At 38.7% G+C, this 122,815-nt stretch overlaps 1 protein-coding gene across 1 annotated transcript; it reads right to left on the bottom strand.

The window, feature by feature from the left end:
• Nucleotides 1-43,015: 43,015 nt before the first annotated feature.
• On the bottom strand, nucleotides 43,016-121,117 carry LOC129478558 (uncharacterized). The gene is made up of 6 exons (XM_055270087.1): nucleotides 121,093-121,117; nucleotides 120,738-120,985; nucleotides 102,031-102,074; nucleotides 54,355-54,445; nucleotides 53,798-54,084; nucleotides 43,016-43,366 (listed from the first exon to the last, which is right to left on the bottom strand). Exons 1-5 carry the CDS (start codon nucleotides 121,115-121,117, stop codon nucleotides 54,052-54,054), a joined length of 441 nt encoding a protein of 146 aa, XP_055126062.1. The 3' UTR covers nucleotides 43,016-43,366; nucleotides 53,798-54,051.
• Between the last annotated feature and the right edge of the window lie 1,698 nt (nucleotides 121,118-122,815).

Genomic DNA, 122,815 nt, shown 5'->3' on the forward strand with positions numbered 1-122,815 from the left:
CTTGAATTAACTTTTGTATAAGGTGTAAGGAAGGGATCCAGTTTCAGCTTTCTACATATGGCTAGCCAGTTTTCCCAGCACCATTTATTAAATGGGGAATCTGTTCCCCATTGCTTGTTTTTGTCAGATTGGTCAAAGATCAGATGGTTGTAGATATGCAGTATTATTTCTGAGGGCTCTGTTCTGTTCCATTGGTCTATATCTCTGTTTTGGTACCAGTACCATGCTGTTTTGGTTACTGTAGCCTTGTAGTATAGTTTGAAGTCAGGTAGTGTGATGCCTCCAGCTTTGTTCTTTTGACTTAGGATTGTCTTGGCAATGCAGGCTCTTTTTTGGTTCCATATGAACTTTACAGTAGTTTTTTCCAATTCTGTGAAGAAAGTCATTGGTAGCTTGATGGGGATGGCATTGAATCTATAAATTACCTTGGGCAGTATGGCCATTTTCATGATATTGATTCTTCCTATCCATGAGCATGGAATGTTCTTCCATTTGTGTCCTCTTTTATTTTGTTGAGCAGTGGTTTGTAGTTCTCCTTGAAGAGGTCCTCCACATCCCTTGTAAGTTGGATTCCTAGGTATTTATTCTCTTTGAAGGAATTGTGAATGGGAGTTCACTCATGATTTGGCTCTCTGTCTGTTGTATAGGAATGCTTGTGATTTTTGCACATTGATTTTATATCCTGACACTTTGCTGAAGTTACTGATCAGCTTAAGGAGATTTTAGGCTGAGATGATGGGGTTTTCTAAATATACAATCATGTCATCTGCAAACAGGGACAGTTTGACTTCCTCTTTTCCTAATTGAATACCCTTTATTTCTTTCTCCTGTCTGATTGCCCTGGCCAGAACTTCCAACACTATGTAGAATAGGAGTAGTGAGAGGGGGCATCCCTGTCTTGTGCCAGTTTTCAAAGGGAATGCTTCCAGTTTTTGCCCATGCAGTATGATATTGGCTGTGGATTTGTCATAAATAGCTCTTATTTTGAGATACATCCCATCAATACCTAGTTTATTGAGAGTTTTTAGCATGAAGGGCTGTTGAATTTTGACGAAGGCCTTTTCTGTATCTGTTGAGATAAGTATGTGGTTTTTGTCTTTGGTTCTGTTTATATGATGGATTATGTTTATTGATTTGCACGTGTTGAACCAGCCTTGCATCCCAAGGATGAAGCCCACTTGATCATGGTGGATAAGCTTTTTGATGTGCTGCTGGATTCGGTTTGCCAGTATTTTATTGAAGATTTTTGCATTGATGTTCATCAGGGATATTGGTCTAAAATTCTTTTTTTGTTGTGTCTCTGCTTTGGTATCAGGATGATGCTGGCCTCATAAAATGAGTTAGGGAGAATTGCCTTTTTTTCTATTGATTGAAATAGTTTCAGAAGGAATGGAACCAGCTCCTCTTTGTACCTCTGGTAGAATTTGGCTGTGAATCTGTCTGGTCCTGGACTTTTTTTGGCTGATAGGCTATTAATTATTGCCTCAATTTCAGAGCCTGTTATTGGTCCATTCAGGGATTCAACTTCTTCCTAGTTTAGTCTTGGGAGGGTGTATGTGTCCAGGAATTCACCCATTTCTTCTAGATTTTCTAGTTTATTTGCATAGAGGTGTTTATAGTATTCTGATGGTAGTTTGTATTTCTGTGGGATCAGTGGTGATATCCCCTTTATCATTTTTTAATTGCATCTATTTGATTCTCTCTTATTAGTCTTGCTAGCAGTCTATCAATTTTGTTGATCTTTTCAAAAAACCAGCTCTTGGATTCATTGATTTTTTGAAGGGTTTTTTGTGTCTCTGTCTCCTTCAATTCTGCTCTGATCTTAGTTGTTTCTTGCCTTCTGCTAGCTTTTGAATGTGTTTGCTCTTGCTTCTCTAGTTCTTTTAATTGTGATGTTAGGGTGTCAATTTTAGATCTTTCCTGCTTTCTCTTGTGGGCATTTAGTGCTATAAATTTCCCTCTACACACTGCTTTAAATGTGGCCCAGAGATTCTGGTATGTTGTGTCTTTGTTCCCATTGGTTTCAAAGAACATCTTTATTTCTGCCTTCATTTCTTTATTTACCCAGTAGTCATTCAGGAGCAGGTTGTTCAGTTTCCATGTAGTTGAGTGGTTTTGAGTGAGTTTCTTAATCCTGAGTCCTAGTTTGATTGCACTGTGGTCTGAGAGACAGTTTGTTATAATTTCTGTTCTTTTACATTTGCTGAGGAGTGCTTTACTTCCAGCTATGTGGTCAATTTTGGAATAAGTGTGATGTGGTGCTTAGAAGAATGTATATTCTGTTGATTTGGGATGGAGAGTTCTGTAGACGTCTGTTAGGTCTCCTTGGTACAGAGCTGAGTTCGAGTCCTGGATATCCTTGTTAACTTTGTCTTATTGGTCTGTCTAATGTTGACAGTGGGGTGTTAAAGTCTCCCATTATTATTGTGTGGGAGTCTAAGTCTCTTTGTAGATCTCTAAGGACTTACCTTATGAATCTGGTTGTTCCTGTATTGGGTGCATATATATTTAGGATAGTTAGCTCTTCTTGTTGAATTGATCCCTTTACCATTATGTGATGGCCTTCTTTGTCTCTTTTGACGTTTGTTGGTTTAAAGTCTGTTTTATCAGAGACTAGGATTGCAACCCCTGCTTTTTTTTTGTTTTCCATTTGTTTGGTAGATCTTCCTCCATCCCTTTATTTTGAGCCTATGTGTGTCTCTGCATGTGAGATGCGTCTCCTGAATATAGCACACTGATGGGTCTTGACTCTTTATCCAATTTGCCAGTCTGTGTCTTTTAATTGGAGCATTTAGCCCATTTACATATAAGGTTAATATTGCTATGTGTTAATTTGATCCCGTCATTATGATGTTAGCTGGTTATTTTGCTCATTAGTTGATGCAGTTTCTTCCTAGCATCAGTGGTCTTTACAATGTGACACGTTTTTGCAGTGGCTGGTACCGGTTGTTCCTTTCCATGTTTACTGCTTCCTTCAGGAGTTCTTGTAAGGCAGGCCTGGTGGTGACAAAAATCTCTCAGCATTTGCTCATCTGTAAAGGATTTTATTTCTCTTTCACTTATGAAGCTTAGTTTGGCTGGATATGAAATTCTGGGTTGAAAATTATTTTAAGAATGTTGAATATTGGCCCATAAGGGAGAGGGTCTTAATAAAATATATCTAACTGAAAATCAGCCTATACACTGAAATTCCGAAGTGTTTGAGAAACTGTAATACTAAGACAGACTAAGCAAATATTTGCTCTGGATGAAAATAATTTATCAAAAATAGTCTGATGAAGATTTTCAAATAAGTTTAGAGTGTTCAAATAAAAAACAAAGAAATGATGTCCATTTTTTTAAAAGAACAAATGATGCAACAAACACATGCAAACAAAATTAGTACTGAGCACAGTTTAAGAGAGAATCAAAATGGGATTCCCCTTCACACCCACTAGGGTGACTTGGAAAAAGAAATCATATAGTAACAAGTGTTGGCAAGGATGTGGAGAAACTGGAGCCATCATACACTGCTGGTGGTAAGGTAAAATGGTGCAGCACTTTGAAAAACAGTCTTGTTCTTCCTCAAAGAATTAAACATAGAGTTATTATTTCATCAAGCAATTTCACTCCTAGATATATACTTGACAGAAATGAAAACATATATTGACATAAACTTTTACATGAATGTTTTATCATAGTCAAAAGATGGAAGCAATCTAAACATCCATCAGCTGACAAATGAACAAAAGGTGGTATGTCTATACAATGGAAGATTTAGTCATAAAAAGAAATGAAATACTGAGACATGCTACAGGGTGGATAAATCTTGAAGACATTGTGCTAAGTGAAATAAGCTAGTCACAAAAGACCACATGCTATATGGTTCCATTCATATGAAAGGCCAGAACAGAGAAATCTAAAGAGGCAGAACATAAATTAGTGATGGTTTAATACTAAGGGAGAGGAGCCAGGCATGGTACCACACACCTGTAGTCCCAGCTACTTGGGAGGCTGAGGCAGGAAGATTCCTTAAACCCAGGAATTAGAGACTGTAGTGAGCTATGATCACACCACTGCACTTCAGCCTGGGAGACAGAAAACAAAAAAAGACTGGGGAAGCTGGGTGATGGAGAGTAAAGGAATAGGGGGGTGATAGATAACAGAAACAGGGTTTCTTTTTGAAGTGATTAAAATGTTTTAAAATCAACTGGTGGTGGTTGCACAACTCTGTGAATATACTATTAGGTTGGTGCAAAAGTAATTACCATTGAAATTGTAATGGTAAAATTGCAATTACTTTTGCACCAATCTAATAAAACCATTGAACTGTACACTTATTTTATGTATTTTTTTTTTTTTTTTTTTTTTTGAGACAGAGTCTCTCTCTTTCACCAGGCTAGAGTGCAGTGGCACGATCTTGGCTCACTGCAACCTCCACCTCCCAGGTTCAAGCAATTACCCTGCCTCAGCCTCCCGAGTAGCTGGGATTATAGGCGCATGCCACCACGCACAGCTAATTTGTGTACTTTTAGTAGAGACAGGGTTTCACCATGTTGGCCAGGATGGTACCAATCTCTTGACCTCGTGATCCGCCCACTTCAGCCTCCCAAAGTGCTGGGATTACAGGCATGAGCCACCAGGCCCGGCCTGAACTGTACACTTTGAATAGGTGAATTGTAGGGTATGTGAACTATATCCTAATAAAGCTGTTTACAAAGTTTCTCAAAATGTCAACCCCTGTGAAGTTACCTTAGAATGTTTTAATTTGGAATTTTTACTTCAACAAAAGTTGAAAAAGTAGTATAGACATTTGTTGGGATTATCTTGATGACCACCAACAGATAACATTAGTGCCCATGCTTTATTCATGTTTACAATCTCCTTCTCACCACAGGAAAAGCCAAAAGTCCTTGGGGCAAGCTGCAGACATGAGGTTGAAAGTCATTTCCGTAGAAAAAAGTGATGGGAAAACCCGGCCACCACAGAGTTCATGCCAATAAAGGGAAACTAGACTCAAATTACCCACGACAGCAGTCAGACCACCACATACTGGGACCTGGGAGTGAATGTATTGTAGGTCCTGGTTTGTACGGACCAAATTGTCCCAGCTCATTAACAGTATGGGTGATAGTATATCTGTTGTGAAGTTTGTTATAAAGCAACTTTTAAGTGCTTTTTATTATCGTTTTTGGGGTGCATTATTCAAATGACTGCTCCATCAAAACAAAGGGCCAACGTTAAAAACAAGATAATTGCTTAAGAGAAAAATTAATGATACTGATCATGTGATTATTCAAACAAAGGCTCATAGTGCTCAAAATCAAAGAATCAAGTCAACATAAGCCTTTTTTTCTTACATTGAGCCCATAGCTCAAACAAAACTATCCATCACATCAATCATATATGGTTCATTTGGATGACATTGTTTTGTCATTTTATTTGTATTAATTACTAAATTTGCCCTTGTTTTGTTATTTTAATAGGAGCTGTAAGTATCATGAGTCTGAATCCAGTTTTATCACCGTACATACTGTAGAAGCATGGTATTTAAAATAATTGACCTCAGCATTAAAAGTCCACGTCAATTTTTTCTTCTAAAAAGGTTCTGTACATTTTTTTGTTGTGAGGATTCCGTGAGATAGGTTTGTAGAATGTTTAGGCAAAAAATGCAGATTTTAGGCTTGGGCAAATAACTAACAACAAAATGTTAATGGTCTGAAACCACAAAGAAGTTAGACTGAAGTGAAAAGAGGGCATAATAAATCTCAATTAACTAGAATGTTTGAGACTTATGTGTTTTTGAATAACCAGAAATTTCTTTTTAAGCTTCAATGCTCCTTGAAAATATTTTCTAAGTGTGTTGGTCTACTTTTCTCATTAAAGAAGATAATTTAATTGTTATGACCTAGAAACTCTCAGTGCTTCAAGTTCATCTTTAATAAGTTCTTATTGTAGCTCCACAAAACTCCACAAAAAAATAAGATAGTACTCTTAAAACTATAAGGTATAAGCATTTTTGTGCAATCTCTCCCTTTTCAACAATGGAGTGCATAATATTATCTAATTAATTTAGATTTCTGAGTAACTGGAATCCAGTTAATTGAGGTTTTATTGTGTATATATTGCTACTTGGATATAGGATGGAAACGCCTAACTGTGGGGAAAGGAGAAGAGGTGAATCATTTGTCCCTAAGTGCTTAAGAACCGGGAAAATTTATATTCAATTTTATATACTTTCATTGAATGACTGCTATGGAAAGAAACTGGGGGGAGGGATGAGGAGAGACATAAAAGGACAAATGAGATATTATCACCAACCTCTCAGAAGTCTACAGTCAACAGGGAAATCAAAACTTCGTGATCCTATTGCATCAGAGGACCTCAACACACAGCTGCAGTGATCAACACACTAAGGCTGAGAGAGCATTTGAACACTTGAGGTTCCAACAACATCCACAGTGGGGATGACAGCTCTGCCTACCAGGAAGTAATTCTGTAAATCCATCTAATTAACTGGTTAATGTCAATACAAGGGCCAGTTTCAGAGGGAGTGCCACAGGCTCTGGACAGAGCCCTGTCTTGCTAATCCTGTTTTGAAAGATGAGAATAAAAAGATATTTTTTGCATATATATCAGATTTCCAGTTTAAAAAAAAAACAGAAAGGACAGCAAACACAGGATGAGAGGATCAGGATCCAAAAAGCTGAAACATTTGGCTGAATTTAACGAAATGATTACAATGAAGAAAATGTAAGTTTCTGCACTCTAGCCCATATTAAAAAAAACTACGTACAAGTACAGGATGGGAGAGGCATGGAACAATATGTGTGTGTGCCTGTGTGTGGGGTTGTACGTGTGTGTGTGTGTGTGTGTGTGTGTGTATTTTAAAGACTCAGGTTTGAACTAGCTTGAACTGACAACCATACAAAGAAGAAATAAATAATAAAACTATATGCATTATTAGTCAAAGAAATTAAAACAGTAATCCCTCAACCTACCAAATTGATAAGCTACAAAGAATTGTAATTCTCAATGCTGAAAAGGGTGTGAAGAAATAGACTTTCTCATATACATCATGTGAAAGTGTGAATTGGTAAGCCCTTCAGGAACAATTTGGCCACGTGTATTGGAAATCAAAAAAACATGCAGAGCTTTCATCCTAGCAATTACACTTATAGGAATTTTCTTCATTAAATAATTAAGGATGTACATAATATTTAGCTACCAGAGGGTTAATCATAACATTGTTAATAATGGAAAAACATACACACTCATGAATATGCATACAAAACATCCCCAATAGGAAAGGATTATATAAACAAAATCTATAGTCTAGTTAATGGTGGTATACTAATGCCAATTTTCTGGTTTTGATAATGTACTATACTTATGTAAAATGTTGCCATTGCAGGGGAGGCTAACTGAAGGGTGCACAGGACTTCTTTGGAATAATTTTTCAAATTTTTGTAAGTCTACCATAATTTTGAAATAAAAAGAATAAATTTATTAAAATAGAAAGCTTTTTATGGAAAAAGAGCTCATACCAAATCAGAAGGTATAATTCTTTTTTTTTGGTAAAATATCCATGTAATTTATATAATTATGACAAGACTACCGCCTACTGAAATCTTGTTTTGTGGTTCACAAATAGTATCTCATTTAGATCTCACATCAGCTAAAAGGATATATCTAACTATTCCTATTTTACCAGTGAGGAATGGGATTAGGAGAGATTATACAATTTTTCATGTGTTACACAACTAGCCAGTATTTGAGTACAGTTCTCTTAGGCTCCAAAGTCCATGCTGTTGGCTTTCCAAAACACTCACTACCGAATATCTTTTTTTTACAGTCTGGAAAAATATATTCTAAATTTTTAACTATAATTATCTCTGTGTAGTGATTATTGGTGGCATTTTCTTTTTGCTTATTGAATGCATAGCATTTGTGTAATTAAAATAATATTTATTGGCTGGGCGCAACGGCTCACACCTGTAATCCCAGCACTTTGGGAGGCCAAGGTGGGTGGATCACTTGAGGCCAGGAGTTCGAGACCAGCATGGCCAGCACGGTGAAACCCCATCTCTACAAAAATACAAAAACTAGCCAGGCATGGTGGTGTGCACCTGTAATCCCAGCTACTCCAGAGGCTAAGGCAGGAGAATCACTTGAACCTGGGAGGCGGAGGTTGCAGTGAGCTGAGATCATGCCACTGCACTCCAGTCTGGGCAACAGGGTGCGACTCCATCTCTCTCTCTCTCTCTCTCTCTTTATCTCTCTCTCTCTCTATATATATATATATATATATGTACATATATGTGTGTATATATGTGTGTACATATGTGTACATATATATGTGTATATATATATTTATTTTAGAGATATGTGTATTTATTTTATATATCTATATATATGTGTGTGTGTGTATTTATTTTAGAGATATGGTCTCACCACATTGCCCAGGCAGGTCTCAAATTCCTGGATTCAAGCAATCCTCCCTCCTCAGCCTCCTGAGTAGCTGGGACTACAGGCGTGTCACCACACCCAGCTAAAAAAGTAATACTTCTCTTAAAATACTTCAGTGTTTTTGTTGAAAGCAGTGTTAGTGTGGGTCTACAGGACTCATGATAGTCAAAATAGCTATGTTTGGCTACATAGACAGAAGAATAGCTATTTAAAATCAAAAGGCCATACTAGTTCAACTATGCAAATCTAGAATATGGAACTCCTTCTATTTTGGGAGCCACACTTTGGTAGGGACGTGAATATAGAAACTGAAGGGCATTTGGAGAGGATCCAAAAGCATGTCATCATAGCATTGATGGTGGAGAGAACTGGGTACATATCTACCTTGGATAGAAACAAACTCAGAGGGGAATATAACTGTCTTAAAATGTATAAAGAGTCATCCTCCAGAATAATAGTCATCACTATGTGCTAAGTACATGCATTATCTCAATTAATCCTCACCACAACACTATAGAAAATTACTGATATTATCCTCCCTTTATGGATGAGGAAACAAACTCAGAGTCAGACAACTTGTACAAAAATCACACAGGCATTAATGACAGAGCTAGGATTCAAACCCAGAACCCGTCTGTTGTTACCCATCCTTCAGGGCTGTCTCACAACCCTACAGAGGAAAAGAAACTGGGCTTGTTTGTGTAGAATTGGGGCGACAGAAGAGAGATTCGGAGACACAGTTATCAGCTCAATATCAGACTTATCTCTGAAAACTCAAAGCTATCCAAATATGGAATGGGTTGCCTTAGAAGATAATAAACATTCCCCATACAGTCAATAACGTCAGTGGTGCTCCACAGTGATGTCAGAAGGGAAAGTCAATCAACAGATGGATCTCAAACTTTAGTACACACCGGAATCACCTGGGAGAGTTTCTATGACACAGATTCCTGTGTTCCACCTGAGCGATTCTGATTCAGGTGTCCTGGGATGGTGAGATCCATGAATTTGCAGTTCCATCGGGCTCCCAGGTGGTGCCAATGCTGCTGGTCCAGGATCACACACTGGGATTCCCTCAAGCCCTAAAATTCTACTTCTTTTAAAAAAATAAAAGTCAAACTGTATGGATTGGACCAATTTTGTGTCCCTCCCAACCTGTCTCATGGAATGGCAGCCATAATGCCCCTGAGCCATACAATAAGTTGGTTTGTGTGCTTGCTTGTTTCTGTCCAAATTACTATTCAGGAGAGTGTCCTACATACTTTCAACATAGTCTTTTCTAGCTAGTTGTTTAAAAATTTCAGGGTTTCCTAATACATTAGAGACAGATTTTTTTAGAAATCTACCTATATTTCTGATGAAGAAAAAATGGGTAAAAGCAAACCACATTAAATTATATAATAAGAGACTGATAAATCTTAGCATGTTCAGATTATCAGAGAGGAAATGTACTCTTCTAATTATGATTTACTCTTTAACTGTCTAGCTCAATTTGGAATAAGAAGTAGAAATGCTATTGTTTTCCAAGAAGAAAGGATTGATGGCCATATGTTATGAACGGTGCTTTGTTATTCTTAACAGTGGCAAACTGAGCATGAGTGGTGTTTTTTTTTTTTTTTTCTCCACAATTTCCAAATTTTATTTGAGTTTAGCTTAAAGGGAGCTTTGTTTGATTTTTTCCCCCACTTTTGGAGGCAAAGATTGCCAAGTACCTTTAAAGTGGGCAAAAATACTCCAAAATCAAATATTAAGGAAAAAATAGCTCTCTGTGGACTGCACTGTTGGCCCTCTCTTCTTGGAAGGCAGCTGATACAATGCCACAGCTGCTTCTTGACACACAGGATTGTTGCTCACTACCCTGAACAGCCAACATCCCCATATAAGAACCACATGTGGCTTTTAAGGTGATAAGAGTTTAGCTGCCATATTTTATGACATAATTCAGCCGATGTCTCTTTACAGAGTGGCCGACTTCAAACAGCCATAAACATTTGATTATATAGTAATTTAATTTAATGATTTATTTAATCTTCAAATCACAAGAGGCTATTTCCAAAACACTTTGTTGCCATGTTGATCCTCTTTTAACCTAAAGGATTAATAATTGATGTTGAACTACAGTTGGAAAAAGTTGACAATGAACTTCTTTCTAAAGGAAAAGACACCTGGATAGAATATCAGATTTATATATTGACTGTCCCAGATAACAGAACTTTCAAGTGACCAAACTTGAAATCACAAGCATTTTGGATTGAACTCTTTCCAAAATGTCATATATGCCTTCTTGCCATTTTATTTATTTTCTTTTTTTGAAACAGTCTCTCGCTCTGTTGGCCAGATTGGAGTCAGTGGCACAATCTCAGCTCACTGCAGCTTCGCCTCCTGAGTTCAAGCGATTCTCCCACCTCAGCCTCCCAAGTAGCTACAGCTGGGACTACAGGTGCATGCCACGATGTCCAGCTAATTTTTTTGTATTTTTAGTAGAGAGAGGGTTTCACCATGTTGGCCAGGCTGGTCTCGAACTCCTGACCTTGTGATCCGCCCGCCTCACCTCCCAAAGTGCTGGGATTACAGGCATGAGCCACCGTGCCTGGCCTGCCTTTTTTTTTTTTTCTCACTCTTTTGCCTAGGCTGGAGTGTAGTGACACGATCACAGCTCACTACAGCCTTGACTTCCTGAGCTCAATCCTCCCACCTCAGCCTCCCTAGTAGCTGGAACTACAGGCACAAACCACCACATCTGGCAACTTTTTTTATTTTTTGTAGAGATGGGATCTTGCTATGTTGACCAGGCTGGTCTCGAATCCCTGGCCTCAAGCGATCCATCCACCTCAGCCTTCCAAAGTGAGGAACCACATCTGGTCCTTTCTTGCCATCTTAAACTGAGTAATGGTACATGCTTTAATATCTTTTGGTGAGTCAAATATAAGCCTTTTAAATAAGTATGATTCTATGGTATAACTGAATGGTATCCTCAGGGAGAATAGTTGAGATTTGGCGGACTTTTTGCCTCTAAGATGCCTTCAGAACCTTACACCTTAGTCCTTTGAATTTTTATAGTTTACACTTTCTCTTTTCACTTAAATGTACCTACCACTGTTAATTTTTTCTTCCCTTTTAATTTGCCATTAAATTTATCATGTACAAAAAATCTAGCTCACTTAATTTACTGGAAGTGTGTGTGCAAATAAGGTTTTATAAATAATGAGTTTTTCTGAGAATTGTGTGGCCTTCAGTGTAAAGTTTGTGCCGTAACTTCTCAAGAAGTTTGTTTTTAATCTCCTGTTTCTTACCTGTCTATTGTCCAGTTAACCAGGTTGCCAGATATATGACCTCTAATTAAGAAAAGCCTAACTATGGTCACGTAATAATCATTGATCTTCACTTATTACTAGGCCGCTCTAACAATGCTAACTCTTTGCATTCAAATCTATATTTAAAGTTATAGCAGTCACAATCGTGAATGAAATCTAGATGACTTTTCTTTTCAAAGCCTAGGCATTCTCCCATGCCTTTATCCTTTAGACCTCACAAATGAAACCAGATTAAGAGAAGAAGACATGACTTCAGATAGGAGTTTTACAACTCATCCCTTAATACCTCAAAAATGGAAGAAAACTCCAAAATTGGAGGGTTTTGTCTCCACTAATCTCAGAGATTAAAGAAGGAACAGCAGTAGGAAAACCAGGAAAAATATGCCATTTTATCCTCCTGAAAATCATGATTCTTCAAAATTCTTTTTGAGTTGTAGGCACATAGCACCATTTGGTGCTATGAGAAAAGGCTTTCATCAAGTAAAAGTTCTAAATCTGGCCCTCAAAAGCCACTAAGACATGGCTCAACCCACATTTCTCATCTCATCTTCCATTGCTTTCTTTCTGCCAAACCAAATCCTCCCTGATCCCCACATCTCTTTCATCTCTCTGCCTTTGGAGTATTTATTAGGTGCTAATAAATACTCCTCAGAAGGGGAGGGGAAGCAGGTTGGGGATTCTGTGGTCAAATAAATTTGGAAAATGCTGGATTAACCAGCATAAAATAGATTTCCTTACTATAGTAAGTCTCAGAACCTTTTACAATTCTAATGTTCATTTAAATCTTCCAAGGTAAAATATGGTATAGAAGTGGTAGAGATAACCACTCATCTCAGTCGGCCTAGAACAGTCCCAATGTACACCTGTCATCCCAGCATAATTACCAGTATCCCTTTTAGCTTTTAAAAATGTCTCACATTGTACAATATGGTTTTCCTAGATACAGCACTTTCTAAATTAATTTGACCACTGTTCCCATTTTTCATATAATACCTAAGTATGTGGCAGAATACAGTTTGGGTAGCATGAACTTTCCCCCACTTTGCCAGGTGTCAATGCCTATCCAGATCTCAAATCCCATCCAGAATAGTTTACACTGCAGCGAAGGCTTTCCTCGTTATTTGTCCTCCTCTACAGCTGAAAGTACCTCGTCCCTCTGCTGAGGATCTAACACTTGCTTTTTACCTTTCCTTTGTGACAGTTAGCATTTTCTACCCTATTTTTGGTTCGAGGTTCAAGCCTTTCCACTGTGCCATTTATGGTAAAATCCAAGTCGTGTTTCATTTTATCTTCCTGCCCACTGCCAAACTCAGTAAATACCTTTGATTGATTACACTGGGTTGCACCTGAAGCTGTCCTTGCCTCTCATTATAAAGAGGTAGATTCTCAAAGCAGGCCAAGGCAACTCCTTTTCCTGCCTTCTTGGAGACCTCGCTCTGCTGACTGTCCCCTCCCTTTCATATCTCCCACAACACTTAAGCATGCCCAGGATTCCCCCATCTTAAATATGTCTGGTTTCTGTCTCCACTGCTCCACTCAAACTGTTCACATCAGGGTCAACAGTCACTTTTTTTTTTTTTTTTAACTAAATCCTATTAATACTCCTCATTTGGGTTTCAGCTCAGACTCTGAAATGAGTCTGCCTCTTTGATTTATACTCTCTTTACAAGTCTCCAAAGTTTCTCAAAAAGTTAAACATAGAATCATCAAAAGGCCTGGCAATTCCACTGCTAGATATATACCCAAAGGAAAGGACAGACTCAGATACGTGTGCACCAATGTTCATAGCAGCATTATACATGATAGTCAAAAGGTGAAAATGACCCAAAACTCCAGTAATGGATAAGAAATATGGGTATATTACATACAATGGAATATTATTCAGCCTTAAAAGGAAATGAAATTCTGATACAAGCTACAATATGAACTTTGAAGACATGCTGAGCAAAAGAAGCCAGACACAAAAGGGCAAATATTCTGTGATTCCACTTACATGGGATACCTAGAATAGGCAAATTCACAGACACAGAAAGTAAAATAGAGGTCACCAAGAGCTAGGGAAAGGAGAAATGGGCAATTATTGTTTAAGGGGTACAGAGTTTCTATTTGGCATGATGAAAAATTCTGGAAATGGCTAGTGCTGATGGTTGTTCAACACTGTGAATATATTTAATTGCCACTGAGTTGCAACACTTGAAGATGGCTAAGGTGGTTAATTTTGCATTATGTATATATTACCACAATAAAACGAAACAAAAGTGTGTAAAATATTAAAATTCCTGAAATATAAAAACGTTCATAGTCAACAGAGAAAAATCAGCCTCATAACTCCCTTTTGTTCAATAAGAATCTCATTCTGGGAGAACACCCAAAGTGGGGAATTCCCAACCAAGGTAGGCGTCCTCATCAAGCATAGTGGAAAGAGCTTTCCACTCAAACTTATCTCTAGTCCTTCGGGTTACACAGCCACACCTCATTTTACCAGTACCAATATTTCTGTAAAGTTGTAAGCTAAATCATATCTTCCCAGGTCATAACCGAGGTTATATAGGCAGAGGGGTTTTATCTAAATGAAAATTGCTCTTCAGGTGGTGGCATTGCTCCAAGTTTTCCCTTTGGGTTTATCTCATCCTTTTCTTCCCCTACCTAACACTCCTCTACAAAGAGGATAGTGATTTCTAAACAAATAGGTAAGCAAGGAGAGAGCCAGCTATTTGTAAAGTCAGAAGGGGCGTCAAAGGGAAGAGGCAACATAGTCCACTCCAGTAAGCACAGATTAACTCTTTTATTGAGCATTAAGTTTCTCAGTGCTCCAATTCCCTGCCTGTGGTGTATTTTATACTTGTATAATATACCGTCAGTCATGAATGACCTGCTCCCTATGCCCAGATCTTCTGTAACAGCAGGGAGCCAAATCAGTGAGGGTGATTTCTCTGACTTTTCAAATGCAACACATTATTTGTTAGTACTCACTGGCGATGTCCCTATTGCCTGACAAGAAAGTCCTTATCCCAAAGCCTCACAATTTCCAAATCCCAAGTAAAGCATCTTGCTCCCTCAAAGAGTTTTCTATAAATCTATCATAGGAGAAAGCCTCTAGTGTTTCAAATTATGGATTTTTCATGGGGGTTGGTAGTGCTTGGGAGCGCCTTGTAAAATTCTCACTCACAAGATAAGTAAGATATTCAAAATTCTGCCTAGGATAATTATTACTGTTTTGCATTTGGTGGATTTGAGGGAGGATACATCAAAGCAATGAGGCTTTGCAGTATACCAAGTCATTAAGGCCTGAATGTGGGCTGTGGTAGCAGGAAAGGAATGATTCCAAAAGTATTAAAAACATGAGACCAGAGGACACTTGGTATCTAAAGCATTCATTACTCTGAGCATCTTTTCCTTAGCTTTTCTGAGTTACCTGATGGCATGGGAGCAAGTTTCCCATTAGAAAGCCTCTTTTGCTTTCTGTCCCTTTCTTTTTTTTTTTTTTTTTTTTTGGCCACAGAGCTCTCCACTCCCATGGAATTTCATGGAGATCCCACGAAACTGTGCATGAATTGTGCCTTCTCCAGAGACACTCCCTCATGCACACGACACTGGCCCCGATTTTGTAACTGCGTTTATGACTGATTTACAGAACTTTTACTTGGCAGGCACTGCTGTTACTGTTAGCTGGTTACTATGGCTCTTTCAACATGCCACTCTGGCATGTTGCATTAAAAATAACCTCCCAAGACTGTACAGAATACATAGAACAACGACAGTACAGTCATAGCTGCAGACGCCAGGGTCTGCTCTGGTGCCTATGTGTTCACATGTGCTCCTAGGTGAAGTAACTACAGGAAAATCATTCAAACACCTTCTAAAACATCCACTTGCATCACAATTTTTCTAAGCAGAGATTCTCAGAGATCAACAACATCCCAAACTGTGAACCCAAAGAATAACAAAACACAAATGATAAGTGTTTTTTAAGGGCACAGATCCAAAGTCACCGCGTCTGGGTTTGAATCCGGGCTTTCACCCGTAACTAGCCCCGGGATCTTGGCAAGTTATACCACAGCCACAGCTATCTCCTCTGCAAAACTGAGTGATAACATCAATCTCAAAGTGTTGTTCTGAGAATTAAGGGAGCTATCCAGGGAAAAGTTCTTGATTCAGTATTAACGCATAGAAGGTGCTCAAAAAGTAGATTATTGTCCTTTGAACTTCTTTGAACAAGTATTTGCTTAATAAATATTTGTTGGCTGAAAGATTAACACCCAGCTATTCATGTACATGTCTGATCCCCTTTTCTAGATTATCTAGTTCTTTAGATAAGTTATATTTCATTCATCTTTGTATTTTCACGGCTCTATGATAGTTGCTGAATAAATATTTATTAAATTAAATGGAAAGATAAAGTCTGTTGTAAGGGACAACAGTTAGTATGTAAACTGGTATCAAAAAAAAAAAAAAAATCACAGGCTTTAAGTGCAAATAGAATCCAGTGCCAAGAAAACACTGACGTTCCCTGAAACTAAATGAATACAAGCTACACATGAATACAATGTTTGTAATGCTAGATCTGGTTCAGTGACTCTGGTTCTAGCTGGGTACTGCAGAGAAGAGAAAAGCATTTATCTCTATCCCACCCCTGGCCTCAGCCCATGAGCCAGGCTTGCCCACAACTCAAGAGAAGAATTGCTCTCCCAGAGCCAGACACCACAGTCACCACAAGCCAAGTAGTTTCCTTATGCCACTGAAAGCATCATTGGATTTGGTGACAACAACACAAGCAGAAGACTTCTGCTGAGGACACAGGGCCAGGATAGTATAGACTGTGCCCTGGGTTCCACTATTAGTGCTCAAATCAGCATGAACAGAGCTGTGTCCGTGCAGAGGGAGACAAGGCCATCTCCTCCTTTAGGAAAGCCAGGGGCCACTCTGGATCCTAACTGGAGAAAACACTAATAGGGTTCTGTGACTGTGACTCCTGTCTAACCCCCAGAGCCAAACTGAAAATAATAAATCTGTTAAGAGACAAGAGTGTGTGTATGCATTTGTGTAGGACACTGTTTCCTTCTTTTCTGATAGGATATCAACACCTCCAGCCAAAGACTACCAAAAACACAACTGTAGTTGATTAAGTTAGGTTTATTACACATTGCCGCATGGGATAACGTTCATTATGGGGAAACCATGAGGCACCCAGTAAGATGGTGTTAGAAATAACCTATTATAAAATTTGGGCTTGAGTTCTTCAGGGAGGCTCTAGGGACGTGTAAGTTCATTTTAGATTGGATTCTGTCATAAAGTGGGGACAATTCTATGATTAGGTATCTCAATAAATCTTATCTATAGGAAGAGCAGAGTAAAGCAAAGAAAGCTGTAATTGCCAAAAAAGTAACAGTCCATTACATTAGGCAGGAGAGGGAAAGGTTTCATAACTTGTGACTTTGTATTAGTCTGTTCTCACGCTGCTAATAAAGACATACATGAGACTGGGTAATTCATAAAGGAAAGAAGTTTAATTGACTCACAGTTCCACATGGCTGGGGAGGCCTCACAATCATGATGGAAGGTGAAAGTCACATCTCACATGGCAGCAGACAGGAGAGAGAATGAGTCAAGAGAAAGGGGTTTCCCTGTATGAAACCATCAGATCTCGTGAGACTTAGTCACTACCACAAGAACAGTCTGAGGGAAACCACCCCCATGATTCAATTGTCTCCCACCGGGTCCCTCCCACAACACGTGGGAATTATGGGAGCTACAATTCAAGATGAGATTTGGGTGGGGACACAGACAAACCATATCAGACTTGGACAACATTAATGTTTTGTCTGTGTTCAAACATGATTATAGAGTCATTGTCTTGATCCATCATGGTCACAGAGTGGGTCTTATTTGATGGGGCATGTTCTGTGAAATTGTTTACATCCAACAAGAGAAAACCAAGACCTAGTTGTGAACACCAGGCCACCTGGGAACACCAAGGCCTCACTGACTGTGCCTGGAATAAAGCAGGATGCCAAGAGTTGCCTTCTCTTTCTTGTCGGTAAGGCAATAGAAAAGTGGTAGAACAAGTGGAAATGTATTTCAACAAATCTCCTGATAAAGTCTCTGGAGCTAGGTACAGCTACATATTTTAACTGACTGATGATGGTACCCAATGAGTACTGATTGAATATCAGGCTGAGGTCAACCTGCACTACCTACTGATATGCCATAGTGTCATCCTTGGTTCTGTCTTGTCAATTGGCTTATCATTGAAGGCCTGTGTTCAAAATCTAAGAAGATAGTAACTATCTTTTTTTTTTTTTTTATACTTTAGGTTTTAGGGTACATGTGCACAATGTGCAGGTTTGTTACATATGTATCCATGGGCCATGTTGGTTTGCTGCACCCATTAACTTGTCATTTAGCATTAGGTATATCTCCTAATGCTGTCCCTCCCCCCTCCCCCCACCCCACAACAGTCCCCGGAGTGTGATGTTCCCCTTCCTGTGGATAGTAACTATCTTAGTTGGCAGATTCTGAATCAAAAAATAATCTCCAAAGACATTAATGATGGCCTGAATCAAATAAAATGAACTTTAATAACAATTCATGTGAAGCACTAAATTGGGGTTCAAAACAAATTAATACAAGGACAAAATGGAAGACATATGGCTGGGAAGCAACAGAAGGGAAAAAATTAATGGCTTAGCAGCTGGCTATGTTTTATTGCAGTCAACAGTGGCCACTAAGAAAAATAGTGTAATTTTAGATTGCATTAATGGAAGTATGGAATCTTTAATAATGGAACTGACAATCCTATCTATTCTACACGGGTCTCACAATACCTAAAATTCTGTGTTCAGTTCTGGGCATTACATTTTTGAAGAATATAATGTCTCGATCAGAGAAAGTGACTGATTCTCCTTCACTTGGAAACTCAACATGGGTCACGCCAAAACAAAAACACGAAATCATAGGAGGAGTGATTGATGAAGTGGTAGATATTTAGCCTGGAGCACAGGAGTCCCGGAGAAAATATGAAAACTGTCTTCAAGTATTTTAAGTACTATCATATGGGAGAGCAATTAGACCATTTTTGTTTGGTTTAAGGACCTAGGATCAGTTAAAGTTAAAGGGTGGCAAATTTTACTTTTGAGACATATACACACTCACACAATGACCCCAGAAATCATTTTTCAATTGAGAAAGCAAATTCCCCATGATTAGCATTCTGCAAGCAAAGGCGAAAGGACCAGAAGTGAAGATATTGTGGAATAGATTCAGGCCTAGGATAATGGATTTCTAACCTCCTTGATTAGAGCTTTTAGATAGTAAATACTTATAGTATGATATTCTCTTAATATCTTCCCAGATTCTGAATCAGGTTGACATGTTTCCAGTAGAAGTTATTTTTTTCTAGGTGCATCCCATTCAGAACCTCATAGAATAATATGAACGTTTATCAAACATATATAGCTCAGTAAAACTTAAGTTTATCCTCAAACAATTCAACTGTTTTGAAGTTGGCTGATTTGATTCTATTCCACCTGCCTACCTGTATCTATTTATATCTTAAGTTATTTGCTTTGTTTCTGAATATTAAATACTCTGCATTACAAATTCTATTTGTTGTTTTGATAGCCACACTGTTCTGTGCTACCTTCTACCCTCGTGTGACTAGATTTACCTTCGCAACAATGTAGTTTAGTTTCAGAGAACTTGAAAGTTGTAAACTTTTATTACGATCTCAACGTTCCTAAAACTCTTCATCCTCTCCTGACTTGACAGTGAAAGATTGGTAAATACAGAAAGGAATGCTTTCTGAAAGTACACCATTATCTCTTAATTTATAATAGACTAAACTTCTATTCTTCAAGTTTTCTTAATGTAAGTCTTGCATATAATTAGTATTTTTAAAGCTCAAGTAAGTGTGTATAATATTAATTTATTTTGCATGAAGTCTCCTGTTAGTCTGAGTTTGCTAAAAAGCAGAGCCTGAGGCAGGTATTAAGTGCTGATGTTTTATTTGGGAACACAATCCTAGGTCAATAAGAATGAGGGAGAAAGAAAGTAAAACAGGAAAAGATGGGAAAACTTAAAAGGGGAAATATTTCCATGCTGGCCACTGATTTACAACGAGCCGTGAAGAGACACAACAGTTGTGTCTCTACTGACTGATCTTACAGAGAAACTATGCCTCAAAGACGAGGAAGAAAAAGGAAATGTATCTGCCTAGTTGCATCCTGACTCCTGTTTTCCATTAGTCAAATTTGAACCACAGGCAGTCTGTTTCCCAGCCCTTCCAGGTAGCTGCATTCAGCCCCTTTGGTATCCACTTAGATTCCATATATCACTGTGCAGCATTTCACTCAAATCAAAAAGTGGCAGAAGAAGCTACACAACCCAGCCCACCCAGCAATTGGGTAGCAGCGGATGCTGGAACCACTTGGGCTCTGTGGCTAAGACTAATGGTTCAGGAGATGTTGGTGCAGAGTAACCAGAGGAAGCACTCAAGCTGTTTCTGATGCACTTTCTCTGACCTTCTAAACCTCCATCACTTTCTGCTTTTAGTGAACTCTTACCACTTCATCTACACTCTCTATGACACAGACCTCTAATGTCCACCCATATGTGAACATCCTCTTCCTCCTAGACACACAGGGGTCTAGTTGCTGACTCCCTGCAGTCAGGTGAGGTCATGTGACTGATTCTGGGTAACAGGCATGAGAAAAAGTGCTTTGTGTGCTTCTGGGCCAAACTGTTTAAGAGACGGTATGAGTTCTCACACTCTCGCTTTCTCTGCTGTGGCAACTCTGGAAGCCAGGCTGAAATGGTGAAGTCACAAGATGGAAATAGACTGAATCCCAGAGACACATATGGAGAAAGGAGCTGTGTTTGTATTTCATCAGTCAGACTTCTTGGCTGACAAATAATAGAAATCTGCTCTAGCTAACTGAGGCAAAATATCAAAGGGAAGCGAAGATGAAGAAGCAGATTCAGAAAGCAGGTAAGAATCAGACTCCAAAATAAGAATCATAGTCAAAGTCAAGCCATAGGAAAAATCTGGCTAAGATACTGCTGCTGGACTCATCATCCCTGCCCCAGGGGACATCACTGCTGCTTGACTCTCTTTGCCACCGTATAATAATTTCTAAACAATCTTTGTGTCTTTGGGTCACTGTTTTCAGTATAAAAGTACCAAAAGGAGAAATGACCTCAGCTTATATCATACATTCATACCCTAGATACAAGAAGAGTAAGACAAAAGGGGCATCTGCCCCATTCTGCTTCCATTTCACCAGAACCACACATTGGAGCATGTCCACAAGTAAAAAGGAGCTTGAATACTGAGCACAAAAAAAAAAAAAAAAAAAAATCCTACAAACGTCCACTGCAGCCATATGCTACTTTTGTACTACAAAACCTGGCTCATTTCCTTTCTTGCAGTAATCAATTAATAAATATTTGTGATTGATGAAGAACTGCATAGTTTAACTTTACAGGAAATAAATGAGAAGCTACAGAATTTCAGCACCTAAATAGATGCTAAATAGTCTTTTTCTGATCAACACGAATTAGGATTTTAAAAGGGAATGAAAACCAGGAACAGAAAGTTCTAAGCCAATGGTGCCTATTATTATAGTTACTACTAGCCTTCCTTGTAGGCAGACCTTTATCATTTCTTTTCTATGTGTGTCTAGATATCTCCTTGCTTTTTCCTTCTGAAGGTGTATTTTCTGAGGAAATCAGAAGTCACCAGATCAGAGCATTTTTCTCTTCACTTCTTCTTTATTGAAATAAACACATGACCCCAATTATCACCTCTATTTCAAGCACCCCTAGCTTATGCGCCTTGGGTGACTGCTTCCCATTATCTGCAGAAAGCTTGAGATAAAACTGGGGGTGGAAATCTATATCCTTTTATCCTTTAGTGCTCTTTCTACCCTACATATGTCACTGTCACAAGGAGCCAACCCTGAGGAAAGAAAGCAATTCTAGATATATAGGTAATAGGTTACTAGAAAGTTACTAAAGATAATGGGTATTTCCATAACCTTTTGAGACTCCTCAAAAAATGTTCTTTGGTGCAGAAGCAAAATACCCCTATGGATGAATCCACAATCTGACTACATTAGTATGTCTTATATCCTAAATTCTTGAAAGTGGTAATTCAATCTTGAACTCAGAGCTTGAGTAAGATTGTCCTGGTCATTTCTTTAGAATGAACTAAAACAAGATGAGTTCAGGTAAGTGACCAGGATGCAGGCTGTGAAGATTAAAAAAAGAAAGCATAGGTCAGGCACAGTGGCTCACACCTGTAATTCCAGCACTTTGGGAGGCCGAGGTAGGAGGATCACTTGAGGTCAGGAGTTTGAAACCAGCCTAGCCAACTTGATGAAACTCCGTCTCTACTAAAAAGAAAAAAAAAATACAAAAAGAGAAAGCATAATATAAGAAATTCTAGTATCTGCTTCAGCAGAGTTAGATGCCAAGATGAAAATGGTACTATTCAAAGCAAGAGGGCTTCAGATAGACAAAATTTTCATTTCCCCTGTTGGCAACATATGGGCTCATCCCCAGCTAAGACAGTGATTGTTTTGGCCATGATCAGCAAAGCAACAGTCAAAGGCAACCCACCCCAGGGAAACAACCTGAAAGGTGTTCACTCCTCACTTACCACTCTTAAACCACAGAGAATGGTTTCAAATACCCTAATGAAAGGTAACCAGGGAAGAATTGCATTTTTGCCTTTGATAATAACCATCATTGATTGAGTGGCTACTATATGAAATCCCTACATGTTTGAAATATACTGCTGTATACACTGCTTATAGAATTTTCACAGATGAGCAACTGAAGCTCAGAGATACTGTAATTTTTCCATGATTACATAACAAATAAATGGCAGAGCTAGGAAGTGAGCCTAAGGATGCTTGATTCCAAGATACATCTTCTATTTACTGAACCACATTTCAAAACAAATATGCTATTATTCACAATAGTCAAGATATGGAACAAACCTGTGTCCATCAATGCAAGAATAGAGTATGAATGTGTTTTTATACATATATACGATTAAATATTATTCAGTCTTTAAAAAGAAGCAAATTCTGTCATTTGCAAAAACGTGAATGAATCTGGAAGACATTATGCTAAAATATACCAGGCACAGAAAAACATACCACATGATTTCACTTATATATGGAATCCAAAAAAGTCAAACTCATAGAAATAAAGGTTAGAACGGTGATTACCAGAGGTGGGAGAAGGGGAAAGGAATGGAAAGAGGTTGACCAAAGGGTACAAAGTTTCAACTAGACAAGAGAAATAAGTTTTCAATATCTATTGCACAGCAAGGTGACCATAGCTAATGTGTTGTACAGTTCAAAATTGCTAAAAGAATAAATTTTACATGCTCTCACACAAAATTATGTGGTGATTGATATATCAATTTGATATAATCATTTCTCAATGTGTGTGTGTATATATATATATATATATCAAAGTATCACATTGTACCCCATAAATATACACAACCATTATTTGTTGTTTAAAATATAAATTTAAACTTAAAAAATAAATATGCTGAAAAAGAAGGCACTTGACATGCGATTTTTTTAAATGCTGCTGTGAATTACATTCATTGGTGATTAGAATGATATTTCCTTTGGTGGCATACTAACTCATCAACAACAAAGCAGAAAGCATTTTCATGGTAATATTGTCACCTTTCTTAATAAATTTAGGGATCTTTTGTCAATGGTACTGGGAAATTCTGGTTATAGCTCTGACAACCTAGCCATCCCTTATTAAATAAGGAGATATACTTTATTTAATACGAAATTTCTGCTTGAAAAAAATCAGTTTAGAACATATTACTTATTGCATATTACTTATAACAAATAAAGGTTAATCAGACATAAATAGCCATAAACACTGCCTCCCTGAGAATGTGTTTGCCTTTTCCTTTTGATGATGAGAATCATGTGACTTTGTGTTTACCTTTTGCCCTAGCTTCCAGAATCAAATATGATGCTCAGCAACAGAAGTACATGTCAATCCATACACTTAGCATACTTGCTTCCTCTTCTTTCCCTTGATTCTCATTTTATCTAGTCATTGACTTATTCAATAACTATTTGAGTACTTAATACATGCCAGACACTTTGAGCAAAACTTGGTTCCCGCCTTCAAGGACCTTATAGTCTATAAAGAAAACTTAACACGAAACAACTAATTATAAGATCATATAATAAATGCTATCATAAAATTATGTACATGGAACAGTGGTAAGACAACATAGAAGCATCAGATTGACAAGGAATTTTGAGTTGGGTCTTAAAATATGAATAGAAGTGTGATGGTAGGTGGTTGAGTGGGAGTGAGGGGTTGGGAAAGAGTATTTCAGGTAAATTTATAATCATTTTACTTTTATTAACCTTATTGAATAGATATAATTTATCTATATTATCTAATTGAATATATATAATCATGTATATATTATAGATATAATTATATCTGTTCAATATAATTTTATTAAAACTTATTTTAAATCCTTTTGGAAAAGAGGTGAGAGTATTAGATAGATAAAGACGGATAGATCGACAACAGAAATATACAGACAGACTGATTTCCATGCCAGTTGGACCTTGTGCAGTGGGTTGCAGGGGGAGAGACAGGCAGCCAAAACAACCTGATCACAGACTCAAGAAAGAAAGGTAGGTTGGGCACGGTGGCTCACGCCTGTTAATTCCAACACTTTGGGAGGCCAAGGCAGGCGGATCACCTGATGTCAGGAGTTTGAGACCAGCCTGGCCAACATGGCGAAACCCCGTCTCTACTAAAAATACAAAAATTAGCCGGGTGTGGTGGTGTGTGCCTGTAATCCCAGCTACTAAGGAGGCCGAGGCAGGAGAATCACTTGAACCCGAGAGACAGAGGTTGCAATGAGCTGAGATTATGCCACTGCACTTCAGCCTGAGTGTGCACTCCAACCCGGGGGACAGAGCAAGACTCCATCTCAAAAAAAAGAAAAAAAAAAAAAAAACAATGGAAGGTATATTTAGTTGCAGATCCAAAGCTCTTAAATGTCCACTTCTTAAGGAATTTTGAAGCTTAGTCTGTCATCTTTCCTCATTGCTGGTTTCCTCCATGATAATACCATATCTTTCTACTCCCTGACTGTTCTCCTAGAACATTAGCATAAGACTCAACAAATTTGTCTTCTTTAAATTTCCTAGCAATAAGTGCAATTCAGTTCAGTCATTTCACCTACTAGCTGCAACTCTACTTTTTCTCACATAAGGAAATTTACCTCCTTAAATGCTGAGGTGGTTGCATTTAATGTTGCTGAGGGTGTACAATTAGCCTATGTTCTAACCCTCCTGTCTATTCCTCATTCCTTAATGTTCCTTTGTCTGGAGGGGAGCATAGAGTAAAAAGCATGGACTTTGGAGTCATATCTAAGTTTGAATTCATGCTTATTCACTTCCCAGATGTGGCACTTTGGGCAAGTTATCTAACCTCTCTGGACCTCAGTTTCCACAAATATAAAGTAATGACACTAAAATCAGCCTTTCAGAACTGGTGAAACAATGTATACAAGGAGCCTAGCACAGATGCATTGCATCATTGCCTGGCATATGGTAGCTTCAATACACTACAGCTGCTGCTAACGTAATAATACTTCTGCTACTAATCTTGCTATTGTCACAATCAGATTCATTTGTCTTAACCTTTCTCCCTACCCTCAAAAACTTTTTTTTGTTTTGTTTTTTTATTTTACTTTAAGTTCTGGGATACATGTGCAGAACATGCAGGTTTGTTACATGGGTTTACATGTGCCATGGTGGTTTGCTGCACCTATCAACCCGTCATCTAGGTTTTAAGTCCCACATCCATTAGGTGTTTGTCCTAATGCTCTCCCTCCCCTTAACCTCCATCCTCAAAAACGTTTTTTAAGAACATTATACTAGGCTGGGCACAGTGGCTCATACCTGTAATCCCAGCACTTTGGGAAGCCAAGGCAGGTGGATCACTTGAGGTCAGGTGTTCAAGACCAGCCTGACCAACATGGTGAAATCTTGTTTATACTAAAAACAAAACAAAAAAAAAAAAAAAAAACAAATTAGCCAGGTGTGGTGGTGGGCACCTGCAATCTCAGCTACTTGGGAGGCTGAGGCAGGAGAATTGCTTGAACCTGGGAGGCAGAAGTTGCAGTGAGTTGAGATCGTGCCATTGCACTCCAGCCTGAGCAAACAGAGCAAAACTGCATCTCAAAAAACAAAAGCATTATACTGATTGAACATTATGTTTACTTTTAAAAGTCCTCTATTCCTTTCACATTTCCAGTCTCACTTTTCCAGTCTTCAGGTTCCCTTCTCTCCTACCAAGCCAGCCTCTCCCAACCTGCCAAGTGTTCAAGTCAAGATCCCACCCCTTCTGTTCTGTTTGTCTGCATTAGAACATAAACTCCCCAGGGCAGGAAACTTGTCTTTCTACATATTTGTCAAGTACCGTGTACATTTAGAGAGCTAAATAACAAATATTACCCAGTCAGAATGAACTTGTTCAATAAATACCTTAGGTATTATCTCTAGGCTGTAATTACACCAAATCTATGGACATGAGATATATAAACAGAGCTGGCTAAAAAAATAATAAAATTACATTTTTGGCTTCTCTACATCAGAAATAGGCTGTCAATGTGGGTGGATATCTAAGTGCTCCCTATCCTCCATTCCTTGAGAGCTGAATCCCAGCTACCACTCACATTAGGGATCATACTCAAAGGGCCAGCCATAGATCAAAGACTAGCCCAAAAAAGTCATCTTTCCTCTGCAACACTGACCATAGACAAGCTGCTAAAACCTCTCAAGTGAAATTTCTCTAGTATATGTAGGTTATGCTACACAAATCCCTGCCTATGCATATGTTGTTTCCTAGTTATTGTATTGGCCTGGCTCTGTGTTTTTAACTGATCTCTGGACCCCCAGAAAGTGCCTTTTCCTTATTTTTTTATTCCCTCACCATATTGGGAACTTAATCTGTACTCAAGAATTACTTGTTTTGACTTGAAAATCCACCAAATTGATGGTCTCCTCCATGTAAGATTTTGGCTAATTTCTCATCTTTTTTAAGTGTTTTCAAAATGCTTATATAAAATGTTTTAAACATACAGAAATGAATTAAAAAATAATATACTTATGTACCCAGTGCATGGATTAAACACGTTAATATTTTGCCATGTTTTCATCACCTTTCTTTTTTGTGTTAAATAAAAACAGAAAATCAATTTCCATCCATGGTGTTATTGTATTTTGCAGTACCTTGATTTTCTTCCTGCAAGATTCTATTTTTGAGATTTTCCATGTTAATATTTGTAGATCCAGTTCATTCATTTTAGCTCCTAACAACAGTCCATGGGTATATCCACGCATTCCCTCTTGAAGGAGCAAGTTAGGCTATTCATGCATTTTCATTGTTCTAAGTAGTGTTGCAGAGAATACTCATAATCATCACTCCTGGGATCTGCGTTATTACAGGCAATATTTGTTGCTCTTGAGCCTAACTGCTCAAATCTACACCCCAGCTCTACCACAACAGTACGACCTTGGGTGTGTTATTTAGTTTCTCTGCACCTTGGTTTCCTCATTAGTAAAATTAGGATAATGATAGAACCTCCTTGAAGAGACTAAAGCAGCAAAAATAGTCTTCCTGTATTAGTTCGTTCTCATGCTGCTAATAAACACATACAGGAGACTAGGTAATTTATAAAGGAAAGAGGTTTAATTGACTCACAGTTCAGTATGGCTGGGGAGGCCCCAGGAGACTTGCAATCACGGCAGAAAGGGAAGAAAACACATCCTTCTCCACACTGCAGCAGGAAGGAAAATGAGTGAGTGCCCCACTAAGGGGGAAGCCCTTTATAAAACCATCAGATCTCGTGAGAACTAACTTACTATCACGAGAACAGGATGGGAGAAACCGCTTCCATGATTCAATTATCTACACCTGGTCCCTCCCACAACACGTGGAGATTATGGGAACTACAAGACAAGATGAGATTTGGGTGGGGGCACAGCCAAACCATATCACTTGCACATAGTATGACCTCACTTGCTAGGTGTCTGCCCTAATGATAATTGTTGTAATTGATAATTACAGGTCAGGTGCTGAGCATCTTTTTAATATCTCCTGCCAAACTGATCTCCAATTGGTTGCACCAGTTTACACTCTCTCCAGCACTATATGAGTTTCTGCTCCTCCACATCATCTCCAGGATTTGGCGTTAGCAGTGTGACTTCCTAATCCTTTCACTTCTCCTAATCCTAAATCACTTCACTTTTCCTAATCCTAAACACAAGGAGACTCAAGAAAGAAATGAGGGAACAGGAAGAGAGAGAGTTGTGCTGGTAACAAGCAACCAGAAAGATCAGGTGGCCAACAGGAAGGAAAAAAATAGTGAAATATTTGGGGAAGTGTGGAAAAGATACACTTTTTCCCCCCTCAGCTTTACTGAGTATGACTGACAAATGAAAATCGTATATATTTAAGGCATACAACATGGTTTTGATATAAGTATATATTGCAAAATGATTATCACAATCAAGCTCATTGACATATCAATCACAGTATTATCCTTTTTTTTTTTTTCTGACTGAGTCTCGCCCTGTCACCCAGGGTGGAGTGCAATGGCACAATCTTGACTCACTGCAATCTCTGCCTCTCAGGTTCAAGCAATTCTCCTGCCTCAGCCTCCCAAGTAGCTGGGATTACAGGCACCCACCACCAAGCCTGGCTAATTTTTGTACTTTTAGAAGAGATGGGGTTTCACCATGTTGGCCAGGCTGGTCTTGAACTCCTGACCTCAGGTGATCTACCTGCCTCAGCCTCCCAAAGTGCTGGGATTACAGGCGTGAACCAATGCCCCCAGCCAAGACCTCCTCTCTTAAAAAATTTCAAGTAGATATTATTGTTAACTTGAGTGACCATGCTATACATTAGGTTCCTAGAAATTATTCATATTATGAATGAAAGTTTGCATTCTAATTAAATCTCCCAATTTCCCCTACCTTCCAGCCTCTGATAACCACCATTCTGCTGCTTCTACAGGTTCAACTTTTTTGGATTCCACATACACATAAGATGATGCTGTATTTGTCTTTCTATGTGGAGCATATTGAAATATGACACCACAATCTATTTTTTATACTATGTATCTACTGACAAGTTATTGTAGTTCTAGTTTTTTAATATTTTTGTATTTTAACCTTTATACTAGAGTTTAAATTGATTTACATACCATATTTACAGTATTTGATTATTCTGAATTTGACTATATACTTATTTTATACTTTCATATATTTTTGTATTGCTAATTAGCATTCTTTCATTTCAGTTTGAAGAACTCTCTTAGCATTTCTTATAAGGTAGGTCTAGTGGTGATGAATTCCCTCAGCTTTTGTTTGTCTTTATCTCTCCTTCATTTCTGAAACAGACTTGCTAGGTAAAGTAGTCTTGATTGACAATTTTTGCTTTCAGCGTTTTGAATATATTATCTACTTTTTCCTGGCCTGCAAAATTCCCACAGAGAAGCCCAGTGATAGTTTAATGGGCATTCCCTTGTATGTGATGAGTCTCTTTTGCTGCTTTCAAAAATCTCTCCTTGACTTTGATTTTTGATAGTTTGATTATAATGTGTCATATCCCTGGGTGTCCATATCTCTCCCTAGATTAGGGAAGTTTTCAGTTATTATTTCCCTAAATGAGCTTTTCTTCTATTTTCTCTCACTCTTCTTTGGGAATTCCCTTAATTCATAAAATAGTTGTCTTGATGGTGTCCCATAAATCCCATAGCCTTGTTTCTTTTCATTCTTTTTTCTTCACTTACTGGATAATTTCAAATGACCTGTCATTGAGTTCATGTTTTTTTTTCTTTTATTATTTATTTATGTATTTATGTATTTTGGCTTGATCTAGTCTGCTCTTGATGCTCTTTGTTGCATTTTTTTATTCATTCATCCTATTCTTCAATTCCAGAATTTCTGTTTGGTTCTTTTTTATAATTTCTATCTCTTTGTTAACTTCTCATTTTGTTTACCTGATTACATTGAGTTGTCTCTCTGTGTTGAAAAGATGCTGAACACAGCTGAGTTTCCTGAAAACAATTATTTTAAATTATTTGTGGGCAATTTGTAGATCTCCATTTGTTTAGAGTCAGTTACTGGAAAAGTATTCTATTCCTCTGATAGTATCGTGTTTACTTGGTTTTTCTTGTTCCTTAAAGTAAAGACAGCTGAAAAAGTAATCACCTCCTCAAATCTGTACTGACTAGCTTCAGAAGAGAAATACGATCACCAGCCAGCCTGACTAGGGATTTCTGAGGCTCTCTCAGAACTTACCTATGGATTTGCCCACTCCACATCTCTTGTTCCCTCTTGAGGAGGAATACTTAAGATTGTATGTCTTCTCTCAATCACACAAGCCATGGTAGATTAAAAAAAAAAAAAAAAAAAAAGGCTACCATTTCTTGTTCCTAGGTCAGTGCCCTGAAATGCTCAAGTTTGTATAGCTTCTTCCTATTTTTCAGAATCAGGCTGGTTGTCTGTGCAAGCTCACAAGCCATCTCATCTGCAGAGGCTTGTACTTTCTGTTCACAGGGGCATGCACACAGCCAGCCGCAGTCAGGGGCAGGAGTGAGGTACACAGTGTTGGGGGCGCCCATGAGCCAGCTGAAGGGGTCTGCAGGCAAGGTCTCCCAAGCAGCTCATGGGCAGGTTTTCTGATGAAGTCTCCAAAGCAGTTAGGCCTTTGGTTGAGTTCCATGCCATGGTTGCTGTGAATCCCCATCTCTCTTCTCTGCTTCCAGCCTCTCCCAGCCACTCAACTGTGCTGGGTGGGGCTAAAAACAAGTGAGCCTCTTTGGCAGCACCCCATGGCTGGGTGCTCACTTACTATACTCTCACTTTTTCCTATAGGATAAATCATGGACTAAAGGGGTCTCTCTTGGTATTGAGCTATGCCACCTTAGAGGAGTGACATAAGTAAATGAAACTGTTTTTCTTACCCTCTTCAATGCATCTATTCTCAAATTTTCCTCTTCAATGGTAAGCTGGAACTTGTCCACTGGATTCCCAGACTCTCTCAAAGGTACTCTCATCCATGTGTGGTTATTAAAATTGATGCTTCTGTGGGGTGATGATGATCAAATAGTGATTCTTGCTGACATCACTCTCAAGAATTTTTTAGGTGGGAAATAAAAGTCATTTAGAATCAGACTCTGCAGAAACTCTGGAGAGATACAGAAAATAAGAAGGTACAGCTGGGCACGGTGGCTTACGCCTGTAATCCCAGCACTTTGTAAGGCTAAGGCGGGCAGATCACGAGGCCAGGAGATCGAGATCATCCTGGCTAACACAGCGAAACCCCGTCTCTACTAAAAATACAAAAATTAGCCGGGCGTGGTAGCTGATGCCTGTAGTCCCAGCTATGCAGGAGGCTGAGGCAGGAGAATGGCGTGAACCCGGGAGGTGGAGCTTGCAGTGAGCCAAGATCACACCACTGCACTCCAGCCTGGGCGACAGAGCAAGACTCCATCTAAAAAATAATAAATTAATTAATTAATAAGAAAGGACATTACCAACATCTCTCACAGATTCACAGAACACAGTAATTAAGATCTGAAAGGCTTCCCAATCAAAGAACAGGAGGAGTTCACTCTGGATTAACTGTTTAACCAGCATCCCTTGTGAAATAGAATTGCCACTGTATCTTTTTAGATTGAACCGATTTAATTTCCTACTGTTTGCTCCTATGTAGGAATTAGAGCTTCCATTAGGAATTACTAATGGTGCCCATTCTGGACTCCCTTAGCCCAGAATGGAAGATGAGGGAAGCACTAATATAGTAGTGTGCATGTGATTTAAAACGCAGCCAGAACCCGGTCACAGGGCTAGTTCTGTAGCAGGCAGAAATAAGGAAAAATTAGTGAACCCACATGGTGTTTATATGTCTGATTTTGATACTAATCATTTATATGCTCTAAGGAAGATGTTATACTTTTACAGAACCATTAAAATGTGCTTTAAACAAAAATATGTATATAATTCCAAAAGTATGCTTAAATTTCACATTTCATTTCCTAGCAGATATTCAGTCAATACATTCATGCAGTGACACCTATAACTCACATGTATTAGTTTTAGTAAGTTTATTTGCCTTTACAATAAAACAATCACTTGAACTCAAAAAAAGGAAAGATGTACATTACTAAGGAAAGATGTTAACAGGTTAATAGATGAAAGCATATAAGCCGAGTGGTGAAGAAACAGTAGACAACAGAAGTCTTTTGGAAATCTGTTGGTGACTCCTCAGAGTCTGAACCCTCTTGTGTGATGTAAGTAGGGACAAAAATACTGTCTCCCAAAATGGACAAGGGAAGAAAGAGAACAGCAAGATGTGAGGATTTGTAGAGGACCTGAGGTGAGAAGATAAAGTTTCAGGGAAAGAAGTGAATTGGAAGTGTTATTTTTTTCTGGAGACAGGCAGACCAAAGTCACCTACAGGACACAATGTCAGCCTCTGCAGCATCTCTTTGATTTGTTTCTCCCACTCATTTTCTGTAGCCACCGCTACCGTCCAGATCCTCATTTCCTCACACCTGTGTAGCAGCAGTGGCTTAATGGTGTGCTGAACCTGACTGGTAAGGCTGGTATTTTCATCCCCAATTTGTGAATGCAAGAACTAAAGCTCAGAAAGATCCACTAGCTTGCTCAAGATTGCACATTTTTAAAATGGTGAAACCAAGACTACAGCCTAGGTATTCTGTTTTGGGATTCAGGGCTCTTTGCACCATAAAAAAAAAGAAAAAAAAAGGATAAACATCTTAAAATCTTTCGTTCTTGGACTCCAAATCTTAAGAGGATCCTATTTTTCTCCCAAGACAATGACAACTCCTCTCTTTGACTTTCAAGGCCTTCCATTAGTTGGCTCTTGTCTCTCTCTCAACCCTATTTCCCACCACATTTTAGCTACACTCCCACCTCTCCCTCTGAAGCCTGTTTGGCTGCTTTGTGAGCTAACCAAGATCATTCCCACCTCTACGTCTTTGTTTATGCCATTCCCCTCTTAAAGAGCCTTTCTTCATCATCCCTCTAGACCCTGTTCAAGTCTTATACAATCTATGATGGTGTTTTCAATGTATACTCTTTGAACCGTCCAAATTGACTGTTTAATCGTGAAATATGACTCTTTAATGTATTATCTTGAATTGTTCTCAAATTGTTACCCTCTGCAACAAAATACAAAGCAAATTGCTACAGGCAGTCATTTGCTTGTTTGTATTTTCTTACCAACTACTTCATTTTATACAGTGATTTTTGAATTATCCTTAGCCTAACATTAAATATATACCAGGACCTCCATAAATATTTGATAGCTAAAGAAATACAGAACAACTCTTAAGATTTTGTCGAGGCTGGCAAGATGGCCAAATAGGAAGAACTCCAGTCTGCAGCTCCCAGCACGATCGACACAGAAGGTGGGTGATTTCTGCATTTCCAACTGAGGTACCAGTTCATCTCACTGGTACTGGATGGACAGTGGGTGCAGCCCACAGAGGGTGAGCTAAAGCAGGGTAGGGTGTCGCCTCACCCGGGAAGCGTAAGGCATCAGGGAATTTTCTCCCCTAGCCAAGGGAAGCCTTGAGAGACTGAGTCTGAGGAAATCCAGCACAAATACTGCACTTGTCCCACGGTTTTCGCAACACGCAAACCAGGAGATTTCCTCCAGTGCCTACCCCACCGGGGCCCTGGGTTTCAAGCATAAAACTGGGCAGCCATTTGGGCGGACACATAACTAGCTGTGGGAGTTCTTTTTTCCCATACCCCAGGGGCGCCTGGAACGCCAGCAAGACAGAACCGTTCACTCCCCTGGAAAGGGGTTCTGAAGCCAGGGAACCAAGTGGTCTGGCTCAGCGGGTCCCACCCCTACGGAGCCCAGCAAACTAAGATCCACTGGCTTGAAATTCTCGCTGCCAGCACAGCAGCAGTCTGAGATTGACCTGAGACATTTGAGCTTGGTGGGGGGAGGGGCATCTGCCATTGCTGAGGCTTGAGTAGGCGGTTTTCCCCTCACAGTGTAAACAAAGCCCCTGAGAAGTTTGAACTGGGTGGAGCCCACTGCAGCTCAGCAACGCTGCTGTGGCCAGACTGCCAGATTTCCCTTCTCTAGGCAGGGCATCTCTGAAAAAAAGGCAGCAGCCCAAGTCAGGGACTTATAGATAAAACCCCCCATCTCCCTGGGACAGAGCACGTTGGGAAAGGGGTGGCTGTGAGTGCAGCTTCAGCAGAACTTAAACATCCCTGCCTGATGGCTCTGAAGAGAGCAGCGGACCTCCCAGCACAGAGTTCAAGCTCTGCTAAGGGTCCAGACTGCCTCCTCAAGTGGGTCCCTGAACCCCATGTATCCTGACAGGGAGACAACTCTCAGCAGGGGCCGACAGACACCTCATGCAGGAGAGTTCTCGCTGGCATCTGGCAGGGGCCCCTCTGGGACGAAGCTTCCAGAGGAAAGATCAGGCAGCAATCTTTGCTGTTCTGCGGCCTCCACTGGTGATACCCAGGCAAACAGGGTTGGGAGTGGCAAAGTCCAGCAGACCAGCACCAGAGGGGCCTGACTATCAGAGGAAAACTAACAGAAAAGAATAGCAGGTCCACTCAAAGACCCCATCCAAAGGTCACCAACATCAAGGACCAAAGTTAGATAAATCCACTAAGATGGGGAGAAACCAGTGCAAAAAGGCTGAAAATTCCAAAAACCAGAACGCCTCCTCTCCTCCAAAGGATCACAGCTCCTTGACAGCAAGGGAACAAAACTGGACAGAGAATGCATTTGATGAATTGACAGAAGTAGGCTTTAGAAGGTAGATAATAACAAAACTCCTCCAAGCTAAAGGAGCATGTTCTAACCCAATGCAAGGAAACTAAGAACCTTGAAAAAAGGTTAGACGAATTGCTAACTAGAATAACCAGTTTAGAGAAGAACATAAATGACCTGATGGAGCTGAAAATACACAGCACGAGAACATCATGAAGCATACGCAAGTTTGAATAGCCAAATCAATCAAGCAGAAGAAGGGAAATCAGTGATTGAAAATCGATTTAACGAAATAAAGAGAAAAGACAAAATTAGAGAAAGAAGAATAAAAAGGAATGAACAAAGCCTCTAGGAAATATGGGACTATGGGGAGTTCCAAGATGGCCGAATAGGAACGGCTCCAGTCTAGAGCTCCTAGCATGAGGGATGCAGAAGACGGGTGATTTCTGCATTTCCAACTGAGGTACAGGGTTAATCTCTTTGGGGCTGGTTGGACAGTGGGTGCAGCCCATGGAGTGTGAGCTGAAGCAGGGCAGGGCATTGCCTCACCTGGGAAGCAAAAGGGGTCAGGGAATTCCCTTTCCTAGCCAAGGGAAGCCATGACAGATGGTACCAGGAATATTGGGACACTCCTGCCCTAATACTGCACTTTTCCAATGGTCTTAGCAAATGGCACACCAGAGATTATATCCTGTGCCTGGCTCGGTGGGTCCTACACCCATGGAGCCTTGCTCACTGCTAGCACAGCAGTCGGAGATTGAACTGCAAGGCAGCAGCGAGGCTGGGGGAGGGGCGTCTACCTTGTTGAGGCTTGACTAGGTAAACAAAGTGGCTGGGAAGCTCGAACTCGGTGGAGCCCACAGCAGCTCAAGGAGGCCTACCTGCCTCTATAGATGCCACCTCTGAGGGCAGGGCATAGCTCAACAAAAGGCAGCAGAAACTTCTGCAGACTTAAACATCCCTGTCTGACAGCTTTGAAGAGAGCAGTGGTTCTCCTAGCATGGAGTTTGATATCTGAGAACGGACAGACTGCTTCCTCAAGTGGGTCCCTGACCCTCGAGTAGCCTAACTGGGAGACATCTCCCAGTAGGGGCCGACTGACACCTCATACAGCCGGGTGCCCCGCTGAGATGAAGCTTCCAGAGGAAGGATCAGGCAGCAACATTTGCTGTTCTGCAATATTTGCTGTTCTGCAGCCCCCACTGGTGATACCCAGGAAAATAGGGTCTGGAGTGGACCTCCAGCAAACTCCAACAGACCTGCAGCTGAGGGTCATGACTGTTAGAAGGAAAACCAACAAAGAGAAAGGAATAGCATCAACATCAACAAAAGGGACATCCACACCAAAACCCCATCTGTAGGTCACCATCATCAAAGACCAAAGGTAGATAAAATCACAAAGATGGGGAAAAACCAGAGCAGAAAAGTTGAAAATTCTAAAAACCAGAGCACGTCTTCTCCTCCAAAGGATCGCAGCTCTTCGCCAGCAACAGAACAAAGCTGGATGGAGAATGACTTTGACAAGTTGACAGAAGTAGGCTTCAGAAGATCGGTAATAACAAACTTCTCCAAGCTAAAGGAGGATGTTCGAACCCATCATAAAGAAGCTAAAAACCTTGAAAAAAGATTAGAAGAATGGCTAACTAGAATAAACAGTGTAGAGAAGACCTTAAATGACCTGATGGAGCTGAAAACCATGGCACAAGAACTACGTGACGCATGCACAAGCTTCAGTAGCCGATTCGATCAAGTGGAAGAAAGGGTATCAGTGATTGATGATCAAATTAATGAAATGAAGCAAGAAGAGAAGTTTAAAGAAAAAAGAGTAAAAAGAAATGAACAAAGCCTCCAAGAAATATGGGACTATGTGAAAAGACCAAATCTATGTCTGATTGGTGTACCTGAAAGTGACAGGGAGAATGGAACCAAGTTGGAAAATGCTCTTCAAGATATTATCCAGGAGAACTTCCCCAACCTAGCAAGGCAGGCCAACATTCAAATTCGGGAAATACAGAGAACACCACAAATACACTCCTCGAGAAGAGCAACCCCAAGAAACATAATTGTCAGATTCACCAAGGTTGAAATGAAGGAAAAAATGTTAAGTGCAGCCAGAGAGAAAGGTCGGGTAAGCCACAAAGGGAAGCCCATCAAACTAACAGTGGATCTCTCAGAAGAAACTCTACAAGCCAGAAGAGAGTGGGGGCCAATATTCAACATTCTTAAAGAAAAGAATCTTCAACCCAGAATTTCATATCCAGCCAAATTAAGCTTCATAAGTGAAGGAGAAGTAAAATCCTTTACAGACAAGCAAATGCTGAGAAATTTTGTCACCACCAGGCCTGCCTTACAAGGGCTCCTGAAGGAAGCATAAAACATGGAAAGGAACAACTGGTACCAGCCACTGCAAAAACATCCCAAATTGTAAAGACCACCGATGCTAGGAAGAAACTGCATCAAATAATGAGCAAAATAACCTGCTAACATCATAATGACAAGATCAAATTAACACATAACAATATTAACCTTAAATGTAAATGGGCTAAATGCCCCAATTAAAGGACACAGACTGGCAAATTGGATAAAGAGTCAAGACCCATCAGTGTGCTGTATTCAGGAGACCCATCTCATGTGCAGAGACACACATAGGCTCAAAATAAAGGGATGGAGGAAAATCTATCAAGCAAATGGAAAACAAAAAAAGCAGGGGTTGCAATCCTAGTCTCTGATAAAACAGACTTTAAACCAACAAAGATCAAAAGAGACAAAGAAGGCCATTATATAATGGTAAAGGGATCAATTCAACAGGAAGAGCTAACTATCCTAAATATATATGCACCCAGTACAGGAGCACCCAGATTCATAAAGCAAGTCCTTAGAGACCTACAAAGAGACTTAGACTCCCACACAATAATAATGGGAGACTTTAATACCCCACTGTCAACATTAGACAGATCAATGAGACAGAAAGTTAACAAGGATATCCACGACTTGAACTCAGCTCTGCACCAAGCAGACCTAATAGACATCTACAGAACTCTCCACCCCAAATCAACAGAATATACATTTTTCTCAGCACCTCATCGCACTTATTCCAAAATTGACCACATAGCTGGAAGTAAAGCACTCCTCAGCAAATGTAAAAGAATAGAAATTATAACAAACTGTCTCATAGACCACAGTGCAATCAAATTAGAACTCAGGATTAAGAAACCCACTCAAAACCACACAACTACATGGAAACTGAACAACCTGCTCCTGAATGACTACTGGGTAAATAACGAAATGAAGGCAGAAATAAAGATGTTCTTTGAAACCAATGAGAACAAACATACCAGAATCTCTGGGCCACATTTAAAGCAGTGTGTAGAGGGAAATTTATAGCACTAAATGCCCACAAGAGAAAGCAGGAAAGATCTACAATCAACACTATAACATCACAATTAAAAGAACTAGAAAAGCAAGAGCAAACACATTCAAAAGCTAGCAGAAGGCAAGAAATAGCTAAGATCAGAGCAGAACTGAAGGAGACAGAGACACAAAACCCCTTTAAAAAAATCAATGAATCCAGGAGCTGGTTTTTTGAAAAGATCAACAAAATTGATAGACCACTAGCAAGAATAATAAAGAAGAAAAGAGAGAAGAATCAAATAGATGCAATTAAAAAATGATAAAGGGGATATCACCACTGATCCCACAGAAATACAAACTACCATCAGAGAATACTATAAACACCTCTACTCAAATAAACTAGAAAATCTAGAAGAAATGGATAAATTCCTGGACACATACACCCTCCCAAGACTAAACCAGGAAAAAGTTGAATCCCTGAATGGACCAATAACAGGCTCTGAAATTGAGGCAATAATTAATAGCCTACCAACCAAAAAAGGTCCAGGACCAGACGGATTCACAGCCAAATTCTACCACAGGTACAAAGAGGAGCTGGTACCATTCCTTCTGAAACTATTCCAATCATTAGAAAAAGAGGGAATCTTCCCTAATTCATTTTATGAGGCCAGCGTCATCCTGATAACAAATTCTGGCAGAGACACAACAAAAAAAGAGAATTTTACACCAATATCCCTGAAGAACATCGATGCAAAAATCCTCAATAAAATACTGGCAAACTGAATCCAGCAACACATCAAAAAGCTTATCCACCACAACCAAGTTGGCTTCATCCGTAGGATGCAAGGCTGGTTCAACATATGCAAATAAATAAACATAATCCATCATACAAACAGAATGAAAGACAAAAACCACATAATTCTCTCAACAGATGCAGAAAAGGCCTCCAACAAAATTCAACAGCCCTTCATGCTAAAAACTCTCAATAAACTAGGTATTGATGGGATGTATCTCAAAATAATAAGAGCTATTTATGACAAACCCACAGCCAATATCATACTGCATGGGCAAAAACTGGAAGCATTCCCTTTGAAAACTGGCACAAGACAGGGATGCCCTGTCTCACCACTCCTTTTCAACATAGTGTTGGAAGTTCTGGCGAGGGCAATCAGGCAAGAGAAAGAAATAAAGCGTACTCAAATAGGAATAGAGGAAATCAAATTATCTCTCTTTGCAGATGACATGATTGTATATTTAGAAAACCCCATTGTCTCAGCCCAAAATCTCCTTAAGCTGATAAGCAACTTCACCAAAGTCTCAGGATACAAAATCAATGTGAAAAAATCACAAGCATTCCTATACAACAATAACAGACAGACAGCCAAATTATCAGTGAACTCCCATTCACAATTGCTTCAAAGAGAATAAAATATCTAGGAATACAATTTGCAAGGGATGTGAAAGAACTCTTCCAGGAGAATTACAAACCACTGCTTAAGGAAATAAGAGAGGATACAAACAAATGGAAAAACATTCCATGCTCATGGATAGGAAGAATCAATATCGTGAAAATGGCCATACTGCCCAAAGTAATTTATAGATTCAATGCTATCCCCATCAAGCTACAACTGACTTTCTTCACAGAATTGGAAAAAACTACTTTAAACTTCATATGGAACCAAAAAAGAGCCCGCATAACCAAGACAATCCTGGGCAAGAAGAACAATGCAGGAGGCATCAGGCTACCTGACTTCAAACTATACTATAATGCTACAGTAACCAAAACATCATGGTACTGGTACCAAAACAGATATATAGACCAATGGAACAAAACAAAGTCCTCAGATATAACATCACACATCTACAACCATCTGATCTTTGACAAACCTGACACAAACAAACAATGGAGAAAAGATTCTCTATTTAATAAACTGTTTGGAAAATTGGCTAGCCATATGCAGAAAACTGAAACTGGACTCCTTCCTTACACCTTATACAAAAATCAACTCAAAATGGATCAAATACTCCTTCCTAGGACAATAAAAATCCTAGAAGAAATCCTGGGCAATACCATTCAGGACGTAGGCATGGGCAAAGACTTCCTGACACCAAAAGCAATGGCAACAAAAGCCAAAATTGACAAATGGGGTCTAATTAAACTAAACAGCTTCTGCACAGCAAAAGAAACTATAATCAGAGTGAACAGGCAACCTACAGAATGGGAGAAAATTTTTGCAATCTATCCATCTAACAAAGGGCTAATATCCAGAATCTACAAAGAACTTAAACAAATTTACAAGAAAAAAAACAAACAATCCCATCAAAAAGTGGGCAAAGTATATGAACAGACACTTCTCAAAAGAAGACATTTATGCGGCCAACAGACATATGAAAAAAAGCTCATCATCACTGTTCATTAGGGAAATGCAAATCAAAACCACGAGATACCATCTCACGCCAGTTAGAATGGCGATCATTAAAAAGTCAGGAAACAACAGATGCTGGAGAGGATGTGGAGAAATAGGAATGCTTTTACACTGTTGGTGGGAGTGTAAATTAGTTCAATCGTTATGGAAGACAGTGTGGCGATTCCTCAGGGATCTAGAACTAGAAATACCATTTGACCCAGCAATCTCATTACTGGGTATATACCCAAAGGATTATAAATCATTCTACCATAAAGACACATGCACACGTATGTTTATTATGGCACCATTCACAATAGCAAAGACTTGGAACCAACCCAAATGTCCATCAATGATAGACTGGATTAAGAAAATGTGGCACATGTACACCATGAAATACTATACAGCCATAAAAAAGGATGGGTTCATGTCCTTTGTAGGGACATGGATGAAGGTGGAAACCATCATTCTTAGCAAACTATCACAAGAACAGAAAACCAAACACCACATGTTCTCACTCATAAGCGAGAGCTGAACAATGAGAACACATAGACATTGGGAGGGGAACATCACATACCAGGGCCTGTCAGGGGGTGGGGGACTAGGAGAGGGATAGCATTAGGAGAAATACCTGAAGTAGTGGATGGATTAACGGGTGCAGCAAAACACCATGGCACATGTATACCTATGTAACAAAACTGCACGTTCTGCACATGCACTCCAGAGCTTAAAGATAATTTTTTTAAAAATAGAAAAAAAAGGAAATACAGAACAATCACAATTAATAGGAAATATGATATGTGAAGACTTGGAAGTTATAAAATTGATGATCAAGATAAAAGTCTATTAGGTGTGATGGAAAATTTTAATAACAAACTTATAAGACAAACTGGTTAAAAAGGGGCAGAAACAGAGTTGACCAACTGACTGAGCCATAGCTTTTTCTGTTTCCTTTTAACATGGCTGTGGCTTTCTGACACTCCACAAAACAAGGTAAATAACTTATTATGATTGCTAAACAGACTAACTCAGGCTCGGAAATAATCAGTATTATTTGCAAATGATGATCACATATGTGCTCATGCATCCTGAGTTGTAGCTGGCATTTTATGAAATGACACAAAAGATTCTGTGCATCTTCAATTTTCCAGATTTAATGAGTGTCTTTTCAGAACAGAGGACTGTTACAAGAATGGTAGAGAGATATCAGGAAGGTCATTCCCCTTGCCCCTGGGGAGCTTTAAGCATGTATAGTTAGGAGGAATCACTTATATCCATGCACAATTAAATAGGTCTGTTGCAGAGCAACCTGTGAACAAATGTGGGTCAAAATATCAGTATGTGTATCCATGTTGAAGCAATGCTGATAAACAGGAATAAAAAGAATCAGGTGGAAGGTTTTCAAAACAGTATCAGTAAAAATGATGAACTTAATTTCATGGGGAGGAAAGGGTAAAATATTCTAGCATATGCAAAGTTATGGAAGTAGAAGCAAATACTTCATCACAGTGTACCTCATCACAGTGGAATAGTAGGTTTTATTATTATAATTGTTATTAGTATTCCTATTTGAGAATGGGAGATGGCTGAACATGTAAATTAACCTGCCCCAAGTCATATACTGAGTTACAGTACAGCTAAAAGAAGTGATATTTTAGGAACAGTTTACATCATGAAACACTGAAGCTGTATGTTTTTTCAATAAATGATAGTACTCTAGGTAGTTCTTAGACAACAATGAGTAGAAACTAAACTATATTTTTAAAGGGCCTACTTAATAAATATTGCAAAAGATAGGGCAAAGAGCTTTCTTATACCCCTAGTGAAGAAAGCCAGGGTATTTTTTTAAAGGAAGAAGAATCATTAACAGTATTTCCTGAAGGAGAATAAAGCCTTCCAGCCTGCATCAGAATTCCACATTACTACCCGAATTCTAAGATTAAGGGTGTGTTTTACCCACGCCCTAGATTTTTGGGAACACAGGCTCAGCATTATGTAAGGTCTGCTGAGGAGGATAATGTGACGCTTCTCTTTATGGGAAAGCCCTCATTCTGATCATATATATATATATATGATTCTCTCTATATAGGAATATATAGATATATATAATTTCTATATATAAATATAGAAATTATATATATATTTCTTTTTTAAATGCACTTTATCCTTTAGCCAAACTGCCAGATCACTCAGATTGGCACACATCTATTTATCTCTACTGTCAGCTCCTGTAAATGGTAGCATTTACCCAAGACAGAAAAATCGCTTGGAATAACCAGTATACTTGTTTCAATAATCTGCAGAGCCATAAATGAGAATGATTCAGAATAGAAGAGTAGCTGGTTTCAAATACTATTTCTTTTTCCTCCCAGCCCACTACTAGAGCCTAGTACAGTACTGTATAGTGTGGGCCTTTGTGGAGGCTTCTATTTCCCACCTGTATTTCTTTTTCTTTTTCCAGCAACAGTCTGCCTTTGTGCCAACTCCTAAATAACCATAAATTTTGTTCTTATAAACCTTAATGAATGCTTGGCCAAGATGCTGTAACTATTGGCTTCTATATTGGAGCATAAATGGAAAGGGGGGAAAAAAGTGCACTGTGAAAAACTGGATAAAATGGAAAAAAGATCACAGCAAACCCAAAGTCGCAATTTGCCTTTAATGTGAAGGAGGCCTTGTTTTCACGGTGTGGCAGCTTTCAGGGGTTTTAATCTCAAAGTGGCTGATCAATTTAAGGTAAGTGGCAGGCATTTGGCCTTGTTCCCAGGCTTTGCTTTGCTGCTCTGAGAAAAGAAAGGATTCAGTCAGACACACAGACAACAGGCATCATCAGCGGCTCCCACATTCCAAGCATTTTAACACAGATTAGGTTGGCATGATTCTACTGTTTACTGAAATCTCCTAGGTGTTGCATTTTTCCTTTTCCTTGCTGCGGTTATCCAAGATGGTTTTCTCAGGTCAAGACCTTCGTATGCCAAATAGCTTGCAGTGCTGTGAAGGGAAAAGAGGAGCAGAGGTCAAGACTTCTGATTAAAATGCTATTTCACTTGCTTGCTGCAAAATATGAGACTTCAGACAGCAGGTAATTGAGCACTGAACTTTTTGCCTAAGGCATACATTGAGACAGGAACTGTTTTACATGCATGCCTGAGGGGGAAAAAAAACAAAGATAATTTCTTTAACAAGGACAAACTTAATTCAACTAGGAATGCCCAAAGGATTAACAGGGTGATCTGTAGTTATTTTCGCTTCAGATTTTATAAGCATGAGGCTTACAGATAATGTTGAACAAGATTACAACCAATATAGTCCATTTTTAAATTAATATTTTTACACCATATACTCTTTATTTTTTCAAACAGTAATATTAAATGAGTTCAACAGACCCCTTACCACTGTCTCATCTTCTTAGCAAAAGTTAATTTTTTAATCCATTTGACCTATAACATAGGTTAAATAAAATATGTATTCCATCGATTAAGCCAAAAAACAAATAAATTGTCTCTCATATATTTTGGCTATATTATACCGTATAGAAAATTTGTATTTTAAAATACATTTTCACAGTTTTTAAAGATACTTTGCCTTACTTTAATATAATCAAGAACACCTTCCCATTAGTCTTCTTCATGGCAGATCTCCTCATGTTTTATTTCTCTCTAAGAATTTTATCAAAATAAGAAACTACTACAGATTTTTAAAAGTAATTTTTCTAGCTATTATACTTTTCAAAGGCAATGTTGAATTATTATACTTACTATACCTAGAAATGCCTTCCTGATATTTCATACATTTACATTGACTTATTTCTTCCAAAACTAACACACTGTTGCACTTGAGTAACTTATATTAAGAATAAGTATTCTTCAAAAAAACTAGCCCGGCATGGTGGCAGGCACCTGTAGTCCCAGCTACTCAGGAGGCTGAGGCAGGAGAATGGCGTGAACCCGGGAGGCGGAGCTTGCAGTGAGCCGAGATCGCGCCACTGCACTCCAGCCTGGGCGACAGAGGGAGACTCCGTCTCAAAAAAAAAAAAAAAAAAAAAAAAAGAGTAAGTATTCTTGTTTGTAAGGGTTAGCTTAGAAACTAATGCAACTATAACCAGTTATCTTAACTTCAGTTGTTATATATGTAAGTGTGGCTTTTAAAAAATAATATATGACTTTTCACTGATTAAAGAAAAAAATAGAGTCAGAAAAGAAGCAGCTAGCAACCGTCCTTCTGCTGTTGCTGCACATGTCTTATCAACTTGTGATACTTGTCAACATGTGATACTTGGAACTGCAGCAGCCATCTTGCAAACATGAAAAGAGCCAGCCTAAGAGGCCTAGCTGAAGTGCTGAGGATGGCAGACAGGAAAGATGGAAAAAGTATGGTTTTAAATTATGTCATTGAGCCATTGAACCAAAAATCCTGGGTCCACTCAACTTGAGATTTCTCCTTGTGTAAGATAATAGATTCCCTTTCATTCATGCAATCATATTTGTTGAGCATCTACCATGTCCCAGATCCTATTCTAGGTGTCTGAAGTAGCTCAGTGAACAAAACACAAGATCCCTACCCTTGTGGAACTTACATTCTAGCCAAGAGAGATATTATAATAAACTAAAAACGTAAGTAAGAAAATTCTATAGTATGTTAGGAAATAGTAAGCAGAAAAAAATTGATAAGAGGAGCATGGCAAAAAGAATCAAGAATGCTGGGATCAAAGGGACAGGTTTTGATGTTGAATAAAGTGAGAATTGGTTGGCTTCACTGAAGAAGTGAGATTTGAACAAACACTTGAAGGAAATGAAAGACTTATTTCTTAAGCCAGTGGAAGATAGGTTGTATTTTTCTTATTGTTGACAATCCTGTAAGTGAGAGGGAGATATGGGAAGAGAGAGAGAAAGACAGAGAGAGATTTGGGATAGGGTCTGATTCCAGCTCCTCTTTGATTCTTCTTAGTTCCAGACAACCAAACGATTTTTTCCTTTGCTTAAGTGTCAGCTGGGTTTCTGTCACTTGTCACTTAAAGAAGATAGATTAGTAAGTTTTCTGTTGGTCGCAAATAAACTATCTCTGGTTCCAGGAACAGCAAGCCCAAATAGATACTGAGCCATAATTCCATCCTCTGTATAAAGAGTTTTATTGCCCACACTGGGGGGTGTCCAGGCATCCATAAAACATGGCCTGTGAGGTTTTCAGCTTCCCAAGTGGAGTGAGAAGATGCTCAGGACTGGGGTGGAGCTAAAAAGAGAAGCTCTATTTTGGGACTGGTAGTAAAAATTGATGGGCATCTGCAGGAAGAAAGATAAATAACAGAGAAAAAGAGGTGAACAACTAAAAAATGTATACTGTATCTAGGAGATAGGAACAGAGAACACTAGCTAGAAGCAACATCTCCCATTTTTTTGTAAAATGGGTTCAATGAGAATACCTACCTCATAAGACTCTCGCAGGGTTATTCTGATTAAATGACATAATGCATGTAACCACAGGGCTATGATTTGGTAACTGTTCCATAAAAATTGGCCATATACCTTTACTATATCTATTTGTATTTGGTTCTTTTTGGGAGGCATACTACACAAGTTTATTTCAAAACATTGCTGTCGGATAAGAGATTTATGGATTCTGTGTGATTATGGATATTAACTAGAGAATCTGTGTGTGTTGTTATATATTTGGGAGTGTCTTAGTCCATTCAGACTGCTATAACAAAATACCTTACACTGGGTGCTCAAAAATACCAATAAGTAAATTGCAATGCAATGAGAGATTGTTCTTTAATGTGATGACAGTGCAAAATTTCAATAGGGTCAGAGAAAACTGGATGCTCATATTGGAGGCTGACTTACAGACTTACAAAAATACACATTTATTTCTCACAGTCCCAGCGGTTGGGAAGTCCAAGATCAAGGCACCAGCAGATTCCTTGTCTGGTGAGGAATCTCTGCTTTACAGATGACACCTTGGTGCTTCGTCTTCACATGACAGTAAGGGCAAGGCGGCTCCCTTCAACCTCTTTTATAATAAGCACTAATCCCATTCATGAAGACAGAGCCCTCATAACTTTATTCCCAAAAGACTGTCACTTCTTAATACTATCATACTGGGTGCTAGGTTCCAACGTATGAATTTGAGGGAGTGCCAACATTCAGACCATAACAGGGAGGGTGGGACAGAGTGTGTGTGTGTGTGTGTGTGTGTGTGTGCATGTATATATATATGCATGCTAGTGCATGTTCAGTTCTTGACTTCTCATGGTATTATTATGCTCTCAATTATCTTGCTTCCCCCCTCATGTTTCTTCCATGTCCAATTTGTCATTGACTCCAAGAGAGGTAGTTGAGGTATATTTAAAAATCAAAGCTGGCCTTGGAATTAGAACCCCACGTTAAATCTATTAGTTCTGTGACACTAAGCAAATCACTTAGTCTCTCACAGCCTCAGTTTGTCACCTTCAAATCAATGAGAAAACCACACAGGCTCCTAACATGACACCTATCCCATGGTAGATACTCAGGATATTTTGTTGAGCCTGCATCTTCTTTCATGATATCTCTGAAATCTATGCCTTTCTTTTGTTACCTTTGCCACCCTGGAGCAGGCCTTTTATCCCCTCTCATCCAAGCCTCAGCCTCCAATCTGAACATCTAGTTTTCTCTGACCCAATTGAAGTCATGCAATGTCATCAGATTAAAAAATAATCTCTCACTGCATTGCAATTTATTTATTGGTATTTTTGAAGCAAACCACCAAAAATATCAAAGTCTGATATTTTCCTTTCATACTTTTAGGTACATATGTTGTCAATATTGCCATTCTCTAGGCCTAAGAAGACCCTTACTTGCTTAACTATTACTAAATATTCTTTGTTAACTCACTTTCTCTGTGCTGTGTGACAACTCTCTCTTCTGAAGACTATATACTACTCTAAGCCCTGTAAGATACTAAGATAAATGAGTCCAAAAAATCTTGGCTCTACCACTCGCCTGCAATAATATTAATAAAAACCACTACGTATTATGCCCTTACATGGAAATATGCTATGATTTTATATGTGTTATCTCATATAATCCTCACAACAACCCTATAAGGTATTCTTATTGTTATTTTATGAGAAAACTGTAGCTTGGGAATATTAAATCCATTTCCCATTATATAGATAGAAAGTGGTAGGGAACAGATTTGAATCCAGATCAAAGCCTAAACTCTTAAGCTCTCAGCTACTCTGCCTGTGTTATATTCTTGGAGAAATAATAGAAATGGCTGTACCATCAGACTGATTACAAAAGAGTTAACTGCAACTTGCAAGTGGCATTAACTACTTAAAACTACTTACAAATTACCTACTTATACATTCCTCAGAAAATTTTGCAACTCATTGTAGGTATCTTAGTTAATGTCTCCTAGCTTCAACTATAAAATATCAGTGATATCACCTAGTTTATAGAGTTGATAGCAGTATTATTTGAATTAGTGCCTTAATGTGGTTAAAGGGCTAGTATAGCTTCTGATATAGACACCTAATATATATTAGTTCCCTTCATGTCCTATGCTCCTTCTAATCAATTTAAATATTTGCTGCAACATTTGGATTTTCATTTAATGCTCTTCATGGAGATTGATTAAAAAGCTAAAAGAACAGAGCAGGTCTTGTGAAGAAAGGAGTGCTCATTCTACAGCTGACTCAAGGGAGGCTTGATGATTTTCATCAAGTAACTGAAGGATTTTAGAGTCACTGATCATTTGTTCTCCATGTGCTCAAAAGAGTGAAAAAGAAGAACAAAATAAGATAAATGTAATTCTAGAGATATTTCGATGAGACACTAGGAAGAATTTAATGATGTCAAAAAAGGAAAAAAATGTTGGAATAAGACAGAAAAAAATGTCTCAGAAGATCTTTGAAAGTTAAGCTATGGCCTAGGTAATTTATAAACACACCCATCTAAAGCAACAGACTGAGCCAAGTAATTGATCAACATTTCCTCTAATTCTGTTGGTCTAGAGATTTCTTTTTTCTTGATCGAAGCTAAGGAAAAATATCTTTCTGTGTATTGTGGTATGTTTCTACTGTCAAAGGAGCCCACTTGTGGTCCTTGTGTTGATGAGATTATTAGGTTACTTTCTAATTTCTCCTAATTATAATCATACCTTTCATCAATCCAGCCTACCTGTAAAATTTTTGAATAGAACAGAATGAAATGTAAGAACCATCACTTGTCCCCTCTATTTGACTCTCTCAATGTTAATATTAAGAGTAAAAATATTATGTGTATGTATACACACACATAAAGATATACAGATATACAGTTGTATACACATCCATCCAGATATACAGTTGACCCTTGAACAATGCAGAGGTCGGGGTGCCAACCCCTCACGCATATATGTTTTGATTCTCCAAAAACTTAACTATTAATAGCCTACCATAGTAGGTTGACAGTAGATTAACACATATTTTGTATGTTATGTATATTACATGTTGTATTCTTCCAATAAAATAAGCCAGAAAAAGGAAAATGTTATTAAGAAAATACTAAGGAAGAGAAAATACAGTTACAGTACTATATTGTATTTATCAATACCATAAATTTACATGGTCTGTTTACAGTATGAATCATCTGTCTGAAAGTCAACATTTTCTTGTAATATCATGACTATTCTATGCTTCTTGGGAGCACTTCCAGCATCACTAGTGGCACTTTGTATGGGTCCCATAATGTTATTCAAGATTTACAGTATGGCACTAAGCATAATGAAAAATACACAAGAATCACAAGAGACCACTTTTTACTGCTATATGCAATTTACTGGAGAGACAAACTGCTCACATGGAGATGATTAGCATCACATAGCATTTTAAGCAGATACAACGCTTGAGCTCACTACAATAGCAACAGGAGATGGCTATAAAATTATTATGGTACTGTAATATGTACTACAATTAGTTTTATGCAGTTATTGCTTAAAATTGCATCTTGACGTTTGTTTACATTTCTCTCCACCACAAATTGCGCCATATTTGGTCTATAAGTGTGTATGTAAATTTTGATAAAATTTAACTTTTTATGATAAGAGTCGTGCATATTTTATGATAGTAAATGGTAAAACAGATGATTGTCTACACATATTATGTGCATTCATCACATATCTTTTTCTTAATTCACACAGTTCATCTGTTTTTTCAAATTGTTGCAAATCTCCAAAGCATTTTCCAAAACATATATGGAGAAAAATCTGCACAGTAAGTGAAATTGTGCAGTTCAAGCTTGTGTTGCTCAAGGGTCAACTGTATACACAAATATATATAATGATATAAAATTATTTTATTACCCAGTGAAGTAAGGTTATGTTATCCCCAGTTTACAGATGAGGAAACTGCCTAAGATAGATAAAGGATTGGCAAACATCTGCTTAAAGGCTCAAAAAGTAAATATTTTAGGATTTAGGCCATGACCCAACTTCTGTTACAACTACTCAGCTCTGCCATTGTAGCATAGATGTAGCCATAGATGTCATAAATAAATTGGCATGTCAGTGTTCCAATAAAACTTTATTTACAAAAGCATGCGACTTACCCATATGCCATATTTGCCAATCCCTTGGATAGATAACTAGATTTTTTTAAGTCCTGGTGATAAAGCAGTCATCAAGCTATAGTTTACTAAGAAAAACATTTACAATTAAAAGGGATTGTTGATTTTTAAAACATTTTGATGAACTGTATTAATACGTTTCTTAATATTAAGACATATTTGATTTCTGTAATAAACTTTATTCTTACTTTTAATATATTTTCTGCACATAGAAGAGAAATGAAAGCCCAGACTATAAGGATCCAGCTCCAGAAGAAAAGGGAGTTACAGAGAGAAGTAAGCCCAATATTCTGCATGCAAATTTTCCTATGAAGCATTTCCTGATTTCTAAGATGAGCACATATGGGGCAAGATGGCAGAAACTAGACAGAAAGCAGCTGCTAAGAAGCTAAAAAGCTAAGCAGATATTTAGGCAATCTCATGGTACCAAGGAAACAAAAATTGGAATTCAGAAACCACCAAGTAAAAGAGGCACTAGTAAACACTTCAGGCTTTCAATTAGGGCCGTGAAAGGGATATACCCTAGGAGTAAGAATAATGCAGAAATAGAAAAGCCTTAACCAGATTAAAGTGTTCTGCATGTACTCTACCTGCCCTCCAGGAGAAAAAAACTAAATCTTTCCTGGAAAAGCTTACATCATTCAGAGACTCTAATTTTTTCAATAAATTTCTTGTAATCAGTAAAAATTACTAAGTATACTAGGAAACGGGGCCAAAACAAAAATAAAGAGAAAAAATAGACAATTAAAAACAGAACCGTAGGTGATACAGACATTGGAGTTATAAGACAGTGACTTTAAAATAACTGTAACTGATATTTTGAAAAAACATAAATAAGAAGATAAAAAAAAATTTACCACAGAATTAAAACCCATTTTTAAAGTACCAAACACTACAATTAAAATTTAAGAGACTACCACTTTTTGTATTTCATTGTAGTATCAAAGAGGAATATTCACCATTTTCTGAAAAAGACTACTAAAACATTTCCCTTTTTAATTACATGTACCTGAGCCCCGATTTTCTTTACGTACTGAAATCAAAACAACATATCACAACAGATTAAGGACAGAAGCAATAAGAGAATCCCACTGTTTTCCATTAAACTGGGCATTTTAAAAAAAATTGTAAAAACAAGCCGGGCGTGGTGGCACATGCCTGTAATCCCAGCTACTTGGGAGGCTGAGGCAGGAGAATTGCTTGAACCTAGGAGGTGGAGGTTACAGTGAGCTGAGATTGTGCCACTGCACTCCAGCCTGGGCAACAAGAGAAAAACTCCATCCAAAAAAAAAAAAATTATAAAAACATAAAGCAAGGTTCTTTTTCTCGCTTAATATTTTTTGTTTTAGAAAATATAGCTGTTTTCACTTATTTATGTATTTTAACATGTAATGGGTTTATTGTTACTTTTAAATGATTTAATAAGTATGTTTAAATTTTCTCAGTTTTCCATTTCATTGTGGTAACAATTAATAGATATAACCCACATAAAGAAAAGCTCTTTAGAGTTCTCAATACTTTTTAAGATTGTAAAGGGTTGCAAGACCAAAAGGTTTGATAACACTGATCTATAGATTCAAAACATTTACAATCAAGTTCTCAGCATGATTTTTGTTTATCTGTCTGTGTGTGTGGAAATTGGCAAACTGTTTCTAAGCTTTATATGGAAATGCAAAGGATCAAGAATAGCCAAGAGAATTGTGAAGATTAGCTTACAGCTATCAAAGTTTATTTTAAAGCAACAGTAACCAAAAGAGTGATATTGGCACCAGGAAAAATAAACAGACCAAGAGGATAGAATTGAGTCCAGAAATAGTCCTTATATATAGTTACCTGATTTTCAACAACACTGTTACTATGATGGAGTGGAAAAAGGATGGTCTTTTAAATAAATTATGTTGGATTGATTGTTCTACATTCTCATCAGCATTTGGTATTTCAGTGTTTTGGATTTTAACCATTCTAATAGATGTGTGGTGTTATCTTGTTGTAATTTGAAATTCTCTAATGGCATATGATGTTGGACATCTGTTGATATGCCATTTGCCATCTGTCTACTTTCTTTGGTGAGGTGTTTGTTCAGGTCTTTTGCCCACTTTGTAATTGGGTTGTTTGTTTTCTTACTGTTGAGTTTTAAGAGTTATTTGTATATTTTGGATTCAAGACCTCTATCAGGTACGTGTTTTACAAATATTTCCCCTCAGTCTATGACTTGTTTTTTTTACTCTCTTAAGTTAATGCTTTAAAAGAAATTAAAAACAGAATCTTCTCTTATGTTATATTCTAGAACTTTTATTGATTTATCTTTCAATCCTTCTGAAATTGATTTTTATATCTGATGTGAAGTAGGGGTCAAGTTTTACATACACACACGTATACACACACAGACACACATATACATATATACATATATAGAATACACACACACACACACACGCACACACACACACACACGCACACATATCCATCCAGAACTCTTATTCATTTCTGGTAGGATTGTAAAATGGTACAGCCACTTTGGAAGACAAATGGAATTTTATGACAATGCTAAACCTTGTCTCGCCTTATGATCCAGCAATCATACTCCTATGTATTTGCCCAAATGAGTTAAAAACTTATGTTCACACAAAAATTTGACATTAATGTTTGCAGGAACTTTATTAATAATTGCCTAAAATTGAACGCAACCAAGATGTCTTTCAATAGATAAATGAATTAACAAACTGTGGTACATCCATACAATGTAATATTAATATTATTGAGCAATAAGAAAAAATGATCCACAAGCAGATACAGAGGAACCTTAAATGCATATTGCCAAGTGAAAGACGCCAGTCTGAAAGGCTACATATGTATATCTCCAACAAATGTCATTTTGGAAAAGACAAAACTATAGAGACAGTAAAAAGATTAGTGGTTGCCAAGGTGTATTAATCAGGGCTTTCCAGACAAACAGAACCAATAGGATGTTTATAAATATATAAGAAGAGATGGACTTTATGTTAATAACAATGTATCAATACCAGTTCATCAACTGTAACAAATGTATCACATCAATGCAAGACATAAATAGGGAAACTGGAAGAGCAGGGAGTATATGGGAATCTGTTCTTTGGCTCAATTTTCTGTAAAACTAAAATTGCATTAAAAATAAAGTCTATTAATTAAAATAAAATGCACTAACATAACAAAATTATTGATCATTTGGACTTATTAAAATTTAAAGCTTCTACTCATCAAAAGACACCATTAAGAGAATGAAAAGGCAAGATGCAAAGTGGAAGAAGATATTTGACATATTTAAATCACACAACTCATATCTAGACTATGTAAATATCTCTTATAAATTTATAAAAAACACAGGCTCAATTTTTTTCTAAACAGGAAAAAAACTTGAACGGCTTTTTACAAGAGATATGCAAATGACCGATGAACATGAATAGGTACTCAATATTACTAGTTATCCAGAAAATGCAAATTGAAAACAAAATAGGATATCTCTACACACACCCCAGAATGGCTAAAATTAAAAAGATTGACAATACCAAGTACTGATGAGGATATAGAGCAACAGAAACTCACAGGATGCTTTGAGGGTGTAAATTGGTAAAAACTACTTCGGAAATTTTGTTGCCAGTAAAGCTGAATATATGTGCACCGTATGATTCAGAAATTCAATCTGCAGGTATAAACCTAACTGAAATGCATACATATGTGCACAAAACAATAGTTAAGAGAATGAGAATATTCCTAGCACATTATTCTCCATAGCACCAAACTAGAAGCAACCCAAATGCCCATTGTATTAGCCCATTCTCACACTGCTACAAAGACATACCTGGGACTGGGTAATTTACAAAGAAAAGAGATTTAATTAGCTTGCAGTTCTGCAGGCTGTATAGGCTTCTGCTCCTGGGGAGACCTCAGGAAATTTACAATCATGGTGGAAGGCAAAGAGGAAGCAGGCACAGTCTTCACATGGCCAGGAGGAGAGAGAGGGAGTGAAGTGGCAGGTGCTACACACTTTCAAACAACCAGATCTTGTGAGAAATCCATCACAAGAGCAGCAAGAGGAAAGTCCATCCCCATGATTCAATCACCTTCCACAAGGCCCCTCCTCCAACACTGGGGATACAATTTGACATGAGATTTTAGTAGGGACACAGAGCCAAACTATATTACCTATTAACAATAGAATAGATAAATTGTGGTATATATGTATAATGGAATACAATTTAGCAATGAAGAAAACAATATCTATCTATAAAAACATTAATGAATCTCAAAGGTATAACATTTAGCAACAAAAGAGTATATACTATGTAATCTCATTCACATAAAATTCAAAAACAGGCAACATTAATTTATAGTAATAGGAATCTGTGCCGTGGTTACCTTTGGAGGAAGTAACAACAGGGACAGGAGCACAAAGTAGGCCTCTGTGGTGTTGTTAATGTTCAATATCTTGCTTTGTGTCAAAATCAAGCTGTAAAATTAAATTTATGCCCTTACAAGTCCATAAATTAAATTTAAATTTAATAAGTGAAACAAAAGCTATATCGTTGCCTAAATCAACCAACCATAAAGTCATGAGTCATAAAAATTCCCAAATTACTTTTAATCCTATCATTCCTAACCCTAAAACAAACAGTGAGGCCCTCCTGATAACAAGATGCACTCTCATTACAGACAGTCCAATGCTCTTCCTGTGCCCAGCACATTATTAATAATTAATAACTAATATTTTAGTGCCAGACACCACACTATTTGCATGCATTAATATATTGAAATCTCCCAATAACCCTTAGAGATGGCTATTATTAAGCTACTTTATAGATGACAAAGTAAATTTTCACAAGGTCACTATATCAGTCAATATCTTTCATTACATTTAAAAGAGACCAACTTTCATTTAAGCAAAAGGGAATGTGCTTAAAAGGGCATTGCAGAACTCCCAGAGTTGCCAGGACAGCCAATGTGAGGACCCTGTAGCCATGAACAATACCCCAAATCATGTAATGGAGCTGGTCCAATGTGAAAACGCTGTTTTATTGCCCAGCACTGGTGAGTGTGGCCCACTCTGCCACACTGCCAGACCTGGAGCCCAGACACGGGCACTGGCAAATCTGCCACTGCTCTGTGGGAGCTTGCCATAACTTCTGCCACCAGCACCACCAGCAAGAATGACTCTCAGTTCCCACTGCAGCAACCAAGTGCTGAGCACATGTTTCATGCCCTAAGGCAAAAAGGAATATATGCACTTATAAAATCCCAGGTTTGGAAGGTGGCAAGTGGGAATTTGAACCCAGCTGACTTGGTTCCAAAACCAGGGGCTCAAATTTTTGCGAGGCTGTCTACAAACGGGTGATGTTACTTTACCATTTTAAGGACCAAATGAGGCAAGCAAATCCAACAACAAGCAAACCCAACAACACCTCAGGTCACTGTGTCACTATCAGAAAGATTCAAAAATGGATTGCTTGACTAACTTATAGACAGAACAAAACTATTCATATGACAAATAGGGCTGCTGGAAATCACCAACTGCTTTAATGAAGGCAGGCAGGGAGGACCCCGTGTGACAGCTCATCCGAGAGCCAGAACTGCACCATGTGGGGCCATGTGGCTGCATGCTGACTCAGAAGAGGGGTGGGGAAGGAGGGCCACTTCTGATTCACCAAGACCACATCCTGCCCCTCCCTCATTCTTTCCCCTGGAAGCTGCACATCAATCTTCTTAGTAAAATCTCCCTGAAGCATGGGGCTCAGGTATTTTCAGCAAATGTCTGTGAACCTAAGAGTCCCATTTTCCAGGAACATTTGGCCCTGCTTCTTTTCAATGGCATTTAGGTGTGAAGTTGACTGTGACCAAGTGTGAAGCTGATAGTCTGCACATGAATACTCAGGGCTTGATTTGGGTTATTTAGTTTTCACTGTGTTTTCTTGGGCACAAACCAATATCTAACATCTTATATATATATGTCCTTTAAAAAACTGGTTTTAGCTGGTTTAAATCAGAAAGAAAATTCTTAAACACACAATACCAGTTAGGTAACAACTTGGGAGAAATGTGTTCTTTCTGACAATCGTGTAAACACATATTCATTATCATCAAAGACTAAGCAAGCATGTCATCCTGCTCTGATTCATCTTAGGAAAACATGTGGTAGGCAATCCAAAACCTTCAAATAAAGAATAAAAAGAGGCAAGGTCAAGTTTTTTGTTAAAGGAAATTTAGTAAAATTAGTGTCTTTGTGGACTTTTTAATTTTGTTTGCAGTTTTGAAGGTTGGGGTTTTTTGGGGTTTTTTACATTTGTTTTAGGCTATCATTATTATTATTGGTTTCTACTGAAGGCAGTAGTGGGAGTTAGGATTAGAAAGGTTGTGGTAGTCAATATATGGAGGACTTTGAAAGGTTAGGGGTCTGATCTTTATTCTGTAGGGAGGGAGTAATTCATAAAGGTTTTTTATCTACTTTATTTTTACAATTTTTTAGCCAAATAGAACAAAGAGAAAAGTGTGGAAATTTTAAGTAAATTTAATTTTTTAAATCACACATTATGCAATCACCATTCATGTCAAGAAATAGAAAACCATCAGCACCTCAGGAAGTTCCTTTGTGGTATTTTTAAATTTAAAAAATTATTAACTATAACCAAATAGAGTGAAAACGTAAAACATGTATGTTCTGTTTAACGTGTCATTGCCATCAAGGTCAAGAAGTCTAAGATCAAAAGCACCCCAGAAATCTCCTGAGTTTAACTCCCAAATCACAACTTTCTCCCTGTGCATCCACCATTCCCAAACCATAAGGTAATTGCTACCCAGATATTTGGAATAATCATTTCTTTGTTTTTCTTTATGTTTTTACCACCTAGGTATGCATTGCTAAATAAGATAGTTGAGTTTTGCCGTTTTTGAACTTTGTTCAGATACAGTCATGCTTGATGTTTTCTTTGTTGTTTTGCTTCTTTGCCCAACAGTATTTTTGAGGAGTCATCCATGCTGATTCTTGTAGTTCATAGTCACTTTCTTTATTATAAATAATCTGTTGCATGAATATATCACAAGTTATTTATCCATGCTATAGTTGTTAGACAGTTAGTGGTTTCCAGGCTGAGGCTATTACAAATAATGTTAAGGCATTGTCTGTGTGTATGTAAGAGAAAAAGAGAGAGAGAATTAAGATGTATCTAGTAGTACTATTTAAGATGTATCTAGTAGTACTATGCAAGCTGAACTCAGGGAGAAAAGAATTAGGGAATTTAGTTGGGAGACTCAACCATAAACAATCAAACATATGAACTTAGTGATTAAAAAAGAAAGTAAGAAAGGACAGATTCCTAGCAAGAGTTCCCATTACTCTGCATTTTTGCCTGCTTTTGATGCTATCCATAATTTTAAATGTTTGCTAAAATAATAAGGAAAAATTAGCTATTGCTTTACATTTCAGTTCCCTAATTAGTAGTGAGTTTGAGCATTCTCTTGTATTTTTTCACCAGACTATGAAAATTTGTGTGTAAATTGCCTATGCATATCCTTTGCCCATTTTTCTATCAACTGATTCTTGTCTTTCTTGCTGATTTGGGGGAACTCAGTAAGTTCTGAATATTAATCCTTTGTCTATTACCTATATTGTATAGCTATTTTACTTGCATGTTGCTTATCTCTGTTCATAGTGTCTTTTGCTGTATGTAAATTTTATTTGTATATATGATGACTTTTTTGAGGTGTTACCTTAGCTAGGCTACAATATCTAATTATTCAATTAAACATCTAGTCTTAGTTTTCTTGTGAAGGTAGTTTGCAGATATAATTAAAGCCCTTACTCAGGTGACCTTAAATAAGGGAGATTATCTTAAATAATCTGAGTAAACCCAATTAAATCAGTTGAAAAGCCTTAAAAGTGGGACTGAGGCTTCTCCCAAAGGAATATGAAGTTTCACACTATGAAATTCCCTTTCTAAAGACCTTCTCTACTGATTTCAGACTTTCTTAGTAAGCCCCAACAATCACACAAGACAATCCATATGTGTGTGTGTGTGTCTGTTTGTGTACACACACATCTCTATCTTTCTATATATATATATATATATATATATATATATATATATATACATATATCTGCATCTATATTTATCTGTTTATATGTGTGTGTGTGTGTGTGTGTGTGTATTTAAATTTGAATTTGTATTTATAATTATTCTCCCTGCTGGTTCTGCTTTTCTGGTTGAACCCTGATACAGTATAATATTTTTACATAGTCAATCTATCAATATTCTCATTTATAGCTGCTGGGTTTTGTGTCTTGCTGACGTAGTCTTCATATAAACATGTTTGTAAGTCATGATTATACAGAATTCGCAGTAATGGCTAAAGATTGAAAATCCCCTTCATTCCTCTCTACTATTTCTTCCCCATCTAGAAGTAACCATTGTTAATAAGTTGGACTATATTTGTCAAGCCTATTTTTTATATAAAAAAAATAGCCCGTGTGTGTGTGTGTGTGTGTGTGTGTAAAAGTCTACAAAGTGAGCTGGAAGAACACAGCCCAACTTAATGACAATGATTACATGTAAATGAGAAAAAAGTGGTAGACAGAAGTGAAAAGGGACTTTCAGCATTTTGTACTTTTGATTGTCTAAATCTTACATAATGAGAATCTATTTGTATTTAAGTGATTTTTATATTAAAAAATCTTTATAAAAATTATTAATAATGATTCCATGATTCCAATATTTCAAATTTGGGTAAGCCAAGAGATAATGGTTCCATTGAGATAAATAAAAATGCCAAAAACAAGATGTTTACTGCAAGCATTACAAACTCCAAAGCCATGCTTAAATGCATAATAAAAGACAATAGGAAGATTGAATGTGGTGTCTAGCTAGGAGCACATGCTTGGCCTAAATTTCAAAAGTCTGTGGACAAATAAAACATATCTACAGGCCAAATTTGGCTTGTGGGCCATAGCTGTGTAACCCTTCCAACCATATAGGAAAAGAAGAGGTTGATTTCAAACCAAGAACGATAGAATTTGAGCCTTAGAGATGTTTTTAAAATCATAAAAGCTAAGACTCCAGTAAAAACAACAGCATAATTTGGTAAGAACTTGTTCTTTTTGAAAGGTGTATTATAGATACACATTCATGTTGTTTAAGAATTTCATCCTATTCTGATTTAATTTTGGCTGAAGGGCTGGAGCAATACAAAATTCTCTTCATCTACTTTCAGATAAATAGGAAGAGACACATTTCTCATAAAGATAATTTAGTAAGAGCTCTATTAAGTTTAGGAAACTGAGAAATGGCAAATTTTTAATTTTACAGTGTGACATTTAATAGAAGATTCCATTAGAAATACCATACTTAATATCAAATGGTTTTTTTAAAAATGAGGGACAGCAACATGGCCAGGACTCAGCATTTATCTCACACTTGTCAAGGTATAACTGTTGAGCAGACACTGTAATGGATAACAGCCCACAAATGTTTAAAGACCAAAAATTAATCAATGTAATACATCATATCAATACAATAAAGCTCACATGATCATCTCAATAGAAAAGGGAAACATTTCACACAATGCAAGACTAAAATATTGCTTATAAAAAACTAGGAATGGAAGGGAACTTTCTCAACTTGATAAAGTGCATATATGGAAAAACCCACAGTTAATACATGTTGAGCATCCCAAATCTGAAAGTCCAAAATCCAAAATGCCCTAAAATCCAAAGCTTTTTGAGTGCTGACATCATGCTCAAAAGAAATGTTCACTGGATCATTTCAAATTTTTTATTTTTTTATTTGGGATATTCAACTGGTAAGTACAATGCAAATATACCAAAATCCAAAAAAACAACCACCACATCCAGAACACTTCTGGTCCCAACTAGTTCAGATAAGGTATATACAACCTGTGTAATACATAAGGGTGAAGAACTGAATGTTTTTCCCCTAAGATCAAGAACAAGACAAGAGTGATTATTCTCACTACTTCCATTTAACATTATACAAGGTGAGCCAATTAGGGGAGAAAATGAAATGAAAGGCAATAAAATTTGAAAGAAAGAAGTAAAATATATGTATACATGACATGATTAAGTCATCATGATTCAGAAAATCCTAAATAATCTAGCAAAAACTATTCAAACTAATGAGTTTTGCAATGTTGCAGGATACAAGATCATTATACAAAAATCAATTGTGTTTCTACACACTTGCACTGAACAATCCAAAATGAAATAAAGAAAATAATTTCATTTCTTACAGCATCAAAAATAATAAAATATTTACAAATATATTTAACAAAGGAAGTGAAAAACTTGTGTTCTGGAAAGTATAAAATATTATTGAAAGAAATTAAAGACAACCTAAATAAATGGAAAGACATAACACTTTCATAGATTAGATACCATGAATACACCCATGTTCATGGGCAATATTTCCCAAACTGATCTACAGATTCAACTCAACTATTCAAACCATTCAATGGACAAAGAATAGACTTTGTAGCAAATGGTGCTGAACCCTTGCCTCACACTATGTAGAAAAATTCACACAAAATAGATCAAAGACCTCACTGTAAGAACTACTATAATTTCATAAAACTAGTTTATAAAATGAAAACTATAAAACTCTTAAAAGAAAATACCAGCTTAAACTTTTATAACCTTGAGTAAGAGAAAAGTTTCATAGATATGACACTAAAAGTACAAGCAACAAAGAAACAGATGGATAAATTGGATTACATCAAAATTTAAAATTTTTGTGCTATAAAAGTTATCATCAAGAAAGTGAAGAGACAACCCATGAAATGGGAGAAAATATTTGCAAATCATATTTCTGATGAGAGACTTATACCTAGAATATGTATAGAAATCTTATGATTCAGAGGTGGCTGGCAAGATGGCCAAATAGGAACAGCTCCAGTATGCAGCTCCCAGTGAGATCAACACAGAAAGCCGGTAATTTCTGCATTTCCAACTGAGACGGTGGGAGCAGCCCATGGAGGGCAAGCTGAAGTGTGGTGGGGTGTCACCTCACCCAGGAAGCACAAGGGGTCAGGGAACTCCCTCACCTAGCCAAGGGAAGCTGTGAGGGACCGTGCCATGAGGCACGGTGCATTCTGGCCCAGATACTACACTTTTCCCACAGTCTTCACAACCCACAGACCAGGAGATTTCCTCAGGTGCCTACACCACCAAGGCCCTGGGTTTCAAGCACAAAACTGGGTGGCCATTTGGGCAGACCTCGAGCTAGCTGCAGGAGTTTTCTTTTCTTTTTTTTTTTTTCATATCTCAGTAGCGCCTGGAACACCACCAAGGCAGAACTGTTCACTCCCCTGGAAAATGAGATGAAGCCAGGGAGCCAAGTGGTCTAGCTCAGCAGATCCCACCCACACGGAGCTCAGCAAGCTAAGATCCACTGGCTTGAAATTGTCGCTGCCAACACAGCAGTCTGAAGTCAACCTGGGATGCTGGACCTTGGTGGGGGGTGGGGCATCCACCATTACTGAGGCTTGAGTAGGAGGTCTTCCCCTCACAGTGTAGACAAAGCTGTAGGGAGTTTGAACTAGGCAGAGCCCACCGCAGCTCAGCAAAGCCACTGTAGCCAGACTGCCTCTCTAGATTCCTACTCTCTGGGTAGAGCATCTATGAAAGAAAGGCAGCAGCCCCAGTCAGGGCCTTACAGATAAAACTCCCATCTCCCTGGGACACAGCACCTGGGTGAAGGGCTGTGGGCACAGCTTCTGCAGACTTAAACATTCCTGCCTGCCAGCTCTGAAGAGAGCAGCGGATCTCCCAGCACTGAAAATCTAGAAGAAATGGATAAATTTCTGGACACATACACCCTGCCAAGACTAAACCAGGCAGAAGTGGAATCCCTGAATAGACCAATAACAAGTTCTGAAATTGAGGCAGTAATTAATAGTCTACCAACCAAAAACAAGCCCAGGACCAGACAGATTCACAGCTGAATTATACCAGAGGTACAAAGAGTAGCTGGTACCATTCCTTCTGAAACTATTCCAATCAATAGAAAAAGAGGGACTCCTCCCTAACTCATTTTATGAGGCCAGCATCATCCTGATACAAAAAACTGGCAGAGACACAACTGAAAAAAGAAAATTTCAGGCCAATATCCCTGATGAACGTCGATGTGAAAATTCTCAATAAAGTACTGGCAAACCAAATCCAGCAGGACATCAAAAAGCTTACCCACCATGATCAAGTTGGCTTCATCCCTGGGATGCAAGGCTGGTTCAACATACACAAATCAATAAATGTAATCCATCACATGAACACAACCAATGACAAAAATCACATGATTATCTAAATAGATGCAGAAAAGGACTTTGGTAAAATTCAACACCCCTTCATGCTAAAAACTCTCAATAAACTAGGTACTGATGGAACATATCTCAAAATAATAAGAGCCATTTATGACAAACCCACAGCCAGTATCATACTAAATGGGCAAAAGCTGGAAGCATTCCCTTTGAAAACTGGCACAAGACAAAGATGCCCTCTCTCACCACTCCTATTCAACGTAGTATTGGAAGTTCTGGCCAGGGAAATCAGGCAAGAGAAAGAAATGTATTCAAATAGGAAGAGAGGAAGTCAAATTGTCTATGTTTGCAGATGACATGATTCTATATTTAGGAAACCCCATCGTCTCAGCCCAAAATCTCTTTAAGCTGATAAGAAACTTCAGCAAAGTCTCAGGATACAGAATCAGTGTGCAAAAATCACAAGCATTCCTATACACCAATAATAGACAAACAGAAAGCCAAATCACGAGTGAACTCCCATTCGCAATTGCTACAAAGAGAATAAAATACCTAGGAATACAACTTACAAGGGATGTGAAGGACCTCTTCAAGAAGAACTGCAAACCACTGCTCAAGGAAATAAAAGAGGACACAAACAAATGGAAAAACATTCCATGTTCATGGATAGGAAGAATCAATATTGTGAAAATGGCCATACTTCCCAAAGTAATTTATAGATTCAGTCCTATCCCCATCAAGCTACCATTGACTTTCTTCACAGAACTGGAAAAAAACTACTTTAAATTTAATATGGAACCAAAAAAGATCCCGTATAGCCAAGACAATCCTGGGCAAGAAGAGCAAAGCTGGAGACTCCATGCTACCTGACTTCAAACTATACTACAAGGCTACAGTAACCAAAACAGCATGGTACTGGTACCAAAACAGATATATAGACCAGTGGAACAGAACAGACGCCTCAGAAATAACACCACACATCTGCAACAATCTGATCTTTGACAAACCTGACAGAAACAAGCAATGGGGAAAGGATTCCCTATTTAATAAATGGTGTTGGGAAAACTAAGCCATATGCAGAAAACTGAACCTGGACCCCTTCCTTACACCTTATACAACAATTAATTCAAGATGGATTAAAGACTTAAATGTAAGACCTAAAACAATAAAAACCCTAGAAGAAAACCTAGGCAATACCATTCAGGACATAGGCATGGGCAAAACTTCATAACTAAAACACCAAAAGCAATGGCAACAAAAGCCAAAATTGATAAATGGGATCTAATCCAACTAAAGAGTTTCTACACAGCAAGAGAAACTACCATCATAATGAACAGGCAACCTACAGAATGGCAGAAAAATTTTGCAATCTATCCATCTGACAAAGGGCTAATATCCAAAATCTACAAGGAACTTAAACAAATTTACAAGAAAAAAACAACCCCAGCAAAAAGTGGACAAAAGATATGAACAGACATTTCTCAAAAGAAGATCCTTTATGCGGCCAACAGACATATGAAAAAAAGCTCATTATCACTGGTCATTAGAGAAATGCAAATCAAAACTACAGTAAGATACCATCTCATGCCAGTTAGAATGGCGATCATTAAAAAGTCAGGAAACAACAGATGCTGGAGAGGATGTGGAGAAATAGGAATGCTTTTACACTGTTGGTGGAAATGTAAATTAGTTCAGCCATGTGGAAGACAGTGTGGTGATTCCTCAAGGATCTAGAACCAGAAATATCATTTGACCCAGCAATCCCATTACTGGGTATATACCCAAAGGATTATAAATCATTCTACTATAAAGACACATGCACACGTATGTTTATTGCAACACTGTTCACAATAGCAAAGATTGGAACCAACCCAAATGCCCATCAATGATACACTGGGTAAAGGAAATGTGGCATGTATACACCATAGCATACTATGCAGTCATAAAAAAAGGATGTGTTCATGTCCTTTGCAGGGACATGGATGAAGCTGGAAACCATCATTCTCAGCAAACTAACATGGGAACAGAAAACCAAACACCACATGTTCTCACTCATAAGTGGGAGTTGAACAATGAGAACACATGGACACAGGGAGGGGAACATCACACATGGTTTCCTTTTGGCAGGTGGCGGGGGCACTAGGGGAGGAATAGCATTAAGAGAAATACCTAATGTAGATGATGGGTTGATGGTTGCAGCAAACCACCATGGCACGTGTATACCTATGTAACAAATCTGCACGTTCTACACATGCATCCCAGAACTTAAGGTATAATAATTTTTTTAAAAGATTCAATAATAAAAAGACAAATATCATAGTTTTTAAATGAGCAAAGGATCTGAATAGACATTTCTGTGAAAAAGTGCATGAAAAATGTTCAACATCATTAGACATCATGGAGTATAAATCAAAACTATAATGAGCTACCACTTTGCACATACTGGGTGGCTATAATTTAAAAAAACAGGTAATTACAAGTATTGATGAGAATGTAGAGATATTGGAAGCCTTATACACTGCTGATGAAGATATAAAAAGTCAATGGCAGTTTCTCAAAAAGTCCAATATAAATTTACCATGTGATCCAGCAATTCCACTGCTAGGTTTTCAGCCACAAGAAATTAAAGCATATGTCCACACAAAAGCTTGTACAGGAAGGTCCATCACCACATTACTAATAACAGCCAACATTTGGAAAATGAACAAATGTCCATTCAATTGAGAAATAATATGTGGTATGTACATATGATGGGATGTATCAATAAAAAGAATAAAGAACTGATACATGCTACAACACAGATGACCTTTGAAAACATAACAAATGAAAGAAGCCAATCATTAAAAAACCATGTATTATATAATTTCACTGATATTAAATGTCCAGAATAGGTAAATCTGTAGAAATAGAAGGTAAATTCGCGGTTGCCTATGACTGAGGATAGGGACAGGGGAGAAATGGAGAATGACTAATGCTGGGTACAGAGTTTTTGCAGGGAATGATGAAAATGTTCTGGAATTAGTGGTATTGGTTGTCCAATGTTATGAATATAGTGAAAGCCACTGAATTGTACACTTTAAATACATGGCTTGTATGAATATTAGTTATATCTCAATGCTTCTTTTTTAATGCAATAAAATTAAGTTAAATTAAAAACTTATGACAGAAAGACAGCCCACCCATACTCCTACAGTGAGTGTTATGGGGTAACTAAAATGGTGCATTCATATTTGATATATGGAAACTGGTTAAGCCTTACATTCAAGTCTTTTCTTTAGATTTTTATTTTTAATTGACAAATAAGTCTATATATGCTTGAAGTTCATGATGCTTTGATACATTAATACATTGTGGAATGACTATATCAAGGTAATTAACATATCCATCACTCCATATACCCATCATTTTCTTGTAGTGAGAATATTTAAAATCTATCCTCTTAGCAATTTTGAAACATACTTCATTATTAACTATGGTCACCTTACTGTTCATTAGATATTGAAAAATTATTCCTCCTGTCTAACTTGAACTTTTTGTACCCTTTGGTTACCTTCCCCCCATTTTCCATCCTCCCACAACCCCCAGCCTCTGGTAACTACCATTCTACTCTCTAGTTCTGTAAGTTTGAGTTTTTCAGATTTCACATATGAGTGAAACCATGCCATGTTTGTCTTTTTGCAACTGCCTTATTACACTTAGCATAATGTCTTCCAGGCTATTTCTTGGTGCTACAATAAAAGAATTTTATTATTTCTTAAAGAACATAACAAATACTATTCCACTGTGTGTATACCACATTCTTTTTATTTATTCATCCGCTGATGGACACTTAGGTCCAGGTCCAGGACAACTTAGGTTGATTCCACATCTTTGCTATTGTGAATAGTGCTGCAATAAACCTGGAGATGCAGGTATCGTTTTGTTATACTAATTTCCTTTCTTTTGGATAAATACCCAGTAGCAAGATTGCTGGATCATATGATAGTTCTATTTTTAGTTTTTTAAGGAATCTTCCATCCTGTTTTCCATATTTGCTGCACCAGTATATATTTCCATCAAGAGTGTATAAGGATACCCTTTTCTCTGCATCTTTGCCAGCATCTGTTATATATATTTTTTTTAATACTAGCCATTCTAACTGGGGTAAGATTATAATATCTCATTGTGGTTTTGATTTGCATTTCCCTGATGATTAGTGATGTTGAGCATTTTTATTTACTTTTTGGCCATTTGTATGTCTTCTTTTGAGAAATGTCTATTCATGTCCTTTGCCTACTTTTTCACGGGATTATTTGGCATTTTTACTGAAGAATGGCTTGAATTCTTAATGTTTTGTAGATATTAGTACCTTGTTGGATGAACAGTTTGCAAGTGTTTTCCCACATTCAACAGGTCTCTTTGCTCTGTTGATTGCTTCCTTTGATGTGCAGAAGCTTTTTTGATTAATATAGACTTTTTGTCTACTTTTGTTTTAGTTGTCTCTGTTTTTGGGTCTTAGCCATAAAACCTTTGCCTACACCAATGTCCTGAAGTGTTTTCCCTATGTTTCCTATTTATTAGTTTCAGGCCTTAAGTTTAAGTCATTAATACATGTTAAGTTGGTTTTTGTATGTGGTGAGAAGTAGGGGTCCAGTTTCATTCTTCTGCATGTGGGTAGACAGTTTTCCTGGTGCCATTTATTGAAGAGTGTCCTTTCCCCGATGTATGTTCTTGGCACTTTTGCTGAAAATCAATTGGCAATAAATTTGTGGATTTATATCTGGATTCCCTAGTCTGTTCCACTGGACTCTGTGTTTTCTTTTAAACCAATACCATGCTGTTTTGGTTACCATAGCCTAATAATATACTCTGAAGTGAGGAAATGTGATGCTTCTAGCTTTGTTCTTTTTCCTCAGGATCACTTTGACTATTTGGGCTCTTTCTTGGTTTCATATAAATTTTAGGAATTTTTTATATTTCTGTGAAAATGACATTTGTATTTTGGTAGGAATTACACTGAATCTGTAGATTGCTTTGACAATGTGGTCATTTTAATGATATTAATTTTGATCCATGATCATGGGATGTTTTTTCCATTTGTTTGTGCCCCCTTCAATTTCTTTCATCAGCATTTTGTAGTAATCCTTGTAAAGATCTTTCGCCTTCTTGGTTAAATTTATACCTGTTGGGGGAGCAGCCAAGACGGCCAAATACAAAGAGCTCTGCTCTGTGGCTCCCACCAAGAAGGAGGAAAATGGTGAGTGAATTCTGAATCTTCAACTTAGGTACCAAGGTTCTCTCACTGGGTCTGACTAGGTGGTTGGTCCAACCCATGGAGAGCAAGGAAAAGCAGGGTGGAGCAAGGCCCCACCCTGGAGCTACACAGAGCCAAGGGAGGTGGTAAGGGACTATGCTACCCTTCCCTGAAAACCATGCTTTTCCCACAGATCTTTGCAACACACTGATCAGGAGGTCCCCTTGTGAATCCACACCACCAGGGCCTTGGGTCCCAAGCATAGAGCTGTGAAGACTCACAGCTGCTGCTCAAGTGGGCAGACATTTGAGCAGGCACTGAGACACAGGAGTATTTGCATACTCTAGCTCTGGGAATTCCCATGAGGCAGGAGATTCGTCCACTCCCATGGGAAGGGGGGTGAAGCCAGGGAGTCAAGTGGCCTCATTCCCATGCAACCCCACAAGCTAAAACCCACTGGCTTGGAATCCCTGCCAGCCAGCACAGCAAGCCAGAGACTGCCTAAAAAGACTGAGTTCCCAGTGGGGAGAGGCGGCCACCATCACTGCGGCTCCAGTTGACCATATTCCCCCATCACCTGTGCCAGCAAGACTGGGCAGTCTGGACCAAGACCAATTTTCTATAATGAAGCGCAGCAGCTGGATCAGTTCATGGCCAGACTGCTTCATTGAGTAGGAACCTGGTCCACTCCTTACTGGGCAGGGCCTCTCTGTGGGAATTTCAGCATCTCAAGCCAGGGGCTTATGGACAGAATTCTGCTATCCCTGAGAGGAGCCCCTAGGAGGAGCGGTGGCTGAGGTATTGTGAATCAGTGGTCTTAGTATTTTCTGCCTGCTGGCTCTAGAGAGTCACGGCAGCCCAGACTAGGGGGATTCCCCCCAGCACAGCACACCCACTCCACCAAGGGGCAGCCAGACTGCTTATTTAAGCAAGTCCCTGATCCCACTTCTCCTGACTGGGTGACACCTCCCAACAGGAGTCTCCAGACACCTTATACATAAGTTTTCTTGCTGGCATCAGGTTGGTGCCCCTCTGAGACAGAGCTTCCAGAGGAAGGAGTAGGCTGCCATCTTTGCTGGTCTACAGCCTCCACTTGTGATACCTCCAAGAGCAGGAAGGACCCAGGTGGATAGGTTCTGGAGTGGACCCCCAGCAAACCTCAGCAGCCATATAAAAGAGGAACCTGATTGCTAAAAGAAAAACAAACACAGAGCAACAACAACAACATCAACAAAAAAGAACTCACAAAAACCCAATTCAAAGGCCAGCAGCCACAAAGATCAAAAGTAGATAAACCCATGAAGATGAGAAAGAATCAACATAAAAATGCTGAAAACTCAAAAAGCCAGAGTGCCTCTTCTCCTCCAAATGATAGCAACATGTCTCCAGCAAGGGCACAGAACTGGGCTGAGACTGAGATGGATGATTTGACAGAGGTAGGCTTCAGAAGACATGTAATAATGAACTTTGCTGAGCTAAAGGATTATGTTCTAACTCATTGCAAAGAAGCTAAGAACCATGATAAAATATTGCAGGAGCTGTTAACCAGAATATCCAGTTTAGAGAGGAAAATAAATGACCGAATGAAGCTGAAAAACACAACACAAGAAACTTCACAATGCAAACAAAAGTATCAATAGCTGAATCAACCAAGTGGAATAAAGGATATCAGAGCTTGAAGACTGTCTTGCTGAAATAAAGCAGGCAGACGAGATTAGAGAAAAATGAATGAAAAAGAACCAACAAAACCTCCAAGAACTATGGAACTATATTAAAAGACCAAACCTACAACTGATAGGGATACCTGAAAGAGATGAGTAGAATGGAACCAAGTTGGAAAACACACTTCAGGATATCATCCAAGAGAACGACCCAACCTAGCCAACAGGCCATTATAAAAATTAAGGAAATCCAGAGAGAACCCCAGTAAGACAATCCATGAGAAGATCAACCCCAAGACACATAAGCATAAGATTCTCCAAGGTCAAAATGAAGGAAAAAATGTCAAGGGCAGCCAGAGAGAAAGGCTAGGTCACCAATAAAGGAAAGCCCATCAGACTAACAGCAGACCTCTCAGTGGAAACCCTACAAGAAGAAACTGGGGGACAATATTCAACATTCTTTAAAAAAGAATTTCCAACTTAGAATTTCGTATCTGGCCAAACTAAGCATTATAAGCAAAGGAGAATTAAAATCTTTTTCGAACAAGCAAATGCTGAGGGAGTTCATCACCACTAAGCCTGCCTTGGAAGAGCTCCTGAATATAGCACTAAATATGGAAAGGAAAACCTGTTACCAGCCACTACAAAAACACACTGAGGTACACAGACCAGTGATACTACAAAGCAACTACATAAACAAGTCTGCAAAATAACCAGATAGCATCATGATGACAGGATCAAATTCACACATAAAAATATTAGCCTTAAATGTAAATAGGCTAAATGCCCCAATTAAAAGATACCAAATGGTAAGCTGGATAAAGAGTCAAGATCCATCAGTGTGCTGTATTCAAGAGCCCCATCTCACATGCAAAGATACACGTAGACTCAAAATAAAAGGATGGAGGAAAACTTACCAAGCAAATACAAAACAGAAAAAAGCAAGGGTTTCAATCCTAGTGTCTGACACAATACACTTTAAACCAGCAAAGATTTTAAAAAAGACAAAGAAGGGCATTACATAATGATAAACAAGTCAATTCAACAAGAAGAGCTAATTATCCTAAATATACATGCACCCAATATAGGAGAAGGAAAAAGTTGAATCCCTGAATAGACCAAAAACAAGGTCTGAAATTGAGGCTGTAATAAATAGCCTACCAACCAAAAAAAGCCCAGGGCCAGATGGATTTACAGCTGAATTCTACCAGAGATACAAAGAGGGGCTGATATCCGTTCTTCTGAAATTCTTCCAAACAATTAAAAAAGTGGGACTCCTCCCTAACTCATTCTGAGGCCAGCATCTTCCTAATACCAAAACCTGGCAGAGACAGAACCAAAAAAGAAAAACTTCATGCCAATATCCCTAATGAACGTTGATGCAAAAAGTTTCAGTAAAATACTGGCAAACAGAATACAGCAGCACATCAAAAAGCTTATACACCACGACCAAGTTGGCTTCATCCCTGGGATGCAAGTCTGGTTCAACATATGCAAATCAATAAATGTAATTCATCACATAAACAGATCTAGAGACAAAAACTACATGATTATCTCAAGAAATGCAGAAAAGGACTTTGGTAAAATTCAACATCCCTTCATGTTAAAAACTTTCAGTAAACTAAGTATTGAAGAAATTCAAAATAGTAAGAGCCATTTATGACAAACCCACAGCCAATATCATACTAAAGGGGCAGAAGCTGGAAGCATTCCCCTTGAAAACCGGCACAAGACAAGGATGCCCTCTCTCACCACTCCTATTCAACATAGTGTTGGAAGTTCTGGCCAGGGCAATCAGGCAAGAGAAAGAAATAAAGGATATACAAGTAGGAAGGAGGAAGTCAGATTATCTTTGTTTGCAGATGACATGATCCTGTATCTAGAAAACCTTATTGTGTCTGCCCAAAAGCTTCTTAAGCTGATAAGCAATGTCAGCAAAGTCTCAGGATACAAAATCAATGGGCAAAAGTCACAAGCATTCCTATACACCAATAACAGACAAGCAGAGAGCCAAATCATGAATAAATTCCCAATCACAATTGCTACAAAAAGGATAAAATACCTAGGAATAGAGCTAACAAGGGAAGTGAAGGGCCTCTTCAAGGAGAACTACAAACCACTGCTCAAGAAAATCAGAGAGGACACAAAAAAATGGAAAAACATTCCATGCTCATGGATAGGAAGAATCAATACTGTGAAAATGGCCATACTGCCCGAAGTAATTTATAGATTCAATTAAACCACCATTGATGTTCTTCACTGAATTAGAAGAAACTATTTTAAAATTCATATGGAACCAAAAAAGGGCTCATATAGCCAAGACAATCCTAAGCAAAAAGAACAAAGCTGAAGGCATCACACTACTGAACTTCAAACTATAGTCTGCAATAACCAAAACACCATGGTACAGGTACAATAACAGACACATAAACAAATGGAACAGAATAGAGAACTCAGAAATAAGACCGCACATCTATAACCATCTGACCTTTGACAAACCTGACAAAAACAATCAATGGGGAAAGGATTCCCTATTTAATAAATGGTGCTGGAAGAACTAGCTAGCCATATATGCAGAAAATTAAACTGGACCCCTTCCTTACAACTTCCACAAAAATTAACTCAAGATAGATTAAAGACTTAAATATAAAGCCCAAAACTATAAAAACCCTAAACGAAAATCCAGGCAATACCATTCGGGACATAGGCATGGGCAAAGATTTCATGATGAAATTGCCAAAAGTAATTGCAACCAAAACAAAGATTGACAAATGGGGTCTAATTAAACTAAAGAGTTTCTGCAGAGCAAAAGAAACTATTATCAGCGTGAACAGGCAACCTACAAAGTGGGAGAAAATTTTTGCAATCTATCCATCTGACAAAGGTCTAATATCCAGAATCTACAAGAAACTTAGAATTTACAAAAAAGAAACGATTAAAAAGTGGGCAAAGAAAATGAACAGACACTTCTCAAAAGAAGATATTCATGTGGCCAACAAACGTGAAAAATAGCTCAACAACACTGATCATTAGAGAAATGCAAATCAAAACCACAATGAGATGTCATCTCACCCCAGTCAGAATGGCAATTATTAAAAACTCCAGAAACAACAGATGCTGGTGAGGTTGTGGAGAAACAGGAACACTTTTACACTGTTGGTGGGAATGTAAATTAGTTCAACTATTGTAGAAGATGGTGTGACAATTCCTCAAAGATCTAGAACCAGAAATACCATTTGACCCTGCAATCCCATTACTGAGTATATACCCAAAGGAATACAAATCACTGTATTTCAAACATACATGCAGCTATGTATGCATGTATGTTCATCACAGCTATTTTTGTCCTTCATTTTGTTGATTTGATGTATCACATTTATTGATTTGTGTACATTAAACCATTGTTGCACCCTTGGGATAAATCCCACTTGATCACACTATCGTGTGTGTGTGTGTGTGTGTGTGTGTGCATATGATGTGCTGTTGAATTCAGTTTGCTAGAATTTTTTTGAGAATCTTCGCATCTGTGTTCATCAGAGATATTGTCCTGTAGTTTGCAGGCCTTGTCTGGTTTTTGTATCAGGGTAATGTTAATTTCAGAATGAGTTAAAAGGAATTCCCCCTTCTTCAATTTCTTGTAATTGTTTGAAGATAATTTAGTATTAGTTCTTCTTTGAAAGTTTGGTAGAATTCAGCAGTGGAGTCATCTGGTTCTGGACTTCTCTTTTTTGGGAGACTTTTTATTACTGATTCAATCTCATTATTCATTATTGGTCTGTTCAGCCTTTCTATTTATTTCTGACTCATTCTTGGGAGGTTGTATGAGTCCAGGAATTTATCCATTTCTTATAGGTTTTCTAGTTTGTTAGTGTGGAGTTGTTCATAATAGTCTCTGGTGATATTTTGTATTTCTATAGTATCAGTTGTAATGTCTCCTTTTTCAATTGTGATTTTATTATATAAAATCAGAAGAGTCTTCTCTCTGTTTTTCTTGGTTAGTAGAGCTAGCAGTTTATCAATTCCATTTATCTTCTCAAAGAACCAACTTTTCATTTCATTGCTCCTTTGTATTGTTTTTTAAGTCTCTATTTCATTTATTTCAGTTCTGATATTTATTATTTCTTTTCTTCTACCAATTTGGGGCTTGGTTTGTTCTTGCTTTTTTAGTTTTTTGAGATTCATTATTAGAGTGTGCACTTGAAACTTTTCTACTTTTTTGATGTACACATTTATTGCTAGAAACTTCACTGTTAGCACTGCTTTTGCTGTATTCCATAGGTTTTGGTATGTTATATGTCGCTTTTCATTTGTTTTTGTTTTGTTTTGGTTTGGTTTGGGTTTTGTTTATTCGAGATGCAGTCTCACTCTGTCACTCAGGTTGGAGTGCAGTGGTGTGATCTCAGCTCACTGCAACCTCCACCTCCCCAGTTCAAGGGATTCTCCTGCCTCAGCCTTTCAAGTAGCTGGGATTACAGGCACCTAACACCACACCTGGCTAATTTTTGTAATTTTGGTTTTGATGGGGTTTCACCACGTTGGACAGGCTGGTCTCAAACTCCTGACCTCAAGTGATCCACCTGCCTCAGCCCCTCAAAGTGCTGGGGTTACAGGTATGAGCCACTACGCCCAGCCTCATTTATTTCAATACACTGTTTTCATTTCCTCTTTAATTTCTTCCTTGATTCAGTGGTATTCAGGAGCATGTTGTTTAATTTCTATGTATTTGTACAGTTTCCAAAGTTCCTCTTTTTATTAATTTCCAGTTTTAGGCCATTTTGTTCTGAAAAGATACTAGGCAGGGTTTCAATTTTTAAAAATTTGTTCACACTTACTTTGTGTCCAAACATCTGGTCTATCCTGAAGAATATTCCATGTGCTGATGAAAGAAATGTGTATTCTGTAGCTGTTCTACCAAATGTTCTGTAAATGTCTGTTAGGTACATTTAGTCTAATGTACAGTTTAAATCCAATGTTTCTTTGTTAATTTTTTGTCTAGATGTCTGTCTGATGCTGAGAATGGGGTGTTAATGTCCCCAGCTATTGTTGCGTTGGAGTCTATCGCTCCCTTTAGATCTAATAATATTTGCTTTACGTAATATATCAAGTGTTCCCATGTTCCTGCTTGTGTTGAGTTTCCAACTGCATAGAATATTTTTTCCACCTTTTGCTTTCAAGACCTGTATCTTTACAACTGAGATGAGTTTCTTGTAAGCAGCATATAGTTGGTTCATGTTTTCTTTTTTGCTTGTTTTTTTTTCTAATCCATTCAACCAGTCTGCATCTTTCAAGTGGAAAATTTAATCCATTTAAATTCAAAGTTATTATTGATATGTGAGGACTTATTCCTGTCATTTTATTGGTTGACTTATGGTTGTTTTACATATCCTTGCTCCTTTCTCTCTTATTGTTCATCATTGTGGTTTGGTAGTATCCTGTAGTGGTAACATTTGAGTTTTTATCTGTATTTGCGTTAACAGCATTGTTATTTTTAATCTTTTCATGTATTTTCATGATGGTAGTTATTGTTCTTTCCCTTCTAGATATAGAATTCCCTTAAGTATTTCTTGTATGGCTGATCTAGTGGGGATGGATTCCCTGAGCTTTTGCTTGTCTGGGAAAGGCTTTTATTTCTCCTTCATTTATGAAGGATAGCTTTGTGGGTATAATGTCTTTGGCAGCAAGTTTTTTTCTTCTGCACCTTGGATATATCATCCCATTCTCTCCTGGCCTGTAAGGTTTCTGCCGAGATGTCTGTTGTTAGTCTGATGAGGTTCTTTTATGATACTAGACACTGTTCTCTTGCTATTTTTAGAATTTTCTTTTTCTTTGACTTTTAACAGTTTGACTATAATGTGCCATGGAGAAGACTTTGTGAATCCTATTCGGGGATTTTTGAACCTCCTGTATCTGTACATCTAAATCTCTTGCTAAACTTGGGAAATTTCCATCTATTATTTTGTTAAATAGGTTTCCTAACCCTTTAGTTTTCACTTAACCTTCTGGGACACCAAGAATTTGAATATTTGTTTGCTTTATGGTGTTCCATATGTCAGATAGGCTTTGCTCAGTCTTTTTGATTATTTTTATTTTTGTCTGACTGGGTTATTTCAAAAGACCTGTCTTTAAGTTCTGAAATCTTTCTTCTCTTTGATCTAGCCTGTTATTGAAGTTTTGAATTTTGTATTTCATTCAACCCATTCTTCAGTTCCTGAATATCTGTTTAGTTCTTTTTTACAATATCTAACTCTTTGGTAAATGTCTCATTCATATTCTGGTTTGTTTTTCTAATCATTTTGTATTGCTTTTCAGTATTCTCTTGTATCTCATTGTGCTCCTTTAATATCATTGAATTCATTGTCCTTAATTTCATAAATTTCCTTTTGATTGGGATATGTTGCTGGAGAATTATTGTGTTCCTTTAGAGGTGTTTTATTTTCTTGCTTTTTTATGCTTCCTGTGTCATTACATTGATATCTCCTCATCTGGTGTAATGGTTGTTTCTAATTGTTTTAATTTGCTTTCATAGGGGAGGACTTTTCATGAAGATGTATCTATGAAGTTGGTTGGGTAAGGCACTATGGTTTTGGTTCTGGATGCACGTAGTAGTGTTGTTGCTGTATGGTTTCTTTGGCTGTGAACAGCATCAGTGGTGTCTGTGATTTCCTCAGTGGTTTAGGATGTGGTTGTTAGTGGAGGCTTGTGGTGAAGTTTTGCTCGGACAAGGATACCAGGTAGGCTAGTCTTCAAGCCCCAGGGGTGGCAGTAGTGGGCTGAGTTTGCTTGCCTTAGGCCCCAGAGTGACGTATGCTGGCACTGGTGTTAGCATGTACAGGCCAGCCAACTCGTGGGCCTACAAGTGGCCTGCTTGGGTGCCTGGAATGGCAGCAGTGGGCTGGGCAGATAGGTGGGTTCTCCAGCCCCTGGGTGGTGGGCATGGCATGGGCAATGGAAGGACCAGTGGTGGGAAAACTCTCTGGAAATCAAGCAGTTCACGTTGGTGTTGGTTATGAAGGGCTGTGCAGGCCAGACCTCAGACCTGCAAGTGGCACATACAGCTGGGTGCCAGCTATAGTGGCAGAGGCAGGTTGAGTGGGCCCAACCTCATATCCTGGGAGGAACACTGAGGTGCCAGTGGTGGTGAACTGGGTTGGGCAATCCCCAGGCCCCCGGATGGCATGCTTGGGTACTGGAGGTACGGAGCTGGGTCAGGCAGACCTGCCTTCAGGACCCCCAGTGGTGCCTGCAGGTGCTAGCTGTTATAAGCAGTGGCAAGGTGATCCCAGGCCACTGACAGGATGGTCAGGAGGGGGCAGCTGTGGCTGCATTGCAGCTCTACAGTGGTCAGTGGGAGCAGCCATAGGCAGGTAGCAGGGGGAGCGACAGCACATACTTCACTTGTGCCTTGCCCTGCAGCAACCCCTAGTGATGGCAGTTGTGGGCAGTGGAATGTCAGTGGGACTCCAAGGATGTAGAGATGCTGAGACTGTTGAGTCCCAGGGCAGGACACAGTCTGGTAAAAGTCAGGCTCCCAAAATGCACCATGCTGCAGCTTCTTAGGACTTGGGGGCTTGTGGGACCAAGCATGAGCTCTTTCTCTGGAGTAATTCCTCACAGTCCTCAGGAAGCTCCCTATATGTAGGGGCTCTCCCATGGCTAGAATTGTAGATGTCCATGGCAGGAAAGTGGACCACTAGGGGTCACTCATTTACCCTTTACCCACATTAGGTAGCCTCTCCAGACTCCTAGCCAATGCTAGTTGAACAGGCTGCTTCACTTCCTTCTCCCTTCTTGCTTTCAGTGGCTCCCATCACTTCTCTGTTGAATGTCAGTGAGGCACCAAGGATGTAGAGATGCAGAAACTGTTGAGCCCCAGGGCAAGACACAGTCTGGTAGAAGCCGGGCTCTCAAAATGTGCCATGCTGCAACTGCTTAGGACTTGGAGGTTTGTGGCACCCTGCATGAGCGCTCTCTCTCTTTCTCTCTCTCTCTCTCTCTCTCTTTCAGTGTTCTTATTTAGATAATCTATTCAAAGTGTGATCATCTACTCACTATTTTGGTTCCTCTCCATGGAAGAGGTGAATACCAGATACATCTAATAATCCATCTTGAAGCCCCTCCTCTTTAATCAATGTTTTATTGTTTTCAGTATAGGGATGTTTCATCTCTATGGTTAAATTTTTTCTTAAGTGTTTTAATTTTTGTTGTTATTGCAATGGGATTGGTTTCTTAATTCCTTTCCTGGATAGTTTATTGTTAGTGCATTGGAACACTACTGATTTTTGCACGTTGATTTTTTGTCCTGCAACTTTATTCCACTTATCAGTTCTAACAGTTTTTTAGTGTAGTCTAGGATTTTCTACATATCATGTCATTGGCAAACAATTCCAATCCTTCTTTTCCTATTAGGATGCCCTTTATTTATTTTTCTTGCCTAATAGCTCTGACTAGGACTTCCAGTAATATGTTGGAAAGACGTAGAGAGAAAGGACATGTTTGTCTTACTCCTGATCTTAGAGGAAAAGCTTTTAACTTTTCACCATTAAGTATGATGTTAACTGCAGCCTTGTCATATATGACCTTTATTGAGGTATATTACTTCTACGCCTAATTTGTTGAGAATTTTTATCATGAAAGAGTGTTGAATTTTGTCAAGTTCTTTGTCTGCATCTATTGAGATGACCATATAATTTTTGCCCTTTCTTCTGTCTATATGGTGTATCACATTTATTGATTTGTATGTTGAATCATTCTTGAATCCAAAGGATGAATAACATTTGATCATACTAAATGATCCTTTCCAATGTGCTATTGAATTTGGTATGCTTGTGTGTTGTTGAAAAATTTTGCATCCATGTTTCTCAGGGATACTGGCCTGTAATTTTCCGTTCTTATAGTGTCCTTGTTTGGCTTTGGGATCAGGGTAACACTGGCCTCATAAAATGAGTTTGGAAGTACTCCTTCCACTTCAATTTTGTGAAAGAGTTTTTGCAAGGTTGTTATTCTTTAAATGTTTGGTAGAATTCAGGTGTAAAGCCATTAGGTCCTGGGCTTTTCTTTGATCAGAGCCTTTTTATTATTGATTCAATCTCCTTGCTTGTTATTAGTTATTTAGATTTTCTATTTCTTCATGATTCAGTCTTGATAGGTTATATGTTTCTAGGAATTTGTCCATTTCTTCTAGGTTATCCAATTTGTTGACATATAATTGTTTCTAGTAGTTTCTTGTGATCCTTTGTATTTCTGCGGTATAAGTTGGGATGTCTTCTCTTTCATTTCTGGTTCTATTTATTTGAATCTTCCCTCTTTTTTGTCTAGTTAAGAGTTTGTTGATTTTGTCGATCTTTCCGAAAACCAACTCTTAGTGGTATTAATTTTTTCTATTGCTTTTATAGTCTATATGTCATTTATTTGTGCTCTGATGTTTGTTATTTCTTTCCTTTGCTAACTTTGGGTTTAGTTTTTCTTCTTTTTCTAGTTTCTTGAGTTATAATTTTAGGTTGTTTATTTGTAATCCTTCTTATTTTTTGATATTGGTATTCATTGCTATAATTTCCTTCTTAGAACTGCTTTTGTTGTAGCTTAGAAGTTTTAATAGGTTGTGTTTCCATTTTCATTTGTCTTGAGATCATTTTTATTTCTTTTTCAATTTATTTGACTCATGAATTGTTCTGGAGCTTGTTAATTTCCACATTTTTGTGAATTTTCCAAGATTTCTCTTATTTTCTAGTTTTATACTATTGTTTTTAGAAAGATAATTAATATCATTTCAGTCCTGTTAAATTTGTTAAGGCTGGTTTTATGGCCTAACATATGATTTACCCTGGAAAATGTTTCATGTGCACTTGAGAAGAATGTGTATTCTGCTACTGTTGGATGGAATCTGTGTATTTGTCTGGTGGGTCCATTTGTTCTAATGCGCAATGCAAGTCCAGTGTTTTCTTATTGATTTTCGTCTGAACGTTGTGTCCATTGTTGAAAGTGGGATTAGTAAAGTCCACTACTATTATTACATTACAATCTATCTCTCCCTTCAGATCATTTAATTTTTTATTTATATATTTAGGTTCTCCAAATTTGGGCACATATGTATTTATAATTGTTACATCCTCTTGATGAACTAACTCCTTTCTCTACATATTGACCTTCTTTGTCTTATTTTACAGTTTTTGACTTAAATTCTACTTTGTCTGATTTAAGTATAGCTACTCCTGCTATCTTTTGGTTTCCATTTGCATGGAATATCTTTTTACATCCCTTTACCTTCAGTGTATGTGTGTCCTTAAGAATGAAGTAAGTCTGTTACATGCAGCATATCATTGTGTCTTTTTTTATCTATTCAGCCACTCTATGTCTTTTGATTGAATAATTTAATTCATTTACATTCAAAGTAATTATTGATAGGTAAAGACTTACCACTCCAATTTTGCAATTTGTTTAAGGTTCTTTTGTAGATCCCTTGTTCCTTTCTTCCTCTCTTGCTGTTCTGCCTTGTGGTTTGATGGTTTTCTGTAGTGGTGTGCTTTGAACCTTTTTATGTTTTGTGCAGGTACTACAGGTTTTTGCTTTGTGGTTATAATGAGGCTTATATAACAATTCTTACATTTATAATAGGCTTTTACAGAGTGGTAACAACTTAACCCTGATTATATTTTAAAACTATACATTTTTACTCCCCCTCCCCTACATTTCATGATTTTGGTGTCAAAATTTACATTTTTTTTTTGTAACTTACATCTCTCAACAAACTATTGTAGTCACAGCTCTTTTTGATAGTTTTGCCTTTTAACCCATATACTAGAGGTAAAATTACGTTACACACCACTGTTAAAATACTAGAGTGTTCTGAATATGACTACATATTACTTACACCATTGGGTTTTGTAATTTCATATTTTTTTTTATTAGTTAGCAGCCTTTATTTCAGCTTAAAGAACTCCCTGTAGCAGGCCTTGTGATAAGCTCCCTTAGCTTTTGTTTGTCTGGGAAAGTTTTTATTTCGTCCTCATTTTTGAAGAATAGCTTTGCTAGGTGACGTTTTCTTAGCTGACAATTTTTTTTTTTCAGCACTTTTAATATATCATCCCATTCTTTCCCGGCCTGCAAAGTTTCTGCTAAGAAATCTGCTGATAGCTGCATTGGGACTCCCTCTTATGTGATGAGTCTCCTTTCTCTCACTGCTTTCAGAATTCTTTTTTTGTCTTTTTCTTTTTGGTCTTTGATTTTCAATAATCTGGTTAGGATGTAACTTGGTGAACTCCTCTTTGGGTTGAATTTTATTGGAGTTCTCTGGGCTTCTGGTACCTGGATGTTGGCATCCTTCCCCGGATTTGGGAAGTTTTCAGTTATTATTTCTTAAAATATGCTTCCTGGCCTTCTTTCTCTTCTCCTTCTGGTATTTTTGTTATGCAAAAGTCAGTTCTCTTGATAGTACCCCACACCACAATTCCTGTAGACTTTCTTCATTCTTTCTAATTTATTTCTTTATGATTCTCTTACTATAAAATTTAAAATGTTCTCTCTTTGAGCTCACTGATTCTTTCTTCTGCTTGATTGAGTCTGCTGTTGAAGCCTTCTATTGAATTATTCTATTAAGCAATTGTCTTTTTCATTTCTATGTTTTCTATTTGGTTTTTGTTTATTTGTTCTTATTTTTGTGAAACTTTTCATTTTTTTCACGTATTGGCTTCCAAATTTTATTTAATTTTCTATCCTTATTTTTTTAAACAGGTCACTGAACTTCTTTAAGAGATTTATTCTGAATTCTTTCTCATTTTATAGATCTCTGTTTCTTTAGGGTCCATTACCTTTGCTGTGAGGTTGGGTGGTACTACAGTTGGGGGCTGCTGTCCAGTGAGACCATTCACTGGACTCTGCAGTCTGGCTGACCTATTGGCCAGGCACTGATTACCTCTAATCCAGCAGAGTCACAGACTGTATTCCCTGGCTGTGCAGTACTACTATTTGGATTCTAGAGTTGGACAAGCCTGTGGACTGGGCTTTAAGCTTAGGCAGAGTCATTGCTTGGAATTTTCAAGACTAGAGGCTATGCTCCATAGGAATACATAGTTGAGGCTTGCCGCCTTGCCTGGGCAGAGTCTTGCGTGGGCTCTGCGACTAGGCTGAGTCACTGTTTCAACTCCCAGGTTGGGCAGGGCCAGTCCCTATGCTGTACAAAAAAAAAAAAAAAAAAAAACAGTGGCAGGCATTTCCCTGCTAGAGCACAATCTTGAGGTAAGCTCTGAGGTAGGGCCAAGTCACTGTTTGGGCTCCCAGGTCAGGCAGGTCCAGCCCCTATGGTCCGCAGAAATACACGGTGGCATACATTTCCCTGCCTGGGTGGACCATTGTGGTACGCTGTGAGGTTGGTTGGAGTGGCTGGCTAGGGACTCAAGCCAGGTAGAACTTCCCACTGTATTTCTGGGAGCAATCAGCTCAGCTTTGCGGGTAGGCTATAACATTGGCCTGGTATCTTTGATCAGGTGCCACCATTGTCAGGAATACACAGCTACCACCAAGATCTGTATAGTGGTCACTATGAATCCTTCCCCCTTTTTTGTTTTTACCTGACTCCAAACACTCTAGTCCCACCATTACCCATAGTATTCCCCATAAGGCAAGATAGGAGTGGGTGTCCCATGATGCTGGGGAAGCTGGATGTCCAACCAGGCTCACTTTTCCTATTATAGAAACCATAGACCTGGGGAATTTCCTCTGTGTGGGACTGTGCTGACATGGTTAAAGTGAGACAGTTCCTCTTACCCTTCTAATATAGTTTTTCATTTCTGTGGTCCATGTAGGTATCTCAGTCTCATTTCCAAGTTTTGCAGTTTTCACAAAGGTGTTCTTGTCTGAATAGTTGCTAGTTGGACTTTCTGTGTGGGGGACTGAAGCCTAAGACCTCCTATTCTGCCATCTTGCTGATATTACTCCCATCCAAGTCTTTATATAAAGCCCAAACCGTTCCAATTTTTTCTCCTATAGCCTCCTAACCTCAAGTTGAATTCAACATAACAAATCTAATATAACCAAAGCTTTGAACCATTCTTTGGGAGATTTGAAAGACTAGAAAACGAACCAGACCGCGCTGAATTTTTTAACAGAGTCATCACACAAGCTAATGGCAAAAATGACGTCTCAAGGGGCTTCAACTTCTGAATTGCAGCTGTATATCTGCAAGCTAAACATGGTTTCTACATTCACTTACCATAAATATTGTTGTCCCCATAGTAATTATTACACGCCTACTATATGCCACGTACTGTGCTAGATGATAAAGACATAATGACTAATGCAAGGTCTCTGTTTCTGAAGAATTTCCAGATTAAAGGGAAGCAAATAATCACACTAAAGTAATAGATAAAAATGCTATACAGTGGTCTGGACTAAGTGCTGTGGGAACAGAAGGAAACAGCTGACTGTATGAGTAAAGCTGAGAAAGCTTCCTGTGAAGGTGACCTTTCAGCTGGGTCTTGGAGAATGGATAGAAAATGCCTGTAATGTCCTCTAGAAATTTTTCAACACATGCAAAATTTTTGTTATGCTATTAATCTAGTGTTTTATATGCCCTTATCTGAAAAAAAAGCAGAATCAAGTAAATACCAAAAAGGCACTAAATTTGCTATAAAGCTATTTAGAAAATAATGGACATGAGCATGCAATGTGAGAAATTTATGGGCATTCTTTATGCTGCATTTTTGACAAAAAAAAAAATTAAGAAAATATTATATTGTTGACCCTAATTGATCTAGCAATAGTTATAATCTTTCTGTTATATGTTGCTGTATCAAACAACAGACTCATTTCTTCATAAAGGTTGGGCTAAGCTATAAAATTATTTAATTATAGAGATATAAATTGTCCCCAATATATAGTTTGTGAATGTTGATGTTAGGCCTGGCTGAGTTTAATCACTCCTGGCTTAAAATTTTTCTTTTTTTTAAATGGTTTGGAAAGAGTTCCCACAACTTCCTTTGGTAATCTGTCTTTTGTCATCCATGGTCTTAGATGTCATCTGTTAAGCGAAGCAAAGTGGTATTTTAATGTGCAATTACTAGTAAAAACAAACTGGAAACCCAGAAGACTAGGGTGGGATTTCTTAAAAGCTTGAATTCCTCTGAAACAGCAGCTTATCAGCAAATGGCCTGTGAACCAGCTTTGGATCCCACATATTTTACTCCATCTCTGAATGAGCAAAGAGCTTTTATCTCAGCATGATTTATCAAGTGATTACAAAGACACTTTATTACTTGATTTCCAGGCTGACCATAACCTGCTGTGATAAATTGAAACTTCTTCTGTCAGTTTAGTGGGAAATGGACAGAACCAAAATAACAGGAATAAAATTTCTATTTCAGGAATAAACAAGACATTCACAGAAGACAGCTTTCTACCCTTCTATCCTTGGACTTTATTGCTAGTCTTTTAGGAATTGACAAACACATTTTCCTACCTTCTACACCTGCTTACACGCCAAATTAGCCAAATAGATTTATTGCTTATGTTTGTGGGTTCTCTGTGCTTTTGTAGAACTAACAGTGTTATATTATTTTGTTAAAATTACATTCACTGTTCAAGAAATATTACTTTAATTTCAATTTCTCTCTATTGAGTTTCTTGATATTTAATTCTTGCTTTAATTCCTTTAAATTAGACGTTCCAATCTCCCCTCCCCCAACAGGATTGGCTTTGGTATGCTAAAAACAAAACAAAACAAAAAACACCGCATATCATTAAATGCAGGATGAACTTTGAAGGTATCCAGAGGTACTTGCAAATGCTTTTTCCAGTGTAATTTGGCCACAAAAGAGGAGCAAAACCATACTGAGCTTAAATTAGTACTGAAAGTTTCCAGATCTTCTACTAGTTGCTTAGTTATCACCAGTTCACTGGACTCTCAGAGTGGCATAAAATAATTATTTTACTGGAACCAACTAAGTCACTGGTTTTATGTAAGCACTTTCCAAAGAGGCACAAAGTCAAAATCTTATTTCTTCTCATATGAAAGGTTAATTACATATGAAAGCCCAGGAATTGAGCAGAGATTTAGGATGGTGGCCCATGATAACTGATATTAGGGATTAGCAGGCCTCTGGCCCCCACTGCCTCCAACATTTGCCAGCTCTAGCCTAACCACTTCCTGGGAGCCTTTTTGCCAAGAGTCTTGAAACCAGAGCCTTCCCCTGGGTCCCAGAGCATTTCCCAAAATAAATCCAGACCAAGAAATGAGTTCATCCTGGCCAACTCCTTCTAGAGAGGATAGAGGTAAACTCTTTCCTCCAAGTTTATGGTTCCTTAGAAGTGTGATAAATCCCTACTTTGGTAACTCTTTTTCAAAGAGAGTTCACCTGGGGCTGCTACTATTTCCAAAGCCTGTGAAAAGTTCAGAGTCTTATGATGTCATCAAACCTGAGAAACACGCCAATACAAGTCAGGTGGATCCTTACTGTGTAGTCTAAATGCAGTTCCATCTATCATTCATTATTTTGGCAAATTTACAGGTAGCCAATCCCACTATGCAGAGGTGAAATTGAGCTTCAGCAGATCATGCTGGCTATAAGAAGCCCATCGGAGAGCAGCACAGCCGTGTAGCCAAGGGCTAGAGCTCTGGACCCAACTTTATGAACCTGGGCATGACATAACCTCTCTGTGCCTCAGTACCTTCATCCATAAAATGGGGATAATAATAGTACTTATTTCACAGGTGGTTTTGAAGAATGAATGTGTTAATACCTGTAAAGTGCTTAGAATGCTGCCTGAAACATTGTCAATGCCACACAAATATTTGCTACTGTTATTTTTGAGCATAGCCAACAGACTGGGGCATCTAAAACTTTCTGCAAGGGCCAGACATGATGGCTTACGCCTATAATCCCAGGACTTTGGGAGGCTGAGGCAGGGGAATTGCTTGAGACCAGGAGTTCAGGACCAGCCTAGGCAACATAGAGAGACCCCCCAGACTCTACAGAAAAACGAAAACAAAAACCCCTCTGTATGATATAATTAAAAACAAATAAAATTGCACCTGAATAGGCTTCAGCTTTGATTGGATTTCCTTAGGTATCTCGCTGTAATATTACAGCATATCACTACACATTTCACATTTGGTTATTGTTCAAAAGCAACTATTTGAACACTTCTCAAACTGGTCTTAACAGAAGACTATTCCAGGAGTTAACTGTGTTCCAGCAAAGATTTTTTCCCCTGGCCTAATTGGCTTTTTTTGAGTTTTTTTGGGTTTTTTTTTTGACAGATTCTCATTCTGTCGCCCAGGTTGGAGTGCAGTGGCATGACCTCAGCTCACTGCAACCTCCACTCTCTCGGTTCAAGCGATTCTCCTGCCTTGGCTTCCTGAGTAGCTAGGATTACAGGCACGTGCCACCATGCCCAGCTACTTTTTGTATTTTTAGTAGAGATGGGGTTTCACCATGTTGGCCATGCTGGTCTCAAACTCCTGACCTCAGGTGAATCTGCCCAGCCTCAGCCTCCCAAAGTGCTGGGATTACAGGCATGAGTCGCCACGCCCTGTCTTAATTGGTTTCTTGACTCCAGGACTTACAGAGTTTTGAGCAAGAGGCAAAAATCTGAGATTTATCAGCAAATAGATAAATAAGTCCTTAACTCCAAGACTTATCTAATTACTGATAAATCTCAGATTTTTACCTCTTGCTCAAAACTCCCTTATGGCCTTCAGGCCTGTTTACCCTACTACTCACCTTCCACCTACACATCTCACAGGTTCCTCAAACTCAACATGTTCATAACGTTACTCATTTTCTTCTCCCCAAACCTGTGTTTTCTATCTCAGGAAATGCACCATCATCCATTCACCCAATGCTGAAACCTAAGGGACCGTAGCTCTTCTTTTTATTTTACCTTCCACAATGCCCAGAGCCAAAATCCCAATTTTCCTCAAGATCAGTCAAATTTACTTTCTAAACATCTCTAAAAACCTACCATTTTCTCTTTTCCTGGGCTAGTCTCTGCTCTTGTGCAAGACACCATCATCTTTTGCCTGCATAACTAGAACTCCAGGCTTGCCCCGTTGGTATTTTCTCCACTCTGCAGAGGGATCTTTCTAAAACTCAAATCTGATTACAACATCCCCAGACCTAAAACCCCCCAGTGGCTTCCACTACCCCAACTCTTCATCATGACAGCAAGGTCCTCCACGATCTGGCGCCTGCCAGGTTCTGCAGATGGTGCTTTCACACCTCTATATCCAACAACTCTCAGGGTCATAAAGAAGCCACACTCCCTTAGAACATATTACTCGCTTATCTGAAACACTTCACCCCACCACACACATATACCATTTACCCTACACACACTTTTGCCTTGCTCATTTTTTTCTCCTACTTCAGGTCTCAGCTTAAAAATCTCTTCCTCTGGGAAGTTTTCCTAGATGCCTAACCTTAATAATACCGGGTTAGAAGCACCTTCTTTGTTTTTTGTTTTTTGTTTTTTGTTTTTTTTAGTAGAGATAGGGTTCTGCAACGTTGCCCGGACTGGTCTCAAACTCCTGGGCTCAAGCGATCCACCCACCTTGCCCTCCCAAAGTGCTGGGATTACAGGCATGAGCCACCACACCCGGCCTCCTTTTTTTTTTTTTTTTTTTTTTTTTGCGGGGGAAATAAATCTTTTCTTTCTCTTTTTCTCTTTTTGGAATAAATCTTTTCTTCTCTTTTTCTCTCTTTTTTTTTTTTCTTTGAGATGGAGTTTTGCTCTTGTTGCCAAGGCTGGAGTGCAATGGCACGATCTCAGCTCACCACGACCTCCACCTCCCAGGTTCAAGAGATTCTCCCACCTCAGCCTCCCGAGTAGCTGGGATTACAGGCATGTGCCACCACGCCCAGCTAATTTTGTATTTTTTATTTTATTTTTTTTTTTTAGTAGAGACAGGGTTTCTCCATGTTGGTCAGGCTGGTCTTGAACTCCCAACCTCAGGTGATCCACCCATCTCAGCCTCCCAAAGTCTGGGATTACAGGCGTGAGCCACTGTATCCGGCCCTCTTTTTCTCACACATGCTGTCTTTCCTCAACATAAAATTTCCCCCAAAAACAATAATTGTTTAATTGTCTGCCTCTTCCACCAAATAGTAAGCTCATTAATACATGAACTGTGTTCTTAAATTAACCATTATATCCCTTGAGCCTATCACTTGGCAAGCTCATAAAAGGCACCCAACAGTATTTTGAATAAATGAATTAATGTATACGATGATTGCCTTAGATTTTAAGTATTCTTAATTAGTGGATATATCTATTGACTCCCAAGAGGAAAGAGCATACTCAAAATAGGATAATTCAAGGATAGTTGACTTACAAAGAGATTATATACAAATGTGGGGTGTAAGAGAACTACTAATAATGGGATAGTAACTTAAACTGTTATCACCCTTAGGCTGGAAATATTTACAGGAAAAGGAAGGATAAAGAGTCAGGTAGAGTCAGCCACTTCAGAGGAACATTGACCTTTGGTTAAAAGACACAGCCAGCTCAAGACCACTATATCAGTCAAGGCTCAAACAGAGAAACAGAACTAGTAAGAGCTATATATTGCGAGATTTGTTGCAAATAATTGGCTTATGTGATCGTGGGGGCTGACAAAGCAAGTCCAAAATCTGTATGGCAGGCCATTGTAAAAAGGGCAGACTAGAACAGTCAGGCACAGGGTGAAGCAACAGTCCATAGGCAGAATTAGTTCTTCTTCTTGGAAGCTTCAGTTATCTCTTAAGGCCTTTCAACCAATTGAGTCAGACCCACCAGATTCAGATAATCTCTCTCCCTTGCTTACAGTCAATTGGTTATGGACTTTAATCACATCTACTAAATACTTTCACAGCAATACCTAGATTTGTGTTTAACTGAATAACTGGGGACTACTGTCTAGCCATGTTGACACATAAAAATTAACCATCTCTGATATCTTGAAAAGAGGGATCCAGGGAATACACATCCTGACCTCACTCTTCTTCCTCCTTGTTTCCCTCTTATCCACTTCCAGGGCTCTCCATCAGCTGAGCCCAACCAGTTGTTAGAAGGTGGAGAATTCATTGATGGAGTCCTTACAGGTTACTGGATTCCACAGATTGCCTGGAGTGTGGGGGAGGAAGCTAGAACCAAGCTCCAGACCACAGTCTGTGGGTTGGGGGGCAGAACTCTCAAAAAGGTGAATCCCTACAGTATAAGGATTCATATTGTGCCATTTTGAAGAAAGAAGCCCCTTAAGGAGGAGAGAAGCCCCAAAATTAGAAAGGAAGGTTAGAAACAGGGGTGTGTCCACCAATGCCTCCCCTATACAAAGTTTGTCTTTCATGTGTGTGTGCTTTTCTTTTGGGCATGGGAACAGATCCATGCAGGGTAGACTTTCAAATATTGCCCCACTAAGTCAGAAATCTCATTAATCACACCAAAAGTTCCTGGTCATTTGGATTCACCTCTATGCGCATGTGTGGTGTGGCATGTGGCATGCAGAGCCAGAGCAGTATCTAGGGATGTGGCATGGCCCACATCCTCCTTCCTGTGGATATCCACATGGGGAAGCTGCAGCCTAGGGAATCAGGGCCAGCCAGTCACAAAGTGGGAGAAATGGCCATCAGTTAGACAACTCAGGTACTGTGGGGTAAGTTCACCTGTCAGGCTTTCCCAAGTGCAAAACAATAGAGTGACACTGGAAAAGGGTAGAGTGTCTCCTGGATGGTATCTATTTTTCATCGTTAAGAGTTCAGACTCTGGAGTTACACTGTTAAGGTCAAAATCCCTGCTTCAACGCTTGCAGGCTGCAGAATCTTAGACAAGTTTCTTAACCTATAAACACAGAATTGGGGTTAGTGGGAGACTAAATGAATTAATAAAGATTTCACAACAGTACCTAGCATAAATGTCCAATCAATGCTGTCAAGCTAATATTATTATTATCGAAAGCAAACTGATGTTTTCAATTTCCTAAATATAATAAACAGCAAGCAGGGCCAAATCCAGTCTGTCACCTGTTTTGTAAATAAAGTTTTACTGGAACATAGGCACATCCAACCACTTACATATTGTCTGTGGCTGCTTTCACTCTGCAGAGTTGAACAGCTGCCACAAAGACAGTATGACCCACAAAAATTAAAATACATACTCCCTTAATAAAGAAAGTGTACTGACCCTTAATTTAGAAAATGGAAGTGATAATTTGAAAGATATTAAATAAAACAGCTTTATATTCACAAGAATAAATGTCTAATCACAATGAGTAAAACTTGATTTTTACCAAAGAAATCTTGTCACTTATTACCAGTATTCAGAAACAAATGTATTTTCATTCATAGTCCTTTACCTGCCTTTATTTATTTATTGCCTTGACTAAAAAGTCTGGATTGACTTGACTAAGAAGATTTCAAAGCTGGATTTTAAAGATGAAGAGTCAGAAAATACCCTTTCCTTAAGTTGCATATGCATAACTTTGATCCCACTCTGCCTATGGCAAATTGGTTCAATAGGTTAGAGAAGGGTGCAACTAAAGCCAAAGTCAACACTCTGACCCCTGACTGGTTTTGTTCTGTATCATGACCTTGAATACAGACCAACAGCTAATTCCAGTCAGCTCTTCCACCAAGGGATGCAGGTGCTCACAGTGATATCCCAAGGGAGACTTTGAGCTCTTCAGAACTGATCAAAACTATAGGTATAATCATTCCAGAAACATACACTTACATGGTGGTTCAGAAACATCCTGTTAACTTATGATAGATGACTTATTTTCATGGAACGCACTACAACGTGTAATCACGGAACATGGTTTGACCAAATGGGAGTTCAACTGATAGGTGGGGTCAGTTAGAGATAGAAGAATTATTAAGCTATTTAAAACTTCTCACTAATCTGTCTATCCTTCATTACAATGTTTCTCCTACCTTCCCCTAGTTGACTGATTACTACATGTTCTGACCTTGACTTGACAAGTCTGCCTTGTTTTCTAAGTCCTGACTTAAACATGGCAACCTGCGTCTGATCTCCATCTTTCCTACATTATACCCTCCATGCTTTTATACAAATTGGTAACTTGACCCTAAATCTCTGTTACTTGATGAGTACCTCCCACACACATAAAGCATCCTCCAATGAAAACAGCCTATAGCATAAATGGGATCCAATATGAAGAAGGTCAGATATTAAATATTATATTTCCTGACTTCATATTGTAGTCAGTACCATATTTATGATTAATCTGTAATAAAATCTTAACATGAATTACATTTATAAAATGTGGACATTTGGGGAAATTCTTTATTTCTAAAACACAATGTCCTGTCTCTTAGCCAAGCACACTTATTTCACAGAGCTGGTATGCAATTAATGTATTTGGAACACATGACTGATTAAAAATAGCAGCACTGTTCAGTTCTAACTTTGTTCTTTTGCCAATTTTGAAGGTTCATGAGAGCAAAGGATTGAACGATCATAGTAACTAGATAAAACCAATGCTTACGTATGTTTATCTGCTTTGTCTCATTGAACATGCCCACATCTATATATGTAATTCAAATCAGGTACTGCTACAGGCATACATTCTCAGTTCAGTAGATCATTTATGACACTTAACATCATCACTTAAGATTTTTTATTGATAACATATTTGATATATTAGGTTACTTTATCAAATGTGCTTATTTTAATAGAACTTGACTTGATAATAACAATAAAGCATAATCCAGAGAGTTGGTCAACAAAGTGAACCTTTATTTTTTATGCTTACTATAACTTAAACCTTATCCTTCCCAAAATTCCTTTTGAATTTTATTCTCTAGGACAGGTTTCTTTCCAGGAAAAAAAAAAATTGTGATCTGTTAAATTTTATTTATTTTATTTGTTTGGGTTGTTTGCCTAATCTTATAAGCTATTTCTGCCTTGCCAATTCCCCAAACCAAATGTAACAAAATATTTATCTCCTTTGCTTCTAAGCTCCTATAACAGTTAAATTAAATAACTGTATTGATCGATTTAATTACAAATTTGTTGGGTACTTCATACTTGACCAAATATGGTTCAACTATCTGTAGTCAGCTCCCAGTTATTCTCCATGCCTACATTCTTTGGCTGAACTGATGATGAAACCTCCTGCTTCAGAAAAAAATATGCTTCACTTTGCCTCCAACCAACTCTAGACCTCCATAATACCAGTATTCTCTCTCCTCTATTTAAATTCCCCCTCTTCACTCTCTCCCTTCAAGCTATAAACAGGCTTAAGTTTCTCTGATTCTAAAAGTTTTTAAATGAATACATAAAATTAAAATAAAAAGTGAACCTTATTTTCTCTATGCACTCTCTCTCAACCTACATCCGATTCTCAAACTTGTTAACTGGCACGCATCTTAAAAGCGTAGTCGATGGAGATTATCTCTACTGTCTACTTCAGGGAATTCTTTACTTCTGATTTCTTCTCCACCATTCTGCAGAAATTATTTTGGTACTATGACTAGTTTATCTTCCTATGGTATTTGACTCGACTGAACATTCCCCAATGTTGGGGATGAGGCATTTCCATTTTTTTCTGGCTATGTGCTTTCATGTGGAACAAGGATCCCTAAAGTAGCACTTTCTTTGCCCTCCACAGGGAAAGAATAAATTTTCTCATTAGTTTGAGAGAAGGAGCAGAGCTTTGCTTCTCAGCCTCTTCCTTACAGAGAAGATGCATTCTTCCTTGCCTCTGCTTGCTATAAGGCGACTTGTGGCAAATATATCAGAGACCACCCTTATAAAACCGTCTTGTTTTGTTTGCAAACCAGCTTAACTAACAAACGTAAAGGTATATGCTTTAATCTTTATTCATATATAACAGAGATTGGTTTAGGGGTAGGAAGGTTCTTAAGAGTAATGCATTTTTATCTTTATTTTTTTACTTTTAAAAACATTATCAGTTTGGGAGGCCAAGGTGGGTGGACCACTTGAGGTCAGGAGTTTGAGACCACCCTGGCCAACATGGTGAAACCCCGTCTCTGCTAAAAATACAAAAATTAGCTGGGCCTGGTGATGCACACCTGTAGTCACAGCTACTCAGGAGGCTGAGGCAGGAGAATTGCTTGAACCTCAGAGTTGGAGGTTGCAGTAAGCCGAGATCGCGCCACTGCACTCCAGCCTGGGCAACAGAGCAAGACTCCAACTTGAAAAGAAAAAAAACATTGTTAGTTTTAATTAAAAAATCATAGTTGTATACATTTATAAAGTACAGTGTAATGTTTTGATACATGTATACAAAGTGGAATGATTAAGTCAAGCTAATTAAGATATTAATCACCTCACCATTTTTTGTGGCAAGACATTTGAAATTTACTCTCCCATTTGTTTGAAAATATACTATACATTATTATTGCCTATAGTCACCCTGCTCTACAATAGACCTCAACATTTATTTTTCTTGTCTAATTGAAACTTGTATCCTTTGATTAACAAATCCTCATTCTTCTCCTCTTCCCTCGTGATATGGTTTGGCTGTGTCTCCACCCAAATCTCATCTTGAATTGTAACTCCCACAATTCCCACACATCGTGGGAGGAAGCCAGTGGGAGTTGACTGAATTATGGGGGCGGGTCTTTCCTGTGCTGTTCTCGTGATAGTGAATGAGTCTCACAGGTTTTAAAAAGGGGAGTTTCCCTGCACAAGCTCTCTTCTCTTGTCTGTCACCACATGAGACATGCCTTTCACCTTCTACCATGGTTGTGAGGCCTCCCCAGCCACGTAAAACTGTAAATCTGATAAACCTCTTTCTTTTGGCAATTTCCCAGTCTCTGGTATGTCTTTATCAGCAGCATGAAAATGGACTAATTCAGTAAATTGGTACCAGTAGAGGGCGTGTTGCTGAAAAGATACCCAAAAATGGGGTGGGCATGGTGGCTCATGCCTGTAATCCCAGCACTTTGGGAGGCCAAGGTGGGTGGATCACCTGAGGTCAGGAGTTCAAGACCAGCCTGGCCAACATGGTGAAACCCTGTCTCTACTAAAAATACAAAAAAATTAGCCGGGCATGGTGGTAGGTTCCTGTAATCCCAGCTACTTCAGGAGGCTGAGGCAGGAGAATCACTTGAACCTGGGACACAGAGGTTGCAGTGAGCCGAGATCGTGCCATTGCACTCCAGCCTAGCGATGAGCAAAATTCTGTCTCAAGAAAAAAAAAAAAAAGATACCCAAAAATGTGAAAGCGATGTTGGAACTGGGTAACAGGCAGAGGTTGGAAGAGTTTGGAGGGCTCAAAAGAAGATAGTAAAATGTGGGAAAGTTTGGAACCTCCTAGAGACTCGTTTAATGGCTTTGACAAAAATGCTGATAGTGGTATGGACAATGAAATCCAGGCGGAGGTGGTCTCAGATGGAGGTGAGGAAGGGAACTGGAGCAAAGGTGACTTGCTATGTTTTAGCAAAGAGACTGGCAGCATTTTGCCCCTGCCCTAGAGATTTGTGGAACTTTGAACTTGAGAGAGATGATTTAGGGTATCTGGTGGAAGAAATTTCTAAGCAGCATAACATTCAAAATGTGACTTGGGTGCTGTTAAAGGCATTCAGCTTTAGAAGGGAAACAGAGCATAAAAGTTTGGAAAATTTGCAGCCTGACAATGTGATAAAAAATAAAATAACTTTTTCTGAGGTGAAATTCAAGCTGGCTGCAAAAATTTGCACAAGTAACAAGGAGCCAAATGTTAATCCCCAAGACAATGGGAAAATGTCTTCAGGACATGTCAGAGGTCTCCAAGGCAGCCCCTCCCATCACAGGCCCAGAGGCCTAGGAGGAAAACATGGTTTTGTGGGCCAGGCTCAGGGTTCCCGTACTATGTGCAGCCTAGGGACTCAGTGCCCTGCATCCTAGCCTGTCTACCCATGGCTGAAAGGGGCCAACATAGAGCTCAGGCCATGGCTTAAGAGGGTGCAAGCCCAAAACCTTGGCAGCTTCCATGTGGTGTTGAGCCTGTGAGTGCACAGAAGTCAAGAATTTGGGTTTGGGAACCTCCAATAGATTGCAGAAGATGTATGGCAATGCCTGGATGCCCAAGCAGAAGTTTGCTGCAGGGGCGGGGATCTCGTGGAGAACCTCTGCTAGGGCATTGTGGAAGGGAAATGTGGGGTCAGAGCCCCCACACAGAGTCCCTACTGGGGCACCACGTAGTGGAGCTGTGAGAAGAGGGCCACTGTCCTCCAGACCCTAGAATGATAGATCCACCAATAGCTTGTACCATGTGCCCGGAAAAGTCACAGACACTCAACACCAGCCCATGAAAGCAGCCAGGAGGGAGGCTGCACCCTGCAGAGCCACAAGACCAGAGCTGCCCAAGACTCTGGGAACTCACCTCTTGGATCAGCATGACCCAGTACTTGACATGGAGTCAAAGGAGATCATTTTGGAGCTTTAAGATCTGACTGCCCTGCTAGATTTTGAACTTGCATGGAGCCTGTAGCCCCTTTGTTTTGGCCAATTTCTCCCATTTGGAACAACTGTATTTACATAATGTCAGTACCTGCATTGTATCTAGGAAGTGACTAACTTGCTTTTGATTTTACAGGCTCAGAGGGGAAGGGACTTGCCTTGTCTCAGATGACATGTTGGACTTGGACTTTTTAGTTAATGCTGAAATGAGTTAAGACTTTGGAGGACTGTTGGGAAGGCATGATTGGTTTTGAAATGTGAGGACATGAAATTTGGAGGGGCCAGGGACAGAAAGATATGGTTTGGTTTTGTCCCTACCGAAATCTCATCTTGAATTGTAACTCCCACAATTCCCACATGTCGTGGGAGGAACCTGGTGGGAAGTGATTGAATTATGGGGGTGAGTTTCCTGCACTGCTCCTGTGATAGTGAATGAATTTCATGAGATCTGATGGTTTCAAAAAAAGGAGTTTCCCTACACAAGCTCTCTTCTCTTGTCTGCCGCCATGTGAGACATGGCTTTTACCTTCTACCATGATTGTGAAGCCTCCCCAGCCACATGGGACTGTAGGTCCAATAAACCTCTTTCTTTTGTAAATATCCCAGTCTCAGGTATGTCTTTATCAGCAGGGTGAAAATGGACTAATATACCTTGTAACCACCATTCTACTCTCTACTCCCACTAGTTGGACTCTTTTAGATTCCACATGCAAGTGATAGTATGCAGTATTTGTCCTGGTAACAGTGATCAGTTGATCTTCATTTGCCCCTCTCTCAGCTGGTGCCAAAGTCCATGGGGCAAAGAGGTTTTCTTAATTGATCCCTCCTCCCAAAACTCTAAAACCCACCTCTTCAAACTCTTCCTATGTCTGTCTTCTCCTGTGTCACAGGACTGTAGATACTATATTGTAGTACAAATTGCATTGCATTTTATGAATTTTTCTAATTATAAAAGCAATTCTTCTTACAGAAAACTTTTAAAATAAAATAAGTACAAATATAAATATAAAAATTTGTAAGCTTAGAGCCAATCCAAAGATATACATCTTTAACATTTTGAAGGCTTTCTTAGTAGTTTTTCTTCCTAAGAGTATAATAAAAATTGTATATACATGCACACGTTTTTTTCAACATTAGAATCAAACTTTACATAGTTATAAAAAGTCAAACTGTTTATTGTTGCTTTTTACCATTTGGTAGCAATTTACACACAGGCTTCAATCATCAGAATACCCTGGAGTCAGTAGAAAAAGCTTTTATAAATAGTTTTATACAATAGAAACTTCCCAGTAGCCAAAAATTAGGCTGTTAAAAAAAAAAAAAAGCAAAATATACTTTTCTGAGAACACTTAACTTCGAACAAAGCACTGAAACACCAAAGCAGAATGAAAATGTCATTTCAACTCCACAAAAAGTAGTCATGATAAAAGGTGTAAAAGTCACCTAACTTCAAAGGCCCTCCTCCCTTTTTAAACATGAGTGCAAATACTAACTTGGAAAGATCTCCAAAATATATATAACGTAAAAACAGATAATTTCACAATCACATGTATATGTAGAAATATCCTATCTAGACAATAAAAGAAAAAATCACTTATGTGGTAAATACATGTACTTATATGAGAAAAGATCAGGAGAGACATACATCAATTCTCACCAGAGGTTGCACTTATTAATGTCAAGAAATGGGTAAAGTGATACATTCACTTATTACCTTGTACTCCTAGAGAAAACCACCACTAATATGGCTCTATTCTTCCCAACCTTTTCTAAGTGTATACTACTCAAATATCACCAAGCTTCACAGTGCTATGGCTTTCATTAGCTGTGAAAAAATGTCAGAAAATGTGAGAACATGGAAACAAGTTACCCTTGTGCTACCCCTTGTACTGCTAGAGTCACTCATCTTTGCAAAGTTCTGCTCAAACCTCAACAGCCCATAACATAATCATGGCCTCAAGTTTGAGCCACAGCCCCATGTTTCAATCAGACCACTATCTCCACCCCAATTTCATCTCTTTGGCTACGTTTAGACCACTACTCATCCTTTCTGCAAAAGTAGACAAAAGCATGGCTCTTCTTCCTGGGTTGGACTATCTTAAGGAGTCCCTGTAACAGAGTGGCTTCAGCCCTAACATGTTATATAGCTTTTTAGCTTTATAGAAACACATCCTTTCTTCCACCAGCGTACATCCCCACAGAAAGGATAATAAGGTGAGTTCTTTCGAAAAACAAAAGCCACTAAAGACTCAGAATTACTTATGGAAAAAAGTATTGTGCAGATATTCATGCACAGGTGAGAAATGACTTTTGTGCAAGGTTATTTATTGTAGCATTGTTTGTAAGAGCCAAAGACTGGAAACAACTAAATGTCTATCAGTAGGATCTAGTTCAATAAACAATGATGTATCTATACATAGGACATTGGGAAGCTGTAAAAAAAAATGAGGAATCTTTCTTTATACTGAAAGGAAAAGAAGGTATATATATTTAGATATATAATAAATCTATAATAATATATCTATACAGATATAGATATATAAACACATATTTAAAGCAAGGTGCAGAACAGTATGTGCAATATGCTACCTTTGTAAACAAATGAAAAATAAGAATCAATACTTGTTTTTGTTTGTATATGTTTGAATAAACTATGAAAATTTGCATAAGATATTAAGTACAATATTTACCAATGGAAGGAGCTGCGTCAGAACTGATCAGAGGAGGACACGGATGGTAGGGAAACTTTTATCATATGTCTTTCTGTTTTTTAAACCATATTTATGTTTTACTTATTCAACCCCTCAGATCTTCAGATTTTCTTTTTTCAAAGTCAAGTCCTTTTAATGGGCCCATGCAAGTGAAATCCTTGCAAGTTAGCCTCCTGACTCAAATACTTGGTATGGTATTTTTTTCCCCAGAAAGTTCCCCTGGGCTTTTTCATATTCAGTCAAATGAGTATGAGATAGACAGAGCACTCTTTTGTATCTGATCTCTCCTTGTCTGGGATATACTCTATTTTACAAGCCCACACAGACATATGCATACATGATGACATATATCATGTTTATATAAATGAATATTCTTCAGGTTACAACTCAAACTGTTATAATGATCAGTTATTTCTCACGGACACCAAGGGCAAAAAAACACTTGAACCTCTGGGACAAACCAGAAGCAGAGGTTATTAAGCTATCAGAACTGTCTCTACTATGTACCTATTTTATTCTTCTCTCTTTGTATAGATGGCTTCCTATACTTCTCTAATCCATATTGTGGTTTAAAAAAAAAGTTGCCAATAGCTCCTGGTGTGTGTGTGTGTGTGTGTGTGTTCTTGTGTGTTCTTGATACAGCCACACACACAGCACCTGGTGTTTTTCTCCTTCTTGTACAAAGGATGGTTTCTATTCTTGCTCTTGCTATTTTCTTTCTTTTTTTTTGGACAGAGTCTTGCTCTGTCACCAGGCTGGAGTGCAGTGGCGCGATCTCAGCTCACTGCAACCTCCACCTCCTGGGTTCAAGCAATTCCCCTGCCTCAGCCTCCCAAGTAGCTGGGACTACAGGCATGCGCCACCACGCCCAGCTAATTTTTTTGCATTTTAGTAGAGACAGGGTTTCACCATGTTGGCCAGGATAGTCTTGATCTCCTGACCTCATGATCCGCCCACCTCAGCCTCCCAAGCTCTTGCTATTTTCCAAATTTCCTGGGCAATGCCATCAATTAGACCAATCAGTTGTACTTTACTAGAAAGTTACATAACAGCCCCAACTCAATTAAGTGCAAAGAGGTGGGTGAAGGAGCAATTCTGAGAAAACTTATTTGGCCAATTTGAGGTAGGTAAATGTCCATTATAATACTATACAAGGTATTTAACCTGGGCTTTTCCTAATTTTGTTGTGATAAAAGCCTTTGTAAATACATTCCTGCACATTTAGCAGATTATTTCCTTTGGTCAAACTTGTTTAAGGATTTTGACTCATGAGTAAAAAATGATTTTCCAGAATGATGGCAAGACACCACCAGCAGCAGGATGTAAGCTTGCCTATGTCACTGCTCTTTACCATGTCATACTTGACATCATAACTTTTCATTTTCTTCTAACTTGATTGCATATGTAGTTCTAACTTTAGTTATTTTGTAATTTGGGAGCTTCTTCCTTGCTGGCTCCCTGATGTCTTCGAAGTCCAATATAATTATATTATTATTAAGAAGATCCCTAAATTCTAAGTCTCTGTAATTTACAAAACGCTTCTCTGATCAAGCACTTTTGGGCTTTATGAGGCGTCCTTTATATTCTTTGAAGTACAATATATACTTAGTCCCTACTCTATGACTTTCGGCTAAAGCATGTGTTTTAATCATCTCTGAATTCTTTGAAACACTTTATTCAAAGATTTTCATGTAATACATGCTCAATAAATACTTGTAGAGTATAATGTGACTGTGTCTTTTATAAAGGCATCTCTTTTATAAAGACATCAATCCCACTGATGAGGGCAGAGTTCTTTTGGCCAAATAACCTCTTAAATGGTCTCATCATTGCCTGTGACAATATCAGTTAAATTTCAACATGAGTTTTGGAGGAGACAAACATTCAAAGCATAGCAGATTTTAAGGAATAGAAAAATTCTGAAACCTGTTTCTAAGGTTCATTATCCTCCAAGGCCATTTCTGTAATAGCAAAGAAAGGTAAGGTGGTTTGCCAAAATCTATCTAGTCTCTCTAATATAAACAAACATTCCCACCAGTGTAGACAGTGCCATGTCTTCACATTATTGCTAAGTTGCAACCACTCTTTCTTTGAAATATCTCTAGTATGTATCTTTTTTTTTTTAACACTACTCTTATTGCCATTATCCTGGTCCAGGTTCTCCTGATAACACTTGTCTTCACATAAGAAGGCAGAAAAAATTATATACCTATACATGTTACATATAAATTATATATAATATATAAAATCATAAATGTTGTAGAGTTATTTATATTAATATATGTTGTATGATTATATTTATATGTTATATATTTTTATATTTTAATATATGTGGAGGAATTACATATGGAGATATTAACCAAGTTTTTTGCTGTTGTCTTGGTGATCACTACCTCCAGAGTAAATAGTATTCACAGCCTCTGGGGAACATTTATTTGTCCCAGAGAAAGCAGGGCACAAGTTATCATAGGGAAAAACAAAGAAGGCAATGGGCTTTTAAAAAATTTACAACAGAGGACTTAGTCTTGAAAGCCAATGAGCTTTTGATTTGAGATAGCCCAGTTTTTTGAAAAAGAAGTGTTTTGAGCACTAGAAGTTTGGCACTGAATATAAAAAGCCAAAACCCTGAAGAACTTGGTCCATAAAGTTTATACCATAGAGATAAGAGTAGTATCTAACAATAAGAGGGGGAGTTTTTCTGCCCCTACAAGGAGAGGTCTTGGTTGCTATACCACGGGCAGATAAGAAGAGAGCTAGGAAGGAGCCTTACTCCACTTCTCCCCGGGGCTCAAACCAGAATGAAGTTCCAGGGGCTAAGTGAGGTGGAGTTTAGGAGTAGCCTCAAGCATCCCCAGTGTGATACCAGAGAACAACTGACAGCCACTGTACCTCAAAGAGAGGTGTATATGTGACTGAAAGGAGGCCATCAGACCCCAGAATCCTGATGATTGAAAAAAGGAGGAGGTAGTTTATAGTTTTCATAATCAGGAATTCTGTGAGGTTGTGGTCTCCTAACATAGGCCAAAGGGATAGAGGCAGACAACCAAAACCATATGGAATTTCTCTCTCAGCAGATGCCAGTGGAAGATCAAGGACAAATGAAGAGCAAATATCCCCTTCTGGTTATTGCGTAATTTTAGCACAAACCTTCAGAAACTCAGATGTAACTTAAGGAAAAGTGCGCAGAAATAAATCCTGATTGAGGATTTTAAAATGAAATTGTAAAAACTGAGCTCCCTTAAAATCAACAAGATTAATTTTTTCACCATTATGTAGAATAAAGACTTAAAATAGAGGGTAAAATGAGAGGAAAGGGATACTAATTTCTATATTTATGTATAATATACGGTATACTTAAGCACATAATATATTATTACATAGTATAATTATTATATAATTACATATTATTACATAATATATTATATACATAATGCATATTATGTATAAATATAAAATATTTAAGTATATTCTTACTATATTATATACATAATGCATATTATGTTTCTAGTTATATATAAAATATTTAAGTATATACTCACTGTATTATATATATATAATATGCATGTTGGGTATATACTGGCCCACATACATAATATGCATTATGTATATAATATAGTAAGGATATACTTAAACATTTTATATATTTCAATATTTGAAAATTTCCATATGTATGAAAAAATTAAGACATACATGTTCTCAATACCAAAAATTATAATTTGAGACCAAGAGACAAAATATAGTGTGATATATCTATAACACACACACACACACACACACACGCACACACACATACTGTTGGTAGTGATTCACTTTATCCTGGAAAGATAATACTAAATAGATGGTACAGCTTACACTTGATAGTATCTTAGAATCAAGAAGCCATGGTAGTATTTGTTTTAACAAACTCACTGATGTGTAGACATCCTTGGAGAGGCAGAATGGCATATGATGCAGGGGTGAGACTTGAGAATCCCACCTTCACCAGTTTTGAGCTATCTAGGGCAAGTTGTGTAACCTTTCTGGAACCAATAATAAAATTCCAAATTTCTAGGGCTGATGAAAAGAGTAAATAAATTAATGCCCACAAAGAACTTAGTTATGCACCTACCTCATAGTCAGCAGAAAATAAACATTGTTATTATTATCATTTGTGAACATTTTAAAGCATAATGTTTGCTTTTCTGTGTCACACTTCTGAATGTTATTTATAAATGTGCATGATCTAACTATTATACAACAAAGAAACTCTTGGATTTTAAAGTTAGTCTTTAATTTACACACAATCATCTCTATGGGGTAGAAAAAATTCTAAAACAAACTCTAAACTCATTCTTAATTTTAAAATGGTTAAATACACTTAATTCAAACTGCCATGTGTAATTGAGATCAACAGTCTGTGAAAAAGCCAAGCCAGAGAAAATAGAAGATTCCAAATGGTGCTTGATAAACATTCATTCAGTACCACAAATACTTATACAGGGGAAAAGATGAATTATTTAATTGGGCAGCAGTTATTGTTAAAGGAAAATAAAGTGGAAAAAACTGAAATATTTAGGTACCTATCAAGAAGTGATGAAAGCCAGCTGTGGAAAAATATTCTGTAAGAGAGTTTCTGTATTACAAAGGAAATAGCTGTACAATGTCAAGAAGGGAATTGGCGAGATGGAAAGCAAGGAAACCCACAACAATAGTCATAGTCACAAAAGCAGTGTCCACATATAAACTCAGCATCTTCTTACTGTGCTGTGGTTTGAAGATTTTGTTTCATCACTGTTATCACCTCTGCGAGATCAGCAGGTGGAAGCAGAAACCAGCCGGGGTGGACTGCAAAGCGAATAGAACTAATGATTAGAATAAGTCATGTAAATGTCTTTCTTAAGAATTTGATGATGGAGAAATGTAAGGCATTAACCTAGTAAGAAAAGAAGCTGGGCTAAATAAAGAATGGTTGTTTGGATCACTTGTTTTAACTTCCGTAATGTCTTGAGCACATATACAGCCAGAAGAAAACGGATGGGTCAAAAGCACGAGAGCAGGGGATGGCGGAGGAAGCCAGAATGTGTGGGCACAGATTGAAGGCTGAGACTTGGAAAGGGGTAGAAATGTTGCCTCTGGGATAATAGGAAGTAGATAAAAATAGGTTTAAGCCTAGAAGTCTGATGATGGCAAGGGAGCTAAACTCAGGGAGTTTGTGCCTAACAATCTTTTCTTAGAGAAGTAACTGGCTAGAAAATCTCTGAAAGTGAAGTGAGAAGAAATATGCTGAAAGAAAATGTCGTTAATAAATACCAGTGTTTTGTTTGCTCCTTTGAAAACACTGCTTCACTTTCTGTAATGAGATAACTAAAGTCTTATCTCAAGAAACGTGGTTAAATATGACTGCGGAAAACTCGGGCTATAAAAACTCAGGCTTCCAAATAGAGTCTACCTATAGCAGGACTGATACCCTGTCTACATAGCTTTGTCTGGGGCTCAGCAATTGCTTTTCATAACATTTTCTTTAAGAAACTAGGGAGTTAATACTGGGTATTGCATTTATAATTTATTTGGAATAAGATATTCTGGTACTTCATGAATGTCCTTAAAAAAATCTAAGAAACAAGAAAATATTAGAGCCTTTCCCTGGTACGAAAAAAAAATATTAAGCCTAGGAAGGAATTGATGTGTCCCTCCAGCTTTATTAGAAACCCAAACCACTGATTATCAGGTCTAGTGTGTGCCGCTTGGTTGCCCTGAACAAATGAGCCATGGACACAATTATAAAAGAAAGACATCAGACTAGGCAAACTATCATTTTGAAAGAATTAAGACAGCCATATTGTATGTTAACTATCAGCTCATCTACCTCCTCCCTGGTGTCACTTCTCTTCAGAGGCTACTTAATCTCATTGAGACAAGACAGCCTGCCTAATTGATACAGAAAACGAACACCTTTTGATCTTATATCAAACAAGAGTTAGACTAAGAGAAGGATACAGCAGGCAAGATGACTGTCTTCCAAAGGAGAATTAACACTGCAGGAAGGAAAGTAGGAAAGCAGAATATCTTACTCTGGAATTCCATAAACTAGGTTTACTTAAATAAGGATTGAAAAGTAATAAGTTCATCCCACTGAATGAATAGGGTTTGTTTGTTCTCAGTGATAAAGCACAAAGAATACTGCAGCTGTGAAATCTTTCAAAATTATCGATTTTCAGATAAGTGTTACATTAGTGATGGAAAGCACAATAGAAGTATAATAAATGTGAGAACACCTGCCTTTTAGCACTTAACTGTAAAGGACAGGGGTTTGTCAACATCCACCTTTACTGCTGCCATATACTGCCCCTACTAAATAATTTTCTAGGAAGAGAAGAAATTTCTTGGAAGAGACTTGTGATTTAAATAGCATTCAGTATGCTTTGTATAGAAATTATTTAGCTACAGGGGTGAAGAACCGGCTTTGCAATGACCAGAGTATCTGTGAATATACTAGTGTGTCTGTGAAGTTATCAGGCCATTATTTATACATCAAGAAAATCATAGAAAGGTATGTTCTCTATTCTAATGCAAAAGGTAATTTAATAATTATATCTGTTATAGTTTACATAGTTAATATAATGGTAGTTTGGAGAACTAGTCCAAGAGTATGCTTACATGAGTGAGATTAAATAAATGTTAGTATTCAGGGAGAAAATATTAGGAAGAATACAGTGTTTTCTTTTTAGATACAGATGATTTGAAAAATAACATGCTCTCTAGTTTAGTGGTTCTACCAATTGGATCACAGTCTTGATATATATGAAAAACTTAGGATATCTGATATTTGGAAAAGTATATCCTCCCACTAACTGACATTTTTTAAGGCTGGGAACTGTGAAGAAATACTACTAAACAGTGCCAGAAAGGAATGAAGGCAGAATAGAATAACATCTTTTTCTTACCAGAGACAGTATCTATAATAATGAATAACCAAATCAACAACAACTAATATTGATTTAAATGAGTCTGGTAAAAAAAAATATGGTTGTCTGATTAGAATACAGTATATGAGTGTCTTCAAAATAAATTCTGGCCCTCTTGGGATTTTTCTTCCAGTAATTCACAAGTCCACACTTTAAACTACTCACTACCCAATTGTCCATTTCTTTCTTCTCATTTAAAATTTACACTGGTTCTTTGTTCTACCATCTTAACGGCACCATGGCTGCTGTTTACTGAACTCCTATGAGACCCACTTCCACTTTCTAAATTAACGCAGCACCTGGCTTTTGATTTTCCTCCACACCGTCATTCTTCATCATCACCTCTGACAACTTCAAAATTCATGCTAGGGGCCCATGAGATACTTCAACTATATAATCCCATAATCTTGCTACCTGTAATCCTCCAACCCCACCCTACCTGAGTCATGCACCAGCAAGATCATTCGCTGAATTTAATTATTACCAGTGCTAAGAATATTCATTCTCCACACACAACCACGGTTCTACCACTGCACCTCTCCACCTTCCCATCTCCTTCCTTGTTTTCTGCTCACCAAGTTCTATAAACACTACAACTCTCATAGTTTAATGCATCCATTAACTTTCTGTAAAGTGGAAGGCTCTTCTAGTTTCTTCTTTTCAGCCCTTTTTATCATCCTTTCTAACACGGAGTCTCCAGTTCTTATTACCCACCATGTCAGTGGGTAAACTTGCATCATACGCACTCTCTAATTTTTCTGCTTTTGCTGATGAGCATTGCTGGAGAAAACCTGGGACTGCCCTGGCTCACTATAACATACTGACGCTAGCTTCCACTGTGCTGGAAACGCCAACAACAATCCTCTGATTCATTGCTGGGAACATTCTCCCTAACAGCTCTACAAACATCATTCTTACTCACTTACCCAAAGCCTTTTGTATCTTCCCTGTACCATTCATACAACGACTTTGTGAAGCAATCAACTACAAACTGGTCTCATCTACCCTCCCCTCCTCTTCAACTCAATATACAGATGTCTCTTCACTTAACTCTCTCCATTTCCATGTGCCTTAAAGGCACTATTACCACCATTTACCTAACCCCCAATCCTATATCTTTAGCCTTGAGATCTCTCCCGAAGTCCAATGCCACATTAAAAGTTTCTTTTTTTTTTTTTTTTTTTTTTTTTTTTTTTTTTTGAGACGGAGTCTCGCTCTATCGCCCAGGCTAGAGTGCAGTGGCGCGATCTCGGCTCACTGCAAGCTCCGCCTCCCGGGTTCACGCCATTCTCCTGCCTCAGCCTCTCCGAGTAGCTGGGACTACAGGCGCCCGCCACCGCGCCCGGCTAATTTTTTGTATTTTTAGTAGAGACGGGGTTTCACCGTGGTCTCGATCTCCTGACCTCGTGATCCGCCCGCCTCGGCCTCCCAAAGTGCTGGGATTACAAGCGTGAGCCACCGCGCCCGGCCAAAAGTTTCTTATAACATGTCCCAGTGCTTAGTCTAGAGCTGGCACAGGGTTGATACCCAGTAGATATTTATCGAATGAATGAATAAATGAATCTATACTTGAATATGCTACTTTCAATACAATTCTAAAAAAAAAAAAGTAGAGTTACTGGAAAAGAAAGAAAAAGAATCATCAAAGAGAAAGAATGTTTTATTTTGGGGTGGAAGGCAGCTTTCTGCTCCTTCTGCTCCAGCTGCTACTATTATCTTCAAATCTGGTACTGAAGCATTCCAGTGATTTTTTTTTTTTTAACTGAGGTTTTTAGGGTTGTTTGGAATATGGAATTGGGCATACATAAGATTAATCTAGTTGAAATAAAAACAACCTGATTGGATATGCAATATTTTAAAGGGCAATAGTTAAATATATATTACTTAAATACACAGTATATCTAAAGTTATATCCTTATAAAAGCAGAAGGTGCATAAAATCACCCCCGAACCTTTCTGATCATGAGCATTCTTTTTGCTACCTTCGGATTCTTATAGTCTGGTGACTACTGTGCTTTCTACATTCTTCAAATATATAGAATGTTTATGATAATGTAAAAAATGGTCACTTACCACATTGTTCTATATGCTTCCCCACATGCTGTTTCTATTATGTATACTATTTTAAATTTCTTATGATCTTGTTTAAAATATGTGTTTATAAATTTTAAATTCTGTTTTTCTGATTTCTTCATCTATGATTTTTTGCCCCTCAAATGTGGATGAATTCCAGGAAGCCAAGATCTGAGCAGGGGAAGGAGAAGAATGGCCAATAAACATCTTCCAGTGTCGGGTTAGGAAGATATTTGATCTTTCAATGTGTTCAACAAATGGGTTTAATAATGCACATTTCGGTATAAAACAGTTCACAACAGAAATATTTGCTACTCAGCCCATTTATCCTGGGAATTACACAACATGGACCATTTTCAATAATTCTTTCCATTATAATGATTTCCTCCTGCTCAAGCAAGAGAGATGTACGAACCAGTTTTGTCTAGAAATGCAATATGTTGAGATACAAACGGATTGAAGAAAAATTAAACAAACATTTTCATCACTTTGGTTTGGTGTTATAGTCTTTTTCAAAGTAATTTAACCTTCCTAAAACTTTCCAACAGAATATAAAGTTGCTTCTTATTCAGAATCTATACAACTAGAAAAGCAGATTTATTTTAAAGGCATAGTAAAGTACTGGTAGACCAAAACAAAAGATGAAGATATATTTTTAGGAGACCTGTTGGTTTCTTTTAATTTTGTAGCTTAAAGATCTTGAAGTGCCTTTTGAACAACAAAAAATAACACTATGTTTAATATAATTTTATATTCACTTAATTTTATAGCCTAATATAATAACCCATGTAGATTCTATAGATACTTTTACTTATTAAAACCATTTAATTATGTAGACTTCTTCAAACATTCTGAATGAATATAAGTATAATATCATTCATTTATTCAGCAAACAGGTATAGAATGTATGGAGTAAATTATGAGTTAATTCTCCAAGGAGTTTTTCAAGTGATAGAAAGAATTAATATATATTTACATTTCACCATAACTTATAATAATAATTGTCACAAAAGAGATGTTATAAAAATGAATAAGACTATAGAGATCTGTGATAATTATTTCATTACTGTGGCAATTCAGTGCATCAAATTGTGTGTTTTACAAGGCTGCCCAAACGAAAATCACACAAAGCACTGCCCTTATTCATGGTTTTAGGTTTTGTGTTCTCAGAATTTTTTACCATGTTTGCCTAATTCTTGGGAAACAAAAATTCAAGGCACAGTTACTTACTGAGCATGTATTGTAAGGCACTAAGCTGGGCACTAGTCATATATATTAAAAATAAATAGAGTATACATAGTCTCTTCACTTGAGGAATTCCTAATCTAATAGAAGAAAGAAAAAAAAGTGTTTCCACTGAACACGTCTTTCATTCCTTCCTACATTCTCACCATCATTGGAGTTGAACTTTATTAGGCACCAAAGCAACCGCATTATTTTATCAATACCCCTTAGGAGCAGCAAGCAAGACAATTAGTTATGGTCGATTTTACGGTTAGCCCGTGATTGTTGATAAGACAAGTCAGTGTTTTCTAAAGAAACAGACATTGCTGGTACAACCCACACAAGGGTTAAGAGTGCTGAGATGGCTTTTCTGATCAACTTGAACAACGAGGAGTCTTTTATAAAGAGTCTCTGAGCTCTAAAAGTAGGGGCTACTTGAAAGAGCAAAATTCTATCTCGGAAGTGAGAACTGTGAAAGATTTGCCTATGAAGACTCTTCCTGGTGACATGACAGGTCTTTCCCCTGCAGAACTCTAACTCTGTGAATGAGAGCAGAAACAGCAGAAGGAAGAGAGAAGATAGAGAGCTAATGCAGAACAGACTGTAGTGTATGACAGAGGATGTATAGAAAAAAGTAAGGAAAGGCAGAACTTATGAGCGGGAGGGAGGGAGAGAAGGAAGAGAAGAAAAGGGAAAAAAGGGTGAACGAAAGGAAGGAAAAGACTGCACATATAACACTAGCAGCAAGGGCTCAAAGGGTGTGGTGACTGTAACCCACTGGACTCAGTGCAATGCAGTAAATCCTGTGCCAGGTGCACAGGAACAAGGACAGTAAAACTCTAAGGAGTGACAGCTGTTTTTTCAGGAGGAATATTAGTAATAATCATAGCTAACACATACTCACTATGTACCAATCCTGTAAATGCTTACATAGATTAACTCAATAAATCCTGAGTACATAGCTACTCCAGAGGCTGAGGAAGGAGGATTGCTTGAGCCCAGAAGTTCAAGGCTGCAGTGAACTATGATTGCACCACTGCAATCCAGCCTGGGTGACAGAACAAGACCCTGTCAAAAAAATACAAAAAAAAAAAAAAACACACACACACACAGGGAGTCTTATCAATTATCAACTATCTTATCAACCCAGATAAAGAAACTGAGACTCAGGGAAGTTAAGCAACTTACCCAAGGTCACAAAGCTAACACGTGACAGAGCCTGGATTTGAACCAACATAGTCTGGCCCCAGTATCCCCATTCTTAGGCACTACGCTACGCCTCTCATCAAGCATGCAAGAAGCTGAAGCAATAAGCTGATGGATTGAGACTTGAATCTGGCCACCTCTGGCTTTCAAACTGTTTCTCACTCTCTATGAGGAAAGACAAATGTTTTAAACAAAACTCATATTTGTTACACACACATTCCAGTGTAGGAGATAATTTCAATTAATGGAATATACTTACTCTATAGTCTTTTGTATTTAATTTTGTCTTTGGTGTGTGAGACAAATTATCCTTAAGTAATACCTTTAACAATCCCAGCTGAAGGCTGCTAGTAGGAAATTGGTTGAATATAAAATATCTAAATTTAAGAAGATTATACTAAGGTATATATTATAGACAGTTATTCTCAACTGGTAAACTGTAACCCAGCCAAGGACAGGCCAGTTGCAAGCCCAGGTATAAAAGGGGAGTTCATTCATTCATTCAAATATTTATTTAGTGCCCACTATATGCCAAATGCTTATTTTAGTGATATAAGAGCATATATAGCAAAGTTCTTGCTCTCCTGTAGAAAACATTCTGGTGGGTATGGTGGAGGCTGACACTAAACAAATAAATGAATAACCCTATAATGTGTCAGATGGTGACAGCTGCTGAGAACAAAAAATAAAGTGAAGTTAAGATGGAGAAAGGGAAAGACTGGGGTGAATGCAATTTAGGTAGGGTGGTCAGAGAATGCCCCTCTGGTGACTTTTGAGTGAGCCCTGAAGGAAGTGAGGAAGACAGACCTGTGGGTGAAGAGTTTTCAGCCATAGGGAACAAAGTGCATAGGCTCAGAGGTGTGATGTGCTTGGTGAGTTCAGGAACGGCAAGGGAGCCAGTGTGGATGCCATAGAGAAAGCAAGAGGGAGAGTGAGGAGAAGAATTAGAGTAGTGGTGGAGTAGGGTCAGATTGTGTAAGGACTTACAAACCACGGAAGGGACTTAGATTTTACTCTGAGAGAAATGAGATGTCACTGAAGGGTCTGAATACTGAAGAGGACTCATATGATCTGGCTTTGGTTTTAAAAGGATCACTTTGACTGTTGTGTGCAGAAGGCAGAGGGCCAAGGACAGAAACAGGGTGATCAGTTGGGAGCCTACTGCAACACATGCAACAGACCAGACGAAAGATGAAGGTGGCTGCACCAGTAGTCGAGCTGTGTCTATAAGGCTAGCAGGATTTGCTGATGGATTGCCTATAGCGTATGCAAAAAAGACAGGAGTCAAACTTGGTTGGTAAATTTTTGACTAAGTGACCAAAAAATGCATTTCTTAATTTACTATGATGAAAACAAATGCCGGTGAAGGAATTTGGGGAGGTCAGTTTTGGATGTGTAAGTTTGAGATGCCTGTTAGACATTTATGCAGAAACATCCAGTAGAAAGATGGATATACATGTCTGGAATTCAAAGAGGATATCTGAATGGAGATATAAATTTTGGAGTGTCAGTATGCAAATAATACATAAAGTCATGGAGCTAGATGAGGTCACCCAGAGTGAGAGTGGAGAGGGGAAGATGAAGTCTGAGCAGTAAGCCCCAGAATATAGCAATCTAGAGGTCGGGAAGAGGCAGATGTAACCAACAAGTGAGTGAGTAGGAGAGGCTGTGAGGGAGGAGGACGAAGCAAGAGAGTGAAGTCCTGGGGACACTGAAGGCAGCAGTTCAAGAAGGGTGAGCAGGCAAAGTGCATGGGACTTTTCCCTTGATGTCTTCTGTTTTCTCGATGAAATAAAAAGCAAAGGCATCATGACAATGAGGCCAGGAAGAAGGTGCTGGAGATTTGGGAAGATAGGAGAAGAAATGAAATAATCTCTGGAAAGCAGGATAGAGAATTGACTTGGGAAATACAGTAGCATTGCCTACAAGTGGTGTGCTATTAAAGAAAGAAGCTCTTTTAGCAAACACAGAAGAGGGTGGATTGGAGGCCAGGTGCGATAGCTCATGCCTGTAATCCCAGCACTGTGGGAGGCCTAGGTGGGTGGATAGCTTGAGCTCAGGAGTTTGAGACCAGCTTGGGCAACATGGTGATACCCTGTCTCTACAAAAAATACAAAAAAAAAAAAAAATTAACCAAGTGTAGTGGTGGCATGCATGTGGTCCCAGCTACTTGGGAGACTGAGGTGGGAAGATCACTTGAGCCCAGGAGGCAGAGGTTTCAGTGAGCGGAGATCATCCCACTGCACTCCAGCCTGGGTGACAGAGCAAGACTCTGTTTCAAAAAAAAAAAAGAAAAAAGAAAAGAAAAGATGGTGGGTGGGTTGGGTGGCTCTGATTTGCAAAATTCAATGTCAGACTTGCTCAGCTTCAGTGTCAGACAGAAGATTTGAAGAAGTTGTGGGAAGGACCCTAACAGAGTTAAGGCCAACCCCATGGGAACATTGGCCTCTAGTGCCTGGTCAGAACAGGACTGCATTAGATAAAGTATTTTCCAGGGTGGCCTAAAACAACTGAATCAGAGAGTGCCTGACACTCACTGGCGGTTGAGTAGAAATGCCAAAGGTGAAGGCTAACAGTGAGAAGAAGCCGTAAGTTTGAAAAGAGTTATTAAGTCAGCAAGTAGGAAGCAGTGTAGGCAGGCAGGGAAAAGGAGAGTGAAACAGGTCGGGTTTGTGGTTAGGGTTGAGGCAATGAATACTAGAAGCCTGATGGAAACACATTTTTATGTGCACAGCACAGGGGAAGGCTTGATAACTTCAATGGGAGTAAATGAGTTTGTAGAGGAACAATTCAACTGCTGATTGTTAAGTCTTAGAAGATACCTCCAGATGTCAGGCAGGACCAAGAGGAAAAGCTGGCAATGCAACACAAAAGAACATTGAATCAAGAAATGGCAGAAGTCGTGTGTCATGACAGCTAAGAGAGAAGAGAATTTTGAGAAAAGATCGAAAACCAGTGTTAGAATTGCAGAGCCTAACAACTAAGAAAACCTGCATCTGAGTGCATCAGTGATGGTGTTGGAAAGAACAATTTCATGAGAGTTGAAGGAGCAAACATCCCTTGAAGGTGAAGGAGACTGGAAGTGTAAAATGAATGCCCACATCTGGAATGTCCACCCCAGACCTTCCATCGGGTAGGTAGCACTGGCTACACAATCGGCATGGTCCAGTCCAAAATAAAAATGTGGGACACCTAATTCAAAAATTATTAAGATGGCGAAGCAGAAATTATACCAAGTCTAGGACCTGTGCTACACTGAAGGACGCATGAAGCTGGCCCCACAGATAGGAAAGAAGAAAAGTAGAATGTCATCTGGAAATAGCAGTGGCTTTCTCTAGGATGGTAGGTCTGGTTGTTATTTTAAGGCAGAGCTAGGCAAAGGTGAAAAGCTCTCTATTCCCTGTGCCACTAGATATCTTTATTTGTCATCTCAAATTCAAAACCTTCATCAAGTCATCTTCTTTTGCCGTCTTTCTTTTATCTCTTGTGAGCTGCACCATTTTTTTTAATACCTCAAACCCAAAACCTAATAAGGAGTTTGGTCCTATGCTTCAGTTTCATTGTCTGCAAAATGGAGATAATTGGGTTTCAATAGGCAAATTACGTAAAGTGCTTAGAGCTATCCTGGCAGGACTCTTCTCATTATTCTGTTTGTCTTATTAACCCAATCCTGTCAAATGTTTACTTTGAATTCTTTCTGGTAGACATTCTTTTTTCCCCTCTTTCCTAGACTGTCACCCGGGGTCTTTTCACCACTTGTAGGATCCTGAAGATTGGCTTCTCTGACTCCACGTTCTGCGCCTGCGACTGCCAAGTCATCTTTCTTGTGTGGCTTTTGTCCTATCACTGCTCCAAGAACTACCTTTCCTGCTGGCAAATCTTAAATCAATTGTGTTTTCTGCCTAATAATTAGGTTTAAGCTTCCCTGCCTGGATTTCATGGCTCTTTTTGACGTAGCGTGGACCTGGGTGGGTCAGATTGATTTAGCTTCCTGAGCTTCCCATCCACCATTCTATACGCTCCGGTTGAGGGAAGCCATGATGGTGCAACCCAAAGATGGAGACTGAGGGTGTCAGAACAATAAAAATGAAGACCTTTACCAGCCCTGCCTAAGAGTTCATCCTCAAAGGAGATAACATGGAATCCATTATAAGAAAACAGGTAAGATGTGGCCTAGAAGTGTGTACCAGGTGACTTCTGAGGTGGAAAATTATCTGATGACACCTGTGTTTCTTGTGATATATCTTTCGTTCAACCTGTACTTACTGTCTGAGGATGCTGGACTAGGACTCAGATATAAAGAAAGTCCTCAGTCCCTCCCACCTTTGAGTCCGTCATCCTTTATAGTCCTGTGCATATAGTCCTATATACATTTTTATAGCCTCTCTTAGTAGGAGTCAGTGGAGAAGAAAAGTACAGGAACTATGTGGTCAAGGTACCAGATGGCCTATGGATAGGGATAAGAAAACTGTGAGAAAAATGGCTGACAAGGTAACATTTGCATATCAAAGGCTAAGAAGCCAAGGAACTGTGGAAATATCCATGGGAGGTTAAAAAAAAAAGGTGAGGGGCAAGTGTGGTAGCTCCCCTTGAGTGTTTTTTGGGAGAGAGTGTGGGGTAGGAAATGCAGTGTCATGCTAAACCAAGAAGATAAGGCAAGTGGTAGGGAAGAGATGGACATGGTGACTGTATTAGTCCATTTTCACATTACTACAAAGATACTACCCAAGACTGGATAATTTATAAACAAAGGAATTTAATTGGCTCACAGTTCTGCATGGCTGGGGAGGCCTCAGGAAACTTACAATTATGGCGCAAGGGGAAAGAGGCACCTTCTTCGCAAGGCAGCAGGACAGAGAGCAAGCAAGAGCAGGGAAAATTGCCTTATAAAACCATCAAATCTCATGAGAACTCACTGTCACAAGAACAGCATGGGGGAAACCACCCCCAAGACCCAATCACCTCCCTCCCTTGACACATGGGGATTACAATTTAAGATTTGGGTGGGGACACAGAGCCAAACCATATCAGTGACAAACGGGGGACACTCAGCACTTCAACAGAAATGGGAGGGGACATAGTGACTATGGGAGAGTAACCAATGAGGGACCTTTTGCAGTTAGGCAGCAAATTATGGGGTTTTAAAGACAAATGCCAGCAAATATATGGGGTATAGATTTAAGGGACATAATGGGGTGGTCCTTGGGCCACACCAAAGCAGTAAGAAAAGGAAGAACAGAACTACATGAAACAAAAAGGGTAAGAAAAACAGCAAGGAACAGACTAAGGAGATTCAGCAGTACTGGGATAAGATCTGAACAAGAAGGAGAGGTCTCCGATGAGAAAATCCACCCGCTCCTCCATTCCTCACATACCCAGAATCAGCTGTGGTTTTTGTCAAGGCCCAAGATAATCTTGAATATGCTGTTTCTTGGGTTGCTTTTCCTGCAATGAGTGGATGTTTCGTTCCAGTTAAAAAGAAAGACATGTCCATTAAAGGATTAGTTATCCCCCGAAAGAGGAAAAACATGGAAAATATGATTTTGTGAAAGGGATATGGACTGTACACAAATATTTATTAAATGTCCATTAATTCCAAAATGCATATAGCAAGCACTTATTTCGCACACCAGCCTAATGCAGCAGATTATAGTATCCCTACTTTATTGATAAGGGAAATTGGTGATCCGAAAGCTTAAGAACCTAGCCCAAGGTTACACAATAAAGCCAGACTTTCAATCCATGACTATCTGGTCCTAACTACCTATATTTCCCTTCCCTGAACATCTAGAGAGGACCTTCAAACAATGCACATGGTCTGATGCAGTGGAAAATAAGAACACAGAGAGAACAGCTGTTTCTCTACTCACGTTTTAATAATGGCTTTTAATCAATAGCTCCAGAAATGTGCTAGAACCTCTCAAATTCACAGTATATCACCTTTGACTCTCTCACCCCCACCTTCCCACTTTCTCACTGGAGTCCAACTGGCACTGATGTTTTTAATAGTTTACCAATAAGCTTCATGACACCTTTGAAGAATTTCTGTGATAACTCAAGATTTCTAATCTTGGATATCCTGGTTCTGTGTATACTATTGTAATTTATTTATCACATTTTTGTTAATGAGGGTTGACTAATTTATCACTTTTAGTTTTGGCCAAATAATTAAGCCTAGCTCCTCCCTGCCCATCTCGAATGAAAACACTAGTGAATTTCCCTAATGTTTTTCTAGAAGTCTTCATTTCTATTCAGTCTTAAAAACCTACAGGGTTAAGTTAGAGATAACTCAATATAATTCACATTTGAAATCCAGAAACCTCTCTAGGTTGCAGATATCAGAGTCATATCCTCTGATATTACTCTTGTTTAGGGGGTTTATAAAAACAGATCTATAATGATGGCACCTGGCATATCACGCTGCTCAGAACTACAGCATTTTCAAGCTCCAGCGGCTATAGAAATCATCCAGTCCAATCATCTCATTTATTGATGAGGACCTTAAAGCCCAGGGGTTTAGTGTGTTGCCCAAGGTCATACAGGTAGTTTGTGGCCAACTCCAGTTTAAATTTCAGGTCTTTCAATACCCAGAACAGCAACCTCCATTATATCTCCATATCTTCTCTTGTGAAGATAAAATTATTTGTTGTCTCTCTCCAGACTATTTTATAATATCTTTCTGAATGATTAGAAAACCCGTTTAATAGGCATAAACACTGAAGGTCAGAAGAATTAAATGACTGGTCACCGAGGATGCAATGAATAGTAAGTACCGAGAGAGGAAGAACTGGGAATGAAAACACAAGTCTTCTGACTTAGAAATCAAGGATTCTATCTTTTAGGACATAGTCACATAGATGTTAAGGATATTGGCAAATAAAATTAGCAATCTTTCCAAACTCTGGGCGATATAGTATCTAGTTTACCTCAAAGTCTAGTATTTGCTCTTTTAAAATAAAATTTATTTAATTGGAATTTTGAGGAAAGAGACATTTATCTAAACACATTTTCTTTCAGCCAAGATTTCAGGAATTTGTCTTTCAAACAAATGTAGAAATGTACCTAAACACATTTTCTTTCAGACAAAAATGTTTTAAATGACTAATATCGGCAACACAAGAAAAAACATACCAATTTTACCCCAAGTAGCAGGATGACCTGGCTCTTTCCTGTTTAAGCAACACGGAACACCGGTCCTCAACTTTCAAATGTTATTCTAGTTATGTCACGGTGTACCAGTCTGTTCTGTGGCCGCTCGACTCAGTAACAGTCCTAGAAGGGGACAAGAACCATTACTGCATTCATTGACCACTTACTAGGGCCAGAGGACACAACAAGGAGTTGGAGGATTGCTAAAGCGAACTAAGCATGCTGGATGCTCTGGGGAGGACTCAGGGTGGCTTAGTAAGGTAGAAAGCGAATTGCCTCAAGGAGTTAGAGCAAAAGGGGATGTCTTCCAGCTGAGGGAATCTCAAAGGTTTTATGGAAGAGCTGAGCGTGCAAGGATGATAGGACTTAGAGAAGAGGGCTAAAAAGGAAAAGAAATGTAGGTAGAGAAAACACATTTCTGAGGTCCTGAAATCAGCACATAGATCCTTAAACTTTATTAAGCAGTTCCAAAGAAGAGGGTCTAAAGGATGCGAAGTCAACTTTTCTGTTGACATACATTTATTGGACATAAAATGCTTGCCAGTTACTGTGCTAGGTACCGGGGATGCAAAGATATGAGTAATTTTGAACAAATTTATAACAAGGTTTAGAAATGAAACTCTCACTTCAATTTATGGTAAAATGTTTGATCCACAGAAATATGCTATGATATATTTTCTTCTAGGCATTCAAAGAATTCTGCAAAGAATTCCATTCTATGTTATTTTCGGGAAAAATCCAGAATAAGACAACATAAAATAGATTTACATGTGAATATGGAGTCATACAGTATACAACCTCATTTAATAAGACAGATTTAATTGCGTAATAGGATAGACACAGAAGGCCATTCATCCTGAAAGAATCGGGTTGCCTGGCTACGCTATACCTATAAGCACGGAGGCTGCATCTCTCAGCCCCAGGACCTCAGCAAGTGCTTCCTTCACTTGTCCCTGCTGCCAGGCCATTCACAGAAGTTTCTCCCCGGGTGCCTTCTTTGTCCCTCCTCCTACCTCTGAGATCCCACTTTATCGTCGTTCACTCTCACTGTGTTATACCTCCACTGCTCCAACTGAATGGTCTATCTAAGGCACGTAAACAACTTTTAGCTCAACCAAAAGCAGCTATGGCAACACAAGTTTTAGGCCATGTGTGCAGCTGAGATGCAAGTATTATCTCAGAAAAGAAATGTTAGAAACCAGTGAAAATTACAGGTCACCGTAAATAGAAAGAAAATATAGGTATTTTAACATGATTATCACCATCTTTTGTAAGTATATTTCCATAGTTATTTTTCTGATTACTCAGAATTCTAATATAGATGATGAAAGGATCTTAAGAACATGTTTCAAACATGTCATAACAATATGCCAAGAACATACAGGTATTCACACACACACACACACACAAAGGAAAAAGAAGACATGGGTGTCTATCAAAAGGGAAAAATTAAAAAAGATGATGGCAATTATACAAATATGAACATAGTACTGACATGTTGCACAAAGAAAATTATAGAGTAGTAGAACCAATGGAAGCAGAATGTTCCAAAAGATAGTAATGTTTGTTTTTTTCCTCCTTAAATGTTATAAGCTACTACTTTATATCTATTTTTTCCCTCATGGCAAATATCAAAATCATTTCAAGTTTCACTGCTCAAATGCAATGCAATAGATTACAGGCAACAGTAAAAACAGAAAAACCCAGGTCATTTCCAAATTGACAGAAAGAATTTATTTAGAAGACTGAACTTTAAAAATCATTTAAAGCTCAGAATTTTACAATGCAAAAAGTTGATAATACAATTGACTTTTCCTAAGATATTTAGCAAACTTTCAATAATATAGTTCAGGGGAAAACCCAAGAAAATATCTTGGAAATGTCTGAGAAGGGAAAGAAGAATGCATTAAAATGTACTGCATTTATATTATGCTATTTCTGTTAAAATTATAGTTTCTCATGATTATTACTCAATAAAGATAACATGTACACAAACACATAAATCAGGTTAAAAAGCAGGGTAACTTGTTTCAAAGTTAAACTAGAAGTGTATTTTAAAATAATTGTGTAGTACATTATAGCAAAATCTCATTTCTGAGTTTCTGGAAAATATATTTTATAAACTCAAATAGCCAATATAAATCAGAAATGAATTAGATTTAGGTGTACATTATATAATTATTATTTGTAACTAAATTACATATTTCCTTAACAAGGTTAAAAATTATAGACCAGAATTTAAAATTTTATGTGTATTTCAGTGAAAACAAAATTGTACAGGTATTTGATATATAAATGTTCACACATGAAATACATTCCTTATGTGACATTAACAAGTCTTTCAGTGTAAGTTACACCACCATATTTGGAAATAAGTCCATGAAATGTAATTTTTAAATACCTGTAAGATGATTTGCAACTTTAGAATATCTGGTATGCAGTGTGAAAATACTGGTTGGAGTCATTATTCTTGAGTTCTATATATTAATTCTCAGAAGACTCCTAAACAAAGAAGTTGGAATTTGGTTCACAGTTTAAAAACTTTGAACAAATTTTCTTATGACAACCTGTTACCCACAGCAGAAGTTATCCATAAACAAAAATAATCTGGTATTTACTAATTTTATACAATCAATTGTAAAACTGCCTTGGGTCTGAAGCTTTCACCAACTGGGATTTGATGTGAATCATAACCAGGGAGAGTGAACAATGATAAATTAACATAAAAGATAGCAGTATCAGGAAAAGAAGAGGACAGAGAGTTAACACTCAGTATTAACATATATAATTAAATAAAGTTTCATTGTTTTTTACATTGTCCAAACGATCTAGTAACCTAAATCATGGAATTTCTGATCTAGCAATGGTTGTTGTCAAATTCAGTAACTAAAAATTCAACCCAGTGTAGAAAAGACACTTCTCTGTTAATTTAACATTTGTGGCTATTTTTTTAATAAATGATTTATTCAAATAAATTCTAGCCATGATGTGCTGGTTCCTATTTGCAGGCAATTATTTCTGGATTATATAAACATGTTAATTGCCAGCAAGTAAATCTTGTTTTAAAAGGCAAATGATAAGTGTGAACAGTTATCAAAATGGAGGATTCTCACTTGTGTCTCTGGCTTAAAGTCTAATTAGTGACTTGTAGTGATCCAATATTTTATGTAAATATAAAATCTAATGATTTGCCTTCTTAAATTTATAAGGTATATGAGATTATAGACAGCCTTATAAATACAAATTTTGTTCAGAAAACTGGATCTTATTTTAGAAGACATGCTCTTAACACAAATGTATTTTATGAATTATCTTAAGCTTAAAGACATACAATTATTCACTTTTATTTTTAAAGAAAAAAGTATTATAATGCATTGCAAAATATGTGCTACTGGAAATGCATCAATTTTTATTTCCCTAGCCTTACCTCACACTATAATATAGAATCAATTTTATAAAAGCAAAATTTTGATTTACTGTGAGATTAATAACATGGTTTTAAAGTCAAAAGATTTATAGAATAGTATTTCCAATTCAAACAGAATTTTGCCGGGTTTTAATTTTTCTACAAAGCACTGAAGTAAATAATTTTGTGAAAAGTTTTGCTTTAAGATGTTTTAAAGGGTTTCAAGTATTCTACAGATAGAGATTTTGGGGAGAACACCAAATTCTTTCCAAAAAGACAGCTATTTCAAGTTTTCTTTTACTCCATTGTAGAAAGTTTTGAAGACTTTTTTTTCTCCAAAATCTCATTTTCACCTGAAATAATTGTATTCAAGGGTTTCTCAGCAGGTAAAGTATACATTCTTACAAGGTTTCAAATTTCAGATTTCCAATAATGCATTTAAACTGAGCACTCCTCTTTTTGTGTATGTATCTACTATCTGCAGTTCTATTATTTACACTAAATTTTAGTCTTTTTAGTTCCTCTGAAACACGTTAGTGAACCCTCAGCAGTTACTAACCACTTAATAATTGTGAACCCGCCAGCCCCTTCAAGTAGATCGTTAACCATAAGAGTGCCTGACAATTTCCAAACCATATCCTCTGTCTAAAAGGAAAAGATAGGGCTTTGTGAGGCAGAAAGGAAGCGAAGGAAAACAAAACAAATGTAGCTCATGCTGAAAGTGAAAAGTGCTTGGACAGATTAGTATTTTCTTTTCTGCAAGGCATCCTGCCAAACTTTTTCTTTATTTTTTAAGAGGAGTTATTTTTTGGTCTGATTTTTCAGTTTCTTGGAAAGTATTGGTATTTACCACCCCCATCGGCCCCTCATAATTATTGTTGGTTGTTTTGTGTTTTTCCCATCCGTCCACGTCACACAGTGAGGATACCCCCCGCTTCACCCTGTCAAAACCCCAACTCCGGGCGACCCTGGGTTTGGAAACTCCGACTCCCGACGACACGTCCCACTCTCTCCCACTAATGCCGCTTATTTTAGTCGCAGGATCCCCCTACTACAGTTTCAGTGAAAGCCGGAAATTTTCATTTAACTCCCCACCCCCACCCCCCCGCGCCCTTCTAGCCCCCGACTCGTAGAAGGGAGCTAGGGAGCCCGGAGCTCGGAGCACTGCCGGGGCTCGGCCGCCTCCTTTCTCTCCGGAAGGCTTTAATTTGCACACTTTCTTGCCACTGCGCCACGAGCCCCCAGCCCCGCCGCGGGCTGGGTCTCCGGCAGAGTTGGCTTCGCGGGTCCCTGCCCCCACCCAGCACGGTCGCCCCCGCTGCCTCCCCGGCTGGGGCCCCCAGCGCCGGCCGGAGCCCCGCGGCCCCCGTCCGCCCCCAGCGAGCGGCGCGGGCGGCGCCCTCCGCCGTCCCTCCGCCCTCCGCCGCTGTGCCCACCCCCTCGCCGGAGAGAGTGCTGGTAACTCCTTCCCCAGAGTCTGATTACCTGCTCCGCGAGGCCGCGGACACGTGCGGAGAGCCGACTGACACTCGCAGCCCCCTCGGGAGGCCCGACGCGACTGGGCCCCTCAGGTGAGGAGCTGTGCGCTCGGGTGGGTGGGCTGCGGGGTGGGGGGTCCCGGGGGAGATCTGGGGGATTGGCCGGGGTCCGAGGCAGAACTGTGGGTGGGGTAAGTGGAGGGTGGCAGGGGTAGGGGGGACCTGTGTTTCCTTGGAATCGGCTTTGGTTAACCCCTTACGAACTGAGACGGGATTGGTTATGGGGGCCAGTTTTGGGGAGCTAGAGGATTCTCCTTATCTGACGAGAGGGGGAGATCCTATCCTAGGGACACCCACGACACCGAGATCCTGCTTCCACGTATCCATGCGCACACACACCCACACGGAACACTCCTCATCCAGTTTCTCCAAACGGAACTGGAACTCTACTCGGACACTCACATAGTAATTCACATTTAGGGTTTAAAATGCACTGCCTCTAGGGACTCCATGCTGGAGAATGTGCTTGCGTTTCCCCCTCGAAAACTCCCTCTCCAGCTCGCTGAGGTGTGGGTGTGGGCTCCACCTTCCCCTCCACGAGATAAATGTTAACGCAGGCTTCCTGCGGGCATGTTATACACAGAAAAGTGCACGCAGCCGGCCAGTGCCCAGGCTTGGAGTCCCGCGAAGACGCACGTTTGCTTTAGTTTCCAAGTTTACTTTTATAATTTAAAGTATTGGAGTTAAACACGCCCCGCAGTGTGCAGCCCTGGTCCCCGCAGCGCGCCCGTCCGTGTGCATATGGGCGCATCTGCGTGTGCGCACACGCGGGAGTCGCGGTCCCCGGTGTGGCCTCTTGTCGCTGTGCTGGTGGCGACCCTTGTGGTGCTTGGCAGGCTTCGGGAGAGGCGCATGAAGGATTTCATTGAGTGTGAAGACAGAGAGCAGAGACAGAAAGCAGAAGGAGGCGGCTGCAGCCTTTGTAGTCGCGGAGGAATGCGGAAATGTTGAAGCACTATGTCAAACTTTTTTTGAAATGGGGTCAAGTCACATTCAGCCAGCGTGGGAAAGCAACAACAACAACAAAAAAAAGTGGAGGAGAGGGGGGGAAAAGGCATTGCTGCTCCCGTTTCTCTCCGCCGAAGCCGACCGTCTCGGGGGCGAGTGGGGGGAGAGCCAGGGCAGTGCGGGGCCCGGCGGGGGCAGCAGGCGCAGTTCCCTGCGGGGGTGGGACGTCCCCGACGCTTCCTTCGCTACGGAGCCCGGGGCTAGACTCGAGCGGGAGGGGGATGGGGGGACGCAGGACAGGCGGGTTGGGCGGCCGGCGGCGGCTCCCCGGCTACCTGTGTGGCCCTCGACCTGGCTCAGACCTCCGGGCAGTCCCTGGGGGCTCTTTCCTCGGCTTTTAAGGAAAGTTCTGAATGGAGTGAGTGCCAGAAGCTCTGCTCTCGCCGCGGTCCGCTCCACCCGCTCCTTGTGGGGGTCACGCCGTTTAATTCCTGGCAAAAGGCGAGCGGGCCAGCGGTTGCGAGGCAGGTTAATTCCGAGGTGCCCCGGGAATTCCGGACACGCGGCCGTCGTGGTGAGTCCTGCCGAGCCGCGGCGGCCGTGGAGGAGGGAGGCCCCCTAGGTCCCAGATAGCTGCTGAATGGGGAGGGAAAGTTCGGGTACCCTTCTCCGGCGCTTTGTTGTGCAGAGGGCTCCGGGGGCGTCTGGCTGCAGACTGGACCGGGCCTTTAGCCGGAGGGGGAATGGGGCAGCCACCTCTGCTACCTACAGCGGGGAGGTCCTGGGAGTGGGAAAAGGTTCGCGAGTCCGGGCCCCGAGGGCAGAGACCTTCTCTCTCACCCCTGGAGGCGCAGGATTTAACCCCCCACCCCCCACCCTCTGAAAGGGAGGTTGAGTTTTGCTCAGGTCGAAATCAGTTTAAAACGAGGCGCGATTATGCTATCCCCTTCCTGAAGTTATTCTTTAAGGAGACGACAAGCGAAATTGTGGCGAACACCCCTTTCTCCCACCCTTGGGATCCCGTGGGGGACGGTGTCTCCCCTCCTCCAGGACCTCTCGCTCGCCCACCCCCGATTA

This window comes from Symphalangus syndactylus, chromosome 3 (assembly GCF_028878055.3).
Source record: "Symphalangus syndactylus isolate Jambi chromosome 3, NHGRI_mSymSyn1-v2.1_pri, whole genome shotgun sequence".
Lineage (NCBI taxonomy): Eukaryota > Metazoa > Chordata > Mammalia > Primates > Hylobatidae > Symphalangus > Symphalangus syndactylus.

Bases quoted from the DNA above. Each gene is read 5' to 3' on its own strand.
- LOC129478558 (XM_055270087.1), bottom strand. From the start codon at position 121,117: ATGGATACGTGGAAGCAGGATCTCG. The intron at 120,986-121,092 runs GTGTCGTGGGTG...TCAGTTCGTAAG, and splicing joins TACGTGGAAGCAGGATCTCG to GGGTTAACCAAAGCCGATTC. The intron at 54,085-54,354 runs GTAACCACGGCA...TTGTATCCCCAG, and splicing joins TGTTGTTACTTCCTCCAAAG to TGTTGGAGGAGGGGCCTTGT.